Source organism: Molossus molossus, unplaced genomic scaffold, assembly GCF_014108415.1.
Source record: "Molossus molossus isolate mMolMol1 unplaced genomic scaffold, mMolMol1.p scaffold_m16_p_22, whole genome shotgun sequence".
NCBI lineage: Eukaryota > Metazoa > Chordata > Mammalia > Chiroptera > Molossidae > Molossus > Molossus molossus.
In genome coordinates, this window is record NW_023425358.1 from 34,402,416 (window position 1) to 34,529,981 (window position 127,566).

At 50.8% G+C, this 127,566-nt stretch overlaps 1 protein-coding gene across 7 annotated transcripts; it reads right to left on the bottom strand.

Moving 5' to 3' along the window:
- Positions 1 to 3,793: 3,793 nt before the first annotated feature.
- KDM2B (lysine demethylase 2B) lies at positions 3,794 to 107,006 on the bottom strand. 7 transcript variants are annotated; one of them, XM_036276331.1, is made up of 24 exons: positions 106,803 to 107,006; positions 105,599 to 105,743; positions 102,759 to 102,837; positions 101,460 to 101,506; positions 85,412 to 85,590; positions 85,134 to 85,240; positions 73,108 to 73,201; positions 71,948 to 72,101; positions 65,372 to 65,487; positions 59,536 to 59,662; positions 56,485 to 56,960; positions 47,405 to 47,491; positions 17,407 to 17,631; positions 12,872 to 12,973; positions 10,479 to 10,622; positions 9,483 to 9,569; positions 9,052 to 9,312; positions 8,802 to 8,915; positions 8,278 to 8,316; positions 7,474 to 8,153; positions 6,639 to 6,802; positions 6,387 to 6,548; positions 5,524 to 5,742; positions 3,794 to 5,104 (listed from the first exon to the last, which is right to left on the bottom strand). In XM_036276331.1, exons 1-24 carry the CDS (start codon positions 106,833 to 106,835, stop codon positions 4,923 to 4,925), a joined length of 4,023 nt encoding a protein of 1,340 aa, XP_036132224.1. In that variant the 5' UTR covers positions 106,836 to 107,006; the 3' UTR covers positions 3,794 to 4,922. The 7 variants fall into 7 exon arrangements, with proteins under 7 accessions (XP_036132224.1, XP_036132227.1, XP_036132228.1 ...); XM_036276330.1 differs by having other exon boundaries at positions 4,903 to 5,104; positions 9,052 to 9,321; XM_036276332.1 differs by lacking the exon at positions 106,803 to 107,006 and adding an exon at positions 106,407 to 106,442 and having other exon boundaries at positions 4,903 to 5,104; positions 9,052 to 9,321.
- Between the last annotated feature and the right edge of the window lie 20,560 nt (positions 107,007 to 127,566).

The window sequence follows — 127,566 nt, forward strand, 5'->3', positions numbered from 1 at the left end:
GGTAAAACTGCATTGTAAATACTGTATTTTTTTCTTTTAATTGTGGAATAATATTCAGTTGTACATATATATACACTTTATTTTTTTCATTCTTATACCCCTACCCGCTCCCGTTTGACAACCATCAGCTAGCTTGTTCTCTATATTTGTGTCTGTTGCTATTTTTGTTAGATTCTACATAAAAATGAAATCATACAATATTTGTCTTTCTATGATGTATTTCATTTAGAATAATATGCTCTAGGTCCATCCATGTTGGGCTCTATTCCACTGAGCTATATAACTTGCCAGTACCGTACTGCTTTAATTATTATAAGCTTTATAGTATAGTTTGATATCAGGGAGTGATACCTCCTACTTTCTTCTTTCTTAAAATTTCTTTGGCTATTTGGGGTCTTTTGTGGTTCCATATAATTTTGAGGATTCGATCTAGTTCTGAGAATACCACTGGTGTTTTAATAGGGATTGCATTGAATCTGTGTGTCACTTTAGGTAGTGAGGACATTTAATAATATTAATCCTTCCATTTATTTGTATCTTCTTCATTTTCTTTCTGCAGTGTCCTCTAGTTTTCAGAGTGTAGGTCTTTCACTTCTTTGGTTAAATGTATTCTTAGATATTTTAGGCCTTTTGATGCAATTTAAATGGGGTTGTTTTCTTAATTTCGCCTTCTGATTGTTCATTATTGATATATAGTAACAGATCTCTGTATGTTGGTTCTATATACTGCATCTTTAGTGATTTATTAGGTCTAATAGTTTTTGGTAGAGTTTTTAGGGTTTTCTCTATATAATGCCATGTCATCTGCAAATACTGAGCTTTAAATCTTCCTTTCTGATCTCAATGCCCTTAATTTCTTTCTTTTTTGACTGCCATGGCGAGGGCTCCTAATACTATGTTGAATGGAAGTGTTGATAGTGTGCATCCTTGTCTTGTTCCAGTTATTAGAGGAAAAGCTCTCAGCTTTTCATCATCGTGATGCTAGCTGTGGATTTGTCATATATTGGCCTTTATCATGTTCATATGTTTCTTCTATACCCATTTTGTTGAGTGTTTTTATCATAAAAGGATATTGAATTTTGTCAAATGCTTTTTTCTGCATATATTGCATCTTTGTTGTTAATATGATGCATCATCACACTGGTTGATTTTTAGATGTTGTACCATCCTTGCATCCGTGGTATAAGTCCCACTTGATGGCGGTGTATAATCTTTTTAATGTGTTGTTGAATATGATTTGCTAATATTTTGTTGAGAATTTTTGTATCTACGTTCATCAAGGATATTGACTTACAATTTTCTTTTTTAGTAGTATGTCTGTCTGGTTTTGGTATCAGGGTAATTAATACTGGCTTCATAGAATGAGTTTGGAAGAAACGCCTAGCTTCTCAGCTGAGTCCTGTCCTGGTGGGCTTTTATGTTTTGACTCAGCAACACACATGCCTCCAGGTGCTCAGGAATAGGAGTCAACAAACCTGAAAATTACAGCAAGGGAGGCAGATGGTCTGCGCCTGTGCTTAGAGCAGAACGTTTGGTCAAGAAGAAAAACATGCCTTTTCTAGTTTTGAGGGTCAAAGTATGTAAATCAAGGCCTTGTGGATATTTTCAAATACACTCTTGGATTACCTGCAGAGCCCAAAGTGGGTACCGCCCACAGTTCACAAACCAGTGTGAACAGATCGTTACCTGCCTACAGAAGCAGTAAAGCTCAGCTCCTGCTGAAGCTTCAGGAGCACTTACCTTGTCTGTACTTCTTGTGAGACAGTGAACTCCAGATATTCATTCATTTTCCCCCACAAATTGCTAAGTCTTCCAATCCAGGCCAGCAGGCAGTGGTTTTATCTAAAGTCAAATTATAAAATTGAGATTTATTTGCACATAGTCTCATCTTAAAACAGCTTACTTAATGATTGCCTCTTGGATTTGTATAAGTTTCAAGTGCTTGTTTTTAGCAAAAGAATAAAGGCTGTTAATGGTAGATCTTTTTAAGTAGTGTGTTTTTTCTTTTTCTTTTTGGTAAGTGCCCCTAGCAGGAACCGAACCCGGGACTCTCTGGTCCACAGGCCGACGCTCCAACCACTGAGCCAAACTGGCCAGGGTTTAAGTAGTGTTTTAAAGTAACCTTGGTTTAGTGAGAAGCCTAACAAGCCTGACACTCGAAAAAACCAGATTACAAGGTACTGACTTGGTTTGGCAGAAGGCAAACATTTCCCCTTGGAATCTGCATTTGGTAGCTGGCATGCCATGCCTCTTTAATTTTCTAAAGCATACGGATAAAATTCTGAAGGTCCAAGGATGGAATACAATGACATCTCCTTGTCCCACCCAGTCCTCACCAAGTAGAAGAAAATCATTTGCTGCTTTAGAAATGCCATGGTGTCTTCCTTTGTAAACATCAGGTTCCCTAGAGGAAGGAGAGATGGCGCCTCTCCTCTTCCCTGGGTTAAGAAACTTCAATCTAACACAAGCAGCACTACCTCCGGTTTATGGTACTTTAATTACATCATCAGGTATGTTGTGTGGGCTCAGAGCAGCTGTTTGCAAGCATCTAGCTTAGCCTGGCCTTATCTAAAGCTCATTTTTAAATAACAGGTCTGTATAGAGACTGTGTGCTGGGATAACATCTTAACTGGATTTTTCAGTATACTTGGGGAGAACTCACCAGTTACTACAGCATTATAGCAACCTTCCTGAAGCCTGGTGAGATGCTGTCTCGGCTCTAGTGTGTCCCTATGGTAGCTGTGGGTTCCCAGCTCTGGCAGTCTCTCCATTTGCCTCTTCTTGGCAAACTTGAAGCTCCCAGCAACATTATTGGGCAATCAGGGACCTCTAACACTGAGGACTGTTCACTTGAAAACCACAGGAAGAGGGATGTCTCTACTGGACATCAGGGTAACCATTATCGAGGTTCAGAGAACTCAGGCTGTCAAGAAAACCGAAACTTGACCTCTTGTGGGGGTGCTCCATGATGAAGGATCAGGCTTGCAAAGGTAAGCCACATTTTATAAATAAACCATAGAGTGTTAAACTAATCTTACCTCTGTTAAGTGCATCTCCTGAGTTAAATTCTGGGGTGCAACAGCTTCAGATGTCTCCAGTTTGAGTCACAAAGAATCCTTAGATTTAAATTAGCAGGAGGCACGGATCTAGACGGGCTCTAGAACCATTTTGCCACGGCAAACTAAAGGATAAGGGGAGGGGCAGGCACTATGGGAACCAGTTTAGCAGAAAAGGCTTGTCCCAGGAGACCGAGCCCTTACATGGCTACTGATGACTGAGGCAGGAAGATGGGTTATCTTCTCCATTTGCAGATTCACTAGAGCAGTTGTTTTGTATCTGAGTACAAGGTGGAAGGGACCCTGTCATTAAAAAAATTCTATGATCTAAAATCACTTCTCACTCGTTTCTGTGCCTGGAAGTTACCTCGTAACCAAGTGTCTCCAGCCACGCTGGCCCAAGGCTACTAAGCACAGGATGTGGCCTCCTTGAGTTGCCTCCAATGGGAGGCTGAGGAGATGGACTCCACACACCGCCACCTTTGGCAGTGGAAACACCAGTGGCCATTGGCGTAGCGTAGTTTCCTTCCATTGCTTTTATTAGCCATGAACAGTCAGATCTTTCTAAAGATGGGGGAAAACATGTACCAAGGGGCCACTACATTTCTCAGATGAATATGAAATTATAGCTTGTTCGGCTTCAAAACAATGTATACTAGTGTTGAAATCAGTGCCCCTGGACTTTCCAATCAAATGTCTAGTCCGCTCCTAGAACAGAAACCCTCAAAGTCCAAGAGTGGTTTTTTTGTACAATTGTTTATACAAATTCAACAAAGGTAAAACTGCATCGGGAAAGGTCTAGGAAAACAACACCTTACAACAGTGGCACTTATGAATGCATAACTTTACAACTGGGAAACAGCCTGTTATAGACCTTAAACGAGAACTCACCTCACTTCAAAGGAGAGAAAAGGAAGAGGCTATGTTGGGTCCTTTTATTCTACTTCTGGACTCACTGTATAAATTAGATCTATGTAGAGTACAAGAGCTCATGCTGGAGCAAAACCCTCCTGAGTGCAAAGGTTGACGTTGGAATTTTAAAATTTTTGAGAAAAAGGTGAATTCTTTCTATACAGAGGAAACTTGGCAAAGTGTCTTACTTCGACTATAATTTACATATATGCACAACATGCTTATGTAACTTCTTAATGTACAAAGCAGGCTCTCAGCTTCCGAGTAAACATGCTTTTAAACTGGAAGGTTTCAGCCTGCTTCGCCAGATCTGGGCACATGTATAAATGGATTAATTGTGTGGACGAAGTACAGGTTAAGTTCTCTCCTACTAAGGAAACCAGGAAAGTTGGCAATCATAAAACAATAAAAACACTGGTATGCATTCAAACCTTGCATAAATAACTTTTAAACAATTTGTACAAAAATAATTCTGCATAATGTAAGATGTAACAAAACCAAACAAAATATGTCAAAACGGTAGATGTGGTGTGTGGTCCACTTGATGTTGACACCAAAAACCCTGGAGCTGCAAGGAACGAGGCGTCCAAAACAAAACACCACCACCGAAGAAAGTAAAACTCCTAAGCTCATGCTTCAGTAAGAGGATTTCTCCAAAGTCCACCCTCCTCGCCAACAGGAATGTCTTCTTGGTAAAGGCCGCTTAGAAATGGTCCAGAAAGCAGTGCAGTTACGATTCAGAAAGACCAAAGGAAAGTGTCCGGCTCGCTCATCCCCAAAACGGGTGGTGGAAAACGGCTCTGCCCTTGGCAAGACTTGCAAAACGGAATCGTTCTGGGTCTGCTGTTCCAAGTTCCAAATTGAAAATAAAAGCCCTAGTTTCTGTAAAGTCTTTAACCCTCCCCTGCCCTAGCCCTCCCCCACCCACCCCGTATTTACAAACTAGTCCTTGGACTAACTCAGTTTTTGCAGGAGTTTTTCTTCCACTTGCCCAAACTGGACACTCACAGACATCTCGGCTATGAACTGCTCACAGCCTTCCTTGGTAACTTGCTTGCAGTACCTCAGGTCAATATGACAGATATTCCCACAGCGTTTGAAGAAGGACAGGCACTGGTCAGTGACCTTATTGCAGTCTGCAGGGAAGAGGGCACAGTGTGAGGTGGAGGGAGAGTGGGGCCTGGACGAAGGCGGCCCCCCGCCCCGGGCACCCAGCCGCGGAGACACTGGACAGCGCTCCAGCCCACTGCAGCCCTGGTGCCCGAAGGAAGGCTGTGCTTGCTTAAAAGCTCTTCAAAGGGGGCTTGGTTCACCCACCACTTGTAAAGGTTAAAATAGATCCTTGAAAAGCACCTACACTGTTCCAAGTGAAAACACTTAGAATCTCACCACACAGCTGACTCTAAATTCTCACAAAATGGGTCTCCTGTGGACTTTATCAAGACAGGAGCAGGATACGTTAGAGCTTGCTCTCCCCGCCTACTGCGTTGTTGACTACCCCTGTGCACCGGATTGTGCTTGGCTGCCTATTTTCTGATGGACGTCCCCGACTTACCTGACAGGTTGATTTCTGTTAAGGAATCTCGGGTGGTGGTGCCCACAGCAGTGAGCAGGTTGATGGACTGGTCAGTAACGTGGTTACAGTAGCTAAGGTGGAGTTTGGAAAGCAGGGGCATGTGGCGGATGATGAGCCGCAGGGAGGCATCCGTGATGTCCAGGCCTGCCAGACGCAGCTCCACGATGTTCCGGAGCTTGCTCCGGTTGTCCATCTGACCTGAGGGGCAGGGAGGGCAGAGGCAGCTTAACCGGACGGGACAGTAAAAGGCCACCAGCCAGATGTAATAACGCTTGGTTTTAGCTCACCATCGAGTGTTTCTCCCGCAAAACAACCCAAACAATCAGTTCCAACATTTAAGAATCAGAAGATTCCACAACAAAATGTACATGTTTAGATTCTGGAAAATTCAGATCTTAGAAACTCAGAGCCCACATTCCACTGGGCTGATCGGAGTAGACAGCATGGCGTCTCTGGATCAGCAGCACGGTTTCCTTATTTAAGTTGCTGACAGGGAGCAATGACCCCTGAAACCCAACTTAGGAGGGCCCCACCCTGGGAGCCCCCTGTGCAACCACACTGACCCCGACGCTTCAGGAGGCCTGAAGCCGATGCTGGACAAATGAACAGAGAAGTCTAACGTGTGCAGAGCCCCGGAGTGGGTGTCATGGAGCCCCTCGGTGGCCAACGCAAACAGAACACAGCTGCCGGGCTCATCTTGCACCCTCTGGAGAAGGGCTAAGGCCAGAGCAGGCTTGAGGGTACACACACCAGACGGTGGTAAAAACCAGATCCAATGGGACAGCTTATTCACACCACCTCCATGTGACCTCCCCAGGCAGGCGCAGGGCCTGGCCGCTCACCTGGCCTGTTATCCGTGGGTGGGGACAGGAGGTCCCGCATCTGGGCATCCTTTAGCCCTTCTACCCACTGGACATCCAGGGTCCGGAGCAATGGACAACTGGAGCTACAGAGGGCTGAGACTGCGATCCATGAGCAGCCCGACAGCACCAAGTCTCGGAGCCCTGGAGGGACAGAGAAGGGATGGAGGCAGGTCAGGTGATGCACGCTAGCCCCTGGACCTGCACATTTGCGGTCCCTGGCCCAGTGCTCACCAGGCAACCGGTTGATGAGCCAGCTCAGCTGTTTCTTGGAGATATTGGTCCAGCTGAGGTCCAGGGAGACAGGCTGTCGCCGGATGATACCGCTCAGCATCAGGGGCGTGATGGACTTGCAGTGGTTCAGGTCGATGCGGGTCCATAACCGCTTATCACAGCACCTGGAGACCAAACCCAGCAGAGGGGGTCCCGTCTGAGTTGGAGGCTCACTTGTGGAGCCCTCACCATGGCTGTGGGAACTCCCCACCTTCCAAGCTCAGGGGCAGGCTCCTTGCTCCACTCTCCGTGGACTCTTCTCTGCTTAGGTCCCATTTGCCTGCACCTGGGCACCTCTGCTGGGATTGCCACCGGACCCCCTGCACGGTGCTGGCACCTGTTCTCCATTAAGCACCTAATGGGGGCTTCACACACCCTCTACAAGTCCTATCTCAAAACAAGCCCGAGCAGCAGGCATCATACACACACGATGAAGTGACTTGGCCAGAAAGCCAGGAAATATCAAAGCTGGGATTAAGGTCAGTAACTGGCACCCTTGCTGTTAATAACCTGGGGCCGGGCTCTCCCTGGTCCTCAGCTCATCTTCCAAGGAGCTGAATCAGGAAATCGAACAGGGCTCACCTCTTCTGACAAGTCCTGACTGACCGGTCTGCTGTAGCTTCCTGGAACTCTTTGAGGAAGCTAATTAGGCTGGACTGAGCTTAGGAGGAGGGCGTGACCAGTGACTCAAGTGGAGCCCACATGCCACCCACATGTCATCCCTGGTCTAGCCTAAGCCTTATCCCAGAGCCAGACGCAACCAGCCCCCCTGCCCAGCTCGGCCACTGCCCCTCACCAGCGGTTCCAGGTCCTGCAGACCCGCATGCAGACACACAGGTCTTGGTGGCTGAGGTAGCTGAAGACGGCCATCCACACCTCCCTGTGCATGACATGGGCCGCCCCATCATCCAGGGGCAGCGAGTCGGGCGGGGGGCTGATGGGCGGTGGCCGGATCACATGTCGCTCCATCTGGATGCACTTGGGCGGGGACACGGAAGGCGGGGGCCGGGAGATAACGCGGGGCGGGCTGCGCAGGCTGGGCCCCAGCTGGTGTCGCAGCTCCCGGGGGGTGCCGTTGAAGCCCTTGCTGAAGCGGTGGGGGCGCTCGCAGGGGCCCAGGGGCCGCTTGGGCTCCTCGTTCTCACTCTCGGGCTCCGACTTGATGGGCTGGTGGTTTTCGTTGGCGAGGCTGCTCTCCGTCTTCTGGATCTCCTGGTTGAGCTCCTTGCTCAGCTCCTTGCTCAGCTCCTTGTTCGGGAGCCTCCGTTTCCGGCGCATCTTCACCTTCTTCTTCTCGTCGGGACCCTCGGCGCCCTCGGTGCTGGGCCCGGCCGTGGGGGAGCTGGAGCGGGAGTGGTCGCTCTCCCTGGTCTTCGGGGGCGCCTCGGGCAGGTCGTCCTCCGGTTCCTGCTTGAAGCGCCGGAGCGGCTTGTTGGCCAGAACCATCCGGTCCTCCGCGTTCTTCCAGGACCTTCGCTGGGGGGGAGGGGCCAGGGCAGGTCAGCCCGCGCTCAGGCTGGGCCTCCCCAGCCCCCCTCCCGGGCCCACTGCCCCAGGCCTGAGGGTGGGGACGGCTGGGGACGGGAGGGGCAGGTGGTACCTTTTTCCTGAAAAGCTTGTCTTCTTTGCCAGGTTTTAGCTGCGGGAGGAGAGAAAGGGCGCGGAGCTTGTTCCCTGGGCGTGCGGGGTCTGGCCCCTCTACACCCAACCCCACCACGGCCCATGTTCTCAGGACCGGGCCGGAGGGCACCTCCCCAGACCCGCTCCACCAGGTCGGCGGGCCCTGCCTGCTGATTGTGAGGGAAAGTGGACGCGGAGGAGTCGATCCTCCTTCCCACCCAGCTCCCTCCCGGCCTGGGCAGACCCGGGCATGGGCCGGCCGCGGGACTCCCAGCAGAGCAGGGAGGAGACCACCAGGCGCCACCTCGTGGCTGACGCTGGAAGGGCCGGTGGGCGGAGCAAGGCCACGGGGATCCTGAGGTTCCCCAGATCCGCAGGGCTTCCCCCACGGCTCAGCTTCCCAGGCCCCACGCCAGGTCCGCGCGACCTGCGGCCTGGGAGGCCAGGGAACAGGCTGCGGCTGCGGCTGCGGCTGCAGAACCAGGGGCGGGGCGACGGGAGCACCTGCTGCTGGAAGTAAGTGAGGCTGGATCTCCACCAAGGGCTGAGGCTGCTGGCTATCGGGGGCCTCGGCGAGAGGTGAGAGGAGGACCCGGGGGACGTCTGAAGCGTGGAGGCCTGCGGGGGCGGGAAGGGAAGCGACTGGCCGGTGTCCCCTCCTTCCTGCTGGGCTGGGCTCAGGCGGCCGGAGGCCGGGGTCCCAGCCCTCCCCACCGCCCATCCACGCCCCCACCCCGCCCCGCCCAGGGCGTACTCGCTTGCGTCCACTCGGCTCCTGGGGCTTCTCGTATTTCCGCTTCCTCCTCAGGTGCACATCGTCGGACTTTCGGCGCAGGATGCTGTCGGGGGGCACCTTCTTGGGGTGTTCATCCGAGCGGCGCCGGGGGGCCTCCTCACACTCGCTCCTCCGCTTGGCAGACTCCTGGCCTTCCTTGTTGTCCCGGTTCATCTTCTGCTCCTTGAGCAGGGAGCCGGGCAGGTTGGAGGCATACTTAAAGCCAGGGCCACGCTTTTGCTTGTAGGCCAGAAAGAGAGAAGGTACAAGCGCACTGTATATCTTTGGACGCGCCCCCCTCCCTGAGCCCAGAGCACCCCAGCAGCTAACCACGTGAGCACAAGCTGGACGGGCAAGGCAAGGTCCGTCCCTCCCGGGCTGACCCCTGGGGCTGGGAGCCCGGCACTCACTTTCCCGGTCTTGCCAGCGTGGTTACACTTCGGACACTCCCAGCAGTTGGGAAGCTCGTCGTTGACTACGCCCTCTGACTCCTTAATCTGGGAGGGATAGGCCAGTGAGCGGGAGGATGGGAGCGGCCCCTCCGCCGGCAGCAGCAGCACCCCCCATGCCTTTCCGTCCGTCTTTGGCCCAAAGAAAACAAGGGCGGTTGAGACAGGTGACTGGGTTCCCTCCTTCGGCAGCCCTGCGCTGGGCGGTGCAGGCTGGAGCAAGTCAGACTGCTGCCCCGGCCCTGGCGGAGCTTTTGATCCGGGAGAGAAGTAACTAGACAACCGGGGCATGGGAGGCTGACTCCCAAGGCCCGGGAATGTCGAAGCATCCCCTTCGGAGCGGGCGGCGGGGCGGGGCTGGTGGGGCATCGAAACAAACCCCTGCCACCACCGCCCGAGAAAGGGGGCACTTCAGGGCTGAGGTACCATTTGAGGCGGGCCCGCCCTAATCTCTTTAAAACACGGCCACACACAGGCTGACAGGGAGGTGCCAGGTGTGCTGGCATTCTCTTGGGACAGGAGCTATGTGACAGCGGTCTCTCTCTCAAAGGAAGAGCCTGCTGCCCAAGATCAGCAGGTACAGCACGCGGTCCCAGGAGGCAGTCCTGCCGCCCCGCCAAGGGCACGTCCCGGCGGGACACCACCCGGTAGGCATGGAACCTGCCCTCACCTGGCCAGGCGCCAGTTCTCTCAGAGGCCCCGAGCCAGGGTTCCAACAAGCAGCCTGACACCCCGTGTCCCCCTGCCTAGGTGTGCGCGGCTGCACAGGTGTGCATGTGAGGTCTGAGCTACTTCCCCACACCCCGCTCCCCCTCAGCGCACACTGACACAGAACCCTCAGCCGTGGGGTCCCCCATGGAAGGACTGTGAGCTTCCCCTACCCCCGCCCAGCCGGCACCATCAGAGGCTCCCCGTGGGGGTCGAGCAGCACAGCCAGGCCCCTCCAGGGCCACTCACCTTAAGGCACCCGGGGTGGATGATCTCGTTGCAGATGGAGCACTCCATGAGCATGAGGTTGAACTTGCCTTCTTCCTCTTCCGCTGTGTCCTCCTTGCCCGCCTCGCCGCACACGAGGCACACGGCGGTGTGGGGCAGCACTGGCTGGAGAGCCAGGAGAGCAGAGGTCAGCGGGGGCCAGGACCCCACGGGGAAGGGGGCGAAGGCACGCGCTGCTCTCCTCCGGCCTTCCACTGCCGCTCATTCGTTCATTCACTCACTCACTCGCTCGCTCACTGAAATACTTAGGCAACAACCTCCGTGTGCCAGGTACTAACTACTCCAAGTGCTGGGAGTATAGCAATAAACAAGACAGAAAAACACCTCTGCCGTCCTGAGCTCACAACTTAGTGGAGGGAAGAGGACAAGTGGAGAATACAGTACAGCACATGGTGACAAGGGGGATGGAGAAAAATACAGCGAGCAGGGCCCGGGCCAGGGCCAGGGGCGAGGGTGGAAGGTGGCTGACCTGAAACGTGGAGGTCGGGGCCAGCCTAACATTTGAGGAAAGACTTGAAGGAGGGGTGCTAAGTCCAGACCTGTGGGGGCGGAGGCTGCATCTCACCAGCAGGTCTCGAAGCCTAGGCCAGGGACTCCGGGGTCCCCACGGCCTTCACAGGTCCGGGACATAGGTCAGAACAACACGAAGACATCATGTGCCTTGGGTACTGTGTCGATGTCTGCACTGCAGTGATGGCACTAGTCAGGGCTCCACAGTGCACCGGTCACTGAGCTGTCCCCAGCCACACACTCATTTGAAAGACCACCGGTTTCATCTAAGAGTGTCTTTGATGAAGTAGGAAAATGATGAATTTTATTCAAGCGTTGACCCTTGACCCTCTCGCCGCTGTGTGAAGTGGCACAAAGTGCCCTGCTGCACACCAGTGATGGTTCTGAAGCCACAGCCCTCGTGTGACCCGCTGAGCCACTCGCTCACCTGGCCAGAACATTACTCTATCTGGAAGAATGGCTGTAGAAAAACCCATGGAACCCTGGTCGGCTTGGCTCAGTGGTTAGAGCATCGGCCCGCAGACCAGTGGTTCGCGGGTTCGATTCCAGCCAAGCACGCGTATGTATCTCAGTTGCAGTTTGTCCCCGGCCCTGGTCGGGTCATGCAGGAGGCAGCCAGTCGCTGTGGCTCTATCACATCGGTGTTTCCCCCCACCCCCACTCTATCTAAAGATAAACGGAAAAATATCCTCGAGTGAGGATAAAATAAATAAATTAATTTTAAAAAAAGATATTGGATAGCATATTTTTCTCAAAGACAAAACAAGGGGGCCTGCCATTTCCAGAGAAATAAATTACAGGATGTGTTACAACCCATACAATTCTAAACAAAAATTAGAATTTCAGAAAAATTACATTAGCCACTGTGAACCTGACAGCTTCCCAACACTCAAAGCCTTTTCTGCCTAGATTGCTAGTGGTACTAGCAAATGTGGTTTGGTGCGTTTTGTTTTGTTTTTTTTTTTGTTTTGTTTTTTAAAGCATTGTACAATGCTTTGCACCAACATTTAGAAAATCTGTAGAACTTAGTGAACAAGTATTTCCCAAAAGGCTAATGCATGATGTTACAACATCAGCCATGAGCAAATGAGCTATTCCAGGGGCAAGAAAGACTAATGAAATTTAATGTAATTACGAAAAGTTCACTGATACAGTTTCAGATTCGACACTGCAACTAACCTTTAAGAAACTGCCTCCCGGTGAGTTCTGGTGGAGTACAGAGAAAATACCCACGATGATCTGAAATGACTGGTAAAACAGCCCCTTCCCAGCTCTGTATCTGGTGAGGTCAGACACTCCCCGAACAGGCCTCCCAACGCTGCACAGAACACACACTGAACGCTGGGAACCCAGGGCTTTCCTGACGGCCCGGGCGAGAAAGAGATGAACAAACACCTAAAACAAGGCCACTCTTCCTACCAACCGGTGTTGTGTGGAAGGTGTAGCTATTTATCCTACAACTGTTATTTACGTTTCCCTGTAGTGGCTCCTTGTTATTTTTAAGCGAATTCAGTGTTCATTCTGAATACGGTAATATTAATTACTAAATAAGCCACATGAGCAAAAGCTCTCTGAGGCCGTCGTGATTTTAAGAGGGGAGAGGCTGTAACCCCCCTGCCCTGACCTCTGGTCCTTTACACGCCCAGCTCCCTGCACCTGGTACACGGATCCAGAGGAAACACACAAGCCGTTTCTACTAAACTGAGATAGAGGAGTTTTGAACAAAATGAGATATACTCTACTGTACATCCGAGCGAAAAAGTCTGCAAAACAGCACAAACATTGGGATTCAAACAGAACACTGAAGGTAAGAGAGTCATTCCTTCAACAAATACTTAACGAACATCTGCTAAAGCCTGAAGCAAGTGGCCGAGAGGGGACAGCGATGAGGGAGACAGCTGCTCCTCGAGGTGTTTGGGAAGATGAAGACAGATCACGTGGAAATCCTAGGAACACAGGGAAAGTCGTGCGCACGAGTTACCGGGCAGCAGAGGCAGCTGCTGGAGGACGCGCAGGACCAGGGACCTGGGCGGGGCGAGGGGAGGGGAGCAGCGAGGCAGACGGGCGCTGGTCCAGGACGCGGTAGGGGCTGACTGAAAGCGGTGATGAGAGGGAGACAGAAGCTGGACAGATCAGGAGGGAAGCCGGGGCTGGAGTCGGTGCTGGGCGGTGAGAAGGGGTCCAGTCTGCGGGGGACACCTCATGGAGAGGGGACAAAAGGGAGGCTGCTACGGGCGAGGGAGGCTCTGGCACATCAAGAGAGAAGGGCCTGGAAAAGGAAGACTGGTGGGTGAAATGTCCCAACAAAGTGGAAAGTCTGGAAAAAGAGTAAGAGGCCTCCGCCCTCTCCTCCCAGTCAGGCTGAGTGAGTCTGCATTTGCAATCAGTTCCAGAAGCCACATCAGGGTGGAGAGGGGGAGACACACAGACGTGAGGGTTCCTTCACCCAGCAGCGGACCTCGAAGAACAGGTGACAGCAGAGACAGGTCTCCTCTACCTGGGCCTGAGACACTGGGTGGGCGGAAGGAAGGGGGGGTGGGGAAACAAGGCGAAAGAGGAAGAGACAGTCCTGGGTTATGGCCAACACAACAAGGTTTAGGTGACAGTTTTCAAAAGCAACAACCCCTAGCATAGACAACATCTCGAGTCCTGACAGAATGCAATGAGTCACATGAACTTCCTGCTCCAGAAAAAGGTACACACGCACGCAACACATACAGATAAAAATCTGTCTTTAATTTCAAAGGGGATCTCAAATACCCTGAAATCCATTCAAATGACCTGGGTACAAAAACACAAGCAGTGAAACCTAAAAACGTCTGCACAGCAAAGGAAACAACCAACAGAGTGAAAAGGCAACCTGGAGACAGGCGTACTGACAAACCACTAGTGTGAAGAAGGGTTAATGTCCAGATTACACAAAGAACCCCCTGCTACAACAACAAAATACAAACAATCCGATCTAAAAACTAGACAAAGGACTTCAAGACATTTCTCCAAAGAAGCTATACAGATGGCCAACATCACACGTTGAAAAGATGCTCAACACCACTCATCATCAGGGAAACGCAAATCAAAACCATAATGAGATATCACACCTCACACCCATTCAGATGGTCACCATCAAAAAACCCCAAAACCCAGAAAGTAACAAGAAATTGTGGAGACAAACAAGTAAAGTGGGGAAACTGGAACTCTCGTACAGGGTTGGTGGGAATGTGAAATGGTACAGCCACTATGGAAAATAGTGGGAGGTTCCGCAAAACATTAAAAATGGAACTACATGGGATCCAGCAGGCCCACTTCTGGAAATATATCTAAAATAGTTCAAAATAGGGCACACCACACCCATGCTCATCGCAGCATCCTTCACAAGGGCCAAGAGGCAGAAGCAACTCCAGTGTCCTTGGACTGATGGAAGGATGAAGAAAATGCAGTGGAGACACACAATGGAATAGCACACAGCCTTTAAAAAGAAAAGAAGGAAATCCTGTCCTAAACGACAACTGGATGAACCTTAAGGAGATTATGCTGAGTGAACTAAGCCAGTCACAGAAAGAGCAACCCTGCCTTATTTCACTTACATGCAGTGTCTAAAGTAGTCCTACTGAGAAACAAAATAGAGAGGTAGCTGCCAGGGGCCGAGGGGCAGGGAGGGGGAAGGAGGAGTTGTGTTTTAACGGATACAGAGTTTCCATCTGGCAAGATGAAGAAAGCCCTCGAGATCAGTTTCGCGGTGGGCATGTAGGTAATATGGCTGTACCCTACACTTAGAAATGATGGGGATATAAAGCACAACACAGGAAATAGTCAACAATATTGTGATAACTATGTACGGGCCAGGTGGGTGCTGGAAATATGGGGGCAGGGAGACACCTTGTAAAGTATACGATCGTCTCACCACTATGCCATACACCTGAAAACTAATACAAAATAATACTGAATGTAAACAGTTAAAAAAAAAAATCCCCCCAAACACCTTTTAATGAAAAATGAAATTTAAAAAAGTAACGGATGAACAACAAAATCCTCTGCTGGATCAGAATAAGAATGTTGTATCTGTGTACTGAAATGGATGTATCTATTTACTTAGTTATGTGGACTGGGGAGTAGCTTTTTGCTTGTTTGTTTAGGAAATAAGCACAATTAACAGTAAAATGTTTTAAGAAAGAAAATGAAAATATATTGTGACAATTTATTGGAGCTTATCCACTTTTAGTATGAATAAAATGTTTCTTATGCAAAAAAGAAAAAAAAACTTTTATACAACTGTATTAAATATAGCACAAAAATATATATATTTTTGCCAAAAATCAAACTCCATAAAAGTTAAAATTATAAATTTTATGTTATGTATTTTTGACTCAAAAAAACATGTGGCGGTCACCTAAGGCAACAGAAACAAAGGAAAAAATGAACATATGGGACTACATCAAACTCAAAAGCTTCTTCACAGCAAAAGAAACAACCATCAAAATGGAAAGGGAACCCACTGTATGGGAGACCATAATAGCCAATGATACATCAGATAAGGGGTTAATTTCCAAAATATATAGAGTACTCATACAACTCAACAAAAGGAAGACAAAGAACCCAATTAAAAAATGGGCAGAGGAGCTGAATAGACACCTCTCCAAACAGGACATACAAATGGCCAAGAGACATATGAAGAAATGCTCAACATCACTAATCATCAGAGAGATGCAAATTAAAACAACAATGAGGTATCAGTTCACACCTGTCAGAATGGCCACCATCAACAAATCATCAAACAACAAGTGCTGGCGAGGGTGTGGAGAAGAGGGGACTCTAGTGCACTGCTGGTGGGAATGCAAACTGATGCAGCCACCATGGAAAACAATATGGTGTTACCTCAAAAAATTAAAAATTGAATGCCATTTGACCCAGTGATCCCGCTTCTAGGAATATACCCTAAGAAGCCTGAAACACCAACCAGAAAGAATATATGTATCCCCATGTTCATAACAGCACTATTTACAATAGCTAAGATCTGGAAACAGCCCAAGTGTCCATCAGTAGACGAATGGATCAAAAAGCTATGGTACATGTACACAATGGAGTACTATGCAGCTGTAAAAAAGAAAGATCTCTTATCCTTTGAGATGACATGGAGGGACCTGGAAAGTATTATCCTAAGTGAAACAAGCCAAGCAGAAAAAGACAAATACCACATGATCTCACTTATATACGGAATACAATGAACATAACTGTCTGAGGAATAGGGTAGACCCAGAAACATGGAAGTAGGGTACAGACTGACAACCCTCAGAAGAGGGGGTGGTGGGGGGGTGGGAAGAGATAAACCACAGAACTTATAATGCATATGTGCATAACCAATGGACATGGACAACAAAGCCGAGGATGGGGCGGGGGGGATGGGGAGGAGGGTGCCAATCGGGTAAAAAGGGAGAAACATCTGTAACAAAAATAAAATTAAAACCTTAAAAAAAAAAACAAAAAAACATGTGGAGGGAGAAGGGGAAGGTACCCCTGGGCTTGGAGGTGCCCAGCATCCAGGGAGAAAGGCTCACAGATGCCAGGCCAGCCCTTCAGAGTAGCACACCCGGGATCCTGTCCCTCCTGCGGACCCTGCTTTCCCATGGGATCACGGGGATCACTACCCCTAAAGGGAGTACTCTGGGGCCCTAAAAGGTGCACCCCAGGGAAAGCTGTGTGCCAGTGTGTGCAGGGGGAACACACCGGCAGACGGCAGGACATGCCAACTGTCAGAGGCTGTGTCCCCTGACCTACCTGGGGCAAGGCGGGAGGCGACAGGAGGCAGGCGGTGTGCAGGGGCAGGACAGGCCTGCAGCGCCCGCTCCTGAGCCATAAATCAGTCCTCTCTGCCGGGGCAGCCCTTCACTCCAGGAGGAGCACTGACCTCCCACCCAGACCTCTGACTTGGAAGGTAGGACAGGAAGGAAGGGGGGGCCTGCATGAACCGGATCATAAACGCTGCCAGCGGGGTCACAGCCAGGACAGGCTGCCCTAACATCTTTAATGGCAGAGACTTCAAAGCACCCAGTCATCTAGGGAAGGAAGGAGTTGTAAGACCATCAGATGATGAAAAAGGAGCGAGCACATGGCAGGAAGTCCTGCCAGGTGGAATTTGAAAACAGCACTCATCTGAGCCCCTTGCCTGCCAGAGGGAGGGTCTCGGGAGTTTCTGCGGTGGGAACATTCTCTTTAAGCAGAGACTGGGCAGGCCAGCAAGCAGGACAGCCGGCGGTGCAGAGGCAGCGGGGTCTGCTGCTGAGCGGGCTGGGGCTGGGAGACAGGAGGGCTGGCTGCCGCTGCAGGCAGCACTGGGGCTGGGCGCGGAGGCCCGCAGCGCGTGGACCGTCGCCCGCCCACTCACCGCGATGCACTGCCGCATGATGCAGCTCTGCTTCATGCGCCCGGGGCCCCCGAACTTCTTCATGTCCTTGCAGAAGTGGCACTCTCCGCACTCGGTGCGCAGGCAGGCCTCGCACTTGCGGCATCGCGTCCGGCGCCGCCGAGCTCCCGCCGTTGTCCGGTTGGCGGCCAACTTCACCGCGGAGGCGGGGCCCAGCTTCCCCTTGGGCCGTCCGATGGCCCGGTTCTGCAGGAGAACACACAGGACTGGTAAAATGCCAGGCTGCAAGGTGGGCCAGACCCCCGCCAGACGTTACAGGTCGCCTTGTACCCCCTGAAGGTATGCGAGCTGCTAACCCAGGACCTGTGAATATGGCCTTGTTTGCAGACAGGGTCTTTACAGAGGTAACCGAATCAAAGCCAAGTCATCAGGGTGGGCCGTGACCCACCGTGAGGGGCATTTGGATACAGGCACAGAGGGATGCTACATGCAGACACAGGGAGAAGACAGCTATGTGACCGGACTAATGCCACACCAAGCCAAGAAACGCCAGGCAGGGCCCGAAGGTGTAGGAGGCACGGAAGGACCCTCCCCTGGAGCCCTGGGAGCAAGCGTGGTCCTGCCCACACCCTGTCGCCAGACTTCTGGTCTCCAGAGCTGTGAGAATTCAGTGCTGTTTTCTAAGCCCTCCCGTTTGTGGTCCTTCACTATGGCAGCCCCAGGAGCCTCACAGAGGCTACTCCGACGTCTGATGGCAGCATGCCCTGGCTCAAGACCTTTCCACGGCCCCACATCTCAGGCCAGGCCCTGTGATTGTGCTTCCCTAGGTCCGCACAGGACCACACGGTCGGCCTCTGTTCCCTGTGCCAGGAACATCCTCCCTACTCCACTTGGCTAAGGCAACTCATGCGGCAGGCCCCAGTTCACACACTGCTTTCTTCCGGCAGCCCTCCCTGACCACCCCGCACAGGGCTGCGGCGCCTCCTGTAGGCCTTCCCGTTGAGACAAGATCAGGAAGGCAGTTATCAAGGGTGTCTTGTCACCACTGTCCTTCAACAAGACAATGGGCACATAGAATATGCTCAGTAAACCAAACAAACCCCAGGAGAATGAGACAGTAACCCTAAGGAACCTTAACTTCTGAGACCTTGTCTAAATGGGCCCCATGACTCAGAAGGAAAGACAGGTAGATTAGATGCTATGGCAAACAAGCCAGCCACGATCCTGCTCAGAGTCCTTGCATCCTGGCCACCAGCCCCAGAGGCTTCTGCAAATGAGAATCCGTGGTGGGGCTCCCGGTCAGCCCGTCTGCTGAGGTCCCCTGCCCACCTAGGATCGGCAGCGGGAAGGACCAGGAGGGCGGAGTGTGTCTTGTTGAAAATACCTTTCTGAATAGCACCATGAATCACCTTAAAACGGTCTGATCTAATGGGCAGGTAACACTCAAAGACCCGTCTCAGCACCTCAACTAGCTTCAGTCCAGTCCCAGACTTTCCTTTGGTTTTGGTTAATCCTCACCTGAGGGTATTTTTCCTTTTTTTTCTTCCCCTTAGAGAGAGTGGAAGGGAAGGAAGGAGGGAGGGAGAGGGAGGGGGAAGAGAGAGAGAGAGAGAGAGAGAGAGAGAGAGAGAGAGAGAGACATCGATTGGTTGCCTCCTGTACGACCCAAGGATCAAACCTGCAATCCAGGTACATGCCCTTGAATGGAATCGAACCTGTGACCCTTCGGTCCTTGGAACGGTGCTCTAACCACTGAGCAAACTGGCCAGGACTCAGCCTTTTAAATGCTTGTCACACTTGAATCCCTAAACAAAATCCCACCTTCTTGTTAGCTCCTAGCCCAGGGGCAAGGTTACACTGTACCACGATGGTGCTGGGGTCCTCCTTACCCTCCCACAACACACACAACTCCCCCAACACCATGGGGGCTGCCTAGAAGTGTATGATCACATCAGGACGAAAAACAGCCCACCTTGCTCCATGAAGAAAGCCTCCCCTCACTGATGTCCTTCTGCTGAGCGGCCCTGTGGAGGGCTGAGAATCTCACCCGCCTGGGCCCACACACACCTGTGGGTAAGGACACCTGGACGGGTCCTTCCCTCAGATTCATTTTCCCAGCAGCCTGCGGCGTTCAAGGGGACAGCGAGGCCTCCGCCGGCCGCGGTGCCCACCCACAAGGCGCCACTGCACTGTCTCAGCCTGGCTCAACGTGCTCTGAGCTCCGCAGGGGCCAGGGGGACGCTAGACCCGGCTCTCCTGGCGCCTCTGTCCTCATCTCCCACAAAGCCATTTCAGGCTGTCATGACCACCCACCTCTGTCCGGGGCGGCCTACACCCCCACCAGCTGCCCCCACACCAGTTACTCGTTCTTCAAGCAGCAAAGGGTCACGCATGCCTCCTTGCACCATCCTTACACAACACCCCAGGAAGGCCTGGGGCGCCCCCGAGTCACACATTCCGCAGCGATAACACCAAATTGGCCTACACATTGCGCAGGTCAGGTCTTGCTGCCAGAGCAGCAGCGAAAAAATAAAAATAAAAAAAAGATCAGTTTCCAGAGTATCTGGATTTGATAACAGCATGTGAGGGGCTGTGGACCTGAAAACTAAGCAATGACAAGGACGGTGACAGCAGAGAAGGTGGCTGGCTAACTGCTGAGTGTGCACTATTGTGCTCATATTTCACATATGATATTACCAAATTTTCCCAATAATAACCCAATGAGATGCTGTTTTTCAGATGAGGAAACCGGAGCTGGAGGTAAGTGACTTGCCCAAGGTCACGGAGCTGGCAGAGGATGTGCATCCCTCAAGCCATGCTCTGAACACTACGGACCACAGCAGACCCGCCGGCGAAGTAGGGTGAGAAGCCCCCCAGGGTCCACATGCCCTAGGAAGGGGCTCACAGCTAATGCCACAACACCCTTAGCATGACAGGTGCCAATAGAAGGTGCGGAGGAGCACAAGGATTTCCAGGGAAATGGACCCAGGAAGCTCTCCCTCTCTGCATGGCCTGGAAGACGTTCTTATACAGAGCACACCTGGTAACAACTCTCTTCAAATCACAGCATGAGCAGCCACGTGGGTGGTTCAGAGCCTCAATTCAGATACAGAAAGGGCAGCCCAGGGGCCAACCTACAAGGACAAAACCAGAGGCAAAGGGCTTACGCCTAGGACTAGCTTCTTTGGTGAAGAACTTGGAAGAAAAAAAAAAATTCCAGGAGTCCAAACAGGCCTCCCCCCTCGCATTCAGGAACGGCAGGTATAAACAGCCACTGGACCAGGCCTCAGTGTCTCTCAGAAAAGAAAAAGTTGGGCCAATCCAGCCAGAGTCACAAAGCTCGTACGTGACTGAAGCAAGTCCACCTTCCCCTCCTTTCCAAAGCACATTCCTATCCCAAGAAGCACTTTTCTAATCTATGGAGAAAACAAGCCCGTCTGGATCTCAACGGCAGCTGAGGCATCCCGGAAAATGACAGAGCGAGTGACGGACTGTACCTGGAAAGAAAAGGTATAAGGAGCCACCACCTGGGGCCCTTGATTCCAACCCCTCCAGCCAGCTGCCCGCAGCTTCTTGGGCCAGCCTTTGCAAGGGGTGGGCACCTACAAACTGGCTTGTTGGGAGTCAACCTGAAATGTAGAATCCTAATAAAGACCACTGAGAAAACTGACAGGTAAGCCCTGGCCAGTTTTGCTCAGAGGTTAGAGCGCCAGCCCGCGGACCAATGAGACACGGGTTCGATTCCAGTCCAGGGCACGTACCTTGGTTGCGATTCGTCCCCAGCCCTGGTTGGGGTCGCACGGGAGGCAGCCACTCAATGTGTCCATTTTGCATCGATGTTTCTCTCTCTCCCACTCTATCTGAACGAAAAAAAAAAAAAAGGAAAAAAGTCCTCGGTGAGGATTTCAAAAAAAAAAGTAAACTGACATGTAAGAATAAACATCAGGCCCTGGACAGTGTTGCTCAGTGGTTGGAACATCAGCCCACAGACCAAAGTGTCACGGGTTTGATTCCGGGCAAGGGCACATGCCTGGGTTGCAGGTTGGATCTCTGGCCCTGATCAGGGTCATGCAGGAGGCAACCAATCAATGTGTCTCTCTCATGTCAATATTTGTTTCTCTCTCTCTCTCTCTCCCTCCCCACTTCCATTCTCTCTAAAAGATCAATGGAAAAGTATCCTTGGTTCAGGATTAACAAAGAAACAAAAAGAAAAATTCTTGGCTGGTGTGGCTGTTGGCTGGGAGTTGTGTAATGGGCATGCGTGCAGGAGGCATCTGATCGATGTTTTGCTCTCACATCAATATTTCTCTCCCTCTCTCTCTAAAAATAATCAATAAATTTGAAAAAAGAAAAAGACATCAGAGAGTTTCTATTAAGGAGATGAACAAGCCTCTTACTTTGGCATGAAGCCTCTGACCTAATCTCTTTTGGGTGACAACTAAAGGTTCACAAACCAATACTAAATTCCACTCTCTCCTACCCTTGCCTCTATTTGTTCAAGTAACCCAAATATCTCTGTTAATTCCAGCATGAAATGTGCTCTGCATAAGGCAAGAATGGGATCCACTGACTTCTACTTTTAAACCAGCCTCCTGGACCCCAAGGCCACTTGTTGAATTTATCAACCCATAATCCTTATCCTCAGCTTCAGCTGGTTAGGAAAATCTAGAGTCCACAAGCCCACATACATAAATCTTAGTATTTTAACAACCTTTTTCCATCAGCAACTCATAAGCATTGACCTTAAAAGGAATATTACGGTAGTTCGTCCATTCTTTCATTTCACAAATATTAACTGATTGCCTCCTATCAGATCCTGTTCTCCAGAATATTCATGGGCAGAACCTCTTCAATCCCTTATCTCTAATATACTGGGATTAGCTCGTCCAGTGTGGCTCAGTGGTTGAGCACTGACCCGTGCACCAAGAGGTCGCCGGATTGATTACCAGTCAAGGCACATGCCCAGGTTGTGGGCCCAATCCCCAGTGGGGGGCATGCAGGAGGTGGCTAGTCAATGTTCTCTTTCACTGATGTTTCATCTCTCTCTCCCTCTCCCTTCCTCTCTTTCTCTAATATCAATAAAGAAAAAAAAATTTTTTTAATCCTCACCTGAGAACATTTTTCCCTTTTTTGTTCAGATAGAGCCGGAGGGAGAGAGATAGAGAGAAACATCGACGTGAAAGGGACATATCGAGTGGTTGCTACCCACACGACCCAACCAGGGCCGGGGACAAATTGCAACCAAGGAACGTGCCCTTAGCGGGAACCGAACCCGGGTCTCTCCGGACTGCAGGCCGATGCTCTAATTGCTGAGCCAAACCAGCCAGGGTGAAAAAAAAATTTTTAAATAAAATACTGGGATTAAAATTACTTTGATCAACTCAAATTAATGAAAAGACAGCCCATGTTCATGGATTGAAAAACAATATTGTTAAGATGACAATCAGCCCTGGCTGGTTAGGCTCAGCGGTTGGAGCGTCGGCCTGCGGACCAGAGAGTCCTGGGTTTGATTTCCGCTAGGGGCACGTACCAATAAATAAACAAATAAATAAATAAGACGGCAATCAATATTCCCCAAAGTGATCTATAGGTTCAATACAATCAAAATCCCAGCTGGTGCCCTGGCCAGTTTGGCTCAGCGGTTAGAGCGTCAGCCTGCAGTCCAGAGGGACCTGGATTTGGTTCCTGCTAAGGGCATGTACCTCAGTTGCAGTTTGTCCCCGGCCCTGGTTTGGTCGTGCAGGTGGCAGCCACTCAATGTGTCCCTTTCACATCGATGTTTCTCTCTCTCTCTCTCTCTCCCTCCCTCCCTCCCACTCTATCTGAACAAAAAATGGCAAAGTGTCCTCGGGTGAGGATAAAAAAAAAAAAAATTCTCAGCTGTTTTTTTTTTTTTTTTCCAGAAATTGACAAGCTGACCCTAAAATTCACATGCAAACAAGGGACATGGAGCAGCCAAAACAATCTTAAAAATGAAGAACAAAGCTGGTGCACTGACAATTCCTGACTTTAAAACTTACTATGAAGCTACAGTAAACAAAACAGTGTGGAACTGGCATTAGGACAGACATACAGACCAATGGGACAGAATTGAGAGTTGGGGAATAAAATCTCACAATATTTATGACCAACTGACTTTGACAAGGATGTCAGCACAATTCAGAGGGGGGAAGAACGGTCTCTTCAACAAATGGATATCCACAAGCAAAAGAATAAAGTTGGACCCTTACCTCACACTATATATAAAAGTTAACTCAAAATGGATATAAGACCTAAACATAAGAGCTAAAAGTATAAAACTCTCTGAAAAAAGGCCTAAGGATAAATCTTCATGGCCTTGGATTAGGCAAGTGTTTTTTGGATGATAACACCAAAGGCACAGGGAACAAAAGAAAAAAAATAAGGACTTCAAAATTACAAACTTTTGTGCTTAAAAGGGCTCCATCAAATGAAAAAGACCATAGAATGGGAGAAAATATTTGCAAATCATGTATCTGGAAAGAAGCTAGTATCCAGAATATATAAAGATCTCTAACAACTCAACAACAACAACAAATCTCAATTTAAAAATGGGCAAAGGATTTAGATAGTTCTCTAAAACAGATAAACAAGTGGGCAATAAGCACATGAAAAGATGTTCAACATAACTAGTCAACAGAGTATGTTATGTGCACGGGAGACTCGTTCAGCACCCCCCTCACTCACACTCACCCACCTACCCACCCCAGTGTTTTCTGGCTGTGAATGATGTGCCAGATTCAATGCCAGGTGCTGGAACTACAGGGATGAGTAAGAGCTATTCCCTACTCTCTAAGGCGCTACAGACTTGGGGGCTGGGGGCTGGGGGAATAGACTGTAACCACACAAACGCAATGTAACATGATGATGACAATATCAAAAGCTAACATTTATTGAAGTAATTACTCTTTGACACTTGTATCAAGAATCAATGAGGTGGGAATCATTGTTTCCATTTAGCATTGAGGAAACCGAGGAACAGCAGTTAAGAAATCTACCCAATGTCATAGTGCCAATAAATGAGCAGCCCAGATACGAACCCAGTGACTCAATGGCCTGCACCGTAGTGTGCTGATCCCCGGAGAAATGCCTCATCTCACTGGGAAGGAAGGGTGGGAAAAGGGTCACAGACACAGGAGGTGGTGACTACAGACAGTCTTGGAGGGAGAATAGAACTCTGCAGGCCAGGGGTAGGGGTGGGGTTAGGGAGTGGATATTTTAGGCAGAAGGAAGAGCAAGATAGAGATGTGAAACAACACGACCGATTCAAGGAAGAGCTTGATATGGCTGCTGAAAAACAGCCCTGTGGTGGCAGGAGCCTAACCCTGCAGGGCCTCATGTGCCACATGAGAGAAATAGTGGCCCCTGGAAGAGCAGTCAAAGGACTTCACATGTAGAAGCAACACAATCGAATTCTGGCAACAATGTGGGGAGTATTTTTGGGGCGGTGAGCAAGATGAAGGACAGGGAGATGAGTTGAGGATTCTACAGCAGTCTCCTGATGATTATGAAGGCATGAATAGGAGCCACAGAAGGGATGAGAGGAGGGGATGACTTAGATGTTTTAGAACCTGACTCAGTGTTGAAGACCCAGGAGGCTGAGTGAACATGGGGTACCCAGGCAGGAAGACTCCTGAAAAACCTGGAGGTTTCTGGCTTGAGCAGCCGGAGAACAAGGGGCTTAGGAGAAGTCAGAGAACAATGGCCCTGCCATGGAATGTTAGGAACCCATGGGACATCCGAGGAAGGTGGCCAGCAGGCAGGAGGGACTGGAGCTGAGAAACACAACTGGGAATCAGCAATAGTGTTAAACTAGTTAAGTCCATGAGGCGGTCCAGACAGAATGGGCAGTGAAAAGAGGGTCCTGGGCAGTACCTTCAAGACTAGACACATCCAAGGGCCAGGTGACAAAGAACCACCTGCTGAGGAATGATCAGAAAGGTGGGAAAGGCAGCAGGAGGTGTGGCCTCTCTGAGCCAGGAAAGGGTTTCAAGAAGAGAGCTGGCCAGAGTTTCAACTGTCAAGTGGACTCAGTGAGAAAAACAGTAAAACCTGGGTGGATGTTGTCACAATTAAGACAGTTCCCCACCAAACTACCCCTAACAGCAGCACACTGACATGCAGGCCCACAAGGGGTTGCCACAGACCCCCCTGAACAGTGTAATTCCTTTGACATGCTAATGTTGCATCCCGCTGCATAACAGATTTATGTCAACATTGTATCTGCTCCCAAATCTTCAAGCACAATGGATATCCCAGGAAAAACTGAATTTCAGCAGCACCACGGGCCCCTTAACACATATCTATAGACCCCAGGGAAGGCTTCAGTTTGTTTATATGCTAAGGGGTAGGAGCAAGAGAAACAAAACAAAACAAAACAAAACAAAACAAAAAACCACAAGAGGTACCAGAACTCAGAGGATGGGTTTCTGGACTCTGAGGAACACTAAGGACTTCTCCAGGAAATTGTGCATAGGCACAGTCTCAAAACTTTTGCATATAATTTCAGGAAGATTCAAGGACCCCTGTCTTAAAATGTCACTATTTAAGAAGTTTTAGTGATTAACACAGTGATTAGGGCCAGCTATATTTCTGAGATATTTTCTTCCTAACTTCCTATTATTCACTATTTTAAACAAGCAATAATGATTTTTATTTAAAAAAAAAAAAAAGGGAATTACCCAGCTGGTGTGGCTCAGCGCCAGCCAGTGGTTAAGCGTCAACCCATGCACCAAGAAGTTGCCAGTTCGATTACCGGTCAGGGCACATGCCCAGGTTGTGGGCCAAATCCCCAGTGGGGGACATGCAGGAGGCGGTCAATCAATGTTCTCTCTCTGTCTCTCTAAAAATCAATGAAGGAAAAAAATTAATTAAAAAAAGGGCCCTGATGGGGCGGAGGTGGGGTGGGGTGGGGGGGTGCCAATGGGGTAAAAAAGGTAAAATATCTGTAACAAAAAAATAAATAAATAATTTATAAAAAAAAAGGGCCCTGGTGGGTTTGGCTCAGCAGTGGAGCTTTGGCCCACAAACCGGAGAGTCCTGGGTTCGGTTCCCACTGGGGGTGCATGCCTCGGTTGCGATTTGTCCCCGGCCCTGGTTGGGGTTGTGTGAGTGGCGGCCACTCGGTGTGTCTCTCTCACATCGATGTCTCTCTTTCTCTCTTCCCCTTCTCTCCCTCCTGCTCTATCTAAAGATAAATGCAAAAAAGTCCTCGGGTGAGGATAAAAATATATATATACACATAAAAAAAAAAGAAATTAAAAAAAAAAGAGAGAGAAAGAAAATACCCTTCGAAGGGTATTACTTCTGGTATTTCGCTGATTTGTTTTTTGTATTTTTTAGAGAGAAGAAGGGAGAGATAGAAATATCAATCAGCTGCCTCCTGCATGCTCCCACTGGAGATTGAGTCCACAACCTGGGCATGTGCCCCGACTGGGAATCAAACCGGGACATATCAGCCCATCGGACGATGCTCAATCCAGAGCCACACTGGCTTCACTTCAGGGTTAAGCCCCATCCCCCCACCACATGACCTGGCAGATTTAGCTCGGTGGTTAGAGCACTGGCCCAAGAACCAAAGGGTCTCAGGTTCAATTTTTCTTTCCTTTTTAAACATTTTTTATCCTCACCCAAGGACATTTTTGCATTTATCTTCAGATAGAGTGGGAGAGAGGGAGGAAGAGAGAAACATCGATGTGAAAGAGACACATCGAGTGGATGCTACTCACACGACCCCAACCAGGGTGGGGACAAACTGCAACTGAGGTATGTACCCTTAGCGGGAATGGAACCAGGGACTCTGGTCCGCGGGCTGGCGTGCTAACCGCTGAGCCAAACCAGCCAGGGTTCAGGTTGGCTCCCAAGATCTGACCAGGGCTGTCAGGAGGCAACCAATCAATGTGTCTCTCTCACATTGATGTTTCTCTCTCTCTCTCTCTCTCTCCCTCCCTCCATCCTTTCCACTCTATCTGAAAATCAATGGAAAAATATTCTCAAGTGAGGATTAACAGAAAACAAACAACAAACAAATAAAAAAAACACCCCAAGATGAAACAAGAATTCTCACTAACAAGCCCTTTTATTTTTAATCTTCACCCGAGGACTTTTGTTCAGATAGAGTGGGAGGGAGAGAGAGAGAAAAAAAAAATCACCGTGAAAGGGACACATCAAGTGGCTGCCTCCTGCATGACCCAACCGGGGCCGAGGACAAACTGCAACCAAGGTACGTGCCCTTAGTGGAAACTGAACCCGGGTCTCTCTGAACCACAGGCTGACGCTCTAACCACTGAGCCACCGGCCAGGGCTACAAGCCCTTCTTTAAGGAGCATCTCCTCAAATTGAAAAGCAGAGCTGAAGGATTTTCAGACACAGTCTGCACTGGGAAAGCAAATGGAGCTGATGTGAGAAGGCCCAGCCTGCGTGAGCACTGGTTAAAGGCGGGAGGGGTCTTGTCCCACCTACCATTAACATCCACGTTGGAAGCAGTGGAAAGCCAGGCTGCTGGGAGAAGGTATGGGGCAGAGAGGCCAGCCCAGCAGAACAGGCCACGGAAATCTGATGGAGCAAACTGGACACCAGCCTCAGGTGGGGAGAAGACCGGCACACTCTTACTGTGGGGCAGGCAACCTTCTGATGAGCAGCGGGGTGAGGGGCCAGGCACAGCAGCAGGGACGGGCAGGGCAACTGGGACTTCCCAGCAGGGCCCCCACTGGGTCCTTTCCCGCGGCAGGTGGGCAAGTACGCCTGCATGCCCACACACCAGGGACTCCCACGCCTCCTTATGAAGGGCCTCTTCTGTGGTGCCAACCCATGCTGGCAGGGTAGGGTGGAGGAGTCCTTCTCCCAGGAGAATTATTTAGAGTGGGGTTTAGAGCCTCCGACCTGGGGACTCTGGCTTTTGTTTGGAAACAACTACCTTCGAGGTCCTTGGAGGAAGCCCCTCATCTAGGCAGGCTCAAGAAATCCCAGGGCTGAAAAAAACTGGAGTGTTCCCAATGCTGGTTATATCTTAGCTGACAACCATCTTCCTTGGGACTATGGGAAAAACCTGCTGCCCATTGACCTGGCTTAGAGGTCATCTCCCTCAATGCATCTGAGTGGGAAAAACCATCTTAAAGAGAACGTCACAACCTCGAGAACTTCCAAGGCTGACAACTCCAAGTGCCACACCGGCCTGACTGAGGAGGAGAAAAACAAAATCTGCCTACAGGTCCTCTCTTGATGGATATCTCTTTCAGAAGTGGCAGGACCTGAAAACGGATTTTTAAGCTCAGAGACATACTAAGTCTTGTCTCACGAGGTGTCAAAGATCGCATCTACCATAGGCCATAGGGTGTGGCCAAATTTTAAAAAAACACACACACAAAAAACAAAACAGGTAACAGGTAACAGGAACCTCAACCCTGAAACACCAAAGTGCCGTACCTTACATGGGAAGTGTCTTATGAATGACCAGATGCCAAAGAAATAAAAAAACTGGGCGGGGATTAGGTAGCCCCAAACTGAATTGAAATTTTCAAACCAAGAGCTGAGTTGTAAACTAAGCAGCGACAATATGAGAACCAGTCACTCACTGACTGCGCTACTGACTTGATCAAAGTTCCAAGCCCCCACACCACTTGGGTCCTCTCTGGGCAAATCCAATTCATAAGACCAGTGAGATTCAGGAACATCTCATAAGGTACGTATGCCTCAAAACTACCCAGCAAAACAATACAATTTAACTTCATCTCTGTTAAATAAAACCACTTAATAACGTGTGATACGATTTAAGTGCAGCCTATACAGTACTTCCTCAATCACGCCTAATGGAAGCATGAAACGTTCTCCATCTAGGCCTGAACATCCCCAAACATCTTTATCCCGTGAAGGAAATACACCCAGGATTATAAGCAAGCATCTCCCTCACCTCGTCTCATGCCCACATGACAACCCAACCACCCAATGCTTAATTCCTTGGACAAGTCCACCTCGCCTGTGTCCTGTTCCAAAATACTGTACAGATTATACTTCGTAAAGCCTCCACTTTCTTCACCCGCTTCCTCAACGCGAGTCCTCCCGGAGTACATCCCCGCTGTAAACACACCCAGGGCTTTGTTTTATACACAGATTTCTACCCCCTGCTCCCAGGAGAGGTTGCTTTCCCTTCCAAACCCCACGGAGGCCAAATGCTGCCATCTGGGGTCACGGCTTCCTCCGCGGCGGAGCGCACTCGCCGGTTCCGGATTCCCCGCGCCGGCCGCGGCTCGCACCCCTTCCTGTCTCCGTCTCCGGCTCCCGTCCCCGTCTGCCCACGGCGGCGGGCGCGCGGCGCCCAGACAAAAGCTCGGGCCGTCGGGCCCACGGGCCCGAACCGCCCACCCCGCGGGCCGCGGCGTCCGCCAGCCCAGAGGCCGAGGGTCCCGGTGCAACTTTGCAAACGGAAAGGAGGGAGGCGCCCGCGCCCGCAGGTCCGGGTGCGCCCGGGGCAACCGGCACGCGCGTGGGCCGCGGGCGAGGGCGCGAGGGGAGGGCGAGGCGCGCCCCGGCCGCCCGCGCGCCGGCGCCCGCAACTTGCCCGCGGGCCCGGGCCGGCGCCCGGCAGGCCGCCCGACGGCGAGGCCCACATTGTCCCCGCGGCACGGCCGGCCGCCCCGGCGCACTGCCGCCTGCACACGCCCCCTGCCCGGGCCGCTGCGGGGCCCGGCTGCGGGGCCCGGGGCGCCCGCCGGCCTGCCGCGCTCCTCGGTGCCCCGCGCGGGCCAGGCCCTGGCGGCACCGCCGGCGGCGGCGGCAAACTTTCTCCTCATCGCGGCGGGGTGGCGTCGCGGCCGCCCTGGGAGCGTCAGCCGGTCGGTCGGGAGGTCGGGTGGCGGGTCCCTCCCTCAGCCCCACCCCGGGCCCCCGACCTGGTCCGGCTCCGATTCATAGTCGTCGTCCTCGGCGCTCACGGACATGGCCATGGCTCATGGTGGGCCCAGGCTCGCGCGCGCTGACATGGCTGGAGCGCCGCCGCCGCCGCCGCCCGCCCGGAGCAGGCTCGGCTCGCCCGGGCTCGGGCTCGGGCTCGGGCTCCGGCTCCCGCTGCCGCGAGGAGGGAGCCGCGCCGCGCGCCTCGCACGCCCGCGCGGGAGGGGGCGGGGAGGGGCCGGGAGGGGAGGGGAGGGCCAGGGCGCTCATGCATATGCATGAGGCGAGCCAGGAAGGGGCTGGCCCCCCGGGCCGGCGGGCCAATGGCGCGGCCGCGGCTCTCGGGCCGGCACACAAAGGGAACCCGGCCTGCGGTGACACGGGGGCGGACCCGCGGAGGGCGGCCCCTCGCGGCTGGCGCGCGGGGACTGGGGCTGCGTGGGGGCGTGCCCCGCGCCCCGCCCGGCCCGTGCGCAGCGGGATACACATGGGTGGCCGGCTGCACGCCGCCGCCAGTCTAACAGGAAATGCACGCCCGACCTGGGGTGGGGTCTTTTGTGTGGTCCTGCGGGGCGTCTCGTGGGGGCCCCGGGGCGCACGGGCCATGGGGGACTACCCTGCTCGCGATGCCAGGCACGATCCCTGTGCCCCCGAAGGCAGGCGCCCGGGCTCCTGGGTTTGCACGAGCTCGGGGAGCAGGACCTGATGTCCGCGAACCCGAGAATCCCGCTAGCCTGGATAAGATCGGGGAGCCCAGTTCTCCCAGATGGGGGCACTTGGGCTGGGCTGGTCCCGACTCTGCCTTCAGGTTTGCCTTTCCAGGTCGAAAGGGAATTAGCATTGAATGTGGGGTGGTGCAGATGGGAGCTCAGATTGAGCCTGGAACGTGGAGGCTACCAGAGAGAAGCCCTGAATGCACTCTGTCCAGGGTGGGTGCCCCCACTTCTCCTAGGAGACTGGCAGCCCCAGGCTGGCCTAGAAGCTGTGGGTTTTCCTTAAACTGTAAAGGTTCCTAGTGCTTACTCCAAAAGCAGCCCACTCCCGCAGAAAATTGTTACTATAAATCCAGATTGAGATACATTAAAAAAAAAAAAAGTCTACGGGCACTTACCCAGCAACCTTTACTCTGAAGGAGGAACTCTTACCATTAGCTATAGTGGTCAATGCTGTTGTAAGCATCAAAACTATAGCTCAACTCAAGCTGAGGAGCTGTCATACCACCTGACTAGGAATGCCCAACGTGACACTAAAATGCATACCTGTACCTGCTCAGATTCTTCATCTGTAAAATGGGAAGGTTTGTTCAACAGAGGAATGAGTAGCTTTCTGTAAAGCGATCAGAGGCTCTCCCCAGAAAAAGCCTATTAGCTGTGAAATGTGGTGATCAACTCTGCAATGTCATCAACTGTTGTTCATGCTCAGGCCACTGGCTGCGAAATCCACTGTGAGAACATAAGGGACCCACAGGCAGGTCATGGCCTGGTCTTTCAAGGAAGGCAGAATGTGTGGCAGATAATTTGTAAATAAAACTCAGGAGGCTTCTAGCAGAGAGTCAGCAGGAGTGAATAAACAGGGATATCAGTTTTACAGAGTGGATTTTTAAAGTCTGTCTGAAATGTATACGCCCACTGACACTATGGGGGAAAAAAATCCCAGCAGACTTGCTCTTTACTGAAACAGGTCTGTTCTGGCTATCTTATATTTTTCACAATCTACTCAAAGTTAACAACAAAAAAAACAAGCAAAAGAATAACCCCACACACACTTCACTCTACCTCCAAAAGGTCTTTTTAGTAATTTTTTTTTTTTTAATCTTCACCTGAGGACATTTTTCCATTTTTTGTTCAGATAGAGTGGGAGGGAGAGAGAGAAACACTGATGTAAGAGAGACAGATCGATCGGTTGCTTCCCACACAACCCTGACTGGAGCCAGGGATCGAACCTGCAACCCAGGTACTTGCCCTTGACCGGCAACCGAACCCAGGACCCTTCGGTCTACGGGCCAACACTCTAACCACTGAGCCAAACTGGCCAGGGCTGATGCTACCTTAGGGGACCACTCTGCCCAGGAGAAAGCCCTCTAAAGAAAGGGGAGAGGCTGATAAAATGCTAATCATGCTTTCATGTCATTGTAATTGGTAAAAATACAAGGGTACAGAGAAACCCAAATAACAATACATCAGCCAGGACTAACACATAATAATGTGGTGGTTTCTCTCTAACACTAAGAAGCTCCTGCCAGCCACTATCCTAACACCTCTAAAAATTCCTCTTCTGACACTTGCAAAGAGCTTCTTACTCCTCTATTTCCCTCGATGGTTTCCTTTAGCTAACTGGCCACACAATTATCCAACATTTGTCTTGGATTAATACCTGGACTGGATATAAAAGACATTACAACAGCCCTTGCCCAGCAGAACCGCCACCTTAAATTTCAGGGTTTGCTTCATGCCTTAGGCTCATGTTTTTCTCCTTCTGGATCTCATCTTTTTTTCTCTCTCTGTCTTTTAAATCCTCACCTGAGGACATGTTTTTATTGACTTTTAGAGAGAGAGGAAGGGAAAAAGAGAGAGAGAGAAACATCGACGTGAGGGAGAAACATTAATTGGTTGCTTCCCATATGCACCCCACCCAGGGATGGAACACAAAACCTTTTGGTGAACAGACAATGCTCCAACCAGCTAACGAAGCCACCCGGCCAGGGCTGGATCTCATCCTTGAGTGACTCTCAGAACTGAACAGCTTACGTTCTTAGAAAGCACTCTCCGGAGCTGATGCCACTGGGCAGTTGGCACTTACCCTTACCCAGGAGGATCCAGAACTTTCACCAAGTGGTGAGGAAATAAAAACAGATGGATGCCAAGTCTCCCTGGGTCACAGTCATCACCCACTTCCCCGCTTTCTCTCTGAGTGTCATTTAATTTCCTGATCTGCCTATCAGATTATGAGACACCAGGAATGACCTCTTCTGCCGAGAAATTTTGCCCAGACCTAGCCACCTAAGGGCACTGTAGGCTGACCCCGAGTGGGGACAGGCAGGGAGCTAAGGTAAAAAGTGGCAGGAATCCATCCCCTCCATCCCCACTTCTGGGAACCAGCAGGGAAAAAGGCAAGTGCCCCCTGGACTCTGGGCTCCCCTAGAGTGAGGGTCTCCTCTGCATGAGGCTCTTTCCTTGTGCCCATGTCACAAAGGGCATGGCTTCAGCTTAGGAACATTATTTTCTAAAGGATCAGGGCAGGAAAAGAGAATGGATTCTCTGGGTAATCCAGTAATGGGCTGGCATTCTTCTGAACCAAGGGCTACCACTGGTCAGCGCGCCTAAGGAGGGAACAGAAATGACAAAGCAGGCATGCAAAGCGTTGCCTCCTAATGCAAGTAATAATTTGTGCTTAACAAGCAATAGAGAATACACGCTGCAGTTATTTCACCACTTGTCTCTCCCTCTGTTCTTCAATAGGTTTTCCCCCTTAACAGCAAAAGGAGAGCTTTTGGAGTTATTTTCCTAATAGAATGTAAATAGGAGGAATTTTTGCATAGTGTCACATAGCAACTTAGGATTGACTCCAGGGTTGCCTGGATAAAACCATGGTTCAAAGAGTGCCCGAGTGACAACAAGGCAGCAGTGGATTCTGTTAAGAAAATTACGAATGTTATTTGGTTACTTTTTCTTTTCCCCCTGGAGAGTCATTTCACCAATATTTATTTTTTATTTTTTTATCCTCACCAGAGGACATTTTTCCATTCTTTTGTTTAGATAGAGCAGGAGGGAGAGAGAGAGAGAGAGAGAGAGAGAAACATCAACGTGAAAGGGACATATCGAGTGGCTGCCACCTGCACGACCCAACCAAGGCCGGGGACAAACTGCAACCGAGGTACATGCCCTTAGTGGGAACCAAACCCGGGTTCCATTGGACCGCGGGCCCACGCTCTAACCGCTGAGCCAAACCGGCTAGGGCTCTACTACCATTTAAAAACCAAGTATAGTATAGGCCTTGCCGGTTTGGCTCGGCGGTTAGAGCGTTGGCCTGTGGTCCAGAGAGACCCAGGTTCAGTTCCCGCTAAGGGCACGGACCTCAGTTGCAGTTTGTCCCCGGCCCCAGTTGGGGTTGTACGGGAGGCAGCCACTTGATGTGTCCTTTTCATGTCGATGTTTCTCTCTCCCTCCCTCCCGCTCTATCCGAACAAAAATGGAAAAATGTCTTCAGGTGAGAATAAAAAAATAAATAAGCAAGTATATTTGTCATATAGGACCTTTAAACAGACAGAGCTTTCTATTAAAATGGGGTTCCACTCCTAATTAATGTCTCCTTACATTACCAAAGTCAACCATATTCACTGGAAGATATGTGACTGTGCACAGGATTTTTAACAATTAACTAGTTTAACAGGTGAATGGCATTGATCTGAGAAACGTTTTCCCACCCTCCAAACCCATTTCCAATTCATTCGCTGACCTTAGTAAGTTATTTCCCCACAAAAATCCAGGCTAAGGCTGAGCGCTCAGACCATTCGAATGAAACAAATGGGTTCACCAGCTCCAGAAAGTATAAGGAGCTAAAAATGCATAAAATGCAAGCATAAGTCCAGCCTACAACCAGGACTTTAGTCATTTAAAAATATTCTTCATAACAAGGCCAAATCTACCCCCTTCCTTGGTTTCCTGGCACCAGGGCACCTATCACATTGTCGATCCCACCATCCTCCAAAGAAAGGCCTTGGAGAAATGGGATATAAAGTTCTGTGTGTGGAACTTAGACTCAAAAGAAAAAACCGAATCCAAAGATGATGCAAAATGGGATGATAAAGCCAACAGTCAAGGTCTAAAATTATGTTTACCATTGACAGCAGCTCTGATCACAACAGCCAAAATGTGGCAACATCCCGAATTCCATCCAATGATGTGAAGGTAAACAAAATGTGGTCTTTCCATCCGGTGGAATATTATTCAGCCACAAAAAGGAATGAAGCAAACACACGCCACCATGTGGATAAACTTTAAAAACATTATGCAAAGTGCAAGAAGGCACACACATATATGAAATGTCCAGAACAGGTAAATCCATAGAGACAGAAAGTAGGCTGGTGGTTGCTAGGGGCTGGGAGTGTTTGGGCAGAGCGGGGAGCGACAGCTAATGGATACGGGGTTTCTTTTGGAGTGGTGAAATTAACTTGGAATGTAGACAGAGAGGTGGTTGTACAATATGGTGAGTGTACTAAATGCCACTGAATTGTTCACTTTAAAGGGGTTCATTTTGCCATGGCTGGTGTAGCTCAGTTGGCTGGGTGTGGTGCCACGCACAGAAAGGTGGCCAGTTCAGTTCCTGTTTGGAGCACATGCCCAGGTTCTGGGCTTGATCCCTGGTGAGGGGCATGCAGGAGGCAGCCGACCGATGTGCTCTCACATTGATGCTTCTCTCCCTTCCTCTCTCTCTAAAAACCAATAAATTATTCTTTTTTTTTCTTTATTGATTTGAGAGAGAGAAAGACGAAGGGAAAGGGAGAGACAGAAACATAGATGAAGAGAGAACATTGATTGGCAGCCTCCTGCGTGTCCTCCACTGGGGATATGGCCCACAGCCTGGGCATGTGCTCTGACTGGGAATCAAACCGATGACCTCTTGGTGATGGGTTGACGCTCAACCGCTGAGCCACACCAGCTGGGCTAAACTATTCTTCTGTTAAGTGGTTACTTTTATTGACTTTTAGAGAGAGGAAGGGAAAGAGAAACAGAGAGAGAGAAATGTGAGAGAGAAACATTAATCAGTTGCCTTGCACATGCACCCCGATTGGGGATCAAACCCAAAACCTGGGTATGTTCCCTGACCAGCAATTGAACCTGCCACCTTTTGGTGCATGGAGGATACTCCAACCAACTGAGCCACACCAGCCAGGGCTAAAATGGTTATTTTTATATTAGGTGGATTTTACCCACATGAAGAGGTGATCTTAGTTTCAATCCCTAAAAGGTAACCTGGCTGGGAATGTGGGCCCTAAACCCTGGGGCATGTAGAAATGAATCCAATCAAGGAGAGAGTTGAATCACCTCTTCAATGAGCGGCTCACAGTCACTGATGGGCTCTGACAAAACTCCAATGCCTTTCACTTAGGGTGTGGGCCTGGAAATGCAAATGTCAATACTCTGGTGTGCCTGGGAGGAGGGGAGGGGGATAGACAGACAGACAGACTCCACACACACACACACACACACACACACACACACACACACACACACAAACACACACACCTGCCATGGGCCTCTCTTCATCTACCATTCTTGCTGTTCTTTAAAAATGGCTGATCTCCAGCAAGCCAATTTGCCGTTGAGATCCCCCTGGATCTATGAAAATCCATGAGTTTATCGTGACACTCAAAATAGAAAAAGCCTGACAAAGCTCATCTGTCACCATTTGAAGCTGCCATTAAACGGACTCCTTGCTTTGAAAATTGGTCTTGAAAGGGAAAGAATGAGCAGGCACAGTGCCTTTGCGGGAGGAACTCGATTAAGGGCCGTCCTGACGGATGCAGGGAAGCTCGGGGCAAGAACGGTCGCAAATTCACCCGGGAGGGATGATGTGCTTTACTCCGCAGCTCCTGGTGAAACGACTCACTCAGGAACGAAGGAGCAACCAGGGCTGAAACCAGCAGTGAACGGTGGGAGAAAGCAAGGGGCAACGCGTCCCCTTCCAGATTGTTCTATGGGGGAAAGATGGATGAACACAACTGAGTAATGGGGGAAGAATCAGACCGCCACCACCTTAATCACTATGCTATTCAACTTTAATCTAACCAAGCCATGAGATCTAATGGCGAAGTTACAGAAATTACAAGAGGGAAGCTAAATGATGCCACCAGGAAGCATCAGACATGAGCGTAAAATAAGATGTTCTGCAGCACACGTGGGTCCTTCCACCTTCTCTACGAATCACCATCCTAACAAAGGTCTGGGTTAAAAGAGAGAACTGAGATTCCGTGTGTGGTCCTGGATTGGACCCTGGTTCGGGCAATGCAGCTATAAAGGATAATTTGGACCCGGGCCAGATTGGCTCAGCGGTAGAGCGTTGGCCTGAAAAATAAAGGGTCTCAGGTTCGATTCCAGTCAGGGGCACGTACCTTGGTTGTGGTTCGTCCCCGGCCCTGATCGGGGTCGCTCAGGAGGCGACTGGTCAATGTGTTCCTCTTGCGTTGATCTCTCTCTCTCTCTCTCTCTCCCCCCCCCTCCCACCCTCCCACTCTATCTGAACAAAAATGGAAAAATATCCTTGGGTGAAAATTAAAAATAATAATAAAATAAAAATTTAAAAATTTAAAAAAATTTTTTAAACAATAATTTGGGAATCTGAATATGACCAGGATGACCAGGCATTAGGTTGTATTAAGGAATTATCAATTTTGTTAGGAGTCATAACAATATTTTAGCTAGGTAGAAAACCTTCGTCTTTTTCAGAGATGCAAATGTAAATATTTAGGAGTAGAATTATCACTATGTCTGTAGTGTTCCAAACAATACTTCAGCATAAAAAATAGAGTGAATTAAAAAGAAATAACACCTGTTAGGATGACTATTTTTGTTGTTATTCTTAATCCTCACCTGAGGATATTTTTTCCGTTGATATTTGGAGAGCGGGAGGGAGGGAAACAGAGAAACATGGATGTGAGAGAGATACATTGGTTGGGGGCCTCCCACATGACCACAACTGGGGCCGGGGATCAAACCTGTGACCCTTCTAGTCAAGGGCTGATGCTCTAACCACAGAGCCACAATGGATAGGATAGGAAAGCTATTTTTTTCCCTTTGGTTTACTTGATTGATTTTAGAGAGAGAGGAAGGGAGAGGGAGAGAGAAAAAGCTATTTTTTTCCTTGGTTTTACTTGATTGATTTTAGAGAGAGAGGAAGGGAGAGGGAGAGAGAAAAAGGTATTTTTTTTCCTTTGCTTTACTTGATTGATTTTAGAGAGAGAGGAAGGGAGAGGGAGAGAGAGATCAAAACATTGATGAGAGAGAACACAGATTAGCCGCCTCCTGCATGCCCCCACTGGGGATTTGGCCCACATCCTGGGCATATGCCCTGCCCGGGAATCAAACCGGTGACCTCTTGGTGCATGGGTCAATGCTCAACTGCTGAGCCACACCGGCCGGGCAGGAAGGCTATTTAAAAAAAATAAACAAAATAACAAGTGTTGGCGAGGATGTGGAGAAACTGGAACCCTTCTATACTGTTGGTGGGATAATAGAACGGTGCTGTTGCTATGGGAAACAGCATGGCAGGTCCTCAAAAAAGTAAATAAGCAATTAGCATATGATCCAGCAACTCCATTTCTGGGTATATACCCAAAAGAATGGAAAATAAGGGTTCGAAAAGCTGTTCATACACCCATATTCATAGCGGCATTATCTACAACAGCCAAAGATGGAAGCAACCCAAGTGTCCACCAACAGACGAATGGAAACACTAAATGTGGTCCATTATTCATACAATGGAATATCATTCAGCCATAAAAAGGGAATTCTGACACAGGCTGCATGTGGATAAACGCCCAAGACTTTATGCTACATGAAATAAGCCAGTCACAAAAAGACAAATACTGTGTGGTTTCACTTATTCAAGGTACTCAGAGCAGTCAAATTCATAGAGACAGAAAGTCGAGTGGTGGTCACCAGGGGCTGGGAAGGGGTGGGGGGCAGGGATTTATTGTCTAATAGGGCAGAGTTGCAGTCTGGGAAGATGAAGTAGTTCTGGAGATGGACGGTGGTGATGGCTGCATAACAATGTGAATGTCCTTAATGCCACTGAATTATACACCTAAAAACGGTTAGAATAGTCAACTTGTGTATATATTTTTTAAAACATTTTTATTAATTTTTAGAGAGAGGAAGGGAGAAGGAGAGAGAGAAACATTGATGTGAGAGCAAAACATCTATAGGCTGCCTCCTGCATGCTCCCCACTGGTGATCAAATCCACAACCCAGGTACGTGCCCTGACTGGGAATCAAACTGGCAACCTTTTGGTGAAAGGGAGGACACCCAACCAACTGAGGCACACAGGCCAGAGCTACGCTGTATATAATCTTCTACCATTTATTTATTTAATCTTCACCCAAGGACATTTTTCCATTTTTTGTTCAGATAGAGTGGGAGGGAGAGAGAGGAAGAGAGAGAGAGAAACATCGACGTGAAAGGGACACATCGAGTGGCTGCCACCCACACGACCAACCAGGGCCGGGGACAAACTGCAACCAAGGTACGTGCCCTTAGCGGGAACCGAACCCAGGTCTCTCTGGACCTCAGGCCAACGCTCTAACCACTGAGCAAAGTGGCCAGGGCTACTTTTCCACCATTTAAAAGAAATAAAACCCTTCCCCTGAAGAACCAATCAACTGGGAACACCCAAACCAACAAGCCTCCTCCAGTAGCCCCACGCCAGGTCCCTACGGCCATCGTGTTCCACAAACTTTGACAGAATGAAATTCATCTAAATAGTGCCCCCAAATTCTTTTTATGAGTGAAATTCTCTCTGGCCTCCTGCAAAGTGCTTTGCATTCATTGGTGGAGAAGCTCGGTGGGTTAGAGCAGGTTTTACCATAGTTTTCACTTCCCATGACTTTGTAATTTAATTTCCCAGTTACAGTTTACATTCAATATTATTTTATATTAGTTTCACGTACACCCACCTACTTTCTTTGTCTCCACGTACACTTGTCCTGCCCACCTTTGTAACACGAAGCCAAATTAAGCAATGTAAATATTTCACCTGTATTCCCTGAACCACGCCTTTTCCTCTAGCTCACCTGAATTTGCAGAAAGATTATCTGACGTCATTTGGTAGCACATCCCTCCATCTTTCTAACAAAGACGAATTACAGAGAAGCGGAAAAAACGAACAGGACAACTTACTCCCAGCGTCAGTGATCGAGTGTCCTCCCTTAAAATGGGAGGACAGACAACGACATTTGACAAAAAGAAAAGTCCGAAGGAGAGGCCATTGTTCCAGAAATATAACCATGATAATGGCCCAGCTTTCTAATTACTCCACCGAAGGCAGAGTAACTGCTTTCCAAGAACTTGTCGTTGGCATTATTAACGCAGACAGCTGAGCAGGTTATCAGACTAAGAAAAAAATCCTGGGCTGCAGACTTTAATTACAGGTTATTTCAGCTGAATGCTGTCTTAAAGTTCCAATAAAGTGGTTGTACAAAGATACAGGTGATGGCTGAAAAACTCCAAGTGAGACAGGATCTCTCTAAGTCGATGGGATAAACGAGGATGCTCACCCTGGCCCAGAGTGGGAGCTGGTGGCCTCAGCTGCCTCCCCCCCCCCCCAGTTCACAGGGCCTAGACACCCCCCTTCAGGGGACCGAGGAAGGGATCAAGAAGGACTTTCTTAAGCCAGCCCCCTCGTGACCACTTCAGGGAAATCAAGCCACTCCCTTGCTGGAGCTTTGGGTTCTAGCACCAGCCAGTAATAACCTAGGGACGGAAAGGTCTCTGAACTGCTCACCCCCTTTCCTGCTCCCGGCTCCCTTCTATGTCCTCTGTTTCTAGTGAGAAAACCACCAGCCTTCTGAGTTATACCATTTGCTTATAAACCATCATTACAAAGACTCTCATCACTATCACTGAGTGCTGGCCTACTATCAAGGTATCCTCCAGACAGCATCTTGCAGAGAAGGCCTTATTAGCGCCTCTTACAGATGAGCAAACTGAGGCTCAGACGGACCCACGACCACCCAGCTAGCGAGCAGCAGAGCCAGGATTCGCCCCCGGGAGCACCTGCCCCCAGAGCTTATCCTAGCCACGCACGGGAATTACTTCCGAAGCGTTTAGAAAGTGCAGATCCCGGGGCCCCACCCAATCACCGTGTCCGGGGTGGGGCCCAGGAAGCTGTATTGTCTTAACGTGTTCCCGGGGTACAGCGGATGCCCGAGGGCCGGTCCTCCATGGACCACACCGCCTGTGTAGGAAACTACCAGGCCCCGAGGAGATGACAGTAGTCATTCTCGGCGTCTTCCTCCCTGGCTGTACACCAACCCGGCTTAATCACTGCGGCAGTGACAGGAACTGGGAGCAGAGTAGGAACAGGAAGTGCACGGGGGCCTCTTATAACCAATAAGTGACAGAAAGGCTGCGTGTCACTCCCGAGACACCCGAGACTTCTCGGGCCTCCCGGATCTAAATGACCAACTGTGGAGGAAGGGGAGGAGAAACAGCAGAACCGAGGGTGACACACACCTCGGGCGGGTGTCTGTCGCTTCCTCCCGAGGGTCCTGTGTGGCCAGGTAACATCCTCATGAGGAAGCTCACCCAGTAACGGCTGCGGAGGACTGTCCCCACGTCCCCTGTCACAATACTTGTTCACACACATAATATTCCACCGGCCTCTGCTCCTTCACTCCAAAGAAATTGCCAATAATTGAAATTCAAGTGGCAGCCTGCTTTGGCCACTAGAGATAATGAATTAAGAAGCAGGAGCTTCAACAGGCTCGCTTTCCACAGGCAGCCGAGGCTCGGGCCCCCCCCTTCCTCAGTTTCCTTCCCCAGAATGAACTCGCGAGCTGGTCGGGTAGTAGTGTCTGGCTGGTGAGCAGATCAACCGGCTCCTGAGTTCAGAGGTCGGGCTTCAAATAAGCTCACATCCCTGGGCTTGCTTCTAAGGTCACAGACAGCCCCCCCCAAATCCCACCACCTGGTCATAAAAGGAAGCGGCCAATGTGTAGTCGGATCAAACAAATCCATCAACACTGGTGGAAAGAGCCAATCGAGTGGACGGTGATGGATGGTGATTCAGTAGCATCTTTGATTTGAAAGACGCCACATCAGAAATGACCTCACAGCACCTAATCAGTTCCAGAAAAGGCCCTCGTTCCCCGGGAGCCAAGGTGGGAGATCAAAGCGTTGCGAGCTAATCATCATTTATCATTAATTACTTGTTAAGGAACCTGCCCCAGACCCAGTGCCGCTCCCTACCTCGCATCCTGACAGCCTCAGTGAGCACCCTTGATCTTTCAACCCAACCTGCATGAAATGGAGAGGAAGCTGATTGCAAACCTGGGAATCAAGAGACCCCGGGCGGCCCGGGCACTCAGTCGTTTACTTACTTCTTCCGTTCCCGTTAACTTTTTAACCTCACAGGCCAGGAAATGCATAAATATAGCACTGGGCCTCCCCTCCCCCTCCCCCCGGCCACATTTCATTGAGCTCCTCAGAGCACAGAAACACGTCTGGGGACAAAAACACCTTACTATTCACAAGCTGTGTGGCCCCAAGCGTACCCGGGTATCTCTCTGGGTCCCCAGTTTCCAGGGCACCACAAGATAAGACTACCCACCTCCTAGCCTCCTTGGAAGGTTTAAGTAAGATCTAAAAACTAGTATATACAACAAGGAAGAACATCCAGGGGATTTAATTTCTGCAGTGGCAATAATTTCTTTCTAGTTTGGGGGGGGGGGCATGGCATTCATTATTCTATTATTTATATCTTTTCATGACTCTGAAATAATTGAGAATAAATATTGTAGGCTGAATTGTGCCCCTTCCCCCCGATCCCTGTGTTGAAGTCCTAACCTCCAGTACCTCCAAATGTGACTGCATTTGGGGACAGGTGTGTAGAGAGGTGACTAAGTTAACACCGGGTTGTTAGGGTGGGGCCTGAATTCAGTATGCCTGTGTCATTGTAAGTACAAGATTAAGACACAGACACACACACAATGGGAAGACCATGTGAAGACACAGAGACAACGGCTATCAACGCGCCAAAGACGGTCCTCGGAAGAAATATATCCTGCCAACTGACACCCTGATCTCGGACGTCTGGCCTCCAGCACGGTGGGGAAGGGGACACTTCTGCCATTTATGCCACGCAGCCTGTGATACCTGGTTAGGGTGGCCTTTGAAAACTCACACGATAAACTTCAAAGACAGGATAGAAAACATAAACTAAATTACAAAGAAACAGACTGAGCTAGCATGGCTCTGATGGAAAGGACAGACAGCAAGCGTTGGTGAGGATACGGAGAAATTCGAACCCTCGTACACAGCTGGTGGGAACGGAAAATGGGGCCGCCGCTGTGGACAGCCGCCTGGCAGTGCCTCCGAAGGTTAAACATAGCCCAGCCGGTGTGGCTCAGTGGTTGAGCATCGAGCCATGAACCAAGAGGTCACCAGTTTGATTCCCGGTCAGGGCACAGTCCCAGGTTGGGGGCCTGATCCTGCAGGAGGCGGCCGATCGATGTTTTCTCTCAATGATGTTTCTATCTCTCTCCCTCTCCCTTCATCTAGCTCTAAAAATCAATAAAGAAAAAAAAGAGAGAGAATAAATTTTATTTAAAATAATAATAATAATAATAAAAGGTTAAACATAGCCCTGGCCAGTTTGGCTCAGCAGTTAGAGCGTCAGCCTGCAGACCAGAGAGACCTGGGTTCGATTCCCGCTAAGGGCACGTACCTCGGTTGCAGTCTGTCCCCAGCCCCGGTTGGGGTTGTATGGGTGGCAGCCAATCGATGTGTCTCTCTCACATTGATGTTTCTCTCTCTCTCTTTCTCCTTCTCTCCCTCCCGCCCTATCTGAAGATAAATGCAAAAATATCCTTGGGTGAGGATAAAAAAAAAAGTTAAACATCGAGGTACCATCTGACCAGTAATCTCTACTCCTAGGTATCTACCCAAGAGAAAAGAAGATATATCCTCACATAAAAACCTGTACACAGCCCGCCAGTGTGGCTCAGTGGTTGAGCGTCAACCCATGCACCACGAGGCCGTTGGTTCAATTCCCAGTCAGAACACATGTCCACGTTGTGGGCCCAATCCCCAGTGGGGGACATGCAGAAGGCAGCCAGTCAATATTCTCTCTCATCGATGTTTCTATCTCTCTCTAAAAAATTCAATAAAGAAAAAAAACACCTGTACACAAATCATAGCTGCACTATTCACAATCACCATAAAATAGAAACAGCTCAAGTGCCCATCAATGATGAATGGATACACAGAATGTGATATGCAGCCGTACAATAGAATATTAGGCATACAAAGAAATGAAGTATTGATACATGCTGAACTTGGATGAAGCTTAAAAATACCATGCTAATTGAAAGAAGCTAATCACCAAAGGCCACATACTGACGCCATTTCTCTGAAATGCCGAGAATTGGCACATCCATAGACAGAGAGCAGACTAGTGATGGCTGGGAGCAGGGGACGCTTAGGGGAAGGTAGAAGGGCTGCCGACGGGGTTTCTTTTCCGGGGTATGAAAATGTTCTAAAATTAGATTGTGGTGATGGTGGTGCAACGCTTTCAATATTTTCATTATACTAAAAATGTCTCACTGTGCCCTTGAAGCGGGAGAACCGTATGGTATTTGAATTCGATTTGTTTTACTATAAAATGTTTGGTACCCCGCAAGTGTTGCTGAATGTCAAAGGTTCTTCCTTCTCCCTCCCACCTACTTTGTCCCCACCAACCTAAGGGCTGCAGTTTCTCCCATCCAGGCCGAGCTTGGGTACAGACCAGTGCCTGTAACGATCCTCCTTGGGAATATTAGGTAAGGGCTACTCCCCCAGAAGCCAGCTTCCCATTTCCAGGCCTCTGGAGAAAAAGGGGGGCAGGTTTTTGTTTGTTTTAATGCCTGTAAGCCCCCAAAGAGTGGGCTGAGGGTCTCAGGCACGGAAGACAGGGCACATCGGCAGTCCTGAAGGGACTTCCCCGGAGGGACTCATTCGGACCTCTCCATGAATTCCGGGATGACAGTGGCTAACGGTGAGTTTGTTTCCCTGAAAGCCCACATTCTGCAAACCCTAAACCCTCCCCTGGAGGCAAAGCCACGGTTTCCTCTTCGGGTTCAGAGCAGCCGCGGGGCCTGGCTGGGTTGTTTCAAGGCGCTGTGTCTGCATGCACAGTTTGTGGTCGGATAAATGGCACTTATATTTATTGCCCATGTCGGGGAAAGTCAGCTTTAAAACCCCACCTGCTTCCACGAACTGGGGAACTAAAGGCAGGAGACAGGGAGGCGAATCCTTTTCCATTCCCATTGCCACCGAAATGCCCGCTAAGCTTCAAATATTAGAGTCCAACATCCACAAGGAACGGGTGCCCTTTCCCCAGCAAAGCCACACTTAGGAATACACCCTGAGGAGATAAACAAAGGTGAAAAGAATAACCTAGAACAGCACTGGCCAATAGAAATAGAATGTGAGCCACATAGGAATTTTAAAGTGGTTTTTTTTTTTTTCCTTATCCTCACCCAAGGACATTTTTCCATTTTTTGTTCAGATAGAGTGCCAGGAAGAGAGAGAGAGAGAGAGAGAGAGAGAGAGAGAAATATCAACGTGAAAGGGACCCATCGAGTGGCTGCCACCTGCACGACCAACCAGGGCCGGGGACAAACTACAACCGAGGTACGTGCCCTTAGCGGGAACCGAACCCGGGTCTCTCCGGACCACAGGCCGACACTCTAACCGCTGAGCCAAACTGGCCAGGGCTTAACTGTTTTTTCGTAGCCACATTTAAAAAGGTAAAAAGAAGCCCTGGCAAGGTGGCTCAGTTGGTTGGAGTGTCATCCCGTACACCAAAAAAGGTTGTGGGTTTGATTCCCAGACAGGGCACATACCTAGGTTGCAGGTTCCATCCCCAGTTGAAATGCTTACAAGAGGCAACAGATAGATGTTTCTCTCACATGGATGTTTCTCTCTCTCTCAAAATTAATAGAAAAAGCCCTGGCTGGCTTTGCTCAGTGGTTAGAGTATCGACCCGTGGACCGAAGGGTAGTAGGTTCGATTCCTTTTCAAGGGCAGATTTGATCCCTAGCCCTGGGGTGGGTCTTGCAGGAGGTGACCAATCAATGTGTCTCTCTCATATTGGTGTTTCTCTCTCTCTCTCTCTCTCTCTCTTTCTCTCTCTCTTCCTTCCACTCTATCTAAAAATTAATGGAAAAATATCCTCAAGTGAGGATTAACAACAACAACAAAAAACCAATAGAAACATATCCTCAGGTGAGGATTAAAAACAAACAGGTAAAAGGAGAAACATCTGTAACAAAAACAAGTTAATAAAAATTAACGGAAAAAAAAGTAAAAATAATAGCAAAAAAAAACCCAAAACAGGTAAAATTAATATTAATAATGTACACGTTTAACCATCGGAGCCAAAATATTATTATTTCAACTAGGCTTGCCCAATTTATTTATTTATTTTAGGGTTGCTTGATTTAGCAAATAAAAACATAGTATCCCCCAATTACATTTCAGATGAATAACATCTTTTTTAGCCTAAGTATATCCCATGTAATATGTGGGATATACTTATACTAAAAAGTTTATTTGTTGTTTATCTAAAATTCAAATTTAAATGGGCATCTTTTGAAAAATCTGATAACCCTAATTTCAACATGCAATCACACAAAAATAAATTAATGACATATTTTACACTGTTCTTCGTTGGGGTAGGTCTTTGAAATCCACTGTGTATCTCAGTTACAGCGCTTTTCAGTGCGGGCGTGCTCGGCACCCACATGTGGCCTGGTGGCTACCACTTTGGACAGCACAGAGCTAGAATGTCCCTCTGGGTTTTACATAATGGCAAAATAAATAAATAAATAAAATCAGAAATCGGCAAAACAGCCATCCACGAGGAGGTCGCTTAAGTTGCAAGGAACATTTAGAGAGCCCTAGCCATGGGTCAGTCCTTGTCCTAAGGACTTTGTGTGAATTATCTCATTTAGTCCTCACACCACCATGCGAAATAGATACGGTATAACCCCTTTTGACAAACAAGGAAGGTAAGGTTCTGGGGAGCTTATGTAACTTGCTCTAGAAAGCTGAGTGTAGACAGACTGAGTGTAGACAGACTGTTGACACATGTACATCCCACCCGAGCACCGTCTTCAGGAAATTCCCCTCATCACAGGGAAAGGTGAGGCACCATTTCCCCGCAATGTCCTGAGTGACCACGAGAGGGCACTGCCTGCAGTTCCCACGCTAGGAAAAATGATCCCTTTCAAAACCCAAAAACTTGCAATGAAAAAAATCACTAAAACTGTCTTAACTGGGGTGCGCTCTCCCAGGAATCAACCCTGGAAGGTGCCGACATTCACCTTACAGGAGATGCAGGCAACCTGCTTCTTACCTTTGGAGTCTTCTTTGGCCATGTGACCACGGGGACCCCAGTGATGGCCAGACTGGGGTCATCGTCCGCATGCTCCTTCAGGACATTCTGTGCCAAACAAAGGAGCCATATTAGCCCAGGGTAGGGGGGAGGTCTCTGAAGGGGGCTGGAGGCCAGACTTAAGCCAGCAAGAAACACCAGGTGAGCTCTCCACAGAGTCCACCACGCCGCCACCACCCACACACTCACAGAAACTGAGTCCATGTTCCTGACTTATAAATGACTAACCTATAGTAAGCTTCCGGGAAATAACCTTAAAAAAAAATAAAGCCACAAATTCCCAAAGAGGGACTTTCTACAAAATGCCTGACCAGCACACCTCAACTCTGTCAAGGTCAACAGAAACTGAGGAAGTCTGAGAACAGACAGCCCAGAGGAGCCTCAGACGACAGAAGCGGAAACATAGTGTGGTGTCCTGGGTGGGATCTAAGAACAGATAAAGGACATAGGTCAAAAAGGATGAGAGACTGGGCTGGTTTGGCTCAGAGGTTAGAGCATCGGCGCACAGACTAAAGGGTTATGAGTTCAATTCCCAGTCACGGGCATGTACCTGGGTTGCAGGTTCCATCTCCGCCCCCGGGGCTGGGCAGGAGGCAACCAGAGACACAGAGACATCGATGTTTCTCTCTCTCTCTCTCTCTGTCCCCCCCCTCCCTCCCCCTCTTCTTCCACTCTATCTCTATCCAAAAACCAATGGACAAACATCCTCCAGTAAGGATTAACAAAAAAAACTGAAGAAAAAAAAAACAATGTATCAATATTGGCTCATTAACTGTAACAAATGTACTATACTGATGTAAGATGTTAATAACAAAGCCCTGGCAGGTTTGGCTCAGCGGTTAGAGCGTCGGCCTGCGGTCCCGAGAGACCCTGGTTCGGTTCCCGCTAAGGGCATGTACCTCGATTGCAGTTTGTCCCCGGCCCTGGTTGGTCATGTGGGTGGCAGCCACTCGATGTGTCCCTTTCACATAGATGTTTCTCTCTCTCTCTTCCTCTCTCCCCCTCCCACTCTACCTGAACAAAAAATAGAAAAATGACCTCAGGTGAGGATAAAAAAATAAAATAAAATAATAACAGGGGAAACTGGGTGTGTGCAGGGTATATAGAAACTGTACTAGCTGCTGAATTTTTCTGTAAATCTAAAATATAAAGTCTATTAATAGAAAATAATTTTTAAAATGCCAATCAGACCGTAACAGTTACAATAAGGTAAAACAGAATGCTTGGAGTATCAAGTTTTCTACCATGTATGTATTTAAAAGGAAATACAACAGAAAGGAACCAAAAATATACACATGATCCAACTCCAGTGGGTATGAGGTACCCAGGAGTCAAATTCATACAAGCAGTAAGTAGAATGGTGGTCAGCAGGGGCTGGACAGACGAAGAATCGGACAGTTGTTTAGTGGGGACGGTTTCAGTCTGAGACGATGAAACGGTCTGGGGACGGATGAGGTGATGGCTGCACAACAGTGTGAATGCGCTTAATGCCACTGAACGGTGCACTTAAAAATGGATAAAATGGTCAATTTGTTATGTATATTTTACCACTATTTTTTTCCTCCAATCATTTCATCTTTTTATTTTACCACAATTTTTTAAAAGGGGAGGAGGGCCCTGGCCGGTTTGGCTCAGTGGTTAGAGCGTCGGCCTGCGGTCCAGAGACACCCGGGTTCGGTTCCCACTAAGGGCACATACCTCTCGGTTGTAGTTTGTCCCCGGCCCTGGTTGGGTCGTGTGGGTGGCAGCCACTCGATGGGTCCCTTTCACGTCGATGTTTCTCTCTCTCTCTCTTCCTCTCTCTCCCTCCCACTCTATCTGAACAAAAAATGGAAAAATGTCCTCAGGTGAGGATAAAATAAATAAATAAATAAATAATAAATAAAAGGGGAGGAGGCAGTGGGACAAAGCAGTTACTCCGAGAGGAATGGATTCAGAGGTTCTAGAAAGTACCAGTTGTGTACCTCATGTCCCCAGTTTAACTGTAATTGTTGTGCCTGGGACTGCAGCTCTGGAGTGAGAAGATCTGGGTTCAAGTTCTGCAACTTATAGACAGCATGACCTTGAGTAAGCTGCAGCTTCCTGTTATCTTGCCTGAAGGTAGAACAGTGATATCCACACCCTGATGTCCCACCATGGAGCTGGATGTGATTTTACTGCCATTCTTAGAGCATCTGTTGAGTGCTTGCCCTGGGCATTAAAATGATCCTATCTGGCCCTGGCTGCTTTGGCTCAGCGGTCAGAGTGTCGGCCCGCAGACCAATGAGTCGTGGGTTTGATTCCGGCCAAGGGCACGTACCTCGGTTGCAGTGCGTCCCTGGCCCTGGTGGGGATCATGCAGGAGGCAACCAGGCAATGTGTCCCTCTCAAGTCGATGTTTCTCTCTCTCTCCCTTTTTCTCCCTCTCTCTCCCTCCCACTCTATCTGAAGATAAATAGAAAAATATCCTCGAGTGAGAATTTAAATAAATAAATAAATAAATAAATGAATAAATGAATAAATAAATAAATAAATAAAATAATCCTATCTGTGGGGTAGGGCCAATTCTCCCCCATTACACAAAAGCAGAAACTAACCTTCAGAGACATTAAGTGACTCGCCCAAGGACACACAGCTGAGAGAAACCTGGCGTTGACCTGGACCATCTGCCTACAAGCCTAGGTCATAACGTTGGGTGCTAGGGCTTCAGAAAACCATTCCCATAACCTCTGTGGCTGACCTACACCCATTATTCACACACAGGGCCCTAGGGGGCAACCTGGGCTCCACATTCACCACTCTATCAACAAATACAAACGGGAGCCATCCTCGTCCATCCCTTGCAAATACGCAAGAATGATGCAGCCATGAACTCCTTAGGAAGCAGTTCTCGCCCCGGCCAGTCTGGCTCAGCAGTCAGAGCATCGGCCCCAGGACCACCGCCTCAGGTTTGATTCCCAGTCAAAGGCACACACTTCGGTTGCAGGTTCAATCCCTGGCTCCAGTCAGGGTTGTGCAGGAGGCAACCAATCAATGTGTCTCTCTCACATCGGCGTTTCTCTCTCTCTCTCTTTCTCGCTCCTCTCCCCCTCCCCTTCTAGCTCACAATCAGTGAAAAATCTCCTCGGGTGAGGATTTTTCAAAAAGAAAGCATTTCTCAAACTTCTTCCCAATCACGGAAGAGACACGCATGTCCAAAGTGGGCCTGCCCAAACATGAAATTTCATTATTTCTCTTAACAATCCATTTGGACTTGACAGTCAGCAGTGGCCCTGCAGGTGACAGGCTGCAGGAAGAGAGGATTCTAAGCGGAGATTTTCTCCCTGAGAAATAAACTGTGCCGAAGGGACTCGTGGTGCTGGCTTCCCTGGGCTCTGCCGGAATTTATACACACCCCGGGGCTCCTGGGAGCAGAGACAAGGGAGCCCGGGCTACACCCTTCAAGCCTGCAGGGGGAAAGCCCAGGGCAGGCTTTGAAAAAGAGAAAGATCTGGGCCACGGGGCCCTTTCTGCGGGACACTCCCGTCACCCAACACGATACCCACCGACAGTGGACATGCTGGGCCTCGCCCTTGTGCAACTTCTCCCAAAGAGCTAAATGCCAACAATGGATGCAGGTGCCACTGTTTCCAGGGGTGGGGCGTTAATAATTAGAATCTCCATCTATACTGTGACTAAAACTACCACCACTGTGATAATAAAGCAGAGGCAGGCATCTCGAATCACCAAACACAGGCCAGTAAAGGGAGAACAACAGGGAGGAGCTCAGAGTACTGCTCTGGGGAACCCCGCAGTCTCAGGGGTCCCCCCCTTGCCACAGGTAAGGAGTCCTGCAACCTCAATGCACTGCCTCGAGGACACCTCCCCAAGCTCCAGCCCAACCATCAAGGCTGCCTGGGTTGATCAAGTCCTAACTCCCGAACCTGTGAATGTGACCTTCCTTGGTGGGCCACGCTGTGACAAGCCAAGGAACACCAGGGACCACTAGAAGCTGGAGGAGCACGGAAGGGCCCTGCCCTAGAGCCTTCCAAGGAGCACAGCCCTGCCGGCACCTTAATGTCTGACTTGTGGCCTCTGGGACTGTTAGGGAATACATTCTGTGGTGAGCCACCAAGTCTGGGGTCCCTTCTCATGGCAGTCACAGGAAACTAACACACACCAGTGCATCGTCGTTATAAGCGTATTAGCTACGTGGTTTGGGCAAGTCACCACATCTCTCTGAGTCTCAGTTTCCTCGCCCAAGAACTGGGAAAATAACAGTCCCCACCTTTCCAGGTTGTGGAGGATCATCATACACGGAAGAAATGCTCAACAAATGTCGGCCAATCCCTTCTGGCTTACGCCATATTAGGATACAATGCCCCAGTCCTCTGTGAAATGTGTCTGCTTGACAACTTCTAAGGAAAGGGACATTTAAAAGTTTGTTTAGTTGTGAAAGGGCAGTTTAGAAGCTGATTTAGCTGCGTTACTAGTAGGGATAACAAAAGTGTTTCAGGGGCCCAGGAGTTAATGTTAGGCAAAAACAAGTGGCATGGGTCAACCTAGCCATTTTTTCAGATCTATGGTTGCCCAGATGTCTAGAACTGAGCTCCCTGGCCCTCCCTGCTTCCCTTTGTTCTCCTGAGTTGGTACAGGCAGCGGATTTGGAGTACACACGCACACGCACGCGCGCGAGCACAAGCACACAGCTTGTTTCGCGATCACACTGGGAGCTCCTTAGGTGACAGGCCTGTCTCTTTCCTCTTGTGATCAACCCTCTGTTACATCACTACCCCTAAAAATACCAAACACAGGGCTCAGTAGAAAGGAAGAGAAGGAAAGAAGACTTCGTCATTTTGCAACACAAGCCAAAGATCACAACTGGTCAATCGCCAAGGAGGAAACACCACTGGTCAGAAACAGGACTCACTCCCTGGCACTGGAGCAGTGGGCATCGGCTAAGGATTCTGCCTTGGCCCCAGACCCCTGAGCTGCGTTTTATTTCTCAGTCAGGGAGAAAGAACCCCCAACATCCGGGAAGAGAGGACAGAGGAACCTAGGTGTGCAGCTGGGAAGACGCTGCTCACCCCTATGACAACACTCTAACTCGGAATGTCAGCTTTGGCTTCAGAAATCTTTCCTGAGTCGCCCTGGCCAGTTTTGCTCAGTGGTTAGAGCATCGGCCCTCACACCAAAGAGTCGCGGCTTCGATTCCGGTCAAGGGCATGTACCTCGGTTGTGGTTCGTACCGGCCTGGTTGGGGTCATGTGGGAGGCAACCAGTCAATGTGTCCCTCTCACATCAATGTTTTTCTCCCTCTCTCCCTCCGTCCCACTCTATCTGAAAATAAATGAAAAAAAAAATATCCTCGGGTGAGGATTAAAAGAAATCTTTCCTGGGTCTCTAGAGACTGAGGGATTGATGACGGCCCAGCCAGACAGGCAGGAGCTCCTCTGCTCTGGAAGACAGCACCGGTCCCCTCCAGCCCTTCGGGCTCCTGACCACTCCGCATTTAGAGGTGCCAGCAGAAGCTCCAATTTTCCTGGGGCCCTAGGAGGCCTGTGCACACAGTTTACGAACTCTGCAGCCTTTTTAAAGGGCCTCCGCCTCCTCAGACAAGGCTCAAGACTGGAAATATCTCTAAAGACTGTGGAGTTCAACAAATGAGCTAAGTGGCTAGATTATGTGAAAAAGAGATGTGCCAGCCTAGTGGAAAATACACACTCAGGGAGGCAGCCAGTCAGAAACACGGGCAAGGACGCCATGGCATTTTATATAACTCCTGATACATTTTTAAACAATGTTTTTGTTGCTCTGGCCGGTTTGGCTCAGCGGTTAGAGCATCAGCCCGCGGACCAGAGTCCCGGGTTCAGTTGCCACTAAGGGCACGTACCTCGGTTACAGTTTGTCCCCAGCCCCGGTTGGGGTCGTGTGGCAACCAGTTGATGTGTCTCTCTCACATAATGTTTCTCTCTCTCTCTCTCCCTCCCTTCCTCTCTCTCTCCCTCCCACTCTATCTGAAGATAAAAGCAAAAAATGTCCTCGGGTACGAATAAAACAAAAAAAAGTTTTTGCTGACTTTTTGGAGAGAAAGGAAGGGAGAGAGAGAAACATCAATACGAGAGGGAAACATCAGTCAGCTGCCTTCCGCACGCCCCCTACTGGCGGGATCAAGCCCCAAACGCAGGCATGTGCTCTGACCAGAAAGCGAACCAGGACCTCTCAGTCCTTGGGATAACTGAGCCACACCGGCTGGGCAACTCCTGATATTTTAACGTTGTAAACTAATTTTAAAAAATGTTTACTACCATGTCGGCCAAACACAATTTGTTGGGAGATTTAAATGAGCTTATATATGAAAAAAAAACCAAAAAACCAATAACCTACAATAGCACATAGTAATTGAGACGCATTATCACATATTATCATGAACTGGCACTGAACCCCACGGCTGGGGAAAGAGGCTGGGCTCCTTGAAAGTCGTCTGAGCCCTACCCCAGGCCTCCTCCCCCTCATCGAGGGGCTGAATCTAAGCCTTCAGAGGCCTATCAGGTGGGTACAGGTGAGAAACAAAAGGGGCCCAAGTACAATTCCCAGAAAGACATCTGACCAACCAGGGGTCGGGAACACTGCACATACACAGATCAGAGACACAGACACTGTTAAAGAAATAAGCCTCCCCGCAAGCACAGAATAATACTTCCTTTTGAAATAAATGTGTGTTTAACTCATTTACAACATTTCAGGACCCTAGTACTATGAACAATTTAATTACTAAAGAAAATACCTTGGCCCTGGCTGGTTTGGCTCAGCGGTTAGAGCGTCGGCCTGCGGTCCAGAGAGACCCAGGTTTGGTTCCCGCTAAGGGCACGTACCTGGATTGCAGTCTGTCCCCAGCCCTGGTTGGGCCGTGTGGGTGGCGACCACTCGATGTGTCCCTTTCACGTCGATGTTGCTCTCTCTCTCTCCCCCTCCCACTCTATCTGAACAAAAAATGGAAAAATGTCCTTGGGTGAGGATTAAAAAAAAAGAAAAGAAAAGAAAATACCTTGTTCTCACTTTACAGGACCTTAGAAGAAAAAAAGTAGCCATATCACAGAACTCTCAGGTTTACTTTGGGGAACCCAGTAGACAAAATTCCCTACCACAAGAGTAGGGTTTGTTTGTTTTCTTTAATCCTTACCCGAGGACACTTTTCCATTTTTTGTTCAGATAGAGTGGGAGGGAGAGAGAGAGAGAGAAACATCGAGGAGAGAGAGAAAGAGAGAGAAACATGGACGTGAAAGGGACACATCGAGTGGCTGCCACCTGCACAACCAACCAGGGCCGGGGACAAACTGCAACCAAGGTACGTGCCCTCAGCGGGAACCAAACCCAGGTCTCTCTGGACCGCAGGCTGATGCTCTAACCACTGAGCAAACTGGCCAGGGCAAGAATAGGGGTTTTTAACCTGTGGTCCAGGAACAGGCTCAGGACATTACATGCAAAATTTTGTGTGTATAAATATATTTTCATAAAAATCTCACGAGAGGCCAGCAACCTCCAACAAAGTCAAGAATCAATGAAAAAGACCCATTTGCAAGTAAAGGTTTGTTTACGGAAATACCACAATTATTTTACTCTGCAATAAAATTTTACTTTCACATACCTGTAGGGGGCGCACCTGCTCTATAAAGTCAAATGTACCGGGATTAGTGATTTCGTACACAGGCTCCCTCTACTGGTGGTACCTGTCAGGCTACTTGATGTGGGCCCCAGATCTCACTCTCACTGGACCCCAAGACTTCAGCCCCTGGTCACTGAGCACAAAGGGGAGGACAATATTTCGATATCCCAAGGCCTCACACAATGTTTCCCAAATGAATGCATGAATAAATGAACTAATTATCAAATCCTGGATAGAGTTTGCAGACATCAAAAAAGAGATTTAAATTCAGTCTCCAACCCCAGCAGGCAGCTGGATTATTTTTTGAATCAGACATTGGAGAAGGAAGCCCAAGTATCTCTGAGGCCTCACACCAAAAAGCCTTAGCAATGCCGACAGGAGGGAATTTGTGTAGTCCGTCCACACAGGCACCCTGGAGGCATTCTTGGGTCCTCATCCCAGCTCCACCATCTACAGGCTGTCGCCCCAGGCAGGTCCCTTCAACTTTCTGCGCCTACTTCCTCATCAGGTAAGAGCAGATAACGAGGGTAACTACTACGTGCCTAGCACTGGTACCTGGCAGGTAGTAAGCTTTCCACAAAGGTTACTATTACGATGACAGCAGGACAAGGCCGCTCAGTGTATTTCATGTTTCTTAAACCCCTGTTCATTAGCACTCTGCCTCTAACAGCCTTCCCCATCTGGAGGACTCCTACATAGCCTCTAAAGCCCAATTCAAATGCCCTCTGCATAACTATACCAGAGCCCTCGCCCACTCTCATGCCCTGGGTATACACAGCACACTCAGTTGCACATGATTCCGTTTCCTGATTTCTTCACCTGCTTTCTTTCCTGCCAGACAGTGAACTTACCTGAGGGCAGTGACTATGACCCCCCGATTTCTATTCCCCAACGGGCAGCACAGCTGGTGCTCAATGAAAGTTGGCTCAATAGTTAGGCTCCACTTGGAGACCTCTGGGCCCCAGGTGGCCATGAGGCCCACCTTAGGTGACCACTTTGAGGACCATGAGGCTGTCCAGCTTGCTAATGTGAAATGGATACACCTTCCAGGGGAAGCCAAGCCAGAACATAAATGTCCCTGAGCACAATGGCAGAGTCTGTCCCCAAACCAAGAACACTCTCGGTGCCCCCACAGCACCTACTGTTGGCAAACCCTCAAATTTCAACGAGTATGAGAAAGAACTCATTGTCAACCGCAGAGCCAGCTTCCACCAGACGCCGCACAGGTCTCCACGGTGGCCTCCGCTTGGACACCCTGGATGAGCTTGCTTAAACCAGAGGCCCCTCTCCATGCACGGCGTGCCTCAAGGGCGGTCTGCACCAAGCCCCCGAGCGGAGCTGTCCTGGGAAAGCTATGCTTTGAACAGAACCTTCCCAGCCCGCAGCTGTCCAGCCCCAGACGCAACTCCCTGCCCACCTTCACACCCTCCAGCAGTGCCTGGGGGTCCTCGATGCCCTCGGGGACACACTTCTTGCTTTCTGGGAGGGATTCAAGTTTCTCCACCAGAGCTTTCAGGCCCTTCAGTTCAAACTCGGTGAGGTGGGTCCATTTGGCAGAGACCTCGGTGGTGGGCGAGCCAGTGGGCGTCTTAGGGTAGTCTATGGGCATTGTTGGGGACTTGACACTTTCCTCTGACTCGTTAGACAAAGTCCTTTTGAGGAACCGCATGGCAGGTGCTTTGGGCTTCTTCCCTGGGGGCTCCTGATCCTCAGAGGGGGTGCTGGTGGGTGAGGCGGGGCCATCGGCGGGTGGCTTGGGCACCTTATCTACACCCTCTTCCTCCTCTTCCTCCTCCTCCTCCTTCTCCTGGGGCTGCTGCTCACAAGACTCTTCCTCCATCTCCAGCCAGGAATCGGATGAGAAGCCGTCTATACTGGGCTTTCTTGGGGCATCTACAGGAGATGGGGGTGAAGGGGTCACAAAAGAGACTGAGGTGAATACCCCAAACTCCCTACTGGAAGTCCCCAGGACCTCCACTCACTACACCTCCCCCTTTACTCTGGACATTGAGCTTCTTCGGACAGTTCTACTGCTTCCCTCGCTTCTAGAAAGGTTGGAGTCAGTCCGACACAGGTTCAAGTCCCAGCTCAGCTAGTTGTGTGTACCCAGACAAGTTGCTTCACCTCTCTGAACACACCTAGCCTAAGGGCTTATATTATGTATGATTCCACTCATCGAAATGTCCAGAACAGAGACAGAAAGTAGATGGACTGCTGAGGGCTGGAGGAGAGGGGATGAGATAAGATAACTAGAGTACAGGTTTCTGCCCTGGCCGGTCTGGCTCAGCGGTTAGAGCAGCGGTTCTCCACCTTCCTGAGGCCGCGGCCCTTTAATACAGCTCCTCGTGTTGTGTGACCCCCGACCATAAAATTATTTTCGCTGCTACTTCATAACTGTAATTCTGCTACTGCTGTGAATCGCCATCGGAAATACGTGTTTTCCGATGGTCTTAGGCGACCCCTGTGAAAGGGTCGTTCGACCGCCAGAGGGGTCGCCACCCACAGGTTGGGAACCGCTGGGTGAGAGCGTCGGCCTGCAGACCAAAGAGCCCCAGGTTCGCTTCTGGTCAAGGGCACGTACCTAGACTGCAGTTCGTCCCCGGCCCTGGTCGAGTCGTGCGAGAGGCAACCAGTCGATGTGTCTCTCTTACATCGCTGATTCTTTCTCTTTCTCTCTCCTCTCTCCGGAAATAGATGGAAAAGCATCCTCGGGTGAGGAGTTAAAAAATAAATAAATAAATAAATAAATAAATAAATAAATAAATAAATAAATAAGAGTACAGGTTTCTCTCCAGGACAATGAATCGCTGCACAACTAAAAACCACATTAAAGTGAACACATTAAATAGGTGAATTGTAGGGTGTGACTGTACCCCCATAGTGCTCTTTAAAAACTATTAGGCAGCTCTGGCTGGTTTGGCTCAGCGGTTAGAGCATCAGCCCACGGACCAAAGAGTCTCGGGTTCGATTCTGGTCAAGGGCATGTACCTCGGTTGCAGCTTGATCCCCGGCCCTGGTTGGGGTTGTGTGGGAGGCAACCAACTGACATGTCTCTCTCACATCGATGTTTCTCTGAGGGTTCTCTCCCTCTCTCCTGCTCGATCTGAAAACAATGAAATTTAAAAACACGTAAGGCAAAGACTGCTCCCTCCAAAGGCCAGTTGTGAGGACTGAACAAGGCCTCACTGAGCATGGTTCCTGGCACACAACTAGCATTCGAACAATGAGGGGTCTCCCTGATGTCCCCCCTTCTCTTTGGATGATGGACTACAGAAGTTGGGAAAACAGTTGTAAGAAAATTTAAGAAAAAAAGAAGGCAGCGATGACCCAACACTGGCTCCAGACTGCCTCTCAGAGTCGGGGATGTTCTCCTACGGCCCTAAACGAGAGGCGTGATTCTCATTTCCCGGCCTGGGGCTGCCACAGGAACGCATGACAGCTGCTCTCACGGTGGCTCTCACACTGTTCCGGAACCACCTCCATCCCCTAGCAGGCTGCAGGCTTTAGAAGGGCAGGTTGCGGGGTTCCGGCATTTTTCACACCTGAGCATCGCATCATCTGACAGGAACGGCACTCACGGTGACCCCCGCCACCACCCCCAAACCTGAATTTCCAGGAGGCCACTGACTTCCCAACAAAACCCCAGCACAAACGTGTGCCCCGTCACATGCCAGTGAAACCAACCCTAAAGTCACTAAGGATGGCAGCCAAGGGGGAGGAAGAAGGTTTAGTGAGAAGGAAAAAAAAAAGACCGAAAATCCTGGAGATGACGGGAGAAATCACAAGGGACGGTCACATTGTTCTATCCCGCGATGGGGAAGATGGACGAATTGAGGCACAGCGGAAACCCCTCAGCAGGGACAGCTCAGAGGCAAAGGGGAAGAAGCAACTTTGGGGCGGGAGTCCGGGAGTCAGGATGCAAGGACTGAGCCTTTTGGGGGGATGATGTCCCTTTAAGTAACGGCAGCGGGGCCGGACGCTGCAGCTGCGGCTAAGAACCACCCACTGCTCTGCCAAGCTTGCATCTCCAGCCCTGGCCACCCCTCCAGCTGGCTCAAAGCTGGGATTTGGGGAACTGGCTGCTATCTCATGGGCCTGCTCTTACATAGACTCAACCCTCAGGGCACAGGGGGCAAAAAGGTCAACTGGGGGCTACTCAGAAATCAAAAGAATCAGGATGCTTTGCTCCATGGGGATCCTGCTTCAGCCATCACGCCCAGGACCGGCCCCTCCCCACATCTGCATAGTCAGAAGTGAGACCTGGCTGGAGGCCACCGACATAACTCTGTCGGGGTCATCGTTTCATTTTCTTGGATTCTGTATTCCAAGTGGGCAGCTGACAAGGATGGCTTCCCAGCGAAGGGTCCTCCAAAGATTTCCCGGAGCCCAGGGACTCTCAGGACCCCACTGGTAAAATGGCTTCGGCCCCAGCGGAGCAGCTGAGGCGGTGGCCCTGCTGTCCACTCACCAATCAGCATTGATTCCCTCTGGTACTCCTGAGTGAGGTAGGACCGCTGGGTCACACAGTACACGTATCTCTCCAAGACATACCAGCACATCTCATAGTAGAAGGGGTAACGGAATTTGGGCTGCACCTGAAAGCAAAGATCCAGGGGCAGAGGTTAGTTTCTGGGAGGGCAAAGGGAAAAAAGGAGGGAGAGAATTGAGGGGTGGGAGTTCCTGGGGGTGGGAGTTATTTTCATCGTCTTAGCAACAGCACACATGGTTTGAGGAAGAAGTGGGGGGGCTGCAGGACAAGGGGGAGGCGCTGAATGGGGGGAGCTACCAATAGCATGCAGAAATGAGGGGAAGAAGAGAGGAAGAGACCTAGGTGAGAGCATCATTTCAAGGTTCCCTGAGCTGCGCGCCAAGGGGCAGCATGGGGTCCACTTTGTGCTTCGAGAAACAGAGTTGGCCCCTGACCTGCTGCCGGAGGGTGCGGGGACCCACGAATTCAAGCCACTGCCTGATTCTAGCTACAACAGAAATGGGGTCCTGGTTGTTCTCAAAAATTCTTGCACAGACTCTACTAGACCTCCCTCCCTGGAAAAACAGAAATCAATACCCAAACCTTACCCATGTCCATGTGCAGACAGGCCATGAAGCATCTCCTATACTCTGGAGGAGAGGCCACACCAGGCGGACCAATGAGGATGGAGGGGTGTGGCATCTCTTCTGGGGGCGGGGCCTCAGAGGGGCCACCTCCTGTTCCTTCACCACCACCACCACCACCTGGACTGCCCACCTGTTATTTCCTGGGGACTCCCTTGGACACAAATTCCCCATGTAACTCCAAGGGACACACCCCCAGGTCTGGAACAGGAGTCCAGACAGAGACCACCCTGTTGGCTGTTTCTTACAGGGGAGGAAGTATAGGTGCTGAAAGCTTTGAAAGGCCTGGGCCCAAGGGGTTCCGATGGGTGGCAGCACTCAGGGTCTACACAGGCGAGACGGCAGCGAAAGACGAGAAGGAAGCAATGCCATTGGCAGCCCTGGCACAGGTGAGCCTTCCGGAAGCTGCATCCTGAGCGGGCAAGGACAGACTCACGGCATGGGGAGGAGGTCCCTCTCCCCTGGGCCCTTTTCTCCAAGGCTACCTAGAGACCTTGCCCGTCCACACTCACTCCTGACCCGCTCGCCTACCCTCTCACCAAGGAGGTGTCTGCCTCCAGGGACCTCTACCAGGGCAGAGACCCCTCTCCACCTCTTCTGTCTCCCAGGAACTCAGGGAGCTGGATGTGATGCAAAGCACACTCTCCTACCTTTCTCTGCCGGCAGCCAACAGGCAACCTTCCACAAGCCGACCCAGGACAAGCAGACCCAGGCCCACCGTGCGCCGTCACATGCTCTTTCCCTGCCTCTCAGTGCCCACCTGGAGAAGGCCCAGCCTTGCCCTGTGGGACAATCCCAGCTCTCAGTGCCTCCTCCAGGCTCCGCTGACTCAGTTTCCAGGCCCTCTTCCCACACTGGGGGCCCCACTTCTCCCCTATGTGTACCGGGTCCATCTGACCTCGCTGCCTCCGGTGCGTGGTGCGCTCTGGGATGAGGTCCTGGCCGCCACGTGCTTCTGAGGTCCTCGGGCGGGGGCCGGGGGGTGCATGGAGTCGGGAACACCATCTAGCACTTTCCTTGGCTCCAGCTACTTACTTTCCCGAGAACCCCAGTTTTACTGCTGGGATGGGGTGCTGACCACTGTTTTCCAGCCACCAGATCAGTGACCTCTGGGGTTTAAAAGGAGAGAGGCTCTTCAGCCTCAGGGAGACCCCCACCTCTTCTTTCGAAGGAGGGTTCGAGGGGGTCTCAGGCTCATCCCTACTCCAGAACAAAGGCCAAGCGATTCTGAATAAACTGCCATTACTTAGGGCAAGCGGAGGGCAGGCCCGCCTCTTAGGCCCTCGCTCACACCCGACTCCGGGTTCCATCGGTAAAACTCTGAAGCTGCTTTCGACTTTTCAAATTTGGGGAGATCATCCGAGCCACTCTGCATTCATTGCTGGGCACCATGGCGCCCGAGCATCTTTGTAGATCGGGGGGGGGGTCTTTTTGGCCGTATTTTGGGAGGGGAACATAAGTCTCCCCTCACTGTTGCTGAGCCCAAGAGAAACCAGCTGGGTGGGAACAAATGCTGATGAAGGAATTAAAATTTTTTTTTTCCATTTTGATTTTTTTCTTTTTTCCAAGAGAGCACCGCAGGAGACAGAACCGGCAAAGAGTTGACTTACAAACGGGTTGTCGCCTTCCACCCTTCGCCTTCAAAAGGTTTCAGCCACATGCCTGGGAACATTAAACACACGATTGCTCAACATTATTTGTTGACAAAATCGGAGCCTCATCCAACTGAGCTGTTCACCGAAAGGCAAGGCGGTCAGAAAACACGCGATGCTCCCAGCCTGGGGGTCATCCGTGTGTCAGCGGGTCTCCAGGGCTCAGTCTGAGTTCCCAAAGGCCCATGCGCGGCACCTGGCCTGAGCCCCTCCTCTGAGCAGAGTGAACTCAGGAGATCAGAACCCCGGGTATCTCAGAGCATCGAGAGGCCTCAGGACTTAAAAAACGAAAATATGAGGGTGGGTGGAAGTATCTTAAAAATTTGTTTTTCTCCTGGAAAAAAAAAAAAGTCAATGGGGGAAAAAAATCCAATGGTGGGAGAAAGGTGAGAGGAAGGCTGAATGATCTGCCATTTCCAAACAGCCCCACGGGCGCATCACCTTTCCTGAGAAGGCCGCGCTCCCCGGAGCCATGGGGGGGGGGACAAGGGAGAGACGGCAGTTTAATGATCATGTGGACCATCCCTATCCCTTATCAACCTAACTGGAGTTAAAACTATGTAGTGACGGCTGTTGCGACGTTCTCTTCAAATAATAACTATGCAACCCATCCCTTCTGTGATGTAGTACGTCCACCCTCTGCTTAGTTTCAGAATGAGCCGGGAAAGATTCGCTCTCCAAAGGGAGCGGGAAAGGGAAACCCACCCGCCCCAGAACACCTGTCTGCGCTGGACTTCGGGGCAGCAGGTAAAGTCACCTATCATGCACCCCAGAGAAATGGAAATCGTGAGAGCAAGACATGGCTTCCTAAACCCTGGAGAACCATGGGGTCCCCCTGGTCTGCCTGGGGAGGGTCCCCTACTGTGGGCCACAAAAGGCAAATTCTTTTTCTAAGACAAGCTCACTTAGAGACTGAGCTGTCCTGTCCCACCCCCGGCCGCTGGTTTCCAAGCAGCACCCTGTTTTAGGGCTCCTGACGGCGATTTGTAAATGGCCACCGACGTCTTCAGCAGCTCACAAGGACAGAGAATTAAGCTGTAGCAAGCTGACAAGGAGCCCTGGCACCTTTCCTGGCATCCAGTGCTCTCTCCCGGGCATCTTTTGTCTGCCTTGGTTTCTACGACATGAACAATTAGGCCTTGTAGTCAAGCCCCCACCGAGGACCAGAAATCAAAGCCGATTAAACGGCCTGCCTCTGGGTCCGGCCCAGCCTGCCCACCAGCCCTGCGGCCCGTCGACCTGCTTGGGGGAAACCGGCTGGGTGTCCACTCAGACGACAGGGACAGTGGGCCTTGGGGGAGGGGCATGCCCAGCTCATCCGCATGTGGGCATGGTATGCCTCAGGAGCTCAGGGTTCCACTCTGTTACCCCCCCCTCCCCCCGCTACCCCGGCCTCCTGCTGAGGGGGGAGGGGAGCCGGCTCCTCCCTGAATGATGAGGCCCAAATCCACTGAGATGTATGATCTCGATTCCTGGGGGGAGGGGAGGCTGCAACTGTCAGAAATAAATCCCAGCCTGACCCTGGCTTTCAGGAATTACCTGGAAAGTCACGGGCCTGACTTTTCTTTCTAGAGTTTTCCTTTTCTATCGCACACTTCCTGGTCTGCTCACAAACAAACTGGCCCATTCTTCAGGACCGGCCGAAGAGCAGGTGGCCCGAGCCCCAGACAGCACCTGGTCCAGACTCTGGGATGACCACGCGAACCCCAGTGGAGCTTTCACCACAGAAGGACAACCTCCAGCGCAGGGCTGAGGCAGCCTCCCCCAGGCCGGGAAGAGACGCTAGGCGGGCGGCACAGAAGGGCACGGACATCCACAGAATGAGACCCAGTCTTTGCAGAGCTGGGCCTCCCTGGCAGCACTCTCCCCCCCGCCGGGAAGATGGGCACTGTCCCTTCTGTGCACCTGGGTGCTGAATGTGCCTAACGGGGTCCCTGGGAAACTCTGACAGCGACCCTCGGGATCAGGACTGCTGAAAAGGTCAGATTACACAGAGTGGCTAAGGACTTCAACGCCTCTCTGGTTCCGTGTAGACCGAGGCCAGAAAGCAAGACCACGAAAGGCAGAGATCTGGGCCAGGGCTCCTGCCGCGACAGCAGCCGTTCTCAACCCGGGGGTCGCACGACCCTTTCACAGGGGTCGCCTAAGACATAACAGTCGCAAAATCACAGTTATGAAGTCGCAACGAAAATAATTTTATGGTTGGGGGTCACCACGACATGAGGAGCTGTACTAAAGAGTCGCGGCCTCAGGAAGGTTGAGAACCACTGCTCTACGAGAGGTTTCTCTCTTTTTTACAAGGTGTTTCTTTAGGGTCCAAGCACAGCAGCACATCTTTGAGGCAAAAAAAGTCATCTCTGTGGCAAAGCCCGAGAAGACAGGTTACGGCATGTCCCTCTAGTGGAATATGATTCAGCCATGAAAAGGAATGACGCACCTTCACCTGCTACAACACAGATGAAGCTCAAAGTCATCACACTAAGGGAAAGAGCCGGACACAAAAGGCCACACTATGGTTCCATGTGTACGAAACGTCCTGAACAGGTGAATCCACAGAGACAGAGAGCAGATTAGTGCCTGCCAGGGGCTGGGGGAAGGGGAACGGGGAGGGGCTGCTAACAGGGACTGGGTTTCTTTTGGGGGTGATGAATGTCCTGGAACTAGACAGAGATGACAGATGCATGACACTGAGTGTGCGAAATGCCACTGAATTGGGCCCTTTAAATGCTGGAACTAAGTCTTTGTGAATTCTCTCAAAATAAAGAACAGAAACGGCTGAATAACTATAAGGCACAATGAAGAAGAAATGGGCTCTTTGTGCCCCCGTTTCCCACCCTCTGACCTGTCTCAAATGCCTGGGGACACTTGGTCAAGTTCCAGCATAGGAGAGAGGGTGGCAAGTTCCAAGGAGCTGGTGTTTTGCAGGGGACACTCATGGAGTGGAACAGAGGGCACACATCAGGTCCTGGGGGTGGGGCGGGGTGGGGGAAACTCAGTGTCTGAGACACCATTACCATCACTGTGAAGGGGGCCAGGGACACCCCCAGTGGACACCGAGAAGTAGCTCAGAGGCAGCACCTAGGGGATCACAGACACTGGCTTCCTCAGGTTCGACAGCACATTTGGGGTCCCTGAGGGACTCGAGGCCAAGCCCTGATTCTTTCCAAGGCCCAGCCCCCCTTGCAAACCACAGCAACAACCACCACGAAATTCCCCCAACTCCCTCTAATCCCGGCCCCACCTGAGGAGGAGGAGGAGGCAGGACGCCTGACATGTCAGGGTGCTTTTTCAAGAGACACTTCCTCTTCAGCAAGGGGGTTTTGGCTGCCACCAGCCTGGAGGTGAACAGAAACCCCCAGGGCTCTGGGAAGGGCTCCTGTGGTCACCCCCTGCCCTGAAGAAGCAGGACCCAGGCCCGGACGGAGGCAGGGAGCAGGAGGGAGGGGGCACTGCGGGGGACTTTGGAGTGACTTGTCCACACACGCCAGTCACAGCAGAGCTCAGGGGCACACCCACCCGGAGAGAAGGAAGCCACCTTACCCGCGTTCTGTCCTCGATCTCATAGATCCGCAGCTGCATGGGCACGTTAAAGCTGTGGAGGATGTTTCCGCCGAACACCAGAGAGTCTACAGGGGTGTAGACGGCATGGATCCAGCCTGGGGTGGGAAGGGAGAGACCAGGTCAGCCACCGACCCCACCTATGCCAGCGGGCGGGAAGGCGCAGGATGAGCACCCAGAGCCAGGGTGGAAGACGCTCGGGCCGCCCGATGCAGGAAGCCGGGCTCTGGCCAGCCTAGAGGACTCAGGCCGGCAGTTGGCTGGACCACTGCAGGCAGGGATGCTGGCTAGCTTAGGCTGGGTGGTGGGCCGCTGCAGACCAGCCCCCACCTGTTGAGGACCTTGATGACAAAGGCCTCCTTGTGCTGCTTGAGACCTGGCTGCGGCAGCCAACAGAGACGTGGGCCCTGTCCCCTCCCCTGCTGGCCGGAGGGAGCTGGAAACCCCTCATGCAGGCTGCTCAGATGTCCTTGAGCCTTTTCCTGGACATCCCAGGCCTGCCAGTCTCATGAGGGGTCACAAAGGATTACTCGGGGCCACAACGAAGAAGTGACATTTGGCCGGAGCTGCAGGATCGACATTTTCTCTGCCTGATTCCACTTTCTGCCAACAAAACACTCAAAGGCCAGTTTTCAGGCGGTGTCCCTAGCCACAGCGCACCTGTACCCCCACATCAGCCCTGCCCTCCAGGCCTTGAGCTGCTGACAAGTTGCTCTCCCGCTGCCGGCAGCTTTTTTTTTTCTTTATTGATTTTAGAGAGAGAGGAAGGGAGAGAGATAGAAACATGGATGAGAGAGAACATAGACTGGCCACCTCCTGCACGCCCCCCACTGGGGATCGGGCCCACAACCTGGGCATGTGCCCTGACTGGGGATCGAACTAGCAACCTCTTGGTGCAGGGTCAACGCTCAACCACTGAGCCACACCAGCCGGGCCCGCCTACAGCTCCTTAACAGCTTGGGGCACCTTGGGGCTTTTCCGTCTCCCTGAGCTCCTAGCCCAAAGCCCGACACAGTAAACATGAAAATGCTAATTGAGTGCTACCCTGGGCCAGGCGCTGGTCTAAGGGTTTAACAGGGCTTAACTCATTTAATTCTCCCCAAATCCCAAAAAAGTATATATTACATTCATCCCCAATTTACAGATGAGGAGGCTGAGGCGGAGCAAAGGAAAGTCATGAATCAGGACTGGAACCCAGGGAATCAGCCTCTGCTTGGTCCATAAAGGCCAAGGACAAAACCGAACTCTGACAGCGACTCTCCGACTGGCCAGATTCCAAGTGCCCGCTACACCTGCATGTGCTCCTGGCCACGGGAAGGGACAACGCAGAGCTCGGACACAGGTGGTCTCATGGTCCACTCCATACATGGATGCGGGAAGCGAGGCTGAGAGAGGCTAAGCCACTTGCTGAGTGAAGGCGCAGCTGGTGAGTGACAGCGCCTCCGTTTTCAACCGCCGCGCTGCACCATCACCACGTCAGAGGCTTAGCGCAGGCCTGCGAGTCCCAGGAGACAGGCCTGCAAATGGGGAGGGACAGAACCGCCAGGGAAACAAGACACGGAGGCAAAGGCGACAGGGAGAGGCGGAGACTCGCGGTGAAAGACACAGGATGAGCAGAGGGGACGGGGGACAGGCAGGGGCCAGCCGGGATCCCGAGCCAGGTGCTGAGGTCCCCTCCTCCCGCCCGCAGGGCTGTTCCAGCCTCTTCCCTGCCAGGAGCTGACACGCGCCAGCCCGGAGTCCTGGGCGGCCGCAGGCAGTCCCGGCTGCTGGGACAAAGCTGCCCCTGGGAGCCGAGCTCCAAGACCACAGGCTGCGGCCGGCAGCAGGACAGAGCTGGCGGCCTGGGGGAGGGCAGGAAAAGACCGCCAGCCGAGAGCACAGGCATGAAGGCTTTGAAGTCAGCTGGTTGTGCTGTGAGCTCCCTGCGTCCCCACCGTGAGGCCGAGGGAGCAGCTCTGCCCGCAGGTGTGCCCCTGTGGAGTCCCCTGGGCCTCCGACCCACCCCCTGACCCACCGCTGCCCACGGTGGCTTGGCCGCTGCAGTACTCTGAGAGCATGATGCCCACGGGAATCGCACTGACCTGCCTCGCCCTCCTCTCCTGGCAGGTGGGAACCTGACTTACACCTGTTGTCCTGATGCGTGAGCAGAGGGGACAGAAGAGAGGTGCTGCTTAGGGAAGCAGGGAACCTGTACTCCCAGTAAGACTCCCATTCCAGGGGTTCTAGAAGCTTCTACCCCTCTCCTTTACTCCCCAGGGCCGCACAGGTGGGCCAGGCAGCCTCCCCTGGGTTAGGGTCGCTGCTGAGTCCCTCCCCTGTGCCCTCCCAGGTCTGCTTCACTACTTCAATGATTCCCTCCAGGAGAACCAGCGAGGGGAAATAATACTGTTCATAAAGCCCATCCACACCCCCACCCCGTGGCATCTCCTTGGCCACACCCCAGGAGGCAGGAGACGCAGGTGTCCCGGGCTGATGACTGGGCCGGGGAGGCGGGCATTGGCTCCTGCTCCCAGGCCAGAACCACCGATGACATGAAGGCAACACTGGAGGCTACTCAGGCCAAGCGACAAGGGACAGATGCAGTCACGGAAGGAAAGCAGGAGACTCGCAGAACCTGACGGTGTTCTCTGGGACCCGAGGGAGCCGAGGAGGACAGCAGGGGCACACGGAGCCTCCTCCACAGGTTAGATGCTCAGAATCGGGAACACCCAAAGCACCTCCCACCCGCATGTGTCTCTGTGGCTGCTGCAGGAGTAAAACCTAAGGTCACAGAACTCAGGGGCACCTCACAGAGGCCCACGACCTGCTTCCTTCACCAGCATCGACTGACCCCCATGCTGGGCCAGGCCCAAGTTGGCCACGATGGAGCGTGGATGGCCTCTCTTCTCTGGGTCCAAACTGGCAGGCCACGGGATGCACCAGGGCCCAGGGGTGTGTTTAGTTTGACTCACCCACGTACAAAAATGGGGGAAATTCACACAATGATCTGAATTGCTTCCTCCTCGAGAAAAATGAGAAGATGGGCCCACCAGGCCCCACTCCCACCCGGGCCTTAACTGGCTGGAACTAAGCAGCAATTGCCCAGTTTCCACAGTCCCACCACCCCCTGCCTCACCTCCAGACTGCGTCATTGCCACCCTGTCCCTGCCCTGGACCCATTTCACAGGTGGGTCATCAGAGGCCCAAGTCAGCTTGCACTAATAAGTAGGTACGGGTTACTTTCTCAGACTTGCCCGGGTCTAAGAAACATCTGCAGCTACCATGAATCTTGGTCTTGGGTAGTGCTTACTATAAAGCAAAAGTGGGAAATACTTTCAGGCCAGCCCAAGTCACTGACCCCAGGGTCCTTCCGAGGTTTCTATACTGGACTCCGCCATCCTGGCAGCTCCCGGGCTGGACACGTATTCAGGACAGAGGGAATCTGTCTCATATCCTTCCCAGCACCTTCCAGACTGCCAAGTGGACCCTTGAGAAAGCCTATTAAATGAGCAAATAATTCTCCCAAAGTCATACGGCTGAGACAGGGGAACCACATCTTGAATCTGCCGACTCCTCGGCTAGCAGGCAACCAGGTGAGCTCTGTGACAGCACACACCTGGGTTCTCACCCTGCCCTGTCACTTATTAACAGTGTGACCTTGGGCTAATCTGTTCACCTCTCTGGGCCTCAGGAACTTTCTTTATTTAAAAAAGGGGGGGGGGGTGTTTACTTACTTGTTTGCAGTGAATACAAAAATATAAAATATTTGTTGTCCAGCAGTACATTTTTTTACTATTAACTACAGTTCACCCGGACAGGTGCAGCCAGAGGGGTAGGCCAAGCCCATGAATGAAGATGGTGTAAATTTTCATGAACTCAACCCTATCAAATTTAAAGTGCTGTCTTTTATTCTGAAATTATGTACTGCCACGATTTTTAGTGTCAGAATAGTCTTCCTTTCATGAAACACCAGCAAAAGTAGATTCTGGGTTGGTTTTTTAGATTAACGTCCACTGCCTTGCCCAACCCGTATGGTTCAGTGGTTGAGCGTCGACCCAGACACCAAGAGGTCGCCGGTTTGATTCCCAGTCAGGGCACGTGCCCAGGTTGTGGGCCTGATCCCCAGTGGGGGGCATGCAGGAGGCGGCCAATCAATGTTCTCTCTCACTGATGTTTCTATCTCTCTCTCCCTTCCTCTCTCTCTAAAAAGAAATCAATAAAGAAAAAGTAAATTAACGTCCACCTCTAGCAAAACTACAAGTTAGTAACTTTGTATCAGCTCTCAAGAATTTTCTTTTAATTTCATTGGTCCATGAAATCAATGCCTAGGAACCTCATGTGCCCCCCCGCCTCTGAGAAGGTGACAAATTCCAACGGTCCCTTTTTTTTCTTTCCTCACCTGAGGATATTTTTCCATTTATCTTCAGGTAGAGAGAGAGGGAAAGAAAGGGAAAGAGAGAGAGAGAAACATTGATATGAAAGGGACACACTGACTGGGTGCCTCCCGCAGGACACTGACCGGGGCCGGGGACCAACCGCAACCAAGGTATGTGCCCTTGGCCAGAATTGAACCCGCGACCCATTGGTCCACGCGCCGACACTCTACCACTGAGCCAAACCAACCAGGGCTCCAACTGTCTCTTTTTTTTACTTCCCAAAAATTCAGAAAAAAATGTGTCTCACTCAGGATGCTTAGGGCCCGACGTCTTGGCCTGCTTGTGGCCGTTCAAATGTACTTCCTGCCCTCAGCCGTCACACCCCTGCTATGGCTCAGATGCTGCTTCTCCAGACCTTTTTCAACTTGCTTCCTTCACCAAAATTAACACACTCCCATCCCCGTTTGGGGGGAAAGCGATGAGCCACCTCCCAACTCTGCATAAGACCCGGAGAGAAGACCGGCCCTCCCAGGGCCATGCGGAGGCATGCACTCAGGGGACAGGGTTGGGAGGGATCCTGAGGGTCTAAGTTCAGCCCCACAACTGCCCCCATTGTAGTGATGGGACAGCTAAGGTGCAGACAGGGGAAGAGACCAGCCCGAGGTCATAGAGGGTCAGCAAGGCCAAAAGCAAGCCAGAGTTCCTTTGAATCCACCAGGGCCAATCCTCGAACACCTATCGAATGGCCTGAACACTTTAGAAGGGTACCCCCTCCTTCCGGGTTCTCCATGCCACATCTACCAGGGTTCCCACCGTAAATGCTGCCACCGACTCAATCCCTTCCTGTCTCGAGCAGGGGGACCTCCCTTCCCTGAGCCAGACAGTTCCGAGGGTGGACCTGGAGCCATGGAAACCAAGTCACCCCCACTAAACCTCCAAATCCCAAATTTCCCTAATAGGAAAGTCTCCACCTTCTGTCCAACTTTCTAGACAAGCCCAGGTGTGCAGACCCCATCCCCACGGTGGGAACTGCTACCACATCTACCCCCACCTCACCTGAAATCATACACTGGTGCTTGATGTCCAGACCCAAGGTCAGCTTCCAGCCCGATGGTGAGAAACTGAAGTATTACCCAGCTTCTCCATCCAGTGGCTCTTAGGAGCCTCAAAGGATACCTCTGTCCTAAGGTCCAACCGTCTACTCAGTGGCTAATGCCCTGCAGGTTCCTTGACCCAACCATATATAGCCTCTACTTGTATACCTCTGGTGACAGGGAGCTGACTACCTAGCAGAACAAGCCATTCCAATACCATCTGCCTGTACTTCCCTATCCAGGATACGATCCTCCAATTGGCGGACTATGTCACCATCCACTTTCACTTCCCCGGGGCAAAACAACCCAATTCCTCCTTCAGATTCACCTCATCTGACGTGGTACACAGACTCCTCTCTCTCCTCGGCAACTTACCCTCTAAAGCATAAACCAGTGACCCAGCCTATAACTGACCAAAAGCCCTCAGTCCAACTCCAAATAGCTGTAGGCAAGAAGGTCTTCACTCACTCGGCCCGCACAACCACCCGGGGAAGTCTGAGTCCCATTATACAGATAAGAACACTGAGCCTCAGAGGTTAAGTCACTTCCGTGAAGACACCGCTTCTTGTAAGAAGAGAACCCGGAATTTGAACTAAGGCCATACAGTCTGGGTCCAGGGCCAGTGCTCTTAATTACTACCCTCCGCTGCAGCTGTGGAGTTAATTTTGGTTTGGGAGCGGGGAGTCCAAGTTCCAGAGTTCTGCTGTTGCCAGTTGCATCTCAGCTTGTTCTGCAGAAAGGAGGCTGCCACTCTGGGTCCTCCCCCAGCGACCTAGGCTTTGGGGCACCCCGGGAGAACTCCTGCCCCCAGGCTCTGCCCCTCCCCGGGGAAAACCTACACCCTCTCCACAGGACCATCCGGTCACCTGGAAGTCTTCGGCAGGAAGTCCTGGGGAAGGCATTCAAACCTCCCCTGGGGGAGGCCCCAGGCGGTCTCCCAGGAGAGAATTCTGGCCCACGGTGGGGAGCTACAGGTTAGATGTGACAAGGAAGCTTCTCAAGGACGGCCAAGGGCCAGCGGGCTCAGAGAGACCCAGCTGCTGGGCCTAAAACCCTGCAGGGACAGAGGGACACGCGGACTTCGCGCCAGCCTCGCTGGAACCTACCGGAAGGGATGAAAAACGTGTAGCCCTGTTTCAGCTCAATTCTTTGGCAGCGCTCCACGCGGTCTCCCAGGAAGATGTCACTCTGCTTGCCTGACAGCACCCACTCTTCGTACAGTGCCAAGTTGTGCAGGGTTGGAGGAATCAGCCAAAAGATCTTGGGAGGAAAAGGAGGCAGTGAGCTGAAGGTCCAGGCCAAGTCTGACTTCCTCCAGGCTCTGCCACAGCCCACGGAGACAGTCCCACCTGTCTGGGAGGGGGAGGAGTGGGGAATCCCTCTGGGACCGGGCCCAGCAGGTCTCTAGGCGGCAGGGAGGGCTGTGCCGCCCTCCTGGGGTGTCCTTCTCAGGCCTTTAGGGAATCTCTGTTCCAGATCAAACACCACGATGGGAAGCCTTCCTGGACCCCATGGAACATTCTTTCTCCGCAGCCACAGGCTTGTCGGGAAGGTGGGGGAAGGAGAGGAAGGGCAATTTCCGAAGTCGTATGATAAAACGGCCCAATAAATAAACCCAGCTTATGCTGACTCTGGAGCAAGAGGAAAAACATCTGGAACCAAGCGGGTGACTTCTTAGCCGGAATTTCCTCCAACAGGTTTGGTTAAAACAAGCACACACGGAGACCAAAGGAGCAGGGGCAGCAAGTACTTTCAGGGAGTGCCCACGTCCCTGCAGGCCGCCTACACCCTCGTGGGGACGTTCCCAGACGCAAACACAGCAGGAGCATCCTGAGCGCCCGCCCCATAGGGCCTTCCTCTGGGTGACGTTTGTCCCTGATGTAAAATGTTCCTGCAGGCAGGTGATTCTGGCAACCAGAGCTTCACGTTAAAAGGTCTCAGTGCTGGAGCTGAACTACACTCAAGGCAAATGAATGCTGAAGGCTCCTGGGAGCCAAATCTGGGGTTCCAATCTGGCCAAAAGGGCTTAGGGCGCTGGACTGAGTGAGCAAGTATGAACAGGTGACCGATGTGATGCAAAAGAGGTGACCTTGATCCTTCCCTCCAGAAGAAGACAAGAGTGAGGAGGCGGCCTCAGGGGGACCAACAGGCCTTAAAAGTGCTCACAGAGCAGAGGCTGGCTGGGGGGGCGGGGCAGTGAGCAAGCCCCACCATGCACAAACGCCAGCAGACGTACCCAGAGTGGAAGAGATTCAATTCAACTCACCTTCCCACCCCGGAAAACATGGTACCAAACAGAAGTGCCTCCAAAGTCGATGTGGAAGTCAGTGAAACAACCTTTCACGCTCATCAGACAGTACCTGCAGCACAGAACAGGGGAGCAGAAAAACAATTCAACACCTGGATCACAGGAGGTGAGAAGACAGCGTCGGAGATGCCTGACCTGCTGCCCTTTTATAAACGCTGACACTGGGGAATTTTTTTCTCTTTTCTTCTTTTTTTGAAACCCAAATCAAATGGGAGTTCCCCGTGGGGGAAGCCCCTGTGATCAGGTGACCAATCTCCAGCATTGGCCACCCGCCTCCTCAAGGCTGGGGGAGGCACTTTTGTTTTCGGGTTCCCACAGGAGAGTTGGCAACCCACAGGCCACTTGGGTGCTTCCTCGCAGGTTTCTGCTCTTGCCTCACCCATGTTCCTACCCAAATAAGAGTCTTTCTTTCTGCTCCTTTGAAGCTCCTCTACCTACAGCTCTCCCGAGCTGCCAGGCCCCTCTGCAGCTGCTGGGCCCCCAGGAATTCAGTTGTAAACCACCTGCATAGCTTGCCGATTAACGATCCCCGTTCATCTCTACATTCACTCAACAATCACTTCCTGAGAGCCTACCAGCGCCCCAGCCCAGAGCTAGGCACTCAGAGGAATGCGCAAGACCCCTGCCCGTCAGGACCGGATGCTCTTGGAGGGCTGCACAGGAAAAGTCACGCAGCAAGACCAACTGCAGCTGACTTCGAAGTAAACCAAGCAGCTGCAAGTCGGGGGTACCCACCACGCATCACTCCGCGGAGATGAAATGTCCAGAGGAGGCAAAGCTACAGAGACAGAGTAGATACGTGGTGGCCAGGGTCTGGGGGTGACTGCTAAAGGGTAGCGTTCCACTTGGGGGTGATGAAAATGTTCCAAAATAGATTGTGGTTGCACAACTCCGTAAACATAACTAAAAGCCACTGAACTGTACAGTTTAAATGGACTGGTATGTGAATAGTATCTCAATAAAGCTGCTAAAAAAAAAAGTAACGTGATTAAGAGAAGGGGGGGTGGCGAACAGGCAGAGGGGGAGGAAAAAGGGGAGAAGCTGGGCTTTAGAGGCTTGGGTGGGGGAGTGCATTCAGGAGAAGGAACCCTTCAGAACCCCTTCTGAGCCTTCCTTCCAGGAAGGCCTCCCTCCCACCTCCCTGAACATGTTGCCCTCCTAGAGGGAGGCAGTGCTTAAGGAGGAGGGAGAGCGGAGCAGGCTCCCAAGTCCAGACCTGGCAGACAGCAGTGCCAGGGTCCCCTCCTCCCCCCACCCCCTCTTCTTACAAGTCACCAGAAACACGGATGGGGCAGCCTCCCCAGGGCTCATGCCCACGCATCTTGGCACCTCCTGAGGGTCCACGCGCACATACGTACCCCGCTGGCTCCCCCCACCCCCAGCACTTCGCTTTTCCAGGGTTTGGGGAAGAGGGGAGGAATGGGGCGGGGACAGGCAGGGAGGAGCCAGCGCGGAGCTGCGTGGAGATAATAGAGGGCAGGGCTGAGCTGGTTAGGAGGCTGGAGAGCTCCAAGCGCCCCCTCCCTCTGGCTGCCTTTTGCACCTCACATTCAGGTGGACCAGGGGCTCAGGGCTGGCAGTATGCAGGCAGCATGCTGCGTCCCTCATCAGGATAGGCTGGAAGGAGCCTTAAGCATGTGTCTGCAGGAGGCTGACAAATCAGAAGGCCTTCCCGCACATCAGAGCCCGCTGCCTAGCAACCCCATCGGAGGGGTGCAGTGGACAGCACAGGACACAGCCCTGTCAGGAAGACAGGCGCAGGCTGCCGTGCTGCCTCTGGGGTTGTTAAAGTCCCAGCTCGGGACTCCAGCTCCACACCCTCCCGCGTCTGCCCAGCCTCAGCCATGTCCCCACTCTGAAGGCCGGGGTGAGCCTCTTCTCCCCAAAGAACTGGGGGAGGGGGCGTCTGAAGCCCTAACCCCCACCACCACCACCAAACCACCCCAGGGTCCACACTGGCCTCTTTTCTCTAAGCACCATTTCAAAATATTAGTCCTCATTTTCCTAAAACCACCTCTTCCTCTCGGTTTTTTTCTTTTCTTTCTTTTTTTTTTTCAATCTAACCTTGGTTTGCACCCCCTCCAAGCCTCAGCAGAACAGTGTGAGAAAAACAATTCAAGTGTTCGTGAGGTGGAGCAGGAGACACACTTCCTTCGCTCCGCAGCTGGACACCCACCCAGGTGCCCGCACAGGGGAGGCAGAGGCGGCAGCTTGGCTCTTGGGCTCCAGGCCTGCCTGGCCACACTGCCCACCCCGCCCACCTCCCGCCCCCAGCCCCAACCTCCCTGCGGGGTGCGGGAAAAGTTCTCCAAGTTGAGTGTGTGTCTGAGCCGCCCTCCCAATCACCCTCCAACATCCTCTGAGGCTCCTCTGAGCTTGGGGACACCACTTCCAGACCCGTCTGTCCTGGAGAGGCCCCTCCTCCCCTGTCCCTCATTTCCTGGCCGCCAGGCCTGGGGCCCCCCTCCCGCCTCTCAACTGCACGCCTTAGGGCGGCCCTGGCCGTGACAGGGCGGCTTTGTGCGGGTCCCTGCAGCCGCCACTCCGCCGGCCCGCCCGCGCCCCGAGCTCATTCCGGGTCTCCCCCCACTCCTGCTCCCGCCGCTCTGGCGTGACGTCTTTGCACTGACCTCTACAGCTTCCTCTTCCAAAGCACACCGCAGTCACATGGGCACCCCGGCTCGGTGCCACGGCGGCCAAGCTCTCCCTGCGGCTGGCCAGCCGGCCTGGCTTCCGCCTCTGCCGCCCCTGCTGGAAAGCCTCGCCCCTTGACCCCCCAAGCCCGGCGGCCTCTGTGTCAGAGGGCACCCTCCGAGCTGGAGGCTGACAACCAGGAGCCCCCAGAGCTAAGCCTCCACAGGGTTCCCGCCTCCCAGGGCTGGCTGGGGAGGAGCTTGGCGGAGGGGGTGCTGCACCTGCCGCACCAACTTTAGGGTGCAGTCTGGGGTCTGGGGAGGCGGGGCGGCCTCACCCCACCCAGAGCCCTCCAACTTCGCAAAACTCCCCCCGCGGCACAGGAAGCGCCCCCTCGGGCAAAGGTCCGGCGCGGGGACCTGGGGACCTGGCAGCGGGCGACGGGCTGGAGGCGCCGACGCGCACTCGCTACACTTCCACGCAGCGCCGGGAGACACAAAGGCTGCTCCGCGACGCCAGGCTCGCCCGCGGACGGGAGGCCACCCCACCCCGCCCGGCGCGCCCCGAAGGAGCGGGACGCGGGGCAGCCCCTGGCCGGCCGGGATCGGCGCGGGGACAGCCGCCCGGCCCCGCCCGGCCCCGCCCGGCGCGCCCGCGGTTACCCTCGGCGGAGGCGGCGCAACTCCCGGGCGTCCCCTTGGGTGGCGGAGGCTCGACGCGCGCCCGGCCCTGGCCGCGCGAGCCGAGCCCCCTCCACGGCGCTGCCAGGGACCCGGCCGAGGACCTGGAGCCCCCGCTCGCTTCCTTCCTTCCTCGGGAAGCCGGGCGCAGCCTGCGCTCATCCCCGCTGAAACTGAACACCGGCGCGGCGCGGCTGCCGCCAAGGAGGCGGAGGGAGGCCGCGGTGACAGGGAAGCGCGCGGGCCAGCGCCAGGGGACGCCGCCGCCGCCCGCGGCCGCCCCCTCACCCCGGCCGGGCGGCAGCGCCCGGGCAGCTCCACCCGCCCCGCTGTACCGGAACCCCCCGCACCCCGATTCCAAGCAGCGTGGACTCCGTCCTGCAGCTGGAGGTGCCGGCCCAGCAAAGCCACTTTCTGTAAACGTACCCATGCGGGCACAGCTAGAGAAATAACCAGGGCTCGGGGTTGGAAGGGGGTCAGACCCAGGGTATGGCAGACCACAGCCCAGGGATGCAGCACTGGCCCTAAGACAGACAAGCTGTGTGACCTTGGACAACTTACTTCCCCTCTCTAAGCCATTTCCTCATCCTAACGGCAGGGAGGTGACCTGAAGTTCAACTCTGCATTCTAAGATGCTTTTCTGCTGCCCCTCCCCCTGCCTCAGTAGCTCCATAACCCTACATCATAGAGTTATTGTGGGAATTCACTGAGATGAATACATATGAGCACATACCTGGCGCTAGGATACTTTGATTATTTAATACAATTTTCACAACCACCCACGAGATCACTCCCAGGCTTGTCCCCACTTTACAGATGAGAAAGCAGAGGCTCAGAGGTAGTGACTCACCCTGGTCACTATCCTAGGTGGCGGTGGTGCTTACCCAAAGAGCCCGTCTTCGAGTTTCTCAGTCCTTCTCCCCAGGTCTCCCTGGCAAATCCCAAAGCTCTCAAGAAGCAGACTCTGCAGTTAAAGCTACACCTCCACCACTGACTTCCTGCTCAAGGAGCTGGTCCAGCTCAAATCAGAAGTCCCACCCTCCAGGGCATGCTCACCAGGGCCACAGCCCTCCTCCCATCCTGTCCCCACACCCTTCCCTCAAACCCTTACAAAGGGGTCAGGTGACCAGTGGCTTATAACCTCCTAAAGGGCAGAAACCAAGCTTATCCATTCTTTGACCAGACCACATCCACTGGAGCTACCCACCAATATTAACTATCAAGTCCGGTTATCGAGTGCTAATATTAGCCATTTACATGCATGATTATCCTTTCGCCCTTCAAACAACCCTATAACCCCCATTTTAGGAAGCAAACATTGAAGCCATTTCAAAGTGGTCAATGCCTTGGGCCAGGGTGTTGCTTCCTGGTGTTCATGGGTGGCCTGCCAAGAGGTTAGACTGTGAACTCTTTGGAATTGGCTGAATTTTTCTCCATATGTATGGTGTGCCTGTTTAAAAGAAAGAGTAATAATTACAAGAACTATCCCCCACCTTGAGATCTGAGTAGTCACTGAGTAGGTGTCCTTGAGCAAGGGCTTTGCCACACCCAAAACAGAGGTGGAGTTAAATGAACTGTCCTCATGGGGAAATTATCATCACTTAAAATTTTTTTTTTCTTTATTGATTTGAGAGAGAGAGGAAAGGGAGAGGGAGAGAGAGACAGAAACATCCATGAGAGAGAACATCAACTGGCTGCCTCCTGCATGCCCCCCCCCCCCGGGGGATTTGGCCCACAACCTGGGCCAGTGCCCTGACCAGAATCAAACTAGCGACCTGTTGGTGCCTGAGTCCACGCTCAACCTCTGAGAGACACCGGCCGGGATATGATCACATTTTTGGTCACAAGTGCCTCAGCGCCTTGACGGCAGGAGCCGTATCAGATCCACCTGTGTAAGGGAAGCACCTGGCAACAGGCCTGTGGTTTATTACTCTAACCAGCTGTGTGACATTGGACTCAATCTCCCCGCTTCTGGAAACTCTTGAATCCCCGTTTGTTGAACTACTCAGGGGACCTCTAACTAGTGGCTCTTGTGGGTCAAATCAGGTCCTAGAGCCTGGCAGAGTGGCTCAATGAAAGGTTGCTGGTTCGATTCCCAGTTGGGGCCTGTACGGGAGGCAACCAATACATGTTTCTCTTTCATATCGATGTTTCTCTCTCTCTCTCTCTCTCTGTCTCCATTCCTCTCTCTAAAATCAGTAAAGAACATATCTTCAAAGGGATTTTTTTTAAAAGCCCTACGCCAATGCGAGGGAGAGAGCGAACAGCAGAGGAAGTAGGAGCTGCAGTGGCCGCTGGAGCCCTGTGTGACTCCCAAGGCCATAGCACCAGCATCTTGTCCCATCCACATTTCACATCCACTGTGGGCTCCGTCTTCCCCATGGCGTGGAGGGGGAGGGGCGACAGGATCCCCACTTCATAGACGGGAAAACTAAGTCTCTAATACAGTGGTTCTCAACCTTCCTAATGTCGCCACCCTAAAATACAGGTCCTCATGCTGTGGTGACCCCCAGCCATAAAATTATTTTCGTTGCTACTTCATAACTAATTTGACTACTGTTATGTCTTAGGCGACCCCTGTGAAAGGGTCGTTCGACCCACAAAGGGGTCGCAACCCGCAGGGTGAGAACCCCCGCTCTAAGAGGAGATGAAAGACTTGCCGTGGCCACCACAGTGGCAAAGGCAGCTCCTGAAACGGGCTCAGTCTGTGCCCGGTTTTATCCTGTTTCAGGTATGCACACCGAAATTTCCCCAGTTCTCCCTGCCACCCCCAGAAAGCACCTGGGGAGAAAAATGCAGTCAACTCTCAGTTATTCGGGACCCTAACAAACGTGAGGTCCTCTTTCTGCTGGACTTGTGAGCTCTGTTGGTAGCACAGCGTATCTCCATTACACCAGCAAACCTCATTTTTGCCAGCCTTGTGTGCTCCAGGAGCAGGAGAGGAAGGAAGAGACTAGATAACTTCCTTCGGGGATGCATTATAATGCCCAAAAGTCTGAAGTGAAAAGGGTATGACCATATCAGACACCTAGGACAGTGATTTTCCACTAGTGTGCCACAAGAACTTTTAAAACATGCAATACCTGCCCTGGCCGGTTTGGCTCAGCGGTTAGAGCGTTGGCCTGCGGTCCAGAGAGTCCCGGGTTCGGTTCCTGCTAAGGGCACGTACCTCGGTTGCAGTTTGTTCCCGGCCCCGGTTGGGGTCGTGTGGGTGGCAGCTACTCGAAGTGTCCCTTTCACGTCAATGTTTCTCTCTCTCTATCTTCCTCACTCTCCCTCCCACTCTATCTGAACAAAAAGTGGAAAAATGTCCTCAGGTGAGGATAAAAAAAATAATAATAATAATAAAAATAAAACATGCAATACCTGACTATTTAGTCAGGGGCACTGACCTCTTTTCCCCTAGACTGTCAAATTTAAAAGTGACAACAGCCTGGCCAGTATGGCTCAGTGGTTGAGCATCGACCCATGCACCAAGAGGATGCTGGTTCAATTCCCGATCAGGGCACATGCCCAGGTTGTAGGCCAAATCCCTAGTGGAGGGCATGCAGGAGGTGGCCAACTGATGTTCTCTCATGGATGTGTGTATCTCTCCCTCTCCCTTCCTCTCTCTCTAAAATCAATAAAGGGAAAAAAAAAAAAGACAACAGCCAACACAACAACAGCCGTCTAGTGTGAATAAATCAAAATTACACCTTTTATTTTTTTCTTGGCCTTTCGGCAAAGAAGTGTATTTTTTGATGTGCCACGGAATTTTAGTAATTAGTTTATGTGTGCCATGAGATGAAAAAGGTTGAAAACCACGGACCTGGGAGATTGCGGAGCTTTTAAAACATGTCCACAAATTCTCTGATACCCCTCTCTCCCTGAGGCAGACAAATGCCCCTCCCCTTTCGTGTGGCTGGATACAGTGACTCACTTTTAGTTAATAGAATGTGCAGGCCCTGGCCGGTTTGGCTCAGCGGTTAGAGCGTCGGCCTGTGGTCCAGAGAGACCCGGGTTCGGTTCCCGCTAAGGGCACATACCTCGGTTGCAGTTTGTCCCCGGCCCTGGTTGGGGTCGTGTGAGTAGCAACCAGTTGATGTGTCCCTTTCACATCGATGTTTCTCTCTCTCTCTCTCTCTCTCTCTCTCTCTCTCTCTCCTTCCTGCTCTATCTGAACAAAAAAATGGAAAAATGTCCTTGGGTGAGGATAAAAAAAAGAAAAAAAAACAGAATGTGCAGAAGCAAACAGTATGCAACTTCCAAAATTAGGCCTTACGAGGCACTCTGGCCTCTTCTTGCCCTCTCAAACCACTCACTCTAGGGGACCAGCTGCCACGGCACAAGGACACTCAAGCACCCCCGTGGAGACATCCACAGAGTGAGGATCCGAGGCCTCCTGCCAACAGCCATGTGACGCGCCGTCTTGGAAGTGTGTCCTACAGCCCCAGGCCTTTCGTCACACGAGCTCATGAGAGATCTGAGCCAGAACCACGCACTAAGCCACGCCTGAATTCAACCTGCAAAGGCTGTGAGGTACTATTTGTTGCTTTAAGCTTCGAAGACTTTTTTAAGGTGTGAAGTTTTGGGGTAATCTGCTATGCAGCAATACACCACTAATACAGGGATACGCCCAAATAATCATCACTGTTTATATGATCATAAGAAATTTTCCTAGACAACTCCATACAGCAAACAGTATTTTTTTTTCTTTTTATCTTCAGACAGAGTGTGGGGGAGAGAGGGAGAGAGAAACATGGATGTGAGAGAGACACACCGACTGGCTGCCTCCCACACGACCCCGACCAGAGCCAGGGACTGAACCACAACCGAGGCATGTGCCCTTGGCCGGAATCAAACCCGAGACTCATTGGTCTGAGGGCCGATGCTCTACCACTGAGCCAAACTGGCCAGGGCCAGCAACCAGTTTTTTTTTTTAATTCTATACTTCAGGGTTGAGGTGGAGGGGAAGGCAATGGAAAAAATGCACAGTACAGTTGAAATTCATCCAGTCCACCCGGGCAGCCTCCTTCCCCTTCATGTCTCTTCATGACACTTGTCACCTATATTATCTTATTCATTTTGCTTGCCTGTCTCTTCTCCCCACCAGACTGTAAGCTCCATGAGAACAGGGAGTCCACCAACTACTTAGAATAGTGTCTTGAGCCCTGGCTGGTTTGGCTCAGCGGTAGAGCATCGGCCCCCAGACCAAAGACTTTCAGGTTCGATTCCAGTCAAAGGCACGCACCTCCACTGTGGTTCGATCCCCAGCCCTGGTTGGGGTCCAGTGGGAGGCAACGAATAGATGTGTTTCCCTCATATCGATGTTTCTCTCTCTCTCTCCCTCCCTTTCTCTCACTCTATCTGAAAAGCAATAGAAAAATATCCTCAGGTGAGGATTAAAAAAAAAAAAAATACTGTCTTGTACGTAATAGATAATAAATGCAGCGATAGAGAACTAATACATTAACATCCTCTGTACAAATCCTTTGTCTCCCACACACTTGTAACTACCCCCTCGACAACTGTCATCAATCACCCTTTGCCTGAAGTACCTCAACCGAAACCCATTAAAAGTCCCAACCCCTCACGATGGAGCGGCACAGGTCTGGTTTGGGACACTTCTGTCTCCCCTCCTGCAAACCCTCAATTCGGGTGGCCCGTCGGCTACCTCCACTCTCCAGGCACCTCCAGCATAAAAGCTCTGTGAGTTCCAGAAACGGTGTCGTTTTAGTTAAATCCCACAGAATCATTCTACGGTCCCAGGGGACTTTGTCGTCATAGGGTTTTACCCTGCTTGTGAACCGAAATCACCATTCCTTTCAAACAAATGGACCAGTTCCAAGGTGACACTTCCCTTCCTAACAAGGTTCAAATCCTGTAACAAGTTTCTACCGCCACTGATGGAGTTTGTAAATCTATTTGGCAATCTAACCGACACGTTGATGACACGTGATCCTAGAAAACCGTGCGAGCCCTTTTTTGGTAATTAGGTAGGATTCTCAAGGTATCAACAGAGCTTACTATGGAGAGGAATCTTTCAATAAAGTTATATCCTTCCCTAAATATCTCAGAGAGGCAAGGGAGACATACATTCACTGAAATATAAAGAGGTGGGCAAAAGTAAGTTTCCGGTTGTAACACAAATAAATAATAATATCGATCAATAATAATACAAGAATTGCCCTGGCTGGTTTGGCTCGGCAGTTAGAGCGTCAGCCTGCGGTCCAGAGAGACCCGGGTTCAGTTCCCGCTAAGGGCATGTACCTCGGTTGCAGTTTGTCCCCGGCCCTGGTTGGTCGTGTGGGTGGCAACCACGCAATGTGTCCCTTTCACATCGATGTTTCTCTCTCTCTCTCTTCCTCTCTCTCCCTCCCACTCTACCTGAACAAAAAAATGGAAAAATGTCCTCGGGTGAGGGTAAAAAAAAAATAATAATAATACAAGAATAAACTTTGTGTTTCTCGTACTCACAACTGTGAACCTACTTTTGCCCCACCCAGAGTGTCACCCACACCTGGCTATTGTACCCTCCTACACGTCCAGTTTGTCCTCTCCCTTAGCCATTTGTTCACCCTTGTCTGGACTATGCAGTGGTTCCTCCTATTCTTCTTTTTTTTAATCCTCACCCAAGGATATTTTCTCAAATATCTTCAGATAGAGTAGGGGGTGACGAGAGAGAAACACTGATGTGAGAGGGACACTCCCACACAACCTGCACCAGGGCTGGGGACGAATGGCAACTTAGGTACGTGTCCTTGACCGGAATTGAACCCACGACCCTTCGGTCTGCAGGCCGACGCTCTACCACTGAGCCAAAGCAGCCAGGGCCCTCATAAGCTTCTAACTTCTGCACAGCAGCAGGCGAACTCGCAGAATGGGACTCGGAACACATCCCTCTCAGCCTAAAATCTCAGAGAGGTTTCCCCTGCTCTGAGGGGAAATACAGACCCCTCATTACAGCACATCAGTGTTCACCCTGGGGGACCCTCTCCCAACACCACCCTGCCCCGCCCTGCCACCTGGCTCTCTGCACAGCCAGGGAAGCTCTTCCAAGGCCTCTTCGCCTAAGTAACCCCTCCCTTTACACCCCGACTTGGGGATGCCTGCTGCCCTCCCTGACTGGTGACCCCCTGGTACGTGCCCCTGTAACACATGGGTCTCCGCCTTGTGGCCTCATTGCAGCTGCAAGTTTCCATTTGCCTCTCTGGATATTGGGTTAATGTCTGTCTCCAGACAGACCGTGAACTCCATGAGGGCAGGGAGCTCACCAGGTTTCCTCCCTACTGTACTCCCCGGGCCCAGCACCACCGAGATGTTCCGTGCAAACGCAGAATGAACGCGTGAATGAATGATCGATCAACCAGCAACGAGAGCCAGAATCCGCCTCCTCCAGTCTCGGAGTCCCGCACTCTGTCCTCAGACTTGCCCCTCGTGATTCCTCCCAGGCCCTTGGCACTTCCTACCTCCACCCCTGCTCACTTCCCTCCCATCGCCTGTCCTTTAAAGCCCAGGGTCAGTGTCCCCTCTGAGAGGACTTCCCAGTGCCACCAGCCAAAAAGGATCCCTCCCCGCATGCTTCTCTGCTGGGATGAGAGCCGCACCTTAACCCTTGTTTCCAGAGCACGTTCCCCACAGGATAGGGTTTAGCCTTGTTCATTTACATCCCTGTCCCAGGGGCTCCGTAAGCCCACCTTCCTTTGATGGAGCCCAGAACCAAAGAGTGTGCAGGGCTTCAGCTTTGCAGGGAGGAAAAATGCCTGAGAAGTAATGAGAGAGAGAGCTTGAAAGCAAAACCGTGAGAAGCCAGGGCCACCGCGGGCCTCTCTTGCAGAGCCTGGCACAGAGTGGGCACTCAATGTGCACAGCTCCTGGGGGCAGAGCCGAGCGGAGAGCTGCTAGTGGATTTGGGCCACATGGCCAACCCTGCTGGGAGTCCCAGTCCAGAGTACCAGTCCTGCCTGGGACAACCAGCAGCTCCTTCCCGCGTTGGAAGCCCCCAGGGGACTTCCTCCTCCCAAGGGTCCCTGACTCAAATCCTTGAACATGCAGGGGCTGAGGCCACCCGCGATAAGCAACCATTTCATGACTTGCTGGCCACAGGGCAGGTAGTGATGTCCCTGAGGGTGAACGTGGCCACCTTTCCAGGCCAGTGCCAACCTCCTGCTAAGAGGAATGTCTGGTGAGGATGTGGACCCTGGGCTGGCTCTGGGAAGGTCCTTCTGGATCCGAAGCACGGGTCTCAACCAGAAGCAAAAGAACACTAGGGCCTTCCAAATCCTCAGCAAAAGCAGTGTCCATGGGGGCAAGTCTCCCTGGAAATGCCCACTCTGAGTTGACAGAGGTTTGACAAGTGCCCGCGTGCACGCGCACGCACACACACAAACACACGCGTGGCGCACACAGGTGCACAGAGACGTTGCCCATCACTCTTCCTCCTCCTCAGATCACATCCCCCTGAGGAAAGCTGGCAGCGAGGCCAAAGGTCCCTCTGGAAGGATACTGCAGCCCCAGAGCAGAACACAGAGCCCCTGAATACCAGGGCAACACGATGCCAACCTGCCCACACCCAGGGTGCCCATCCCTGCCATCTGGCAGCACCGTGGCCTCAGCGGGGGCTCACTTCCAGCCCTCCCGAGGCTGGGGAGTCACCCCCTCACCGCTCCCAGCGCCAGCGGCCAGCCTTACTTCTTCACTTTTGGGTACTTCATCTCTGCAATGGCATTGGTGGCTTCCATCTGCTTCTCCTTCAAGTGCTGCGGCCACATGTTGTCCACCCAGTCCACCAGGTCTACCTGAAAGCCAGACCCCTGTCAGCACCTCCTGGCTTCCACTGCCCTGAAACTGGGCTCCCACATCACCTCGAACCCTTCGTCCTGTTCCCGGCATCGCCCCCGCCCCCGGGCTGCAGGGGCGCAGGGCAAGGTCAGGAGGTGGAGGGCGTCGGGGCCGTGGCCAGGGCCTACCACAGTCGGACGCTTGACCAAGTGCTCCAGCTTGGTGTGGCTGAATTCCAGGCTGATGACGTTGTACAGCTTGTCCCGCTGAGCCTCGGGCGTCTCGTAGTACCGCACGAACTGGGACATGCTCATCTCTGTGCCCTTCTGCGTGTTCACATCCATCACATCCACCAGCCGCCGGCTACCTGGGGGTGGAATCCACATGCTGGTAGCGCCTGCCCCCTGGGCTCCCGGTCCTACCTGGGAGCCCCCATAACACAAGCCTTCTCCTCCTCCAGGTTTCCCCCAGATGCCTCACCCCTCTGCCATGTCCACTCTAACCTCATCCTGTCAATTCTCCTTAGTGGATCTGTCCAATCCATCCATTTCCTCCACCACCACGGCCTCCGCTCTGGAGCAGGCCACGGTTACTGCTCTCCAAGATGACCTCCAGAGCTTCCCAAGGGGCTTCCAACTCCACCTCCGCCCCACCCCCCATACTGCGGCCAGCGTGAGCTTTCTGAGACAGAGATCTGACCACAGACACTCCTCTCTCTGCTTAAAACTATCGATGGCTCCCCACTGCCAACCAAAGAACCCTCCACATGGCACTCAAGGCCTTTCTGTTGATTTGCAGCACTAGGATAGGACTTATCGCTACAGACCCACGAGCTGTTTGGTGGTCCTCCTCCCTAGTCTTTGAGGCCAGGAAAGTTACTGGACTTCTCTGGACGGCCATCTCTTCCCCTGCCATCTCTTCCCATAGGCTAGCTGTGAGGATTGAACCAGATGGCTACACAAGTCCTCGGCGCCGCGTCTGCTACAGAAATGAAGGGGTCCCTCCATGATTCCCTGGTTGTCGCCACAATTCCTACATACGTTTCTCTGCCTGCTCCACCTCTCCTCCCTAGCACTCTGCCCTTCTGCGTGTTCACATCCATCCATCCATCCATCCATCCATCCATCACATCACATGGGAGGGCAGGGGTCTTATTGCCTGTCCACTCCTGTACCCCACGTATCTGGGGGACTCGGCACACAGTAGGAGCTCAGGAGATGGCTAGGGAACAAATGGACGCTGCATGTTGGCGGTCGTGTACAGCGTGTGACACGTGGCTTCGGCGATCGACGGAGCTGCAGAGTGTGTGCCCCTCCTCCGGGAAGCTCCGCCTTCACCTCCGCAGCCAGCTGTGAGGAAGGCCCAGCTCGGAACTAGGGGACAGGCCACCACTGACCACAAGCCCGCGAGGAAATCAGGACCCTCGGGGGCGCTCTGCTTCCGCATCTATGAGATGGGGATCACGATGGCCCAGGAACCCCCGCCAAGGTGGAAGTAACATCTGAAGCCAAGTGGACGTGCTTTGAAGGCAGAGAGAGACAGAGCCGGCGGCCAAACCCACGCGGATTTGGGATGGAGGCTCGGACCTCCTGTGTGGGCTTTAGGACTGGAAAGAGAAGCCCACCGTCAGCTCAGGGATAAAATATAGTCTGTGGAGACTTAGAGATGTGTAAACCAGAGGAAAAAAGAGCAAGGAGCAGGTGAGCACCTAGTTCAAAACTACCCCAAGAATTAAGAATAAACTAAGCAATAAATGGGCCTGCTACCCACTTCTATACGGCCCCAAACTAAGAATGTTTTTTTTTACGTGATGGTGGTGGTGGGGGGAATCAAAAGAACAATATTCTGTGATGTGAAAATTACATGAAATTCACACTTCCGGTTCCACATAGGAAATTTTATGGGCACACACCCCACCCATTGGTGCACGTATCTCCGGCTGCTTCCAAGCTCCCACAGCCAAGCAGAGACTGAAATATTTACTCTCGGGCTCTTTACAGTGAAAGTTTGCAGTCCGGCAGGTGTGGCTCAGTGACTGAGCATCGACCCATGCACCAAGAGGTCGCCAGTTCACTTCCTGGTCAGGACACATGCCCAGGTTGTGGGCCGGATCCCCGTCGGGGGGCATGCAGGAGGCGGCCAATGGAAAGTTTGCAGACCCTTGAACTAGACGAAACCCTCATGGAGCTTACACACTGCTGGGAGGAGTATTTCCATCCCACTCACTGCTGCAAACAGCTCTGTGTACAAAGTCTGCCCATGAGGACCCGTGGTCAACATGTGCTAAGTAAATGCATAGTGCCTCTCACCTAGTTGAAAGCGAATTATAAAAGTAATGCCTTAAGCACCGAAAAGAACTTGGGTGTTACTATCTTTTGTGTTCAGTATCCACCCGAAGCTAAGTAGGACTGACTGTTCCTGTCTTACTAATGAGGAAACCGAGATCTGGAGACAGATGTGACTGGCTTAAGCCCCGAGAACATACCTTTCTACCAATTAGAATAGTTAAAATGGTTAACATTTATTGAGCTCGTCCGCACAGGCAAGCCCCCTACTCAGGTTATCCTTATTTTATATTTTTAAAGATTATTTTTTTTCTTTAGAGAGAAAGGAGAGAGAGAGAGAGATAGACGCATCAGTGAGAGAGAACAATGACTGGCCACCTCCTGCATGCCCCCCACTGGGGATCGGGCCAACAACCTGGGCATGTGCCCTGACTGGGAATCGAACCAGTGACCTCTTGGTGCGTGGGTCGATGCACAACCACTGAGCCACACCGGCCGGGCTACTCAGGTTATCTTAATTAATAGTGGCTAAGAGCTCAATGAGGTGCCGTGGCCGGTTTGGCTCAGCGGTTGGGGTGTCGGCCTGCGGTCCAGAGAGACCCGGGTTCGGTCCCCGGTAAGGGCGCGTACCTCGGTTGTAGTTTGTCCCCGGCCCTGGTTAGGTCGTGCGGGTGGCAGCCACTCAATGTGTCCCTTCACATCGGTGTTTCTCTATCTCTCTTCCTTTCTCTCCCTCCCACTCTATCTGAACAAAAAATGGAAAAATGCCCTCGAGTGAGGATAAAAAAAAAAGAGTTCAATGAGGTGGAACTTCAGTTATACCCATTTGATAGATGAGAAACTGAGGCTTGGATGCCCAGTTAATGAGTAGCAGAGGTGGGGTTTGAAGCCCAGGATCTCATCCCGCACCCCGCCTCGTCCTATGCAATACTGAATCCTGATCATCTGCTAAGTTTGGGCTGGCTCCTGGCCCCCAGGGATCCGGGAAGGCTGGGAGAAGAGCTTTATTTGTGCACTGGGAGTGCAGATCCACCAGGGGGCATCCCTGAACTTTGCTGGAAATTCTGGTGTGCTCCTGGCCAAGCTGGCTCCTCACCAGGGCTCCTGGAGAAGGTGGGCTCTGCTCAGCTTTTCTGCAAAGCCCACCTGGCAGAGAGCCTGCCGTTAGCCTCCCACCTCCGTGCCTCTGCTCCCTAAACTCGCCCGAGGTCACATCTGTGAAGCCCCCTGTGGAAGGGGGTTTGCTGGCAGGTGAGTGAGAGGAATCACAGCTCTAGAGGTTTGTGCAAGTCAGCTCACTGAAGGCCTGGAGCTCAGCTGCCGCTGTCAACACAATGCAGTGAGGGATTAAGCAGAGACTTCACCGGTTCAAACCCCAGCTGGGCTTCTTAGTTTCTCTGAATCAGTTTCCCCATCAGTAACACGGAGGCAATAATGGTAGCCAGCCCGGGAGGTTGTACTGGGACTGAAATAAGATAATCCACACGAAACGCTTCTGGGAAGTGCCTGCGTGTAGGCAGGGACGCAGGCAGGCAGAGCCATCAGCCAATTCCACCTATAATCACAGGTGGGCAGGTGAGGCCCTTAAACCTCTGCCAGCCAGTCTCCATGGACTGACCACATACGGCCCTACAATCAGGATGGCCCTAGCCGGTTTGGCTCAGCGGTTAGAGCGTCGGCCTGCGGTCCAGAGAGACCTGGGTTCGGTTCCCGCTAAGGGCATGTACCTCAGTTACAGTTTGTCCCCGGCCCTGGTTGGGTCATGTGGGAGGCAGCCACTCGATGTATCCCTTTCACGTCAATGTTTCTCTCTCTCTCTCTTCCTCTCTCCCTCCCACTCTATCTGAACAAAAAGTGGAAAAATGTCCTCGGTGAGGATAAGAAAAGAAAAGAAAAGAAAAGAAAAGAAAAGAAAAGAAAAGAAAAGAAAAGAAAAGAAAAGAAAGAAACAATGAGCATGGCTAATGATCAAGGGGTTTTGTGGGGGAGGAGCGATGAAAATGTTCTAAAAGTCACTGGTAATGGTCACAATAAATCTGTCAGCAGACCCAAAACCATCAAATTGTACACTTTAAATAGGTGAATTGGATAGTGTATAAATTATCTCAATAAAGTTGTTAAACAACAAAAACTCAGCTACTAAACGACCAAAGTTGGTTTTGCTGAAAGTAATTTTTTTCTTTAACAAGTCTCCTAGCAACTTAAAAAAAAATGTTTTTAATGTAAATTGTTCAGCCATAAAAAGAAATGGAGTCCTGCCCTAGCAGGTTTGGCTCAGCGGTTAGAGCGTCGGCCCGAGGACCAGAGAGTCCCAGGTTCGGTTCCCGCTAAGGGCATGTACCTCAGTTGCAATTTGTCCCCGGCCCTGGCTGGAGTCATATGGGTGTCAGCCAGTCGATGTGTCTCTCTCACATCAATGTTTCTCTCTGTCTCTTCCCCCCTCTCTCCCTCCAGTTCTATCTGAACAAAAAAAAAAAAAAGGAAAAATGTCCTTGGGTAAGGATTGAAAAAAAAAGAAATGGAGTCCTGCCCAGCCAGCATAGTTCGCTGTAAGAGGTCACCGGTTCAATTCCCGGTCAGGGCACATGCCCAGGTTGTGGGCCAAATCCCCAGTGGGGGCAGGCAGGAGGCGGCTAATCGATGTTCTCTCTCGTCGCTGTTTCTATCTCTCTCCCTCTCCTTTCCTCTCTCTTTCATATCAATAAAGAAAAAAGAGAAATAGAGTCCCAATCCAGATGACAACACGGAAGAACCTCAAAAACGCGATACTCAGTGAGAAGCTAGACACAAACGGTCACGTGTTGCTCGATGCCATGTGTATGAAATGTCCAGAACAGGTAAATACATAGAGATGGAAAGAAGCCTGGAGGTCATCAGGGGCTGGGGCTGGAGAAATGGAGGGTGGCTGCTCATGGGTCCCAGTTACCTTTGGGGGTGATGACAATGTTTTGGAACAGGCAGAAATGATGGTTGCACATCGTGAATGCACCACATCCCACTGTATCGTACACTTTATAATTTTTTCTTTTTTTATCCTCACCCGATGACATTTTTGCATTTATCTTCAGATAGAGTGGGAGGAAGAGAAGGAGGAAGAGAGAGAGAGAAACATCGATGTGAGAGAGAGACATCGACTGGCTGACACCCACACAACCCCAACCGGGGCCAGGCACAGACTGCAACTGAGGTACGCGCCCTTAGCGGGAACTGAACCTGGGTCTCTCTAGACCGCAGGCCGACGCTCTAACCGCTGAGCCAAACCGGCCAGGGCGACTCTTGTTCCTTTTAAAACTTCTCTCCAATAAAAAGTGTTTTGATAAATCCCAAGCTCCGTTATTAACTGTAGCTCAGGGGACTCACACCTTCCTGACTGCCTGTTAATACACAAGAAACCGACTCAATGTCTGGCACATGGTAAGGTCTGCAGCGCACTTAGCTAGTAGCCTCTGAGCAGGTCTGGGAAGAACCACGAGGCTCGGAACCAAATGAGGAGGTGACCCCTCAGGCAGAAAGGGAAAGGGAGCTCTTCTCCCTGTCCGTGGGCTTCTCAGGCACCCCCGTTTTAACCCTGAAGCCACAGCCCTACACCGGGTTTTATTCTCACTTGAACTCTCACGTTGGAGGCACAGGTGCCTGACTTGTTCTCCGTCAGTGACAGCCCGTGGGAGGCCACGGAATGCGCAGTGGGTTTGTCAAGGGCAGCTGGGACAGTGCCAAGAGGCCCAGCCACCCCGACTGACCCTGCTCTAGCCCTCAATAGCTTTATGTGTGAAGACAGGAAGTAGTTGACCTTTACACTTTTTTTTTTTTTTTTTTGGTTGCCACAACACTCCTTTTTTCAAACAGAAGCTTTGGCAAGAGCCAAATGCATAAACAAAAACAAGAGCTCGGGCTGAAGTGGGTAGGAGGTGGGGAAGCTCAGAATTCACACCCAGGTTCTAGGGATTTCCCTTTGAAAACCACCGGGTAGGTCGTTTGTGGGTCCTCTTCCAGGGCCGCCACGCTGACTTTTAGCCTAGTTCTTAAATCCTCAGGTCAGATCCCTTCGGTGTGAGCTGGGGGAGGGGGGAGAAGGCAGGAGAGACCCAGAGGGGTCACTGGGGACACTTGGGGCCTGACAGTCTCTCAGTCTAAGCCGGGGGATTAAGAATCGGCACTCCAGCTTCTCAGATTGCCCTCTGCCCCTCTGCCCCTCTGCCCCTCTGCCCCCAGTGGCAAAGGAGAGCCGGGTGCAAGCCTCCTCTCTGAGCAGCAGGCCAGCCAGTGCCTGTAGGGATGGAGGGACGGACAGTGCTAAGATGGAATGTGGTCCTCCAAGCTTTGGGGAGCAGCCACCCCTGGAGCAGGTAACAGAGACCAGCTGTCTTTTGGAGCCTGCAAGGGACCCACAGTGTTGAAGTCTCCAGCCCCTGCAGGCAGTGGGTTATGGGAGAAATTTTCCACGCGGGAGCTGCGGAGCCTAGCGTTCCTAAGTAGGCCAGGAGCTCGGCCCCCCTTTCTCTCTCTCCTCCCTCCTCCCCCTCCGAATCTCATTGGGTCTCTGGGCTCATAGGCTACACACACATCCAACAGATTCCAGCTGCAGAAATTAATCCGTGGCCCCATGGCCCCTGCTTTGAAGGCTCCATCAGTCAGCTCGGAGCCAGGGAGAGGCTGCTGAAAGTGACCTTGAACACTCATATGAAGCACACATGGGCCCTGACCCCAGACTGCCCCCAGCCCGCTTTTCAGAGAGTGCACACAACTGGCCCGCATCACCGCTCTGGAACCTTCTCTATCACCCTCAAGTTTCTGGACTGATTTTGGGGTTTTTTGTGTGTTTTTTATTTAAAAAAAATTTTTTTTTCTGTATTGATTTTTTTTTTTGCAACAGAGGAAGAAAGAGGGAGAGAGAGATAGAAACATCGAGGAGAGAGAACATCGACTGGCCGCCTCCTGCAAGTCCCCCGCTGGGGATCGGGCCCACAACCTGGAATCGAACCGGTGACCTCTTGGTGCACGGTCGACGCTCAACCACTGAGCCACGCCGGCTGGGCTGTTGTTTTTAATTCTCTCCTTGGGAGTCTTTCCTCATCCGTCTCAGAGGCAAGAGCACTGCCACGGGTCAAATCCCACTCAGCTATTTCCTAACAGCGAGGCCTCGGGCATCTCCCTGAACCTCACTGGGCCTCAGTTTCCTCATCTGGAAAGTGGAGAGAAGAGGATCGGCCCTAGTGACCTGACACGATTACTGAAAGCACTTTGTAAACAGGGGTCCCATTAAAGACATTGTCCAAACAGAACTGGGGACAAATCTCTGCCCAGGCCCAGGCCTCGGGGGCCCCATTATGAAACGAGAGGATGCTTGCACAGGTGCCCAGCTTTTCCCAAAGCACTAACAGCTTCCGGCTCCTCACCTGTGCACCTTTTAAAATGATCCCCAGGACAGATCGGTGCCAGGCTGCCCTATGCCCTGGGATCAAGACACTGACCCTCACAGACAGATGAGCGGAAGATACAAACCCAGACTAACAAATTGGGGCAGAACGCAATCAGGAAAGAAATTTGGAAAAGACACTCGAGAACAGCACACACGTCTGTCAGGAGACGCTGAGAGCCAGCCACTGCTCTGCGGTCGGACAGAGGTGGGCACGAATCTCAGCTCTTCCACATTCGCTCTTCAACCGTGGACAAGTCACTCTGAGCCTCAGTTTTGACATTTATAAAATGGGGATAGTTCCCGGCCAGTGTGGCTCAGTGGCTGAGCGTCAACCCAGGCACCAAGAGGTCGCCGGTTCGATTCCCGGTCAGGACACATGCCCAGGTTGTGGGCCCGATCCCCAGTGGGGGGCGTGCAGGAGGCGGCCAATCGATGTTCTCTCTCATCGATGTTTCTAGCTCTCTCTCCCTCTCCCTTCCTCTCTCTCTAAAATCAATAAAGAAAAAAAATTTTAAATAACAATAATAATATAGGCAAGGTCCCTGGCTTATAGTAAGATCTCAGTGAACAGTAGCTAATATTTATATTCTAAGGCTCCACCCTACAGTGGAGTAGTGATCTGTATTCCGCAAACTGTGCAGAAACAACAGAGTTCCCCATAGCCCTCAGCATGATCGAGATTTTTATTTTCACCCTGGCCGGTTTGGCTCAGCGGTTAGAGCGTCGGCCCACAGACTAGAGAGACCCAGGTTCGGTTCCCGCTATGGGCACGTACCCCGGTTGCAGTTTGTCCCCGGCCCCGGTTGGGGTCGTGTGAGTAGCAACCAGTTGATGTGTCTCTCTCAGGTCAATGTTTCTCTCTCTCTTCCTCCCTCTCTCCCTCCCGCTCTACCTGAAGATAAATGCAAAACAAACAAAAGATTTTTATTTTCTAGCACTAGCTTTCTAGGAAAAGGGAAACAAATAGGTGAGGTGGGCGTTCATCTTAAAGAGACAGCACCTGAGAACAGAACAGAACCCCTCCAAAACCCTCCTCCCTTGGGGCTCATGCGCCTCAGCTCTCCTGACTTCATCCACCTCTCCCTCCTTGCATTTCTATCTGTTCAGCCAATCGGTTATCTATCTGCTCAGTCAGCTGGATGCCTCCCCCATCTGTCTGTCCAACCTTGACTTCTCCCCTAGCTCAAATTCAAAGTGGCCAGAAGTGAACCCAGCTACACACACCCTCAACACACACACGTCTGCTTTCCCTCTGGGGTTCTGTTACAAGCGTCATCTTCTCCCAGTCGCTGAAATGTGAACCTACATTTGAATCGGATGTGCCATCTCCTGCCCGGGCAACGTGTAACTCACTTCTCTCCCGGCCTCAGTCTTTCCCACCTGTGAAATGGGATAGCAGGACAAGGAGAGTTCTAAGAATTCTTCCAGCGTTTAAACTTAAGAGGTCTGGTGCCCTGGCCGGTTTGGCTCAGCAGTTGGAGCATTGGCCTGAGGACCAGAGAGTCCTGGGTTCGATTCCCGAGAGGGGCATGTACCAAAAAAATAATAATAATAATAATAAAAAGGCCTGGTGACAAGTCAGCTACCTCTGATTCCTAAGGAGTGAGGATTTAGCCTTTTCCCTAAGTACAAACGGTCAAGGGCAGAGCCCTCGTCTCCGGAGTCTCCTTAACCAGACACGATACAGACACCCAATACATTTGTGAGTGAAGAATGGAGGGTTAAAGTTGGGGACAGAGTTAGGGTTAGGGTAGTTAAGTCCTAAAGCAAAAGCACAGGCTTTGGAAACACCTAGCGCTGGGTCAGGTCCTGCCTCCACTGCCTACTACCTGGGGCCTGTTCCCTGAGCCTCAGGTCCCCCGTCTGGAAAGTGAACAATAACACACACTTCATATGATTATTGGTGAGGACACAATGAGGTCATACGGTAAACATCCAGTAAAGGATAGGTGATTATTACTATAATTGGAAGAATAAATGAATATTGAATTAGGTAATTTATCATGCACATTTTTCAGGAAAAGGGGCCAAAGCAAACATCAGTTGGCTTGGGCATCCTCAGGTGAAATACAGTAGAGAGATAATATGCAAGACCCCCTCGCTGTAGGCCATCCCAGTCGGCGGTGACATAATATGAACAGTTCATCACTTTACGGATATGTTTTTTCAGGGGATTTAAATCATCTTCAGAGACAACTAGAATGATGTCTTCCCCAGTCTCCCCCTCAACTCCCAACTCATGGCTGTGAAAATATTCCAGTCTTGCCCTGGCCAGTTGGGCTGAGCGGTTGGAGCGTCGGCCTGTGGACCAGAGAGTCCAATCTTCTTTTTTTTTTTTCCTCACCCAAGGACATTTTTCCATTTTTTGTACAGATAGAGTGGGAGGCAGAGAGAGGAAGAGACAGAGAGAGAGAAACATCGATGTGAAAGGGACACATCGAGTGGCTGCCACCGCACGACCAACCAGGGCCGGAGACAAACTGCAACCGAAGTACGTGCCCTTAGCGGGAACTGAACCCGGGTCTCTCCGGACCGCAAGCCGATGCTCTAACCGCTGAGCCAAACCGGCCAGGGCGAGTCCAGTCTTCTTAAGTGAACCATCCAGGAGAGGGTTTCTGTGGGGGTGACGGATAGGAGCACCCAGAAACAGACCCACACAAATGCAGTCAGTGGATTTACAACAAAGATGACACTTCAGTGCCTTGGGGTGAGAGTGTTATATCAATAATGGCACTGAATCAATAGATATCTATATAGGAAGAGGACCTTGACCCCTATCTCGTACCAAACACAGAAATCAATTCCAGGTGATCTATAGTGGTAAATGTGAGAGTTCAAACAATAGATTTTTTGAGAAAAACAGTTGCTTGTATGGAAAATACAATTATTAATAAACAACAAAACAAGAATAAACTCTGAGTTTCATATATTCTCAATAGCACACCTACTTTCGCTGACCAAAAGTCATGTTCTAGAATGCTCACAGCAATACTGCACATACAGCCTTCAACTGGCAATTACCCAAGTGCCTAGTAATAGTATTTGCAGTGAATCAAGTCACATAATAGAAAACTACGTAGCAGTGAAAAATAAATCACCTACAACTACACACAACAATATGAATGAACCTCGCCCTGGCCAGGTAGCTCAGTTGGTTGGCACGTCATCCTGATATGCCAAGGTTGTGGGTGTGGACCCCGGTCAGGGCACATACAAGAATCGACCAACGGGCCCGGCTGGTGTGGCTCAGTGGTTGAGCGGTGACCCTGCACCAAGAGGCCGCTGGTTTGATTCCCCGTTAGTGCACATGCCCAGGTTGTGAGCCTGATCCCTAGTGGGGGGCGTGCAGGAGGCGGCCGATCGATGTTCTCTCTCATCGATGTTTCTGTCTCTCTCTCCCTCTCCCTTCCTCTCTCTCTAATATCAATAAAGGGTAAAAATATTTCTTTAAACCAATATGGATGAATCTCGTAAACACGAAGTTGACAGAAAGAAGTCCAAACCCAAAGGGGATACCCTGTGTGGTTCCACTGACATACAGTCCGGACACAGGCAAATTTCATCGGTACCACTAGAAGCCAGGATGACAGTGGAGGGTAGTGACTGCAGGGGAACACAAGGGTAGTTGATTCTGGGGTGCTGGTTACCCTGGTGTGTTCAATTTACTAAAAGAATCTATATGTGCATTTCTCTCTGTGTATATTATACTTGAATAAAAAGTTTCTATAATAAATGTCCAGCCCTGGCCGGTTTGGCTCAGCGGTTAGAGCGTCCGCCTGCGGTCCAGAGAGACCCAGGTTCGGTTCCCGCTAAGGGCATGTACCTCGGTTGCGTTTGTCCCCGGCCCTGGTTGGTCGTGCAGGTGGCAGCCACTCGATGTGTCCCTTTCACGTCGATGTTTCCCTCTCTCTTTCTCTTTCTCTCCCTCCCTCCCACTCTGTCTGTACAAAAAATGGAAAAATGTCCTCGGGTGAGGATTAAAAAAAATAATAAATAAATAAATGTCCAGCATCTGGAAAATGCTAAGTGCCCCCCACTTTTTTACGGGCAGGGAGCTGGGAAGAGAGACTGGGTACCTGCCTTCTTGGTGGGCAGACAAACAGGGCTGATAGAGAAAACCTGAGTTTAGGACACTAGAGAAGAATCTGTAGCCCCCAGTGTTAGCCCGACTATCTGGCTGTGTACCAGCCCCTTTCTCAGTCACCTCCCAAAATACAGGGCCTGGGGATGAGGCAGGAAACTGGAAGATTGAGGCTGAGACCCACACTAACTGAGGGCTCTGCCCTCCAAGGCAGAACTCCCTTTTTCGGCAAGGCCGTGTTCCTGTCGCCCAGAAACCCTGGCCAGTCGCTCCTTCCCATGCTAGTGCACCTGGTTCTGCTGGGCTGACCCAGCCACCAGCTCTGGGAGTTGGGAGGTGGGGGGCTGGTTCGCACTAGGCCAATCAGAGCCCATCCAGAGACATCTGATGGAATTACTGGGGGTGGGGAGGAGGACCCTGAGCTGATAGGACAGAAACCTGGAGCTGCTGGCTCCCCAACTTTGCCACCACATGGGAATGAAGCCAAAAGAAAGAAGAAGCAAACGAGGGAAGCAGAATGGAAAACTATGAGCCAACCTCTTGCGATCTTCTTGAAGCCCCCAGATCTAGATGCGCCTGGAAGTCACCCCTCGAACTTGTTACGTAAGCTGATGAATTCTGTTTGCTTAGGCCAGCTGCAGTTACACTTGTCACTTAAGTCACTACGACAAAGGTGCCCTACTGCCGCTCTCCGGATGTCTGTGCACCAGGAGAGACTGTGCAGGTGCTACTGGTTCTGCTTTCCCTGTCGTCCTGGACGTTCCGAGAGCCGGCAAGAACATCGGGACCTGGATTTGCTCCCACAAGAAGGACGAGGCTGGGGGAAAGGAGAGGTCTCCTGGGCACAGTCAGAACAGTGACACTGCAAAGGACCTGAACACTCCCCCAAAGGGCCAAGAGCGACATTAATACGACTATGATGTTGCCTGAACCCCTGATTTGAGAATCTGGCTTTAATCCTTGCTCATACAGAGACTCTCATCAGCTCCACTTCCTGCATTTACAATGAATAATAATGGGGACCATTTACTGAGTACCCGTTATCCAGCATAATCCTAAACACGCATTCACTCTCCTATAGGGTCCTTCTCTGAAGCATATTCTGCAATTAGCTCCGCTTTGCAGATGAGGAAATTGGGGCTTAGGAAGGTTAGGCAGCAGCTTTCCCCAAATCACCTCCCAACTAGTAGAGCTGGGCCTCAAACCAAGGCTGTTTAACAGCAAAAGCTGGGACGGGGCCAAGGCACCAGAGTGGGTTGCCTGGGCCAAGACTTGATTTATGGGGTCCAGCGTCCCATCCACCACCGTCGGAAAGTTTGCCCCTCCCGCTATGATGTTCACTTCCTTCAGTAAATCTGGAATCCCGCTTTAAAAAAAAAAAAAAAAAAATCAATCTCTCTTTTATTTACGTTTGTGGTTTTGTTCCCATCAACATGTATCGTCCCCATTAAAAAAAGCCTGACTTGAGCAAGCCCTCAATGAAATGAGCTCCTCTGTCCCTGGTGCCACCCCCTTCCAGCCTCGGTCCTCCCTTCTGTGTATCAGTTGACACACTTCTGGGTCAATTCTTCACGCTGGATTATCTGACACTCCCACTGGTCAGCTGTCTTCATCCTCCACACAGCCGCCGTAGCCGGCTTTTATGAAACTTCAGTCAGCTCACACCACGTCACACCCACTAGGATGGCTCTCATCAAAAAGACAGACAATGACAAGTGTTGGCGAGGATGTGGAGAAACTGGACCCTCGTACACCGCTAATGGGAATGTGAAATGGAGCAGCTGCTTTGAAAACAGTCTGGCAGTTTCTTGGGAGGTTAAATATAGTTACCAAATGACCCAGCAATTCCCTTCCTAGGTATATACCCAAGAGAATGAAAAATGTATGCCCGTACAAGACTTGTGCATGAATATGCATAGACGTATTACTCATAACAGCTAAGAACTAGAAGCAACCAACATGTCCATCAGCTGAAGAAAGGAAAAACAAAATGCGGTCTGTCCATACGACGGAGTATTACTCAGCCATAAAAACGAATGAAGTAATGACACCGGCTACAACGTGATGCACCGGGACCACTTGATGCTCAGTGAAAGAAGCCAGACATAAAGGAGCACATGCTGTATGATTCCACTTACATGAACTATCCAGAATAGACAAACCCAATAAGGCAAAAAGCAGATCAGTGATTGACAGGACACAGAGGCAGAGGGGAATTGGGTGGCACAGGGGTTACTTTGGGGGTGATGGAAATATTCTGCAATAAGACTGTGGTGATGGTTGTGCCACATGATGAATATAGTAAAAACCAATGGACTGTACACTCCCAAATGGCTAAGTGGTGAATTTTATGGTATGTGAATTTTATCTCAATATTTAGAAAATGTTTAAGAAAATAGTCAGATTACAAAGCTACCGCCTCACTGCCTTTGATTTTTGTGGTTTTTTTTTAATCCTCACCCGAGGACATTTTTGCATTTATCTTCAGATACGGCAGGAGGGAGAGAGGGAGGAAGAGAGAGAAACATCAATGTGAGAGAGACACATCGACTAGTCGCCACCCACAGGACCCCAACCAGGGCCGGGGACAAACTGCAACCAAGGTACATGCACCTTAGCGGGAACCGAACCCGGGTTTCTCTGGTCCTCAGGCCAACGCTCTAACCGCTGAGCCACACCGGCCAGGGCCTCACTGTCAAACTCCCTATGACATTCCCATCACACTAGGAGTCAAACCCGCATTCCCTGCCAGGGCCCGGGAGACCCTCCCTGAACCTGGTGCTGTGATCACTCCCGTTTCATGCTACTTCCCTTCCCCCTTCATTCATGCTCATTCCTTTCACACCTCCTGACCTTTGCCCCTGCTCCTCCCACAATCTGGAATGTTCTTTGCCACAGCTGGCTTCTCATCAGTCATATCTCTGTCCAATTGTCCTCACGCTACCCCTCCAGGCCCTCCCTGAGCACCCCCATCTAAAACACCATTGTAGGCTCTGGCTGGGTAGCTCAGTTGCTTAGAGCATCATCCCAATACGCCAAGGTTGCAGGTTCAAGCCCCGGTCAGGGCACGCACAAGAATCAACCAATGAATGCATAAATAAGTGAAATCACAAATCGATGTTTCTGTCTCTCTCCCCTTTCATCTCTCTCTAAAGTCAATCAATACAATCAATAAATACAATAAAAATAAAATAATAAAACTCTATCACACTCCATCCCATTACCCTGCTTTACTTTTTCATAGCCTTTATCACCCTTCAAAAAGATACTTTTTTTTTTTAATCCTCACTCGAGGATATTTTTCCATTTATCTTCAGATAGAGCGGGAGGGAGGAAGAGAGAGAGAGAAACATCCATGTGAGAGAGACACATCGACTGGTTGCCTCCCACAGGACCCCAACCAGGGCCGGGGATAAACTGCAACCGAGGCACGTGCCCTTGGCCGGAACCGAACCCGGGACTCTTTGGTCCACGAGCCAACGCTCTAACCGCTGAGCCAAACCGTCCAGGGCAGTCAGCGGTTTTTAAAAATATGTATCTTTTTGCCCTGGCCGGTTTGGCTCAGCGGTTAGAGCGTCGGCCTGTGGTCCAGAGGGACCCAGGTTCGGTTCCCGCTAAGGGCACGTACCTCGGTTGCAGTTTGTCCCCGGCCCTGGTTAGTCGTGCGGGTGGCAGCCACTCGATGTGTCCCTTTCACGTCGATGTTTCTCTTTCTCTCTCCCTCCCACTCCATCTGAACAAGAAATGGAGAGGTGTCCTCAGGTGAGGAGAATAAATAAATAAATACATAAAAACTGCTGACATCTTTGTTACCCGTCACTCCAACAAGAGGGCAGGGATCTCGCCTGTCACGTTCATAGCTCTGAACTTCCCTGCCATGTAGGAGCTACTTGAGAAACACTCTGGACAAAACGGATTTATCGAACGACTCCCTGTGAAATCTGCAATGCCTCCTGCCACCTGGTCGGGAGCCGCCACCCTGCAGGTGTTCAGGGTATTCATAGGCATTTGCTGGGCACTCCGTGGCCAGCCCCGCCCCAGACCTGCCTAGAACCCTGAGGAAGCAGGAAAGAATGATTGATCCCTTCCCTGGAAACTCTTTCAGGGGTCACGAAGCACGCAGTGTTTATCCTGCAACTCACAAGCAAACGCAAAGGAGAGATCTAAGATTGCATGGCTGACACCCAAACTGCAGGCTAGAGTCCAAGCTGGCCTCGTCCAGCTGTGCACTGACAAACACCCTCTGATCCGGCTACTTAGGACTTTGCAATCTGACCTATTCCCCACAATGACATGGTTGCAGCTCACACCTGCTCCCGCTCCTGCCTCCTCCCTCGGGGACTCTGTTATCAGAGGCAGTTAAAACCTAAACAGGCAGGTGGTCAGGTCTCCTTCCGTCTCCTCCTCTCTACTTCAGCATCTCTGAGCCATACACACAGCCAGCAACTTACCCACTAGGAGTTTGACATCTCGGACTGTGAAGTCAGGGTCAGGCATCCTGAAAAATGAGGGGCAAACTTTGGTGAGACGCCAGAAACCATAGAGTTAGACCCAACTCTGGGGGCAAGGGGGACATTTTTCCAAGGGGGTTCCTTGCTCTCATTTTGGGAACCCAAACTGAGATAATCCAGAGGGAGGGTGATCGACCAGCTGATGCTTCAAGGGAGGGTCGCCGCTGAGCCCTTCCTCACCCCAGTGGGCAAACCAAACCTGCACACTCCCCCGACACCTGAATCCAGCACTGCCACAGAAAAGAAGCGACGGCCACTGCTCACCCACGTTTCCAAGGAAGACTGAAGTGTGGTGTCAAGGGTAAGAGCCAGGGCTGGGCATTCAAATACCCGTTGCTTTTAAGGTGGGAACCCCTCTGTGTGTCCCCCTCTAGAAAACACTCTGTATAAGGAGTTGTATGGAGGGTGGGAGGGACCCCCGTAAGTTCAGAGAGGAAAAAGGCACATTCACCATACCAACTCCAGGGATACGGTAACGCGGCTGTAACGATTATGGCGGCATTCGCTATTAATTAACAATGATGCTGCAGGTTTCGTTTCTATCCATAGGAATGAGACTCCTGAGCAAGTCTGGCAGCCGCAGATGCTGGGAAGAGCAGCAGGCTGAGATGACGCCCTCAGCCTTCTCCCCACCCCTGCCCAAGGGGCGGACACCTGTTCTTCCAGCCTGCCTCCCAGATGTCTCCCCACCTGGAGCTCTGACAGATCTCTAAGAAAACGCAAACCAAACAAGACCCAGTGAGAAGGCAGGTGCTGGGGCAGGCTGAGAAAGGGGAGACGGGGGCCTAGCATCCTAGGAACCGCACCCCACAGAAAAGGACCCATTCCCACACAGTCAGAGTCTGAGCAGAAATACGCGGCCAGGTGCCCTTCCTCGGGGTCCAGAGGCTGGCCCATTTCTTTGCAGCCCGGGCCCTGCCTCAGTTTCCTATTTTTGGTGGGGCGGGGGGGGACACTCTCTTTAGAAAGTTACTGCTCGTTAACTGGGGTGGATCTGGGGGAAAGTCAACACTGTTGAAGTCTCCTATACCCTCTTTGCCCAAATTCTCCGAAAAAAGACCAGTCTTTAGAGAATTTTTCCCTTGTCAGGTCCTGAAAAGGAGACACTATATCGCCCCGATAGAAGGAAGGCGCCTTCCCAGTGATGAGACGTGGGGCCGTCTATAAGAAATCCATCCCGAGCGATACACTGTGTTAAGGAGAGAGATGTGGGGAAAGCGATTAGTTTCAGCAACTTACTTAATTCCCAGTCCATCCTTTTCTCGAAATATCAGGGGAACCCTGAGAGCTTCTCTCTGCACGTACTCATAGTTGAAATCTGTTTGGATATTGGAATTAAAACAAGCTGGTGAAGTCATGACGGAGCAAATGAAGCACAATCAATTGGTTAGGGGAAGAAAAATGATGGAGGAAGGGGCAGGGGTTATACTCGAGGCAGACACGAGCTCGAGGGCAAAAGCTCCCTGGAAAGTGACAGGGAAATGGATTAGGCGAAGCCCAAGAGAAGCCATGCCAACTGTCAGCTCCTCTGCCTACTCAGTCATTCCCGGCATGCCCCACGGGTCAGAACTTGTCAATGAACAGCCCAAGGCTGGTGAGGGTTGGGGAGGGAGACTCATGAAAGAGCCCTACACAGAAGGAGCCTCGGCTAGTGCTGAGAAAGAGAGACAGAGAAATGCATCCCAAGCTGAGTTCAGAAAGTAAAAGGACTGCAAAATTGAAGAATGCCACCTGGGAGGATCTGAAGGCCCAGAGAGGAGGCTGGGAGGAGGGTTCTCATTGTAGCTGAGCATCAGGGAAGATCTTATTGTAATATCCTGTATAGTGAAGGGGAGGGGGGAAAAGTCGGTTTCCCTGGAAACTGTGTATTTGGTGCCAAAATAACTAGGGAACTGGGCACAGCTTTGTCGTCTTTAACAGTGAAATTCTGCTGTAGCCATCACAATACTCACTCCAACTGGATAACCGAGAGGGATACTCCGCAGGCGAAGGGGACATGGAGAGGCCCATAGAATGAATGCTCACAGCAGTTTCCGATCTGGGGTGTGTCGAGAGCAGACCCCCAAATCCTTACCCTAACTATGGAGGTGAGGGAGGCTGAGATACACCCTCACAGCCCCAAATCCTCAGGTAACGGAAGCAAACCCACCAGGGCACAAGGCCTCCCTGGTGGGTCAGAAGGGAGGCAGTCACAGAAGCCCCTGCCCCAGGGAAACAGTTCCCCAGGGCAGCCCGGAGGGGGAGGAGACCCAGGCAGCTCTGCTCAGAGAGGGAGAGAACAAAACCAGAGCTGGGGAAAGCCCTGACCTTAGCAGCTCAGATCCCCAGGGGCTCAGAGTGAATGGGGATTCCTAAGGATTTAAAGGCAGAGAAGTTTAAGAAGCTTCTATTTTGAATCCAAGCTAAGGGCTCCTTGTTTCTCAGCTCCTCCCCACCGAGTTTTGGGGCCAGATCTGAATTAACTACCAAAACCCTCGGGCCTTATCCTTTGAAAGAAGCCTGGACAGCAGATTTAAGGGAATCTCCCTTGTTGGAACCCCTGCCCCCCAAAGCCCAAAGCCCGCCCCCAGGGTCAGCTTCAGCTTCCTCAAATGAGCCTGAGAAAACTCGGAGATCCTGGGCAGAGCATTCCTCACAAATGACTAGGAAGAGTTTGCATATTGTTTCCTCATAGGATCTGCCAACTCCTCCATACAAGGGTGAAGAAAGGAGAGGAATTAAAATCTCATCTGTGCTAAGGAAATTTAAATGAAGTTTCTGGACTGTGCAATGACGCCCTGAAAGACCGGGCAGGCTGGAAGAAACTTCTTCTTCCCTCCCCCCACAGCTACCCCCTACCACGGAAGCCCAGCGCCCCAGGAAACAGTGGGCACAAAAGAGAAACTTCAAAAATGCAAAGCCTGGACGGTCTCTTCTAGAAGCTAACCCCACAGGCCAGCCACTCAAGCGGAACCTGGGGGGGGGGGGCGCTTCTCAGTTATCAGCTCACTGAGGGATGGAAGGGTTTTCCAAGGGGGATGGGGGAATAAGCAAAATGGAAATGGGGTAATATAAAGGAAACTTGAACATCTGAAAGGGGGGGTGAACTTATAAACCCCAGAAGTGCAGAGAGAGAGAGATGCCCACGTAGGCAGGGCAACTTAAAATACCAACCCCACAGGACCTCTGGAGGCCTCAGACCCAAGCCAGAGGATCACATCACCCCAATGCCCAGAGGACATTCCCAGACACCTTCCTAGCACCAGACTGGGGTGGCACCCCCAAATCCTAAAGGCCTCCCCAACTTCTACTTTAAACTGGAAGGGCCTTCAAGAGGGACAGAGCTCTCAAGGTCTCAGGCCCCGGAAGAAACCTGGTGTCCTAGAGGGGTGACCCAAGTCCACTTGAAAGTGCCAGGGGACAGGGAACTCAGCCTTAAGCCTGTGGCAGGATCAGCCCCCTTGTCCCCATCCCTCACTTCAGACTGTCAGGGCTGCAGGGCTAGAGGCCTCAGGCTTAAGTGGGGGCTCCAGCCAACAATTTAGAGGTTACAGGAACCCTGCTCCAATCTGGCACAGCCTACCAGATGATGGGGTTCCATAGAGCCCAGGCCTGAGGAGGCCGTTCAGTCAGTGATCCCTTCAGCGCCAGCTCCTAACTGGCAGGGCCCGAAATAACACCGAGTTTGGGAGGCTCCAGGCTGGGATGGGGGGGCTCGCCCTAGTCTGACTCCAGCCTGGCAGCGCAGGAGCTGGGCCAGCTCCGGGAAGGGTAGACCGCGGCGCATCCGCCTTCCCTCCGTCTGTCCGTTCGTTCGTCCGTCCGTCCCCAGGTCCCTCTGTCGGCCGGACCCCTGGCTCTGCCCACCCTGAGGCTGGTGGTGGGCGCGGGCCGGGCCTAGGCTCCTGCCGGGCCCCGGTTCCAGCCTGCCCTCCTCCCTCACTACCCGCCCCCCCCCCCAATGCTCGGCCTCGTTTCGTCACCGGATCCCCTGGAATGGGGGACGCGGGCGCGAAATACGAACCCAGCCACCGGCAGCTCCCTCCCCACGTGCGCTTGGGTCCGCGGCTGGAGGGCGGCTGGAGGAGGGGGCGCCTCACCTTTGCCCTCCATGGCGTGCACGAAGTCGCCCTGGTACAGCTGGCTGCGCAGCTTCTCCTCCAGGCTGAAGCCGCGGACACTAACGATCTCCTCCACGTCCGACACGTCTTCGTTCTCGTCGTACCTCTGGCGGTCAATCGGGCGCTGCGGGGACCCAAGCCAGAGAGCCCGGGACGTTACTGGGGTACCTGGGGGTCGCCTCTTACTCAGGGCCCAGGTCGAACAGGTGCAGAAGCCGCGCGCCCCCTGCACCCCACCACTGCGACCCGAGCAACTTTGCGCAAATGCCAAAGATGCTGAAAATCGGGATAACGAGAGGGGCCGCACCCCCCGTGTCTGGCTGCGCCCTGTGCAGAGCATGCCCCTCCTGCATCTTTGGAGGCCGTGGAAGGGACATCTGGGGGCTCTCGCTTGCCCCCCACCCACGAGAGGTGTTGAGTTTTGTCCACTCAGCCGGGAGCCTGGTTACGTAACCCGCGAAGGGGGCTCCGCGCACGGGCTAGCGGGGCATTTGTAGGCCCCGGGTGGAGCCGCGGCGGCGCCCGGCTTGGCGCTAACAGCAGCCCCGGCGGCCGCGGCGGCAGAGCCGGGAAGCCGGAACCCGGGGCCGGCGGCATTTCTAAGCCTGGAGCCGCCCCCGACCTACCGGGGAAGCTGGAAAGCTGAAATGAAAGGGCTGAGACCCCAGCCGCCCCCGCCGACCGCCCTCCAGTGCAAGAAGAAGAGGTGGGAGGGGGGTTCTGGGCTTAGGTGGGGGAGAGGCAGACCGCCCGCCACAAAGCTCCCATCCGAGACCCCAAAACGCACCAGCAGCTGCCTCATCTCCCCACAAGCGCGCGCGCACACTCACTTCCTAAGGAGACTCCCCCGCCACTCCCCGCATCCTCTGCCTCCTCCCTCCACCGCCCGGCGCCCGGCCCCGCAGCCCCCCAGATTCCGGGCGAACCCCGAACCCGCTCAGCCCTCTTCCACGCCTTTCCCCGCTACCACCTCGCCACTTAAGTGTCTGAGACTCTGAGCCTCACAAGGGACTGGAGGAGTAAGCTGCTGGCTTCCTTTTGCATGCAATTTATTATATTTTTTTTCCGGTCCTCTAGCAAAATACAGAAAAAGAAAGAAAAGGCAGCAAGAAACAACAACAACAAAAATAGATCTATCATATATCAGATACAGATTTGGGGGGGAAAAAAAAAAGCTACACACCAATCTTCTTCCAGAGTCTTTCTCTGCCTCCATTTTTTTAGGAGAGTTCACCAATTAATTGTCAACACTCCTGCCCCCTGCATTTTGGCGGAGGGGGTAAGGAGAGAAGACCAAAGAAAACAAACCAAAAAATAAATAAATAAAGCAAGCCAGACCGGAGATCTACAAAGTTTTGCACCAACACTTAAGCAGATCCGTTTGCAAAGTCCTAGGAAACCATTTTCAGCAGTTGTGGGGGGGAGGCGTCGACGTCATAATCCCCGGAACGTAAACATTGTTGCCGATCGCGCTCTGAGCCCGCGGCTCGGCTAGGGGTTGGGGGGGGTGCACTCGGCCTGGGACCGGAGGGGGTGTCGGGGGGGCGGGGGCGGTGGCCTGAGCAGGTTTGGGGCGGGGAGGGCGCCCGGGAGGCACCGGGCGCCGTTAGCGCCCTGGCATCGCTGTTTTGTTGTTGGGTCACGAGTGTGCCTCTGCACGCAGGCGCCGCCGCCGCCGGGGAGTTGTGTGCAGAGCTGACTTTTGGAGGGCTGAGTTGCAGACGGAGGGCGCATCCCGGAGATGGCGGGGCAGAGAGGGAGAAAGGAGGAGGGGGTAGGGAGGGAGGTGCAGATTTGCACGGCTGGCCTCAGCGGGAGGCACGGAAATGCAAGCCGAGCTTGCCGGCGTAAGAGCCCCTGGGTTTGGCACCCCAAAAGACGACCCCCCCAGCTCAATCCCTGCCCCCGTTGCCCATGGGCTTCCCCTCTCCCTCTTCCTTCAGCCACCCCACCCCGTTACCCACGGGGCCGACAGAAATTCAAAGCATTTTTTAATATATTTTTTTGCTGCTGCAAATCTTTTCTTTTTGGGTGGGGACGATCCTCCTAGACCCCCATATGCGGACCTACCATAAGGAGGAAGAATTTGGGGGCGCAGAAAGAAATTAGCGCAGCTCCATACCTGTACGATTTGCATAACTTAAACTCCCGGACTCAAAAGATATGGAGATACACAAACATACACACACGTACAGGAAATACAGCCAGACCAGAGCCTTTTCAGACCCGAGCTGACCGGAAGATGTTGCCTTTCATTCATTCATTCGGCCCGCGTCTGTGGAGTCCTTTGCTTTGCTAGGCGCTGAGCCCTGGAACAGAAGTTGGACTTTTTTTAAAGGTCCATGCGCTCGCCAACAGGAGGAAATAGAGGCTCAGGAGTGAAATGCCGAGAATTGGATCTGGCGCCTCCTGACACAGCTGGCAAACAGGCGGAGGGTAAGCCTTGACTGGCCATTTCTAAGAGGAAAGTCTGCGGAAAGATGCAAGGCGCTCTGAGACGGCACGAGGAACTCGGGGCGCCCCTTGATTAATCCGATAGGGCTTCTTGGCGGAGGTATGGGCGCCCTCTGTACAGATGGAGTATCGTTAGATCTGCATATGCTTTCCTGTCCACCTCTTCGGTTCGCTGGGACCACCCCCAAAACTGGAATCCTACATGAACAGTCAGGTCGACTTTGGTTGTGAGAAAAGCTGGCCCTAAACATTCCTTTAGTCCAACTAGGCCTGATCTGGGGGGTAAAGATCACAATCAGATGACACGGCACTGGGACTTGAATAAATAAAGGAACCTTATAGATGCTTAGAGTAGGCATTGTAAAAATACTTCCCATTCTTTTAATATGTATTTTCTGCCATTCACCTTGAGTGACAGTTGGAGCAGGGCATTTTGCAGATAAGGAAACTGAGGCTGGAAGAAGTTATGAATCTGGATGATGGCTCTGCCCTCCTGTCACCCCCATGTCAAAACAGCAATCAGACAGACGTGGGGAGAGGAAGTGGCTTCCCCATCAGAGATCGGATGTGAACCATCAGCTCCTATTGGTCACCCTGAGAGACAGCTTCCCCCTCACTCACCTTGAAGTTTCCTGTCCTACCTTTTTCTATTCTCCCCCCACCTCCACCAAAGACTTCTTAGAAGTTTGTTTTCATCCAAGTCCACTAGCTGGCAAACCTCAAAAATTGTTTCACGTTGACTTAGTGGGAGTGAGAAGGGTTTTGCCTTCTGCCTCTGTCAAAAACCAGGGACCATTTTATTGTCCTTCTCTCTCACAACACCTTTTAAGGGAAACAGTCTTGTTCTTTCTCATTTTGCAAATGAGGAAACTGTGCCTTAGAAAGGCAAAGCCCCTCACCTGAGATCACACAGCTTCTAAGTGGGGTTGCTGGGGCTCAAACCAGAGCCACGTGATTTTTCAGATACTGACCATCTTTACTGCTCCTACATAATGAAATAAACATGTTCAAAGGAGGGCGCATGGCCTGGAGGGTCATGAAAAGTGAGTTAAATGGAATAAAGGAAAACTGAAATAGAAGACTTGATCTTAATTCTTTCCTCCTAAAGACCCTTGTCTCTCCCCGTGTGGCCTCATGGTGTCCCCAAAATCTGGTGTCAGGAAGAGATCCGATGACAGGCACCTTAGGGTAAAACAATTAAATCCATATATCACCCAGTGAGGAGTTCCTGGCCTGTCAGAGTGGGAAAGAGTAGAGTAGTCATCCAATTTAATCCCCTCCCTTTACAAACTGAGGAAGCTGAAGACCAGAGAGAAGAATGGGCCAGGCGGGAGTTTGCGCCCCTCTGACTCCCCCAGAATGCCTACTCTGAAGCCTGGTCCTAAGTGGTCACTCAATAAATGTTGAGCCCTTGATGGATCACCTTCCCCAGCGATATTTGCATTTTCTCTTTATCAGTAATTGGCAGATGAAAGGCTTTGTCCTCCTGTTGAAAGAATTCCAGGCATTTGCTCAAAGTGGGGGAGGAGGTTATTTTGGGCCAAGACCCTTAAGCTCCTGGTGTTGGCTAATTGTCCCAGAGGAGTGGGCAGTAGGTGAGAGAGGGAAGATTAAGGTAATTCTCCAAGAGAGGTACTTTTTCTTGCAGGAAAAAAAAGACCAGGCCAGTTGTATTTGAAACATCATAATAATGACTTCCTGGACCCTCCTGCTTATTCTTACAAAAGGCCCAGTCAGATCCTGTGTTGGCCCCATTCATTCATTTCTTCATTCATCAAAGGCTGATTGAGCAGCTCTGTGCTTTAAGACAGGGGGTATAGAAGAACCAGCTCCCATTGTGGACATACTCCAGGCCGGGCAGGGAGTGGCCCACCAGCTTCCCAGCGGAGTTAGGGAGGGAGGGCTGGTACTGGATGGAAGACTCGGAATTCAGGATTTCCAAACTGTTCGAAATGGAAGCAGTTGTCATATGTGTATATAATTACAATAGCTCCTGATTTTGGAGAGCTTATCATATATATCTTTGAGCAAAGCCACTTGCCTTTGCTACCTCTCTGAATCCTCATCAAAGGTCTAGGAAGGAGCGTCTGTAATGCCCCACTTTTTTTTTTTTTTTTTTAATCCTCACCGGAAGGATATTTTTCTATTTATCTTCAGATAGAGTAGGAGGGAGGGAGAGACAGAGAGAGAGAAACACAACCTGAGAGGGACATATCGACTGGTTGCCTCCCCCATGAGGCCGACTAGGGCCAGGGACAAACCAAAACTGGGGTACGCGCCCTTGACCGGAATTGAACCCGCGACCCTTTGGTCGGAGGGCCAAACTGTAACTGCTGAGCCAAACCAAACAGGCCAGGGCAGTTCCCCACTTTTATAGCTGAGGCTCAAAGAGAAGTCAGGCTACTTGCCCAAATTTTACAGCTGTGGAATACAAAGACAGAACTTGAATCCAGGACCCACAGGCTTTACCACTATGCCCCCTTCCAGGGTTGTCCCTAGAGCACGGCAGAGATGGTTTATGTCTGCGCCAGTACAGGAGCCTCTAGCCATGTGTGGCCATTGAGCACTTGAGACATGGATAGTGGAAGTAAGGAACTGAATGTTAAATTTTACTTAATTCTCATTCAATTCAAACAGTTATATGTCACTAGCATCTACCTTATTGGACAGTGCAACCTTAGAGTGTTTTCCAGAATTTGTCAGAACTCACCTACCGGGCTGCCTCGCGGTCTGATTTGGCACTGTGTCCCCATATCAACCTTCTGGAAATATTTGTGGAATGAAGAAAACGAAGTATTGTAATGATGGGAGGGGGGGAGGGTCCCAGGGTAGCTTCGAAGATTTCCTGGATCGGGCCATCTGGTAAGGTGTGAATGTTTGCAGTGTTAGCCCTGAAACCACTCACTCTGAGTACCTGCCAAGAGCATGGCACTGTAGGCACCTGGAGAAGTCAGAGAAGAGACTGTCCTACCTGCCTGGATCTGACAATCTTCTCAAGGATAGGTAAGTGGGGATGCGGCAGGAAGCCTTAGAACTGGATAAACACTTCTTGATATGTTTTCTACTGATAGACTCAAACACAAAGATGCAATCCATTGTAGCCCTGGTTATAACAGAAAAAGACGGAAAATGATATAAAAGTTGGGGGACTGGTTAAATAATTCTTGGACCAGTCCGGCTGGTGTGGCTCAGGGGTTGAGCGTTCATCCATGCACCAAGAGGTCTCTGGTTCAATTCCTGGTCAGGGCACATGTCCAGGTTGTGGACCGGATCCCCAGTGGGGGACATGCAGGAAGTGGCCAATCTATGTTCTCTCTCATGGATGTTTCTCTCTCTCTAAAATCAATAAAGAAAAATTATTTTATTTTTATTTATATTTATTTATTGTTCAGATAGAATGGGAGAGAGAGGAAGAGAGAGAGAGAAAGAAACATCGACATGAAAGGGACACATCAAGTGGCTGCCACCCACACGACCCAACCAGAGCCGGGGACAAACTGCAACCGAGGTATGTGCCCTTAGTGGGAACCGAACCCGGGTCTCTCTGGATCGCAGGCCGACACTCTAACAACTGAGCCAAACCAGCCAGGGCAAGAAAAATTATTTTTAAAAAGTATTAACTAAATAATTCTTGGACCCTTTGTGTGCTCAATGAAGTGTTATTAAATCATGAAAAAGAATAATATAGCTCTATATATACTGATATGGAATGATTTCATAGCTTTATAACAAAGCAAGGTGCAGAATACTAATACTTAATTGTGCTGACTAGTATGTTAAGCGAGGGGATATATCTACATTTACATATATTTCATATGCACAGAATTTTCTTTGGAAAGAAATAGTAAAAAAATGGGGAAAAGGCCCTGGCCGGTTTGGCTCAGCAGTTAGAGTGTTGGCCCGGGGACCAGAAAAAATGGGGAAAAGCTCTAGCCCGTGTGGATCAGCTGGTTGGAGCGTCTCCAATACACCAAAAGGTGGCGGTTCATTCCTGGTCAGGGCATATGCCCAGGTTTCAGGTTTGATCCTGGTCTGGCATGCATGGGAGGCAACCAGTGTTTCCCTCTCACATCAATGTTTCTCTCTCTCTCCCTCCCTCTCTCTCTAAAAACATGTCCTAGGGCCCTGGTCAGTTTGGTTCAGTGGTTAGAGTGTCGACCCACGGACCAATGAGTAATGAGTTACAGGTTCAATTCCAGTCAAGGGCACATACCTCAGTTGCAGTTTGTCCCCAGCCCTGGTAGGGGTCATGCAGGAGGCAACCAGTCGATGTGTCCCTCTCACATCAGTGTTTCTCTCTCCCTTCCTTCCTCCCTCCCTCTTACTCTATCTGAAGATAAAGAGAAAAACCTCAGGTGAGGATTAAAAAAAAAAAAAAAAAAGGAGCCCAGCTAGTGTGTCTCATTGGTTGAGCATTGACCCATGCACCAAGAGGTCGCCAGTTCAATTACCAGTCGGGGCACATGCCCAGGTTGTGGGCCTGATCCCCAGTGAGGGGCATGCAAAAGGTGGCAATTGATGTTCTCTTTCATCGATGTTTCCATCTTTCTCTCCCTCTCCCTTCCTCTCTCTAAAAATCAATAAAGAAAAAAATTTTTTTTTAAAAAGGAAAAAGAAGTCAGAATAACATGTATGTTGATTCTATTTATGCTAAAACAAACTACCTATAGGTAATGTATAAATAAGAAAGACAAAAAACTGTAATGGAGCAGCAAACCATTGTTTGATCATTTCTGAGGAAGGGAGAAATTTTCTGAAAGGATTATATAAACTATACTTAAATATTATTTGCATTAAAAAAAATTTTTTTTTATTCTCACCCAAGGGCATTTTTGCATTTATCTTCAGATAGAGCAGGAGGAAGAGAGAGAGAGAAACATCTTTGTGACAGAGGCACATCAAGTGGTTGCCACCCACTCGACCCCAACCAGGGCCAGGGACAAACTGCAACCAAGGTACATGCCCTTGGGGGGGAGGGGGGGAACCAAACCCAGGTCTCTCTGGTCCACGGGCCAAGGCTCTAACTGCTAAGCCAAACCGGCCAGGGCTATTATTTGCATTTTTACAACCATTGTGCCCTTTTAAATTTATCAAGTAGTTCAATCGTAAAGAAAGGAATAGAAAATATAACAAGGACTTCTGCCTCCAGTACCTGGCCTTGCCAAACCTTAGGGTTTTGCCATAATTTGTATTACTTTTGCAATTTAAATAATACTTTGAGGAACAACAGACAACACTATCTCTATTAAAACTATTGGAATTCCCAAAGACCTTCTTTGTTTTTCCATTCCTCAGTCCCTTGTAGATTGAAGTATCAGGGTAAGAAAGAGCAGAATTACACATAGCTTTGGTCATTTAGAGAAGACTTAAATTTGTGTCTAGAGTTCTACATTTTCTCATCTCTCTTCCTCTGTGTGAGCATTGGAAGGAAACTTGCAAACAACAGGTGAGTTTTTTTAAAGGGTTAATGCCAGGAAGCCAGTAATGAAAGTTCAAAGATACTTTCAAAACTTGCATCTTTGGATTGATGGACAAGTGTGTTAACCAATGGAAATCAAAATCCAAAAATTACTTCATCATGCTAAATGGTCATTGGTTGCCAATCCCCAAGGGCCGGACAGCAGGGCTGGCAGTTAACCCTTTCAGAGACCTGCATGCCCTTTACATTAATTTTTATTTTGAAAGATGTAAGGACAGATGAAAAGTCTAGAAAGATCCCCAGACCTTCAAGGGCCACCTTCGAATCTCACCCCAGAAGGCAGAGTTTCGCCTTGCAAAGGGGCACCTGGGGACACATTTCTGGGAGAAAGGTTTTCAACTTTTAAAATGAGGAATCAGCTGACCTTGCTTAGTAAGGGGTGGGGGCGTGATTAACTTTCTGTGCTGTCAGAACAGAGTCCAGGGTTGGGGACGATTCCATTAATCTTGCAGAGCCATCAGTCACTGCGAGGATTGAATTGCATTTCCTGCGCAAAGAAGTGGAGACAGATGACCTTTGCTGCCGCCCTCAGACCCCAGTTCACAGCTGGAGAGAGGATGTGTCAGCATTTACTTTTGGGTCTCACCCTGCCCTTTGTTCAAAATTCAGACTCTTTGTGTTCAGGCTACTGAGGGAGTTTTTGTAGTTGTTGGTGCTGATTTTTTTTTTTTTTTAACCTCCCACATCTTGCAACTTCTGAGAAACAAACTCTCTACTTGGCAGAAGATAATATCTGGAGGTGCCCCAGAGGGCGAATTTTAAGAGAGGCCCTTGGGCCTTTGGACGTTCATTATTGCCCCTTCCTGGGCTCCCTGAATGCTATGGAGTGAACACTAATAATGCCTCATGTTTACATGGCTCTATTACAAAAAAGCTTTTACATACATTACCTCATGTAAAAGGAACTGCTACAACAGAAGCATTTGCATAAAGCAACATTTAATTCCCAAACATCATGAGCTCTGCGACCTTAACCAGGCGTCCAGTCTCAGTTGTCTCATCTGTAAAATGGGTGTCATATTATCAAACGTATAAGAGTTGTATGAAGATTGAATGACCCATGTTCTATAACATGGTGGCCAGGAAATTATGTGTCTTCATTAGAATGAAGTCAAAGCCGGCTGGTGTGGCTCAGTGGTTGAGTGTCGACCCATGCACGAAGAGGTTGCTGGTTCGACTCCTGGTCAGGGCACATGCCCAGGTTATGGGCCTGATCCCCAGTGGGGGGCGTGCTGGAGGCGGCCAATCAATGTTCTCTCTCACTGATGTTCCTATCTCTTTCTCCCTCTCATTTTCTCTCTAAAATCAATAAAGGAAAAAAAAACATTTTTAATAAAAATAATCATAATAAAATGAAGTCAAGCTCCGGGACATCAGGACCCTAACTAGCTGTGGACTGGAGAAATATAGTTTTCCCTCGAGGTGCAGCCTGCCTGAGATGAACCCTGCTCTGCTCTCCAGCATCCTCCCCACCGTCGGGCTCCTTCAAAGTCTGAACAACCAGCACTACTTCAAGTTATTTGAATAAACTTACTTTCTCTCCCCCAGGCCTTTGCATATGCTGATTTCTCCATCCTGGGCACTTTTCCCTGCCAGCCCTCTTCCTCTCCAAAACTCATATCCTCCTGAAACCAATTTAGCTATCTTCTCTCCCCCCCCCCCCCCCCCCCCGCCCCATGCTTATCACATTATTTTACTGTTGCCTTTGCTCTCACCAGACTGGGAGCCCTGGGGGCGCAGGGACCCCACCTGCCTCCTTCTTGGACGCATCTCCCACCTAGCACAGTGGTAGCACAAACCTATTCTAAAAGCATGTGTCTAATGCAAGTTCAGTATCCCCATCATGTCTCCCCAGGTCCCAAGATTCCTCATCCCTCCAGAAATCCAGGAAGAACAGTGCTGAGCCATTCACCCTTTGCAGATGGAGTCAGTGGCTTTTTATGCCTCCGTGAGGCTACATTAATTCACCGATTATTTACTGAGTGCCTCCTAGATTCATACACAGAGCAGCCTTTATAGGGAACCCTCCTCTTGGCCCCCAGCACCTATTCACGCAGAGAGCAGGACTTCCGCCCTGGTGAGGCAAGGACGTTCTGAAACGAGATGGAGATTTGGGTCTTATCCCCAGTCTGGAGGGAGACATCTCTAAGCTGGCCCCTTAGAAATGGAAGAGCCAGCCAGTTTGCCCAGGTTACCCAAGCACAAACCCCTTTCTCCTTCAGGAGGCTTCTCACAGTTACCACAACACTCACGTGTTAACAGTCTATCCTGTCTCTCTCCTGAACAGGAAAAGTCCCTGCCCTGGCCAGGTAGCCCTGTCTGGGGTTTGACATCTAGTCAGGGCATGTACAGGAATCAACCAATGAATGCATAAATCAACAAATCAATGTTTCTCTCTCTCAAATCAGTATCTAGAGAAAATAAAAAAGGAAGGAAAAGTCCCTGAGGAGACCGACCTTGGTCTTGTTCACTGTTTATCCTCAGCCCCTACAGGCTGGCTTGTAAAATATACTCAACAAACGTTTGTTGAATGAATGAATTCCTCAAACTCCAAATTATGTCTATTTTCAGCTTGACTAACTACCTGAAAGAACATGCAAATGTTCTAAGAGACCCTCTTGAAATGCAACAAACTAGGCGGCCTGCCTGAGGGGGGCCGCGCTCTACACCTTTGTAGCCCCCAAGCCCCGCGCTCCGCCCCTGGCTTCCAGACCCCCGGGGTCATATGATCTGGGCAGAAACTGAGTCCCGGTGCCACCTCGAGACAAGGGACTAGCTGTCATCACCCCAGACCTCTCCTATCGGGAGGCCCCTCAAGCAGTTGATACTGGGTTGGGGGAGGGAAGACCGCTATTTGCCTGTGCCTGTGGCTTCCCCAGGGTGAGGCCGGAGCTTATCAATTTGGTTACTAGCCACTTTCTCCCCACTTAATGGCCTGGAGGGCTGGAGACCTAGGGCAGAAAGGGGCGGGGCAAGGAACTGGCTGCGGGGGCAGGGCAGGGACTGGTGGGCCCTTGAATCACCAACAGCCCTGGGGCAAATGCAGCCTTTGTCTTAGTCTTCTGCTCTGGATCTCTGGAATCAATTGGTCTGCCTGAGCCTGGACTCCCAGCCTCAGCATCTCCCATAGGCAATCATGCTTAATGTCTGCCCTGGGCACAGCCTGGATACCCATCCAGCTGTGTGGACGCTCCAGTCTTCTGGGTCCATTTACCTGCCTGTCAGATCTTAAACTGTTGGGAAAATGTTAATGTTCCTTTTGTCTCTACCACAATACTTGGCACTCAAAAAAGTGATTGGCAGGATGGAATCCTCTGGCCTTCCAGAGTCCTGACTTCGCAGTCTATGTGGCTGGGAGGAAGGACTTCCCCTCGGTGAATCTCGTTGTCAATGGGAATAATAAGTCTGTTGGTAGGATGAAATGAGATCACAGGAACCTCAGTCATCCCACTCCATAGTTCCCATTTCTGTTTTCATTTTCTCTCTAGCACTGATCATTCTCATATATTTCTTTTTTTTTCTCCTCACACTAGGATATCAACTCTGCAAAGCAGGTGTTTTATTCTGTTTTGTTTACTATATCCCCAGTCCCTTAAACACAGCTTGGCCACATGGTAGGCTCTCAGTAAATATTTGTTGAATAAATGAATGGAGCCCTGGCCAGTTTGGCTCAGCGGTTAGAGCGTCGGCCTGAGGTCCAGAGAGACCCAGGTTCGGTTCCTGCTAAGGGCACGTACCTCGGTTGCAGTTTGTCCCCAGCCCTGGTTGGGTCCTGAGTGCAGGAGGCAGCCACTCGATGTGTCCCTTTCACATCGATGTTTCTCTCTCTCTCTCTCTCTCTCTCTCTCTCTCTCTCCCTCCCACTCTATCTGAACAAAAGATGGAAAAGTGTCCTCTGGTGAGGATAAAATAAAAAAATAAATAAGTAAATGAATGGATAGTTGCAAAGTGATTAGTACTCTATAAGTATTCCGTGATAGTGGATATCATTCATTTCCCACTGTGATTAAGAATTCAGCCTCAGTCTGGCCGGTGTGGCTCAGTGGTTGAACATCCATCCATGCACCAAGAGGTCACCGGTTTGATTCCTGGTCAGGACACATGCCCAGGTTGTGGGCCCGATCCCCAGTGGGGGGCATGCAGGATATTCAGTATTCTCTCTCATTAATGTTTTTCTCTCTCCCTCTCCCTTCCTCTCTAAAAATCAAGAAAGAACAACAACAACAAAAAGAACTCAACCTCTGTGTTATACTGTCAACAACAACAACAAAAACAGCCTCTGGAAACTGAGAGCAGTGTAATTGGGGCAGGAGAAAATTAGCATCATGACAAGGGTTGGGAGCTGTGGCTGAAAAATCCTGTCTGCACCATTTAATACTTGCATGATTTGGAACAAGTGACTTCATGTTCCCAAGGCTCAGTTTCCTCACCTGTACAATGGAGGTAATAATAGAACCTCCCTGGTAGGCTGTGAGGCTAAAACGAGATGCCAATTGTAAAGCACTCAGTAGAATGCCAGGCACATAATACGTGCTCAATAAGCAATAGCCGTCACCCAGCCGGTGTGGCTCAGTGGGTTGAGCATCCTCCCATGGAGTGAGTGGTCCCAGTTCAATTCCCAGTCAGGGCACATGCCTGGGTTGCAGGCTCAATCCCCAGTAGGGGGCAGGCAGGAGGCAGCCAATTGATGTTTCTCTCTTATATCAATGTTTCTATCTCTCTCCCTTCTTCTCTCTCTATAAAATCAATAAAACATTTAAAACGAAAAACAATAGCCATCTTTACTCATTATAGTAGTACTCAGACTAGAGGTGACTTCTGAGTCAGTTCAATAGTTGCTAAGCACATAAAACATGTCAGTGTCCAGCCAGCTCAATAATGTTTATTGACCTTTATCTGTGAGTTCCTTAAGGAAAGACACTGTTTATTTACATTGTCATGATCTTGGCTCTAGTAGATGCTAATTAATGTTAAAACATGCAGGAAAAAGTACACACTGAACTCAATTATGAGTAAGAACATAGAATAACTATTAGAATAATAATATCAACTGCCTACTGTGTGCCAGGCACGGTGTTGGGTGCTGGGATATGGCAGTGAACTTAAATAAACATGGAGGTCACTTCTCTTAGGCTATTGAAACAGTGCTTAACAGGTCTTGTTCCAATAGTCACACAGATAGATGAAACAGTGCAACTGTTAAGTGTATTACAACAGAGATGAGTGTGAGGCCACGAAACATACAAAATGGGCAGGGAGAGGAGGGTTAATTGTTATGTATATTTTACTGTTTTTAAACTATGTTCTTATTGATTTTTTTAGAGAGAGAGGAAGGGAGAGAGAGATAGAAACACTAATATGAGAAAAATGTCGATAGACTGCTTCCTGCATGCCTCCTACTGGGGATGGAGCCCACAAACCCAGCCATGTGCCTGGACTGGGAATCAAACCAGGACCTCTCGGTCCCTGGGATGACACTCAATGCACTGAGCCACACCAGCAGGGTTGGGCTGCATATTTTATCACAATTGAAAACAGAAGCAAGTGGCCCTGGCTCAGCAGTTAGAGCGTCAGCCTGCGGACCAGAGTCCCGGGCTCAGTTCCCGCTAGGGACACATACCAATAAAAATAAATAAATAAATAAATATAAATAAATAAATAAATAAATAAAATCCCCACTTGAGGATATAAAAAAAGAAGATAGAAGCAAGTGGAAGAGGAAGAAGGAAGGAGGGAAGGAAGTGTCAGAACAGGCAGTCTTGTGACTATGGTAAGGATTTGAGGCGTGAACAATTTCTATGCAATGTCTGAATTTTTACAAGTCCAGCCAAAGGGTTGTGCCCAGGAGGGGGAATCAAAGCCTCCTTTTTCAGCTGGAAAAGTCCGGCCAAATGGGAGGGTGGGCAGCCTGCCGGAGGCTCCGCTCCCTGGCAGCAGCCTCAGGCTCAGGGCTAGCCTGCTGCCCTCCTGTCTGGTGTATAAATGGTGAACAAATGCCAGGAGCAGCAGCAGGAATCGGACGACAGGCACCGACCAAACAGGTGCTCCGGACAAAGCCCTTCCGGGGTACCCTGGGGATGGACAGGCAGGGGAATGAGGGGCAAAGTGACCTGACCTTCAGTGAGCTGGTCACAGGTGAGGAGATAAGACTCTGGGAAAGGTACCTGGCAATACAAGGTGATAAGGGCCCCCTCTACACTCTGGACACACCCACATTATAGCCTTTCCTTTGTGTGTTAGAGTTATTTATTTACAGGTCATTTTCGAAGGGAGACCGGGGTTCCTTGAGGGCATTCGTTGATTCAGGCATTTATTGAACTACTGTGTACACAGGCACTGATTTGGGACAGCTGGCACACAGCAGATGCCTAACAAATGTACCTTACCTAGCACTTGTAGGCACTCAATAAATGTTCCCTGAATTGGGTAAATAACTTGCACCGGGCCTGGCACACAGTTGGTGTTCAATAAATGTTGAACTTCATGAAGAAAAGACTAGCACAGGACCTGGCACACCCTCCTGCCTCTCTGACCGACCTCCACCCTGAGCCTGAATTCTGGACACCGAAGCCAGAGACCAAACCAGAGGTGTAGACCATCATCTGTCCATTTGTCCAACACGCATTTAACAAGGACCTACTGTGCACTAGTCACTGGGATGCATCAGGGAACAAAGCAAGGAAGGGCTTTTCCCCGTTTGCTCACATCCCAGTGGGGGAGAGTGATGTAAGTAAACACATCTTAAAAACAAACAAACAAACAAACAGGCAAGGTTAAGGGCTTATGACATTAAGGAAACCCTGGCGATGTGAGAGGCTCCAGGGGTGCTGGGAGGGATGGATTAACCAGAGAAAGGCCTCTCTGAAAAGGTGACATTGAGTTAAGGTCTAAAGGGGAAGAAACAGCCCCAGCCTGGTGTAGCTCAGTTGGTTAAGTGTAGTCCCCTGCACCGAGGGGTCGCTGGTTAGGTTCCTGGTCAGGGCACATGCCCAGGTTGTGGGCTTGATCCCCAGTGGGGGCGTGTGGGAGGAAGCCAATCAATGTTTCTCTCATCAATGTTTTTTTGTTTTTGTTTTTTATCCTCACCTGAGGACATTTTTCCATTTTTTGTTCAGATACAGTGGGAGGGAGAGAGAGGAAAAGAGAGAGAGAGAAACATCAACGTGAAAGGGATACATTGAGTGGCTGCCACCCGCACGACCCAACCAGAACTAGGGACAAACCACAACCAAGGTACGTGCCCTTAACGGGAACCGAACCCAGGTCTCTCTGGACCACAGGCTGACACTCTAACCACTGAGCCAAACTGGCCAGGGCTCATTGATTTTTTTTTTTTCTCTCTCTCTCTCCCTCTCCCTTCTCTCTCTAAAATAAAAAATATATATATTTTAAAAATAAAATAAATAAAAATATATTTAAAAAATAAAATAAAATATGCCTGGCTGGTTTGGCTCAGTGGTTGAGCATCGACCCATGTACCAAGAGGTCACCAGTTCGATTCCCGGTCAGGGCACATGCCTGGGTTGCAGGCTCCACCCCAGAAAGCGGCCGATGGATGTTTCTCTCTCATCAATGTTTCTATCTCTTTCTCCCTCTCCCTTCTTCTCTCTCTAAAAATCAATAAAAACATATTAAAAAATAAATACAAATAAAAACATATATAAACATAAATTAAAGGGAAGCAGCAGCCAGCCATGGGAAGATCTGGGGGGAAAGCATTTATTTTTATTTATTTATTTTTTTATCCTCACCCGAGGATATTTTTTTTCCATTTTTTGTTCAGATAGAGTGGGAAGGAGAGAGAGAGAGAGAAACATCCACGTGAAAGGGACACATCAAGTGGTCACCACCCGCACGACCCAACCAGGGCCAGGGACAAACTGCAACCGAGGTACCTGCCCTTAGCGGGAACCGAACCCGGGTCTCTCCGGACCGCAGGCCGATACTCTAAGGGCTAAGCCTAACCTGTGAACATCTTTTTTTTTTTTTTTTTTTATCCTCACCCGAGGACACTTTCCCATTTTTTGTTCAGGTAGAGTGGGAGGGAGAGAGAGGAAGAAAGAGAGAGAGAGAAACATCGACGTGAAAGGAACACATCAAGTGGCTGCCACCCGTACAACCGACCAGGGCTGGGGACAAACTGCAACCAAGGTACGTGCCCTTAGCGGGAACCGAACCTGGGTCTCTCAGGACCGCAGGCCGACGCTCTAACCGCTGAGCCAAACCGGCCAGGGCTGAACATCTTATCTCATATGGCAGAAGGGACTCTGCAGATGTCATCAAGTCTTGTCAAGGATCTTGAGATGGGGAGGTTGTCCTGGATTATCAGGTGGGCCTGATGTAATCAAAAAGGTCCTTATTCGAGGTAGACAGGAGGGGCGGAGAGAAAAGATGTGACCGCAGAAGCAGAGACTGGACTGAGGCGCTTTGGAGGAGGAGGAAGGGGCCACCAGCCAAGGGTGCAGGCAGAACTAGATGCTGGAAAAGCTCTGATTTCCCTCCGAGCTTCCAGCAGGAACCAGCCTGGCCATCACCTTAATCACCCCGGTGATTCATTTCGGACTTCGGACCCCCACAGCTGCAAGAGAATCAGTTTGGATTGTTTTAAGCCTTTCAATTTGTGGTCCTTCTTCACAGCAGCAATGGGAAAGTAATAGGACCAGAGAAGGGACAGGATCAGATTTGTTTTGGAAAGATTTTCCTGGGTGTTGCTACAGAACGGCTTTAGGAGGATCAAGAGTAGAAGCAGAGGCACCGGGAGCAGGTTACTGCTGCAGAATTTCTGGGCAAGTGGTGACAGTGACCTGGAGAAGGTGGAAGAGGATGCTGGAGAGAAGAGCACAGATTTGAAGAAAATGTTAAGGGCTATATTTGACAGGGTTTTCTGATGGATGAGGTGTAGTGGGGGAAGGGCATGGGGAAGGAAAGCAAGGACTCCGGGGTAGCCCCAAGGTTGATCAGCACCTTAATTTCTCCACCTCCCCAGGGGCCTCATAGAACCGAATTGCACTTGACAGGCTACTCCCGGGAGGCTGGGCATTTTTGTGATTAAGCAGGAACAGTTCTCTGGGAAATAAATGCCCTCAGTTAAAAGGCTTTTACAAACAGGGCAAGGGATTAAAGGCAGCCCGGGGTCAGGAGACAGCTGAGCATGGAGACTTTTAATCTAAACCTTAAACGTTTTTATTTTTTACTCCCTGGACCCAGGGTGTCACTTTAAATACATGTTTGGCAACATCGACTGTTCTATTTTTCTTTTTAATTATATAAAGAGAGAGTCTGGAGCCGGCTCAGCCGTGGGATGGAGGAAGCAAGGAAAGTTTGGCAGCAGTTGGAGGCAGGGATACTAAATAAAAACCCAGTGGGTTTGAAATCCTCTGGAAGGAGCCTGAAGACCAAACTGCCAACTACCCCGAACTCGGTCTGGTCAGCCCTGACTCAGGATTTCTAAAAGGAGCCTGACAGTCACCAGCTTAGAACAGAGAGAGGACAGATGGGCAGGTCTCCGAGATAAAAATATCACCAGCAGCAGCACTGCTCCTGTACCTTGAATTTATTCCCAGGCCCGTCCTCTTCCCTCCTTCATCCTCTGAGCAGAAAACAGCCAACTAGATCGTTCATTCACATTCGCAAGGTGCTCCCTCTGACGTGCCGGGCACTGGGCTAAATTGTTTTATGCACTCAACTATTCTGTGTAGATACTAATATAACATTATCCCCATTTTCTAGATGGGGAATCTGAGGCTCAGGGAGATTAAACATAACCCCTACTCCCCAGTGTTGGCCTGGGCTTGTTGTCCCTCCCTCTGCTTTGCTCTGTATCACAGGGAGACCAATTCCTGCAGGCTGCCAATCAGCTAGCTTCCTCCATAAATCCACTAACGGGAGGCAGTGATAGGAACCTCCCTCGTGGGTGGGAGCAAGGGAGAAGCCAGGGTATCTCTCCCCCTCTCTGCCTTGGGTAGTATCTCCAGCAACAGCTACATTTTCTGTCCTCACCTCTCACCGGACAGGCCCACTTCCATCTGGTGACTCCAGTCCTTCCTGGGTACCAGAAACACCTCCTCCTCTGTCCCTCCGACCCAGGAGTGGTAGGGACCCTCTTGCCATTGCTAATCGGTAGGTGTGTCACCCTCCTGTTGGCCTTCTTCCGTTGTTCTTTCATCACCTATGAAGCAGTCCTCTGTATAAATTCTCCTATTCTGGTGTGTTTTTCCTAGTTGGATTGTCACTGACATTCTGCTTTTCGTAAATAGCCAATTCATTGGATTTGGAATGAGACAAACCCCTTTCATTGAGCACAGAACATTCCATAAGAGGGAAAATAGTACCCACCATTTACCGAGCATTGTGCTAATTACCAGATAAGTGTTCTTTCATGGAAGACTCATAACAATCCTTTCTGCCAGGTCCCGCTGCTATTCCCAGTTGACAGGTGGAGCTCAGAGACGTTGGACTGCTTGTCCAAAGTGGCACGGTTATAAACTGACAAAGCTGGGATTCGAATCGAGGTGGGCATAGTTCCAAAGTCTGTGCCCCTTTCTAATCTCTGTTGACATCCTGAACACACTTGCAGCCCCTGGTAAACCCACCAGAACTCAGCTCCCTTGGGTGGCCGAAGATCCCACTTCAGCTCTCTCCAGTCACGTTAGTCTCCTGGGCTGCTGCAACAATGGGCCGCAAACTGGGGGTGCTGAGAGTATCAGGATGTACTGTCTCAAATCCTGGAGGCCAGAAGTGTGAGATCAAGGGATCAGCAGGGCCACGTTCCCTCTCTAGCCTCTGTGAAAGAATCCATTGCTGGCCTCTCTCCTAGCTTCCGGTGGCCCCAGGCATTCCTTGACTTGCAGATGGTCATCTTCTTCCTAGGTCTCTTCACACTGTCTTCTCTCTGGGCAGGTCTACGTGTCCAAATTTCCCCTTTTTATAAGCACTGCGTCCTATTGGATTAGGACTCACCATAATGACCTCATTTTAACTTGAGGTTATCTCTGTAAAGACCCTGCCTCCAAATAAAATCACAATCTGAGGTGCTGGGAATTAGGACTTGAACGGATCTTTTGGGGGACACCGTTCCACCCACAACAGTCATCCCTGACTTCAGGTGCTCAGTCTCTGCAGTGCAACCCAGTGGCCCTGTTTTGCTAATGGAGGATTAGATCTTCCAGGAAGATATTTAATTCTGCTGACACCCCACCCCTTTAAGAGATGCAATGATTCCTAAATCATGGATGTATTGACAAAATGTATCCCAGTGTTTCGCTCCAAAATACATAGAGAGATGTAAAGCAACTCCTATAGCCAAAGCACTTTTGAAGAAGGAGAACAAAGAAAAAGACTTAATCTACTTGACTTCAAGACTTATTTTACATCTAGAGTAATCGAGACAATGTACATTGGCAGAAGGACAAATAGAGCAATGGGCTAGAATACGGTCCAGAAACAGAATCGTTTCATTTTTTGTCATTGTTTTCTTGAGAAAACTTACATTCTTTTTATTGGTACTGTCTTCCAAATCCATTGTGTATTGAGTCACTTCATTTTGGACAAAAATGTCCATGGGTTTCAATGGGGAAACCTCCTTCCGTCAAAAATCAGTTGATGGGATCATATACTTGAATATGCAATTAAAAAGTCTACAGCTTTTTAAAAATCTGTGTTTTAAAGTTTTAAGACATAGGTGACTATCTTCATGACCTTGAGGTTGGCAAAGATTTCTTAGCCAGGACACAAAAAGCACTAACCATAAAAGGCATAGGCATGAAGCCAGAGACCCAGCACTGGCTTCTGACCAGGGGGGAGCATGAGCCTGAGGAGCGCAGGAACGGGAGTTTTGTTCAATAAGAGGTCATTTCAAGAAATGGTGGTTCTTGCCCTGGTCAGTGGTTGAGCATCGGCCTGTGGACCAGAGAGTCCCGAGTTCGGCTCCCGCTAGGGTCACGTACCAAAAAAGAAAGAAAGAAAGAAAGAAATGGTGGTTCTTTTTATTATTATTAATTTAAGGATTTCAAGATTCAGAGTAGTCAGAGGGGAGAAGGGAGTAAACCAAGGCAAGTGACTATGATGGGCTCTGGTAAAATGCTCTTTTTTTTTTTTATCCTCACCCGAGGACATTTTTTTGTTGTTGTTCAGATAGCTCGGGAGGGAGAGAGAGGAAGAGAGAGAGAGAGAAACATCGATGTGAAGGGACACATCGAGTGGCTGCCACCCGCACGACCAACCAGGGCTGGGGACAAACTGCAACCGAGGTACGTGCCCTTAGTGGGAACCGAACCCGGGTCTCTCTGTACCGCAGGCCGACGCTCCAACCGCTGAGCCAAACCGGCCAGGGCAAAATGCTCTTTTTTTGAACTGAAGTGGAAGTGATGGTTTCTTGGAGGCCTTATTTGGGCAAGAAAGGTATGGGGGGAGTTCCTCTTCACTTGGGCATCAGATTTTCCCCTCCTGAAAATCTGCTTGGGGTGGATGACTGGGTGTCCAAATTCAGGGTCCATGAATAGGTTTTGTAAGATCTCCATTTTTGCTATAAGGATTGGGGGCTCAGAGAGGTTAAGATCACACTGCAGCTGAATGGCCAAAGAGACAGCCAGCCTTAATCACTGTTAAAGACTAAAAGCCGCCCTGGCCAGTTTTGCTCAGTGGTTAGAGCGTCGGCCCTTGGACCAATGAATGGCGGGTTCGATTCTGGCCAAGGACATGTACCTCGGTTGCAGTTCGTCCCTGGCCCTGATTGGGGTTGTGCGGGAGGCAACCAGTCAATGTGTTCTTCTCACGTTGATGTTTCTCTCTCTCCTTCCCACTCTATTTGAACAAAAATGGAAGAATATCCTCGGGTGAGGAGTAAAAGAAAAAAAAAAGACTAAAAGCAGTTAAAAGGGGCAAGCTAGTCTAGTTCAGTTCTCAAACTTTATCCAAAGACCTTGCTAAAAATAAACTGCTTGGGTAGGTTTTGGTAACTTGCATTCTAACATAAACCTCTGGAGATTCTGATGCAGAAGCAGAGGTGACTTTGGTGGTGGTTAAACCCCAGGATCTATGTGGGTTTATTTATTTATTTATTTTTTGTCATCACCCTAGGACATTTTTCCATTTTTTGTTCAGATAGAGTGGGAGGGAGGGAGGAAGGAAGAGAGAGAGAGAGAGAGAGGGAGAGAGAGAGAAACATCGACGTGAAAGGGACACATCGAGTGGCCGCCACCTACATGACCCAACCAGGGCCGGGGACAAACTGCATCCGAGGTACCTGCCCTTAGCGGGAACTGAACCCGCGTCTCTCTGGACTGCAGGCCAACGCTCTAATCGCTGAGCCAAACCGGCCGGGGCTCTACATGGATTTAATGTCCTGTACTACTACTTACTGGCTCTCTCTGTCCAGTTTTCTTATCTATAATATGGTGATAGAAATACCATGGGTTGTTGTAAGGAATTTCTGAGTTCAATGTAATATACTCAATATAATAAAGTAATGCCCTGGCTGGTTTGGCTCAGCAGTTGGAGCACTGGCCTGCGGACCAGAGACTCCTAGGTTCGGTTCCCGCTAAGGGCACATACCGAAAAAACAAAACAAATAATATAATAAAGTAATAATAAACAATAAGATAATTTAATATATAACATGGATATATAATTAATATTACTTCTCTTCAGTCCTGGCCAAGTAGTTCAGTTGGTTAGAGTGTCGTGCTGATACAACAAGGTTATGGGTTTGATCCCTAGTCAAGGTACATACAAATCAACCAATGAGCCATGGCCCATGTGGCTTGGGTGATTGGGTGTCATATCACTGAATGGTTGCAGGTTCAATTCCTGCTCAGGGCACATACCAGGGTTTTGGGCTTGATCCTCAGTTGGGGGGGTATGCAGGAGGCAGCTGATCACACAGATGTTTCTCTCTCCCTCTCCTTTCCTCTCTCTCTAAAAAAATCAATAAAGCTATTCTTAAAAAAGAATCAACCAATGAAGGCATATGTAAGTGGAACAACAAATCAATGTTTTTCTCTCTCTAAAAAAAAAA

Coding starts and splice junctions, on each gene's coding strand:
- KDM2B (XM_036276330.1), bottom strand. CDS start 106,835: ATGGAGGCAGAGAAAGACTCTGGAAGAAGATTG. Junction 102,838..105,598: donor GCACGCCATGGAGGGCAAAG/GTGAGGCGCCCC, acceptor ATATCCAAACAG/ATTTCAACTATGAGTACGTG. Junction 6,549..6,638: donor GCTCATCAACCGGTTGCCTG/GTGAGCACTGGG, acceptor CTGTCCCTCCAG/GGCTCCGAGACTTGGTGCTG.